Source organism: Sturnus vulgaris, chromosome Z (assembly GCF_052056855.1).
Source record: "Sturnus vulgaris isolate bStuVul1 chromosome Z, bStuVul1.hap1, whole genome shotgun sequence".
In the NCBI taxonomy this organism is placed as follows: domain Eukaryota; kingdom Metazoa; phylum Chordata; class Aves; order Passeriformes; family Sturnidae; genus Sturnus; species Sturnus vulgaris.
The window spans coordinates 71,671,555-71,815,733 of NC_142283.1; the positions used below are offsets into that span (position 1 = coordinate 71,671,555).

Genomic DNA, 144,179 nt, shown 5'->3' on the forward strand with positions numbered 1-144,179 from the left:
GCTGGAGTGAGTCCAGAGGAGGGGAACAGAGCTGGGGAAGAGTCTGGAGCACAAGTCCTGTCTGGAGCAGCTGAGGGAGCTGGGGATGTTTAGCCTGGAGAAAAGGAGACTTAGAAAGGACCTTGTCACTCTCTACAAATGGCCTGAAAGGAGGGTGTAGACAGACGGGGATCGGTCTCTTCTTCCAGGAAAACAAGCAAAAGAACAAAAGGAAACTGCCTCAATTTCTGTCAGGGGTTGTTTAGATCAGGTATTAGGAAAAGGTTATTCTCTGATATGATTGCCAAGCACTAGAACAGGCTGCCCAGGGAAGTGGTGGAGTCACCATGTCTGGAGGAATTTGAAAGTTGTGTAGAAGTGACACTTAGGGACATGGCTAAGTGGTGGAGTTGGCAGTGCTGGGCTAATGATTACACTTTATGATCTAAAGTTCTTTTCCAACCTAAACGACTCTGTGACTCTATGATTCTAAGCAACAATCCCAAGCAGCAACCATCTGTCCTGACAGCTATATTAATTCATCTGAACTTGGATGGAGAGAGGGACATCAGACCTTTAACTTCAAGTTACTTTCCAAAATCAACATTCACCAAAGTCTTGTTGAAATGAGCAGGCACAGAGCCAGGGTTGCACATTCATACCACTATGTTCAGCTCCTATTGGAGCTAATGCAAGATCTGCTATTAGCTGGAGTTGAGTTTTTTTGCACACAGCTGATGTCTGGTGAGATTTGGGAATGGTATTTGAAACCTGATGACTCTGAATCTGGTTGATTTATTATATCATTAACTTGTGTTTTTCATGCTTTTGAGATCTAGTTGTGATAGCTGACAAATCTGTTTTGCTTCCCAATTTCACATCCAGCTTTTAATTTTACTCTAGTAGAATCACACTATGTATTAACTGAGACAGCCTCATGCTTGAAATTCATTCTGGACCTCGACCTTCCCAGAAAAGGCAAGTGATGGACTGGTTTCTTCAGTTATTTTCTTACATCAAGCTGCATAAACTGAGCATGGGGCTCCGAAATCAGGTACCTCTTCATTGTAGAATACATTTCAGCAAGGCCAGTCCTGTGGACATCCAGCTGGCACGTGTTCCTAGAGATCTCTCCTATTCCAGCACTCAGTTATCCAGACTATGGGGCTGTACCTTGGCTGTTTTTGTGCCTTGCCTGCTGACAGCTCACCAGCCTTGCCAGAACTTGTTTCAGGGAACATAAAGCAAGACTGCTGTGTCTGTCCACCCCAAAAGCCTGGCACAAAGCATCCCAGCCCTTCCAAAGCCTCGCATGCTGCACACAGGGAAGCACAATGCATATTCCAGTACCTTGTGACCCACTGTACTTTCCACTGCTCTCATAGGATTGTAAGGAACTGAAGCTTTATTAAAAGCTCATAATTGAGCTTCCTATTTCTTTGCTGTTTTCCTCAAGGACTCACACATTTCAGTGCATTTTGGTCGCAGACTGTGAGGGACTGGGGTGAGAAAGAGGGCGGAGTGAGATACTTTCCTCCTTTCCCAAAACTGCAGCCACATCAAAACATACCATATTTTTAATGGCAGAAATTGCATTTGTCACAACCCAGGAAAAATCCCTTTGCATGCTGCTGTTTCCCCTCATGGTAACACTGTTGAAAGCCTCTTCTGCACACTGTGGCTCTATGTTTCACATTCCTCCTCTCTGAACAACACCATGGGTCTATCCCAGATCACACCCCTTGGTCATCACCCAGGTCCATGGATTGCTTCAGCAGGGCAGATGCACCACGCAGTTCAGGACAGCTTGCCTGGCTGTCCTGCTCCAGACTGCAGTGTTCATTCACACATCCAAATGATGGGGATGCCCCTGCATAGCCCTCATCTGATGATTTGCTTTGCCTAAGTTATTTGCTCTCTCTCCCAAGTAAACAACACATCCTGTTTCAAACAGTCACCTGTGGTCCTAGCTTTGTTTCTTTTATACCCTTGTTTTTCACTTTGCCTTTGGTTAGCAACTCCACTCTGTATCATTCAAGTAATGACACCTTTCACATGTTTTGTCTGCAAGTTTCACACACTTTTTTAACTAGTTAACCCCAGGTTAGGTTGGTTATGTGCTTTTCCTAATGCCCAGCAGTTTCTCTCACTACTATTTTGTTAGCTGCCCTCCAGTGGATTCTCCATCCACAGAGAATCAGACAGATGCATAGAATTAATATTCAGTGTTGGCAACAGTTCTGACCTAAGCAGGAGGTTGGACTGGATCTTTGGGTTACATAGGATTCTCCACACCATTATTTCTATGATTCCTGCATGACACAGCACCTCAAGGGTGCTTTCTCTGTATTTGGGACCTCTGAACTATTACATTGTATAGTCTTTGAATTACAACTTTGTGCAGAGTCTCTGCTTTGTTAGGCCTACTCGTTCATGCTCAGAGAAAGACCTTCACAGGAACTAAAATAGTGTAGGATTTCAATGAAAAAGGATGTTCTACTAAAACTCAGCCACACTGACAACCTGTCTGCCAGGGAATAGATTTAACAACACTCCTCCATCACTTGATCACGCGATGCAAAACTTCCAGCAGGCTGTGTCCTTTCCTGCCATCACATAGTTATTTTGTTGTTGGTTCCAGGCTGGAGAGCCAGTGGAATGCATTCTTGCAAAGCCTAATCTTAAAACCATTGAGATTTGTACAAAGTATTGGATCAGTTCTGCATCCTAATTCCAGAAATGGGCAGATGGCAGAGAGCAGAGCATATTCTGAGAGAACATATTGGAATGTCATAAGAAGCAATAATGAGTAAAATTTGTTTTCATAGTGAAACATTTAATATGCATGACATACACTGCACAATTACTCACATTCTTAAAATGAAATGGATAAATGTTTCCAGCAGGCATCATCTTCCAACAATTCTTTCAAGTTCATGCCAAAGGAAAAAAAAGTAAAAAAGCAGCTAGTAAAATTTCTGTACAGAACATACCAATATTGTCTCCAAAGCTATCAGACATGTTTTCATGAAGATTAAAGTCAGGTTAAAAGAGAGGCATCCAAAATATATTTTTTCTAAGGGTGGGGATTAGTAAGTGAATCACGTAGGACCACTGTTTCACGTAAGATATTCTGTTTCCATTAGAAAAGGGCTGTGGATGAGTTCAAGTTCCAAACCATATTTATCTGTATTTACAATTCTAATTTAGCTTAAGCTAGGTCCAGATCTGATCAAATATCCCACTAGATGTGACTCCCAAATGAGTGAATGTTTGCAGAGGAGTGTAAAACTCTGTGTGGTCTCTCCTGTTAGTGTAGCTGGCAACACCAAAATCTGTCTATATTTAAACAAGGTGCTTCCATCCCGGGTTTGCAGAACCAAAAGCAAAGAAGTTGATGATCTACTCTCTGAATGCTTTTATATTACTAGTCTCATCCTTCTTGCACACACAGTACTCGAAGCAATCCCAAACACTGTCTAGTCAATGTCTACCCATCTTTCAAGTTCCTTTATCTGTCTCTTCAGCTGCTATCTGTGCAACTCATTCCAATTGGTTTTAGAAAATATGCCCCAATCTTTTTGCTTTAAGAGGTTGGTGCTAACTTCACACTGAAATAATCTGTGTATGTACCCCCTGCATGTCTGCTTCTCTGTCTAACCAATATTTTATCATTTCTTGCTTGTCTTTAAAATGCCCAGCACATGCCAGATGCTGACACAAATAAATAATAATGTTCATTTTGCAGGCTGGGATCACATCTAGGTTTTACAAGTGAAAACAAGATTTTAGCTATTGCTCACTATTACTGATCTGTTTCTGAGCAGTGATTTCAGATGGCACCTTGGCAACATTGCAAATACCTCAACCAGGAACCTTCAAAACATGGGCCTGTGATTGCTGAAGTGGTGAGTGCAGGGCAACAATCAGCAGCCAAGATTGAAGCAGGCCATCTGATAAACCAGCTGCCCTGGATACACACACAGCTATGCAAAACTGGGCAGGGAGATCCAGCCTCAAGACTGGGCAGATCTTGGGAATGGCAGGGATTGTTGCAATTTCAACTCTCAGGTTCATGCACACAAAATGTTCACAGATTCTTTGTTATGCTCACTTTTCACAGCTTTTTCAAGACTTCTGCTTGAAGCTGGTAGTGTTCTTGTTTATTTCAGCAGTTGTTTTTCCTCTCTCAGCTGCTCTATTATTCTCTGTATTTTTTTCCAAGATGCTTTCCTCTCCTTTTGTGTCTCTTCCTCTTACATATTTTTAATTTTCTCAGTCTTCTTATCATTTGAGGTATCAGTCATGGTTGCTACCTATTGTTTGCAGCAGTAATATATTGCTTGCCTACACTTGTAGTTGGACATCAGTTAACACCGTGGAATTTAACCCTGTTTGCTCCATCCAATGACTTTTTCCATCTCAAAGGCATGGACACTGACATGGCTGCAGATTCAATTGCTTTGTCCTACTTTTCTTCCCTTGAAGAAGCACCTGTTGTGGCTACCAACTGTTTTACAGCTTGCCATGTGGATCTGGTGTAAGTGATCTGGGCAGTGAGATGTCTGGTTCTGTCACACACAAATGTGTCATGCACAGGGCCTCATATCCTACATTAAATCCTATTTAGGAGAAATTAGTAAGTTAGTAAGTTGCTGAGATCAATAGTTAGAAGGTAAATATTGCCTGTGATATTAAATAATGGTAAAAAACCATTATCTCATGCTGTAAACTGTTGGGTTGGACAATCCACCAGCCTTATTAGACAATTCTCAAAGCGACTAATGATGTGCCAAAAGTATCAGAGCGAATGAATGGCCTATAATTTTTCTTCAGCTTTTCTCTCTCTCTAAAAATGATCTATAACATTTCAGCAGTGTTTTCTGATGAGTATTCATTGGATTGCTCGTTATGCAGTAAATTGCCAGGTAAGTAACTTCTGTGAAATGCTGGCCCACTCTGTTTTTATGGCATGTCACCCAGCCATGTACCCATGAGGAGTTAGAGCCGTAACACCTCCCTGACCTGCACTGTTCATGAAGAACAATGCTCTGTGCTGCAGCATTTCATCCCTAATGCTCCCAGAAAGAGCAACAAAACGTTTATAATCAAGTGGCAATTGACAGCCTCTGCTGAAATCAAGATCACTACTTCATCACTAAAAGATTCTTAGGTAACTTCACACAAGATGTACAAAAAAAGACTAAGAACTTCGTTTTCAGGCACTTATGGTCAACTTGTTTTAGACTTCTTTATCTTATTCCAGATTCTTAACTCTCTTAACTCTTCTTTCCTGCATAATTTTTCCTTTATGCAGTCCAAAATTCTTCAGACAGGGATTGTCTTTTTTTTTCATGTATGTATTTTACTATGCCCTCAGTTCTCCAGCCTGAGGGCTCTAAACATAAAGAAATAAAAATATTGTTACTTAGGATAATAGAATAATGAATTGTCCTCAGAAACCTCATTAATTCCTTGTGCCCCACTGTGTGTCCTGTTTTTGTCCCCTCTTTTTGACCGATGACAGGGCATATGAAAGAAGATGCTTGATTCAGGGTTACCCTGCAGAGACTGGTTTGCTATTCTAACCAAGTTCTGGGAATAACAGCACATTTTTCATCTTGGAGAAACAAGATACAATAATAAAGAATATTAATTAAATATTGTATTGTGTTCTCATCTTTGGTGAGGCTGAAACTATTTTCCACACCAAAAGAAAATAAATAATTAATAAAGAAAGCTCTTTTGTAAAGGAACACAAGCTGAAAAACATCCTATAAAGTTACAAAGTAAAATGCAGTATGTTTTTATAATAGCCCATTAAATGCTTATAAATATTGTTTATTTTCAGTACCATGGACCTCTGAACATGCAATAGATGACAATGAAGTATCTGATTCATTTTTATAGGTATTTTTCTCTACAGAACCTGGTTGCGTATTTATTGAAGCATACCACATGCCAGTTCTTCTCTGTTTGTCATAGTAACCACAGCCAAATGCCATCTCAGCTGAAAAAAAAGTGTCCTACAAAGACTGGAATGCATCACTCAACTCAAAAAAATAAGGGCTTGTAATGCCAGTGTGTTCACTGTTTTTGAAAGGAAAAACATAACGTTTTAAAGTATTCAATACATGCAGGAAGCATACTTCAGGATGCCTCTCCTGGTGTTTTTCTTCCCTTACTGCACTGCAGACAACCCCATGTTATTTCCCCTTTTTTCCATATCCTAAGTGTAGTTCCCCCGCTCTAGATACATTTAAGCACAATGGGAAAAATATTTTGTCCTTTGCAGTGTGTAGCAATTTCCTCTGAAATGCCCTCTCACTGGATAAAAAGAGCCTGAGTCTGCCTGGCAGCACAAAGTCCCATTTTCCAGTGGTCATGCACAGCTCACAGGGTGCTGCTTGTTTCAGAGAACATTCATCCAGGAGGAAAACTGGTCTTATCATGGGAAGGTAGCCTCCAGGTTGCCTCAGGAAGGACAGAGGAGCCCTCGTGTCCCACCCCAGCCAGAGGGAAACCTGCAAGTTTGGATGTTGCAACACGCTGGTTACACAGCTGTGGTTCAATTACTCCTCTGTGCATGAGACAGTATACAAATACACACATAAATTAGAAATTCTTACTAGTATGACTCTGACTTGAAGGGAGGCTGAGCCCCAAACCAGCCCAAATAATCAGACATTTTTAGCCCTTATCTTTAAGAACATTTAAAAGCCTAACTCTGGAGCTGGTGTGCTTCATCTTTTGATACATTAAGGGCCTACTCATTGATAAACCTTAGATGGCTTCATATGGGTTAGTTTATTTACCTGCTCTCCAAGAAAGCAAGAGCAAAACCATTTTTCAGGGGTTTACAGCACATTACAATGAATATTTACATAAAAGATATTAATAGCTATACAAAATTAATGGAAATGGGTTATCTTCTCCTAAACCTCAGGTTTTTTGGCTTCTTGTGTCTATGTATTTGGCATAGGCTGCAAGGAAAAGAGTTTTGCTTTGTTTGATGCATTTCTGACATATTTTGTTAATAGATTCTTAACAGTCCATTGAATTCTGTGGAATTCTCTAATTTCCTGTTTTTATTTGTTGTTTGCTGTATAAGAAACAACAACAATGGTGTGAAGGCATTCAGCTGCAGTCTTAACATTAACTTGCTCTTCTGAGGAAGAAGAACCTGGACTGTTCTGGAGTGCTGGGGCTCAGCCTTGGCCAAACGTTTTATTGAAGGGTGGGAGTGACCATTAAGGTAAAGCGTCAGACTAATTGAAATAGAAATATTGTTACAAAGTAAAAAGGTACTTGTAAACTCAGATGGAATGTGTAGACCGTACCAGATTTATCAAAATACCTAAGGAGATGTAGCCCTTACATTAACCACAAAAATGAGTGTCAAGTGGTCTGTCATGGGACAGCTACTGAATTGTCTTTTGGAGGAGTTGGTCGCTTTCTCAGAACGTCTCCTCAAAGCTGATCTGGGTCTCAAGGCCCTCAGTGTGTCTCTGACCCCCTCACACAAGTTCCAGTTGGCCACTGAGCTGTGTGAGCTGGAAGCCCTCCAGTGACCATGGGCACAGGACAGAGCTCTGGGGCTTGAACAGCTAAAAAGGGCAGAGGGCACCTTGTTTGGGTGGTGATTAACCATGCTGCAGCAGAAGTGAGGAAAGGGATCCCTGGAGGGTGGTTTTCACTGTGGGTTTCACTGTTTGGACTGGTAAGGACAGAGGTGCAGCCTTGAAGGGTGGGTGAGCTCTGCAGTTTTGATCCAAAACTGCAGGCAGTAGTAGTTATAACCAGATACATGAGAGCTGTGCTAGTGTAACAGCACAGATCCAGCAAAATTCACACCATCAAACTGGGTTTGGATTGAGGGAGATGCCAGAACAAGGGAGCCATCTGTAAGGCTCTCACCTTCAACTGCAGCTAAGAAACAACTTCCTCCTCCACAACCTGTGCAGTAGCTCTGCATCTGTGCTATCTTGCTATTTGGCAGGATCTCTTGGAAAAAAATAGAACATAAACACTCCAACAACGCAGAATAACATACTTTTTGGCAGATCCTTCTTAACCAGACATGTCTAGGTCTGCAGGCAGTGGGTCCTCTGTGGCCAGTGGACATTTTGGAGAGTTGGAGCATGCACCTGGAGCAGCCCCAGCCCGCTTGCTGCATTAGCACAGATTCAATCAGTCGTCACTTGGAAATAACAACAATGGAGAAGAGGCTGGAAACACAGGTGCAGAGTGAGGGATGACAGGAACTTCCACCACAGTCATAACTCTGGGGGGACAAGCAGACGCTCACCCTATCCCCAAAATTTATTTTCCCTCATGTATTTCAAGCCAGGATTCAGTTGTCCATAGACAGGGTACATGTGGTGGAAGCTGCCTGGTGGGAGCTGCCTGGCACACTGAAAGAGATGAAAGTAGTGTGAAGAATACAGTTTTCCAGAAAACGTCTTGTGCTTCTAATTCTTCTAAATACCATTTCTTCGTCTCTGCTTCTTCTGCACTCCCTCTTTCCACCTCTTTATTGGCAGGAGGCATTGAAAGTGAGAACAGCAGAAGGAGTTGGTGGGAGAGCTGCAGCCTGACCTCTCCTACAGGAAGGTGTCCCACCAAAATGATGTTTCATCAACTGCTCTGCTGTCTTCTTTTGACAAATCTGAAGACATGAACAACGATCCTTCTCCAATCACCATCATTCAGCAGGAAAGAGAAAGGATGGGCAAGGAAAACAAGCTGAACACTGCACACGTAATTTGAAATTATTTTGCACTGTTTGGAGGATTTTGGGATTTGAAGGCCACCTGCATCTCACCATCTGCATCTCTGCATGTCCTGGGATCACAGCCACACAACAGGGCAGCCCCCCCTGCCCAGGGCACAGTGTCACTGCTGCATCAACTGCACGTGTCAATGCATCTGCAAGGGTGTCTGCAAACCCAGGGGAGTTGTTGGCAATGGTTCCAGGGTCTCTGCAGCTGCCAGGTGGGAGAGGATTATTAGCCAGGATTGCTGTGCATTGCTAATCTCCTCTGAGTCTCATCTGCCCCTCTCCAGGCAAATGTGGCAGCCTATGCAGGAGCAAGTGGTGGATGGTGCACTGAAACACGTCTCAGTTTTCTGGTTTCTTGGTTCATTGACACAGATCTGGCTGGAGCATTCGGGTTTTGGTCACAAAATTTGGGCCTTGCCCTGTGCAGATTTGAGATGTTACAAATGTGCACACCTACCTGTCAGAGTTCAAAAGTGCTTCTGCGTTCCCTGAGCCAACACGACCTGAGAGCCTGGTCCTCCAAGAAAAATCAGGAAATATACTGAAGCCTGAGCTCAGAAATAAAAGGAAATTAGACCTGTCTGGGTTTCTTGCATGGGAATGCAATGCAATTCCAGTGCATTAGCTCTAGTCCCATCTACAAGGCAATTCTACACAGTAAGGAGAGCCAAGAAAATGCTCTCAGCAGAAGCAATGTGAGTCTGAAGTTTAGTATTTACATTCTTCTGACAACTCAGATTACTCAGTATTTCAATTAATGTCCCTGTGGTCTAATGATGACTCTCTTAACAGTGTTAGCATGTATATGAGAACAAAGTACATTTTTGTTGCATGTTCATAATGTGAAGTACTTTGCATGTTGGGCCTGAGAGTTAGATAGGAAGAATAAAACCATGATTTGAAGACAGTTTGACAGAGTACGAAAGGCATATAAGCATACCAAAGGAAACACAGTATTCAGGACTTCTGGCCCCTATCAGTGAAGAGTTATTCTCTCATACTTTTTTAGAAGTAGTATTTTCTAAATAATTATATGTGCTACATAGCTAGTTATCTCCACATTGGACAGGGACAATACAGCCACTACTTCAGCAAGCATAGCATTTTATCATGTAAATGTGAGCCAAAGAAAGGTGTTTGAATAAGTTTAACTTCTGATTAGTTCTCATATTCCAAAATAAAAATCCATCTTGAGTCTTTTCAGCTAGGAGAAAAAGAAATTAATACAGTCTGGACATGGTTAAAGTTCCGTGTAACCTTTCCTAAGGAAAGCTGAAAGCCACTAGAACAGCATCGCAGACAACCTTGTACCCTTGTGAACATTTTTCCAAAGAGCCTGGTTTACTGTGCCCAAAGCAGCACTAAAGTCCAGAGAAAATAAAGTAACAACCCACGTGAGACACCATCAGTCGCTGACTCCAGAAGATTCATGAAGCCCATAGAGATTACACTAAAAACTGCTGCAACTGAGAAAACAAGGTTTTGTTTCAAGATCATTTGACTGGAATAAATGATCAGACACTGGCTTTGGCCTTTCCCCCTGGAACTGCAGCAGATTTTTTTTGTTTTCTGCTTATGTAAAGAAATAGGCTGAAATAGGACCTATTTTCAAAAGGAGTAACATAACACTTGTTGCCAAAAGATGAACAAACATCTCTGATTGCTGAGGAGCTGCTGCTGCAATGCAGTCTGGATCATTTAGGAAGTGAGGAATAAGGTATGTGCAATGCAGCACTCTGTGAGCTGACTTCGCTGATTTACATTAAGGGATAATATTATGAGCATAAGCAGAATATCAAGCAATTGAATATTCATTTTTAGCAATGGGAAAATCTCTGATCCCAACAATTTTTACTTTGGAACAAATCAAGAAAACTAATTGCCTTTCTTTGCAGAGCAGTAAGTAGGATAAATCCTTCCACTGGGATACACACTCCAGACGTAAAAAGCTGCCAAAAGTGTTCTTGATTCCTGTTTGCAATGATGAACCAGATTTAAGTAGTCCATATCTAGGACTCAAAAAATAGGTAAAACTAATTATATGTGAGTCAGTGACTTCACCAAATGTAATAGCAAATGAGGGGTGTGATTTTCAAACCTGACTGTGACCTGGATGCTGGTTTCCCAGCAAGTGCCGGAAGGATTTGGGTGAAAAGGATCATGTGATAAGATAGATGAAGATTAGCATTTTAGCCTCTGTGAATTATCTCACTGACCTAAGGACCACCCTTTGAAAACAGGGTAGATGGTATTATGTGGCTCATATCATACCAAAGTAACCCTCCTGAAAAAGTTCTTTTATTTCTCATCCCCACTTGAACCCACACCCACAAGGTGTGCTGTGGGGGTACTTACCTACAGTGCAGAAGAGGCAGCAAAAGAAAGCACTCTGTTCTTTCTCTGTGGGTTTTTTTTTTTAAATATTTCACAGGCATAAATAAATGACAAAAGATTGTGAGATATCCAGATGCACATTTTTGTAAGGACAACAGAGCTTTAGTCAGACATAAATAGTCCTGAGACTTTACTTTCCAGGTTGCTCTGTTCCTTCTAATGGATTTTAGTCCCTTAACTATTCAAAATATGCTAGGATAAAACAGATTTTCCCCCTCATTCATATTCTTTAAACGGGTTGAATGTCAGGGTGTAGTTTTAAAAGCCAGATAGAGCTGAACTATGCCTAGACCATGACCAAAAGGAGTGAGCTCATTCTTTACCTGACTCCCAGATCCAAGCTCCTGCTCTTTCCTCATAGCCTCTACAGCCATACAGACAGGAAGATATGCACTGAAATACCTGAATACTAATCCATTCCACCCCCAAAACCTAAAAAAGAATCACCTGAAGATGATCTTAAAGCATTGTCCTTTATTTGTCTCTGGGTCACCCCTGCAGCCTGGGAGCCCACTGTGGATCCTGTGGGACCAGCACTCCCAGAGACAAGGGCAGAGAACACACAGGGGGTGAAGATGCATGAGAATATTTATCACACCAGACTCAGAGAGATTATAAAAGGAAAGAATAAAAGATCAAGATGCAAATTGAAAGCTGTGCAGGGGACAGCAAGAACAGGTGAGGATGGGAACACAAAATAAAGGGAAATAATCTGCCCAGAGGAAGGAGTCAGGGAGCTATGCACTGCATGCACATAAATGCAGTTTTCTGGATGCACGAGAAGCAGAAATGAAGAAAAGCAGTCAGCAAAGCTCCTCACAACAGAAGAGGTGAGGAAAAGCCAGAAAAAGCCATTTGCAGCAGATACAATTTACTAGGTAATAAGGGAAATGAGAATGTGCTAAATATTGAGTAATGCACTCCATAACTGTTAAATTTATTTATAGACATAATTATATTCTCTGTGCTTCCTCAAAATAATACACTGAAACACACTAAGCATGTCTTAGTGCTCAAATTTTTAGTTTTGTCCAGAAGACAAGATGCTCCCGGACATTTTGCTAATTAAGATTATGGCCTCACTGAGCCAATAAGACTGAAGTCAACAGGATTTTTGCTGTTGAATATTCCTCATTGTTTGCTTTTGCTTTTGAAGACTGATGGCCAACAAAACCTTTTTAAGAAATACAGGAATATAAATAAAGTGGTGCTGAAAGAAGAGGTTCTACCTCCAGGTTGATTGATTTTAGGAAAGAAGAGAAAGTCATTTGTATTATTAAGAGATAATAAAGATACTGCCACTTAGACTAAATTCTTTCTCCTTTTCCCTTAATTCAAGTTCACCAACTGGAGAAGTAACTTCATAGCTAAGAAAGAAGTTCTTTTACTCAGCACACTTAAGAGTGAAAGATCATACCTCCTGTGGAAAACAGAGGTAGCAGAACAGCTGTAGAAGGGCTGGAAAAAAAATCTCTGCTAGGCCTTGGAAGAAAGATTTTTCTGTGAGTTTATTTCCCCCATGAACAGACTTGTTTGTACCATGTGTGTGATACTGTGATGAAAGGGCACATACTGTATGTTCAGTAACATTCAAATCTGGAAGAGAATTGACTGTGTCATTGTTCACAATGACATCATCACTCAACACTAAGCCTGTGTTTCCTGAAAAAAAATTAGCAATTTTTAAGATGTCACAAGGCCTCCTTACCTTGCATTTTATTAATACAATCACTTATTTCCAAATCAGAATATATTATTTCATTCCTTTTGAGGTTTTTTTTTCCCCCCTGGATATGTCAAGCATTATTAACAGCAATGTAAGTGTAGTCTGTAGGGTTCCAAGCTGGAACATAGAAAATCATAATGGATTAGAAACTTATACCTAAAGGCCTGCTTTTCACTGTGACACTCAAGGACCCAGGTTATTTAATAAGGTATTTTGCATAACTGAAGTGAGGAAGCAATTGCTCTAAAAATGGATCCAAAAGATCCACACGGATCAGGTGGATAGAACAAATAATAACTTATTGTGAAAACATCTAAGAAAAATCACAAATTAGGAATGATCAAATTCCACAGGTTCTGTGGATCAGCTCTGCACAGGAAGCAGCCTAAAAGAAGTCAGGCAGACTTAGACAAATGAAAAAGAAATTTAACCTGAAAACAACTTTCAGGAAAGCCACAGAAAGCACATGTACATCTAAACATTGTTCCATCTACATGTTTAAGATAGATTTTGATACTTGTTCGATAATATTTTTTAAGAATGAACTAAGAAATTGCTCTCTAGCTACAGCCACTTTTTATCAGTCATATGTTGCTTAATTTGTAGATCTTCCAAAAATAAGAAAAATATTATTAAAAGCTGAAATAAAATATTTCAGAATTATATTTCAATAAGCTAAGAAGCGATACCCAGGGCCAAATTAATCTCTGTTGCCATCACACTGACCACAACAGAATCACATTTGGAAACTTGTGCGTCAGCGTTGCCAGCCGTGTATCCACATCTTGCAAAACTAGGAGCTAATCCAACAAGCCACATTTCTGCTGTTATTCACTATCCTGAAAGTTCAGTTGCTGTCACAGCTACTCAGAAGGAAACTTTGCATTTCAGTTCTGTCACTGCGTAGGTCTGAACTGCCAGTTATCAGAAGAGCTACAGGGCTGGGGAAGGGTCTGGAGCACGGGTCCTGTGAGGAGCAGCTGAGGGAGATGGGGATGTTTATCCTGGAGAAAAGGAGGCTCAGGGAGCACCTTGTCACTCTCTGCAGCTGCCTGACAGGAGGGTGTAGCCAGGTGGGGGCTGACCTCTTCTCTCAGGGAACAAGTGATACAGGAAATGGCCTTGAGTTGCACCAGGGGAGGTTTAGATTGGACATCAGGAAAAGTTTCTCCACAGAAGGAGTTGCCAAGCACTGGAACAGGCTGCCCACAGAAGTGGTTGAGTCACCATCCCTGGAGGTATTTAAAAGACGTGCAGATATGGCCCCCAGGGACACGATTTAGTGGTGGGTTTGGCATTGCTGGAGTTGGTCTTGGAGGTTTTTTCCAGCTTTAACAATTATGTGATTCTTACAGGAGGACCTTGTCTCTCTGCTTCATTAATGAGTGAAAATGTGAGACAAGATCTGTAAGAGCCCTGACTCTATTATAAAACTGCCCTTGAGTCAGACTAATGGTCTATTTAGTCCACTATTACATATCTGGCAGCAGTAAATGAGATACATGGCCTCGTGAGAATGGTACTTTCTGCTGTCCATCCCCCTATCCTTTCCCAGTGCACAGGACCAGGGATGTTAGTGAGTACACTTCTCCTTTGTTTCTTCCAGATTCCCATTACACACATGCCTTTGTCACATCCTTTTGAATCTACTTCCACCATCCCTTGTTACAATAGGCTCACAAAGTGTTTTCCTTTTCCTAAAAATGTCTCAAACTACCTTCATCCAGTGTCACCTACTTCTGTGTCATGGGAGATGTGAGAACAACAAGCCTCTATTTCATTTACCCACCACCTTCTGTGTTTCCAAAACTTAATTGTAAATCTCCTTAGCCACCTCCCCATGGACTGGGCAGTCACAGTGTCTGCTGGGGCCTCACACAGATATGGATCTATCTAGTTGTCCAAGAGTGTCTGCCTCTGAATTAAACTAGTGAACTTGTTAGTTTAACTAAAAAGTTTATGGCAAAAAGAAATAGGCAAGTATTGCCATTTATTCAATAAATATATATTCAGGATGAAACCCAGATAGCATGTAAAGTTTAAAAGGCAAATATTCAAGATTCATTTAGTCTTTGAAATGTTTTTTCTACTAGCATACACAGGAATTCATAACTCATAATTAGGGACTCATACTAAAGGTACTAGTATTGCTCTTAGGCACAGACAATGGATTTAGCTAAAATAGGAAGTTAAAGCACCTCCCATAGAAACTCTGTGAAACCTGTGACCACAAAACAGCCAGCAGTGGTAGATTAGAATGCCTACCTGGAGCTGAATTATGCTATCAAAGAAGATGAAGCCCAAATAATAGCCTTGCCCTGGGAACAATCAAATTGTAATAAAGATATCTGTCATCGCTTTGTCACATTAGGCCTTTGCAGCTGGGTTTAACAAGGCACTCAGAGCAGTACTTTACCTCTGCTAGGTAAAGCAGTCACAGTAAAATGAAATGTATAAAGGTCCTCTAACTGCAATTACTATTTAGAAATTGTCAGTGAGACTCATATATACATTATAGAGATTGCCAAGGAATGAAGTCGACAGTATTTCTAAAACACATCACAAATGTTCGGACAGGCTCTGTGGTAAGCAAAAGTCTAGTGTATCTTATTGACAAGCCTAAATAACATTCTCCACATCACCTAGTTTTTCTAGCATGACATACTATTTTGTAAAACAAATAGGAAACTAGCTGATATTTTTTCCCCTTCCAGCTGCCCTGCAAAACCAAGCATCTAAACATAAGCACTCACATTTCAGAAGTCACCAGCCTTGCAGGCTGAGCTCTCATCTGTCAGATTTTAGCCTGAAAGATACAGGGGAGTGGGGAAAAAGATACCAAATGTAAGTTCCACTGGGAGTTATAACAGAAGCACTGAGAGCACAACAACATAAATGTAACTCTGTTATCTTGGAAGCCCCACAGGACCAGCTCACTCCTGCAATCCCTAATGCAAAATCAGGGACTGCTGAGATGTGTAATTTCCAACTATTCCTTGTGTTACTTGCACTCAATGTAAACTCCTCCTGAGGACTTAGGGCCCCATTCCTGCAAGTTGATTCTTGTGAGCCTGCACAAAATCCTATTATCTTCAGCAGGGCTTTGCGTGGGTGTAAGGGTTTGCCTGAACAGATCAGTTTGTAGAATCGAAGCCTAAGAGACTGCACTTAAGTGCATTTTCATCTCTCTCTCCTCCCTGCAGCTGGACCTTAGTTATCTCCTCCTAAGACATCCCTCCTCCCCAAGTCAGTCAGTCAAAGCTCATATCCCAAGTTTCTCTGCACTTAAGTCCACACATTCTTGCACCCCATCTTTTTACACAGAGGGCAATATACTTCACTCACCATTTTAAAAATTTTCTTCATTACAAACCACCTCTTTACTCTCCATTAAAACAGACCAGCCTAGATTCAGCCTCAGTTCATGATAACCTTCACTCACAAAAACAGGTCTGAATCATAGCTGACATTTTCTTGAACAGAGGAGATTCATGATAAGAGATTTGACTCTTTGGAGACATCTATTTATGGTGAAATTCTATTCCAGAATACACTTCTTTTGGAGTGGGTTTTGAACTTAAAAAATATTTGTTTGTACTAAATCCTATAAAATGCATTTCTAAAGAAAAGCTATTTGGTTTTCCGTCCTCTGAAGCCTCGTATACTAGACTTTATTTTGAATATCTTATTCCAAGACCAAACTTAAAAAACTACTGGCAGTACCAACACTGAAGATTGATGAGTCTCCATGGTTTCTGAGCCTAGATTTCACTCCATTTGTTGTTGATTGTGATGGTTAGATTCAGGTTGGTTTGTCCTGATTCAAAAGACCTGTTGCTGGAAATTATTTATTATGCAGAAATTTGTATTTATTTAATCTTCCATAAGGACCAATATTTTCTGAAACCTTACACTGCATGTGAGGTCTCCCTTTGTCTCACCAGGTTCTGTACAGGGGAAAAGCCTAAAGCATTCCACAGTCATTGGGTTTTGAGTGTGAGGAGAGTCTGTTTTATTTCTTCACATTTCACTGTAAAAAGATGGACATCTTTTTTGAGCTAAAACTCTCTGTTGGTCAATAAAAGTATTAGCACAGTTATTCTTAGCAATTACCACATCTGAAACTCCTAACAACACAGAACACTCACTGGATAAAATGTATCTTTGACATAATCCCACGTATAATAGGCACTTAAAGTTGGCTACTAGAATCCCCCTTCATAGTAAAAAATAACTTCAGGAGCAGATTTAGTAATGAAACATGCCTTCCCACTTTTACTATAAGAATAATATCACCTGGCCTCCCCATTTATTCTATAACAAGCCTTTCCCTGAAGTTTTCTGTACGTGTATGTGGTAAGAGGTACATGGATTAAGGTAGACTCTTACAGGAACTTTCAACCAATCCAAACACCAAAACAATCCTTTTCGCTCATTTTTCCTGTCTTCAGTCTAACAAAACCCAAGAATAGCTGTAACTCCAGTAAACCAGTGTGCTGGTTTTGGCTGGGGCAGTTAGTTTTCTTCACATTGACTGATGCGGGGTTGTGTTTGCTTTGTGCCGAACACAGTGATGATAACACAGAGATGTTTTAGTTACTGCTGAGCAGAGCTTACACAGAGCCAGAGCCTTTTCTGCTTCTCAGCACTGCCACACTGGCAGGGAAGCTGGGGGTGCTTGGCAGACTGGGAGGGGACACAGCCAGGAGAGGGGACCCCAACTGACCAAAGGCCACTGTCCAGACCACGTGACATCATGTTCAGGATATAAAGGGGAGGGAAGAAAAGGGAAAGGAGCATTGTTTGGCATGATGACATTTGTCTTCCCAAGTGACACTTAGATGTGATGGGCACTGCTCTCCTGGACATGGCTGAACTCCTGCCTACCCATGGGAAGTGAGGAATTAACTCCTTGTTTTGTTCTGCTTGCACTTGTGGCTTCTGCTTTCCCTATGAAACTGTCTTTATCTCAACCCTCGACTTTTCCAGCTTTTACCCTTCCAATTCTCTCCCAGTGCTACTGGTGAGCTGCCTGGGGCTTGGTTGCTGGCTGAGGTTAAACCAAGACAACCATTGATAAATCACTCACCAAAGAGAGGTACTTTGCGACCCTACAAACAAACAGAACCTGGCCACAATTCACCCAAAGAGAGGCCCCACCTGGGGCATCCCAGCTTCCTTCTGTCCATTTGCTGTGCCCAGGATCATGGTCCACATGCAGGTACCACAAAAAATGGAGTAGCTCACTTATACCATTCTTTGGTTCTATGTAATCCCACACCCCAGAGAAAGGTGTTATGCATCATAGCTTCTGAGACACATAAGCAATATAACAAAGTCAGGGACAGAGGCACTTTCAGACTGATGGGATTTAAAGTTCAGAGTAGAATGGGCACTCTCAGCTTTTGATAAATGCTGAAGGGATAGTACTTGCACACCCTACTTGCAGGGATAGGCATTAGATTCATCCTTTGTGCATATTCAGACCTATTTCTCTCCCTCTTTCCACCTAACTATCAGTTAACTAAAAAGATATTGAAGTGTATTACAGCTTACCAAGGTTGAAAAATTATGATTTTTTCCATAATTTATTTGGTCAAAGTTGAACAAATTGTAATGCACACTTTGCCATTTTTCAGTGTTAATTTTTTTATTCGCTCTTCTCCTCCCAAAATAACACAAATTATATTGAAATAAAATGTTGGTGTTTTTTTTCATTACTTCTGGGCTAAGACCAAGTTTCTAAGTGGAAGCAAATTTTCACGTCCAAGTTATAACCTCTAAAAACAACTTATAATGAGAATGCTGACACAATTATAAGTGGAGTGACATGAGTGGCGCCAATATAATGTAGTCAAAACATGTGGGAAATAAAGTATTTTGTTCCAGGAGGCTATGAAATTCCCAACTCAGAATAAAGTATACGTCTGGTATTTACTGGATTCTAGCAAACATAACAATTTCTCAAACATGCAAGTGCTTTGGGGAGTATAGGATTGGATTCAATCAGAATTCAAAACCTCTTCATATCGGGTACATTTGAGACAAAGGGATTTGTAAGCTATGGGAGCTAACTTCTTTCCTTCCTCCAGAAAGCCAAGTGGGATTTACCCCGAGTGAATAATGGTAACAGATAAAATTGGAGTTCAGCAAAAGATCTACCTAGAAGAGGTGTTCAAAAGCCTACAGAAAATCAAAAATGTTATAGAGCACCTAAAAGGATGCACTGTGTAGTAACCATGCAGCATGGGAACTATAGGAACACACCAAAAAGAATGAGAATAGGAGTTCATATATCCTTTCTGAGTCAGCAGATGCAGTTTCAATGCTGACATCAAGCAGAGCCTGAAATGAGCTATTATCATGTTATTCTTTATTAGTTGTTAAGCACTGACATTTTATTCAGCTCTTCACCAGAGAGCTGTTGTCCTATTGGATTTACAATTGCAGGCCCTCTGCCATTTGTTCCAGCCAACTCTTAACTCCTCTCAAACTCCTAATGTCAAGATGGATAAAGAGATCTGCCAAGACAAACCCAATGACTGCACAAAAACCTACATTGAAGCAATGATACAAGGTTTGAAATAGAGAGAGTTAACTGCATTTCTACAAATTACTTACTGTGGGAAATAGAGAAAAAGGAAACGTTTAAGAGTGATGTGAATGGGAAGAGATGGATTAGTAAAACAATGGATTAGTCCTCTCTTGAGGACAGGAAAATTGGCACAGAGAACTGCAGAGAACACTCAAGCTCTACCCAGGAAATAGGAAAGAATAGTTGTCAAAGCAAAAGGAGTAAGGAGGATGGAAATCGAGTCTACAAACAGGTAGATAATGTGCCTCCCAGGAAAAGAATGCAAACAAAAAATAGGAAAAACCTAATGACTTATAAGGTTGTCCCTCTGCCTTTCTTTAATCTTGCCCTCAGCTGCACAGTCTCATCCTTGGGCTGACACAGGCACTCATCTGATGAGAGAGGGATCATCTTCCCAAAAGAAAACTACTTGCTTCTTCCTGTTGGCTTATTTTTTATCAAATTAGCCACTTGAGGAGCAACTGAGAGAATATAAGAAAGACTGTATCTTGTCTACACCATTGAGTCACTAAATCAGTTTAGCCAGCTTCTCCCCGAAATGTAGCCCTAATGTGCACACAAAAGTTCTTCAGCCTTCCTCAGGGGCTCCATGATGTAAAAGCATTTTTTTTCTGACAGGGAGCTGCCTCACTCACTCCATTGATAGATTTACACTTGAATGCAAGCACAATTGAACATCAGAAGTCTTACTATGAAATCCTACTTTGTTCTCAGCCATTTTAGCAGGTACTGGTGTCTTTTTCACAATGTCAAAAAATGTGGGAAAATTATTAGTATGATAATTCACCCTGGTATGCTGCTAGCGACACAGGTGTCACTGAACATCGCATAAATATGAAAGCCTGTAGCCTCTAGGCACCAGTTAACAAGTCTCATCGACTTCACATCAGCACATTTTAAGCAGGAACGGCCAATAGGTAGCACAGCTGTTTATTTTTAAAATAATGCTGACATCTAGTGGCTGGCTGCACTCACAGAGGTCTGTGCAGGTCTCAAAGCTTCATCCGAGTCGTCAGCCACCCTTCACACCCTTTGGAGGCAAGAGGCTCCAGCTGGAAATGTCACATGCATCCCAAATATTCAAACTGTGCACTATTCAGACAAAGAAAATGCATCGTTCTGCAGAGAACACAAGCTAAATGAAAAAAAAAAATACAGGCAGAAAAAAAAATTTCCCCCTCTTTTGTAGCTGGAAGTCACTATGTGATAAAAGAAATTAGAGGCTAGATGATTGAAAGATGATGGGGTCAAAACTGTCACCAGCTGGAGCTGAAGAAAAATGCAGAAGAGTCCAGACTTTCCCAGAAATATCAGATGCCTGGAAATAGTGAGATTTGATGACCTGGAGCAAGGCACGTTGAATACTAACCCTAGCCTCACTATCAGCTAAGAGCACTGCTGGTCCTGGGCTGACCAGGGAGGAGACCTCCTGGGTTAAAGTGTCTGAAGTCACTCATATATAAACGCATGTCAGAAGAAGCCAGACCTTGAGAAACCCCATAGACACCGGAAGAGGAACCTGAAACATGGCCAGGGCAAAGATCAACAGTGTCTTGTCCTGTCTTATCTGAACAGTGAGCTTTCTGTTGAGAGACCTATAGGTTACAAATGAAATAAAATTATACAAGGTTGGTTCTCTTTCTTGTAAAGTTCTGCAAAGAAAAACTGTACATAACTCATTTTGGCCCCATACTGCAGCTCTGCTCACTTGAACTGCCAGAAAAATGGAAAAATCTTATAGATACATCCCCTACAAGTGATGATCACTGCTCATACAGCTCTCCCTCACTGCATTTGCCCTCTGATGTATCAGAAAGCAAGAACAGACCTCTTGCTTATGCAGCACATTTAGGTTTTCCACAATAACTGAAACATCTGGTCCTTGAAGAAAAAAATGGAAATATTTACATACCCACATACCAACTAAACTGTGAGACAGTGCCCTCTCTTCAGAGTTATGCAAAGCACGTCTGAGATTATCACAAAATGTTGATTGTTAAGAAGAGCACAGGATGATCCTGCCTCTCTCTTGGTGCAGGAGTAAAACAAACAACCCAGAGATGAGCAAGCCAGCCTTTCTCATGCTCAAATTGCAATTGTGCCATTTTCCCATGACAGGAGGTGCATGTTCATCTGCAAACAAGTTACTGGAGTAGGAAGTGGACTCCTATCTGGAGTACTGTGCCCAGCTCTGAGGTGCCCAACATAAGAAGGTCTTGGATCTGTTGGAGCCCAAGGGAGGGACATGAAGATCAAGAGGGCTGGAACACTCCTGCTATGAAGACCAATTGAGAGAGCTGGGGTGGCTCAAGCTGAAGAAAAGAAGACACCAGAGAGACATTATAGCACCTTACAGTACCTAAAAGGGCTACAAGAGAGCCTGAGAGGGACTTTTTACAAGGGCATAGAGTGATAAAATTAGGATTAATGGCTTTAAACTGAAAGAAGGCAGGTTCAGATTGGGTATTAGGAAGAAGCTGTTTACTCTGAGAGTGGTAAGACATTGGAACTGCTTTGTCCAAACAAGCCTTGGATTCCCGATCCCTTGAAATGTGCAAGGCCAGGATAGGTAGGGCTCTGAGCACCCTGGTCTAGTGGAAGCTGTCCATGGCAGAGGAGTTGGAATTAGGTGATCTTTAAAGTTCCTTCCAACCCAAATCATTCTATGAGTCCATGAAATACACTTCATACACCTATTGCATTACTTTTTTCCCATCAAGAAAGGTCCAAAGAGCCTGTTTCTGTACTTTGCAACATTACCTGCTTTCCTTCCAGAAGAGACTTTGTGGAGGAAGGCTACTTCTTCCAGGTGCCAGGGAGTGCTGGAGAGAACAGTAGCAAAGCAGAAAGCAGGATCTCACAGGTGCCATTGCTCCTGCTATCCCAGGAAATATGCAGACTGGCACTGAAAAGCTGACAGAGATGAAAGATAGTTTAGGGAGAATCACAAAGAGTAGGACCATACCAAGGTTACTGATCATTCAGGAAAACCAGCACGTAGTAGAGACACGAATTCACACTTCATGGCACAAAAAATACTGTATTTCAGTACTAGAATAACAGATATGAGTTGAACCCATCTCATTAGATGACAAGACAAGAAGTCCAGATGTAGCAATCCATCTTCATCAAAATTGTAAATTTAATATATAGCAAAGTCCTGAGGCAATAGAGGCACCATGTGACTCATGTGATCTGTGCTGGTTTTCATCTCATTGCTCTGGCAGCTTTCCTACAGGCTGAAACAGAATTCTTAGCCACACTAGACACATTATTCTAAATATCTTGAACAATTAACATTGTCTTAACATATTACATAACAAGACAAAAATATATCTGCAAAACATTGGGCAATTAACTCGACACAAGGAATTGATACAGGAACTTTTTTCCTAAGCGTTAGCAAGGACTGTTCTCTAAATCCCCAGTTCCATCATTAACGCAGTAAGAGGGTGTTATTTAAGACAATGTTTTTAATTTCAACTCTCATTACCTTGAAAGCAATTACTAAAATCCCTGTCCAACCAAATTCAAAGTATTTACTGAAGATTCATGTGTCAAGAAGCGGAAAAAAGCCCTCCCACAGACGTTTCATTTCTGAGTGCTGCAAATGCCTCAGCACTATCGGCAGCCAGCAGTTCAGAGAACTCAATGAGCTTTATTCACAACTATCTGCCATCCTTACCCAACACTCCCTGTGAGGTGACTGTAATGTCTTCCCAACACAGTCCTCCACAGAACAAGGAGGAGGCTGATTCTAAAAGATAAGAAAGTATCTAGAATGTTTAGAAACACTTTCAGAGGGAAGGGCTCCTACACAGTAATGCAGTGTTATTATAGGCCATACACAAATTGCTGTCCAGTTCTACAACAAATACTTGCAATGACCTTTTCTACTCTGCAACAGCCAAGAAATACAAGTGCATGGAATGACACCTAGGTATCACTGGTGATTTATCAAGTCATTGCTGAGTTGTTAACTACAAGAATTCGATTAATTATTTAATTATGATCAAATGATAAGTAATGGATGATCGACTAGAAATTAAATGGTAATCAAATGGTGATTAAGTGATCATTGAAGGGTAATTAATGAGTGATTTGACAGACCTAAATGATGACTCAGTAATTCAGACAGGTGTAAAACACTGCACTATTTATCACACTTGTAATAAATAAGAGAATATTGTCATAAACAAATAGACGGATATATATGAACGTCACTAGCACACCTTTAGGCTGTAAGTAAAACACTCCTTACCTCACTGTAGAGATCAGACACTGGTAAAACGTCTCTCCGCCCTGAGGGGTGACCTGGAGAGCCGTCCCTGCTGCCAGGGAGGGCAGGCCCGGCAGCACAAGAGCAGCAGAGCTCAGCGGCTCGAGGCGGCCACAGGTGCTCAGAGGGCAAAGGGACAGACCTGCAGCCAAACGCCGCCCTGGCACCTTTGCACTTTGCAGCTTTAGCTTTGTCTGGTGCCAACTCGGGCTGTTGCTGTTATGTCCCGACAAGACATTGCCCAGGAGCCTCGGTCCCTGAGGAGATGCGGCCTGGCATGGCTCTCAGTGGGATCAGCCCGGCCGGCTGGTGGGCGATGCCTGAGCCAAGGCACCGCTCAGGCCCATCGCCAACCACTACATTAACTTACTACTCCAGTATTGCTGCCCCCACAAAACTTGCATTTAGTAGCCCCGTATACAGATGTTTGTCTGAGTATTTGTTAGGGAATATATAAGTTATTCAAAAGTAATTAAGGTTTATCCAGGAAAACGAAACAAATCTCACTTCTCTGAACTATTACATGCGCTGCTGAAGATTTGCCAACAGGTTGTCATGCTCTTTTATGGGAAGATTTTCAATTAAAATCTTGCATACACTGAAGTGAAAAGCAGTGATATGAGTTATTTCATTCCACTTCTCTATGCTTTCCGTACATCCTGCATTCAAAAGACCCATAGTGAAAAAAAGAGATCTGTTTGGAAACAGAAAAGTATTCCCCTATCTTGCACAAGGACTCCTATCCTAAATGCTGCACTGATCAACGATGTCTATGAAAGTACATTAGCAATGACTCAAGCAGAAATCAAATGCAAAACAAATCTGAACATTATCTAAACTATACGATCAATAGCAAATTAGAAATTTCTTGACCAGGTGCTAATCTCAATCGTCTTGAAGACAAAACCACACAAAAAATAATGTTTAATTAATAATGCTAAATAGCCATGCAAATTTAACTTCAGTGGAATACACAAATTTTTAAAACTAGTCCATTGTACGCTTCATTTGATACATCAGACCAAGATTTTGAGGTGATATTGACCTAAAGCAGATCAAATTCGTTGCCCAGAGCACCCAGCAGCCTCTTTGTCCCAAAACTTCCATATAAGACATTAACACTTCTTTTGCTTAAACCAAGGACATGACCTCCACTTGTGGAAAGCTTCAAAGTCCTCACAGAACTTCCCTGAAATTTACCTACTTAGTTAGTTGTTTCAAAGTGTCAAAACCACAAAGTCAGTTAAAAAATGTATCTTGGTGTAAATTCACTTAGCTCTAAGAATGTTGTATTGGTAAACGTTTATCTACGAAGATTTCATTATAAAATCTCAAACATTGCTAATTTTTTCAAAAACATTTCATAAAAAGGACATTTGATTAATTTGTGTTTGAACAGCAGTTTCAAATTTAAGTGGAATGCTTCTTAGTGGTTTCGTGGTTAGTTTTTGCCTTCAAAATGCGAACATACTGTTTCTGGATCATGTTCTGAAAAGGTTCTGGAAAGGTTCTGAAAAATAACTTATTTTTTTTACCTGTGCATTTCCCTCTCCTCACCTTCTCACATGGCATTACCACACGCTTGCAGTTTAACAGACCTTTTCAACAATTGCTCAGACTACAAAGCAAACAGTCTCAGCAGATAACAATCTAGTAATCTAATAGAAAATGCACCCAAGCATGACCTCTGCAAGTTCATTTTCAAAATCTGAAACTGCAGCATGTTAAAAATAAGGATTTTCATAGCTCCTTAAGATCACAAGGAAAAAAGTTGAGTTTCCTGAAAAAAAGTGCCATAAAATTAAAACACCAAGGCATGAACACATTTATAGGAATGATGGAAATACCTAGATAACTTGTTTACAAAATTTTCCCCAAACCCTAAAATGTTTGTTCCCAAACAATTTAACAGATAAGCCACAAATATTCTGTCACAATAAATTGTTTGGATAGGTGAAAGGCACATTACTATTAAATATTAACATAATAATTGCTGCGTGAAGATAAGGCAATACACTTTTCCTCTCCAGCTGTACAGGAATGACTCAATCAGGGTTACTAGTTCTTCTACTGAAAGGGGGCTATACCCCATACACTGACACATTTCTGAAGAAAAAAAAAAATCAAGTTATATAGAAAAAGGCCTATGGTAAATTAATATTATTCAAAGGTTTCCTTGGACAGGGGGCAGTCTTTACATAATCACAAAAGATACTCATGTACTACAGGTCACTTTCAGGCAACCCACACAAACAAGTTTCCTTTCCATTAACCAAACCATTGCAGTTACAATCACCCTCACTTACAGCAAGGATATCTATCCATGTGATAGCTCTCATCACTTTTCCCTCAGGAACTATCTCACTGGTATTCTCCAAGCTGTTCATGATCACTTCAGCCTTTGTCCAGTACTTTCACTGTAGACAATAATCCAAGTACGAAGAAAATTGCTTCCTTTGGGAAGTATGCATGTTGGCATGAGTAATTCACCTATTTTAAGTACGCTTTATCACACTGCTAAAACATATACAAACACATATTATTTGACCTTTATTAGCAATAGCAGCACTATCTGCCAAGTACCACTAGGATACAATCTTTGAGATATTCCTTGTCTTTTGATAGCATGAGTTTAGCCAGATGTATCTGTGTTCCAAGAGGCAGAGGGATGCTTCCAGTCAGAATACAAATAGTAGAGGAAATATAAAAGGAGCTGCAGATCTCTGTACGGAATGGCAAATGTAAAGTAGAAGAAATAGCAAAGCCATTTCACATTAAAACAGCTAGCAAAAACCTTTAAAGGTTACAGAAAATCAACATCACAAACAAACTGCAAAGTGTTACTGCTAACTTTAATTTCAAGCAGCTAATAATGTTAGAGACATGCCAATCTCAAATTTATTCTTAATATACCCACATTCAACTCTCTCTTAGACCTGGGATGTGAGAGCATTTTAGTGAACACATAAACTAAGGTTTAAGATGCACTAAGATGAAATAAGCTTTGTTTTCAACAGTATAAAAATCATTCTGACACATTTGCCTATTAGTGAAAGCATAAAGCATTTAATTCCTTAAGGTGTGAAAGAACTCTTCATTAGATAACTCAAGTAACAGGGTTATGTACAATCTTGCCATTTCTTTACTTCAACAGTTCTCAGCTCATTAATTCCTGCCCAAGTGAGCTGATAACTAACAGCACTCTATTAGGCACGCTGGTCAAGCTGGCATGTTTTTCTTATTTAGCCTTATCAAATACAGCTAGAGACTTCCTCTAAGTCTGTTAATTGCACCAGCTTTCAGTTCTACAGCAAACCCCTTTAACCTTTAGGATTGAGGGTCCACCTGCTTATGATAGATAACTTAAAAACCTGAGTCCTCAGCATAACCTCAATCCATACCTCATTTGACATCCGATCAATGATGAGCATATGAAATCACTGAAGCCAAAATGGAAATACAACAAAAAACAAATTAGGCAGCTCTTACAAAAATTATTACATTTTTGTTAAATCAAGTGCAATACCAAGGGCACAGGTACCAGGCTCTTAAAGTACCCCCATGACTGACGGCCAAGTCCTTCTGTTCATACGATAGCAGAATTAAGCTTCTTTGATAAAGCATCATTGAGCCAAGGACCTTTTCCTTCAGTTCCTCAGCAGATATTTTCACACTTCCAGCAGCACCGGACACACTGCGAGCAGGGGGCATGCAGCCTTGATTCACCACAGGACAAACAGTGCCTATGGGAAAGCTCTTCCACGCAGTCACTGGAACTACAAAGATGAACCCCCATCAGTAGGGGGAGGGCAGGGAATGAAGATGAGGGAGGACGTGATGACCTTTCATCAACCCCTCACGCCACTTCTTCCCTTTGAGCCAGAGTAACTTCTGTTTCTGTGACTAGACTATGCAAAATTACTTGTCAAGTCTGTTAGGTTCAAGGCAATGTACTAATTAACCTACTCCCTACAGATCAATCACGTAAGTATGTGAAAAATAACCTTCCTGAAGAAGCCTATGCAGACAAAACTGACCAATGATAATAAATGTATACCTCATCTGTGACATTTACAGTCAAAGAGAAACTCCACTGAAAAAAATCAACAAATCTCATAACACCAACAACTTAACAGGTGCTTTCCTCCTAGCTGATACTTGAAAATGTATTTCTATCTGCTGCTTCCGTATTTACATGACAGTTCTTTTTATCCTAGCAAAAAATTTCTATCCCTCTGGGCTACAGTTTCCCACCCGCAAACACAGACCAAATATAAGATAATGAAGTTTTCAAATTATAACACCTGCAAGAAACAAACAGCAGGTACCATAATATTATAGCGCAGCTAAATTTCTATTAAAAATAACACTGTGTTAACAGAAGTCTTTTTTTATTTCCAAGTATTCAAACTGTTATAACACATATGCCAATTAACCATTTTTTATTTTAACATTAAGGTAATTACAGTTGAAGGGCTTTTATTTCCAGTGGCCACTCTGCATTGGACACCACCAGAGCAAAACATGAAACATTCCACATGGCTAACAATAAGACATTTGAGTTACCAGAATTACAATCATCAACCTTTTTTTTCTGCTAACAGATCACATACATACATAACCAGGGCCATTTCCTTTACAAGAAATACCAAAATTAGTACTGCATTTGTTTATTTTCAATATGAACATCTCTACATATGAGCAACATGGTACATGACAGTTTGATTATCACACATACAGTACTTTGGCAGCTCTTTGATGTGTTTTTCCCCCTAAGCTCCGTAGTAGGCTTAATTTATAAAACATATTGCTAACATGCCCTGCAAAAATACCAAGAATCAAATGTATCTTTCATCACCTAAATGGGAGATGGAGCAGTGCTTTTATCTTGCACTAGACAGCCTTGTCATACATGCACAATTTTCTTCCATGGGTACTTCTACATATACCCTAGCTAACGCTGTCTGCAAAAAATAATCTTTATTAAAAAAAGATTTGAATTTTCTTCTCAAAGTAGAGAACCTACAGATGATTACATTACAAATCACTACTATTTATTTCAAAATAATACTGAATGTGTCACACTTTTATCAAGGTTACTTGCATATTACCATCTTACAAGCACATCAGTAACCTGATCAAGTCATCCCATTTTGAGTTCATTTGTGAAACTGACTTGTCTCTTTTGATACCTACTGATAACTCACAGTTCGTGGTTAACAAATACTAATTTATTTTAATACCTCCACCATCAATTTCCACATGAAAACTAATTGCCATATTAAAACTTTTCACTTACTCTCCCTAAATGAATTATTTTAATTTCCCACCTTCCTTAACACAACTGACCTATTAGCACAGTAATCTAAGTGAGGACAATCTTCCCTCTAATATAACCATAACTTTTAAGTAGCCACTTCAAAGTTCTGAGGTAAAATGCATGAAATCTGGTTGCAAAATTTCAGACTTAAAGGAACAAAATCATATTATATATATATTGCAATAAAAAACACCTAGAACCTGTCTACTGTGATCTGAAGCAATTTATTTCACTATCTGTGAAATTTTAACAGCTATTTCATATTTTTTCTATTTGGTCCAAATAGCCCTATATGTTTTAAGTCACTCAAAAAAGAATGCTGCTCCCAAAACCACATTTGCTACTACAAACATCTCTTCACCCTTTTGTTCACCCTCAAGCAGTTCTTAAAAACTTAAGAGATTTCTTGAGCTATACAAAAGCAGATCTTAATTTTATTTGCAATATGTCAACATTGGGTAAGTTAAAAAGGTGAAGATATGTGACATGTTTAAACTAAGTAACATGCACTTAATTTGATGAAGTCTCTCTTCCTCAGCCTTTAATGGTTATTTGCATTGAATGATGAACTCCACAGCACATAAATAGTGTATGGCACTTAAAATGTCTGCAATATAAACAACTATATCAAAGTGTTCTGCAATTAAACAAACAGTAAATCTTGTTTATCTATAAAAAATTTAGATACGTTATCATTAAATGGGAAAATTACAAACTAATTAAGTTGGACGTTCACTAGTCTTGAAATGTCCTTTTTCGTGATGTTGTTTTCTCTTCTTGCTTGCTCAATTATGTCAGTAAATGAACTTCTCTCATTGTGCTTCCTTTTCTTCACTGTAGTTATTTTGTGCCAGCAAACTTTGATCTTGCATCATTAACATCTACTCTGGTGTGCTCCTCATATCTTCAAGCTCTCCATCACATTCTCCCTTCCATCACTAGTGACTGTCACCACAAAGCCCTTCCTCTAGGGCAGCATCTTGTATAACAGAGCTTCCACGGGGCAGAGGCTTTTCTGTCCAGGAGGTAGCGGGGCTGAGCAGCCAAGCTCGCTGGGTCACGGTGTGCCGTGCACAGGGTAAGCTCCCTGCGCTGCTAAGCGCCTTCTGCACAGAGATAAGCCAGCAGTGCACACGTGAGCTTCAGGAAGCAACCCGAGTTCAGTGGTCTGGGCAGGCAGTGTGGATGGGGCAGAAACATGACAGAGACATTTTGGCTGCAGCAGTTTTAACCCTGTTTGATTGTTTTAGCTGTGTTACAGTCCAATTTAAGCAGTAATTTCAAATTAACACAGACTCTACAGACAGGTAAATCGCTCCTTTTCTATAGAACAACTGGTTAATTACGTGTTCCAGAATTAATTTAATGAAAACTTTGAAGAGTGTACTAACTAACAAGCACATTTGGAGCCTTTAAACACTGTCTTACTCTGAGGTATACGTCTACTACTGTAGAAGTTTATGCTTCACATCTAAAGTAAAAGAAAAAAGGCTACTTGCATTTTCTAGGTCAAGCAAACTTTAGAAAAATGGGAAGAGAGCATGTGTTTTGTGTTCAAGTGTTATTGTTTAGCATAATCCTTCATGCAAGTGATGCAAAAAGTTATATATTCAAGACTGTTTACATCTGAATAAATAGGGTAAATTAGCAAATACAGTATTGAAAATTATCTACAAAAATGTGTTTTTCCAAGTATTCACTGTTTGTATCAAGTCTTAAAGCAGACAACTGCAGAGCAATACCAAAGAAAATGGAATAAAAGAAAAAGTGAAACAGACATTTTAAGAAATCCCCTCAGAAAACAAATTCAGTTACTGTAAACTAAACTGAACTTAAAATAATGACTAAAGCTATTAGGTGGCCTTATCAGCAAACACCTTCAATCAAAAGGCCATAAACAAGTATGCTTTACATATTACTTGGTTTGTTTATTTTACACCATGGGGTGAAAGCAACACAATTCCTTTTAGTAAAGTATACACAAATAGCCTCACTCAGAATACACTTTTAATGCACATAAAAAAAGTATTCATCTTACAAATTGTTTTGCAATCCAAATATACAATAGCTTGGAAAACAATATTTTAGAAAACTAAAGCCAATGTAAAAAGACTGCTTAATACAACTAAATGATATAAGTTTTTGTATGGCTCTGTCTTTAGAGTTTTCTTACTGCATCATCAATATCAGAAATCTGTTCCTTCAGCTGGTTCCACTGTTCTGGATTTAAAGAAATACCTGAAAAGCATTAAAAACAAACACTTAAGACAAAAAGAGAATTGTGGTGCAGGATCTTGTGCAATTATTATAAAGGCTGCCTTCATACACTAAGCCCATATTATAATACTAATACTTCAATAATCATCTTAGTTACAAAGTGAAACTATCCATTTCCAATGCTTCAACTTCAGGTTATCTCTAGACAAGTTTACAAAGAAAACGTATGTGCAACAAATAATTGTACAAGTACTAGGCTTAACACAAGGAGTGAAATACAACTCTGGCCTTGACAGAAGGCAGTACAAAAGCCCTAGGTGATAAGTAAGAAATCACTTGCACTCCTGTTAGTTCGTAAAAGCTGTACCTATGCAGACAGACCTGCTGTGCACTTTTCAAGTACTGTAATTCTGATGGGGCTTTTTCCCCTTCTGTTTTGTAAAGCACTGTAAATTACAGGTGCTGTAAGTAAACTTTTGGAGAGACTCTGTACTCCTCCCCAGCACTCACAACCAACACCAAAGCTACCTTTTACTTCAAGTTCCCTATAGTTTCTAGTGATATTCAACCAGTAATCATTCAGTACCCCACAACCCATCACTTCAGTTCTAAATTTGATCATATCTTCCCCTCAAGCTTGAGTACATGCATAAGTTTTGGTTGTGCTTTGGTCTACTCATTCTTACCCTAAAATTTCTACACCACTCTGTGGAAAGTGCAGGCTCCCAGGGCTCCCAGTCCTCTCATACTTTCTCCTGTAAAGCTCTTCCACTAATTACTCCCATTCTCCCCCTCCAAGTGATAGTTTTCCTTCATTGCTTTCTCTCTGAACATGGAGCAGGACCTGAAAACAGCTGAAACTTCGAATTCCATTTTTGGAGCCCATAGCTTTTCTTTTCTTTACCATCACTGTCTTATCAGAGCACCACCACAATTTTAAGCAGCAAGTAGTGTACGTGGAGTTTCTCTTAAGCGTCTTCCACCAGCCTTTGGAGGGCAGGTTTCATCTGAAAACCAGTCAGATGTGCTAATCATCATTAGGGGATTAAATGTCATGAAGATTGATGAACCATGACCAATGACTAGATGAACCAAATAAAATTCAGACCTGCTGCTTCAGACACTGACAGAAATTTAAACTTCGGGTTTATTTTTATTACAGAATGTATTGCTTATTCTGGTTTCAGAATAGCTAGATGAGCAGCTTATGAGTGCATCAAGGAAATATTAAGACTCACATACTGTATCAGATTATTTTTATCATAACAAAATTCAGCCTCTTTTGCTGCACTGATGAACACTTATCTACGTATGTTATTTTTGTCACTTGGCCCACCCATCCAATCTTGTTTGTACCTTGCCATTCAAAATGCATATACTACTGAATTCTAACACAGAACATGAAGTCCTTAGAAGTTAGAGTAATCTTTAACTAGCAACCAGTCCAAAACCAGCAATTTTCCTGCAGAACATCAGTATACCTGTTCATGCAAACCTATTCTCAGTGATTATTTAAGAAAAGTTGAAAGTACTTCTCAAACTTTCCAAATTACTGTTTGCTGAAATTCTCCTGAACACACCAAAAGAATGTAACAAACCGTACAGTAATTGTAAATTGTACATTAAACTTCTTCAAACTTAGCAGCCTGCCAGTACATGAGGCTGGGGAAGGACTTTTTGCAACAGCATGTAGTGACAGGACAGGGAGGCATGGCTTCAAACTGCAAGTGGGTAGATTTAGATTAGGTATTAGGAAGAAATTCTTTACTGTGAGTGTGATGAGGCATTGGCAAAGGTTGCCCAGAGAAGCTGTGGATGTCTCATCCCTGGAAGTGCACGAGGCCAGGCTGGATGAGGCTCTGAGCAACCTGGGATAGTGGAAGGTGTCCCTGCCCACGGCAGGGAGTGGGGTTGAATGAGGTGATCTTCATGGCACCTTCCAACCCAACAATCCTGTGGTTCTGTGAATCCGCAGGGCAGAATGTTTCATACTTACCCTTCCCTAACGCTACAGGAAAATGGATAAAAAGTAGATTTTTCAAGGAGAAGAAACAGAACATCAAGCACAGCACCACTACTGCAATTGTCCTGCAATTCCCATCTTGAGATGTGGAAGTTGTGAAAATGGTTCAATGAAGCCCTACCATGAAAAGCAACTGTGCAAGTGGCAACTATAAGTACAATGGCTTGTGCTGTGCTGCAGATTACAAACTTGGGATACTTGAGATATTTTCCCCTCTACTAAAATATTTTTCAACATTTTTTTTTCATAATTAGTCACATTTTTCATAATTAGCTCTCATAATTAAATGTTTAGGTTGTTTTAATCTACAATTTAGTAGAAACTGAAGGAGGTGGCTGGTTGAACAAAATTAAAACCTTATAAAAAGATTAAATATTTTCAGTTAATTCTGAAATAAGAAATCCAACCATATGAGGAAATTCGGTTTGTCATGTTAATCAACTGAGGCGGGGGAAAATATGGCTATGGTATAAACATGTTTATAACTCCTCTACCCTATTTACTTGTATTTGACACCTTGCTTTCATGGAGAATCCCTTTAGGAAAACAGACTCAGGTCAGCAAACCCACTTAAGATTTTGTTCATAAGCTACAGAGAAAACTAAGCCCTTGTAAAAATACACATCATAAGTAAGTAAAAATACTACTAAAAAAGTATCATGTAGCGACAAAGGAGAAAAATATGATATAGGAAGTTCTACTGGGAAGTGCAGACCATGTTTTAATACAAAGTAACATGAAGCAGAACAATACCTTTTCTGCCAGGCTTCATTTCACCTTCTTGATCCATCCAGTATTCTCTAATATCAATTAAGACTTTCCCTTTAAAGTCCCGAACACTGACATACCTCATTTTGCCAATCTGTCAAAACACATATAAGGGTCTATTAGGTATTTTACATATTACAGCATTCACTTTCCCCAGCAGCATTAGACTCTGACATGTGACACTGCACACTGCAGTTTATTTTAGACACCACAGAAAAAAACTAGATTAAAAGCTTAATTCAGAGTAGTCAGTAGGCTAATAAGTAACGACTTAAAACTAGTTGAGCAAGCAATGCTCCATGTAGAAGTACCTCTCCTAGAAGAGAAATACCTGTATTCTTTACATGCATGCTTCTAGCAAGTCCTGAATCTACTGTTTTCTGAAAAATTCCTTTCTACAACAGTTCTAAACAAAGAAGGAAACAGGGAGCACTACTCCCAAATCTAAATTTTAGTCCATTCCCCAAGAGCAAAAAGCAAATTAGATGTTGAACATGACACCTTCCTTTTTTTTAACACAGTAAAAAGATAGAAATGCCCACTCCCAAGTCCTCATGGGTACCTCACTGTACCACCACCAGGTCTTCAAAAGAAAAAAAAGTCACATCATACAAGTTTACCAGCACATAGCCCAGTATGAAATTTTGAAATTTAGTATTTTTCAAACCAGTGTCATAACTGAATTATATGGGCACCTTTTTTGGGGGGGGCTGGAGTGGGGAGAAGTTAGGGAAGAATCATACCATCTAGTACATAATGCACTATGTATTTGGGCTTATTCAATATCTTTCCCAATATGATAAACTATGTATGCACATAAATTACATGAACAAGGTGAATTTGAGAACCAGGAACTAGGTAATTAATATATAATCAAATAAAACTTCTAAGAAATCCTTTGAATTCTGCATATACCTTCTGGACACCTTCTATATAACAAAAGAACAGATTCTAAAGGAAACTATTTTCAAATAAAATATTCCTTCCTGGTAAAACACTACCTTTCAATTTCAACTTCCTTTATCACTGCATGTTGCATTTGATACAATTTAAGGACGGGCCCTACACTTCTGGCCCAAAAACACTAGCATGAAGTTTGACCATGAAGACTGAAGAAGTCTCCAATTAACTACAATAATTCACAGATGTTTAAGTTATATGCTCTTATTTCACAAGATATATATAAACATAAATACCTTATCTTTGCATAAAGCAATTTTTCTTCTGCAGATGCTGTATGACATCTAAAATCGATCTTAGAACAATGAGGACAATTTAGATAAGTCTATAGCACTTATCCTACTTCAAATCAATCTTTAAAATTAAAAAGACATTAGTTCATAATACAGTATTTTTATTTGGTAAAACTACAATTCAAATTTAAAACACAGAAATGAAAGTATAATGTTATGGCAGCTTAGCTCTTTCAGACCAAACCGGGTACCATGTCCAAGTCCATCTGCACTCCTGGCAAAGAATATCCTAAACAGCCTACAAGGACAACATTTATTGGTTTTACCCTTGAACACTCCAGTAACTTTTAAGGTCAACTCTAGGAACAGCTTCAACCAGTACCACTCTACAGCAGCTTTTTTTACATGGCTATTGAAGAATATTAGTGCCTTGCCAAATAATTCCAGATCTCTTTTAAGAAATAAAATCTAATTCAATATAGCAGATTACAGCTGCAAATATAGTAAAAGGGTTTAGAATGTGAATTTCAACGATAAGAAAGACTCTATGTCTTAATTCAACCACATTAAGGTGAGATGCAATAATGCAAAGTTCACATTCATTCGATCGTTTAGTCTACCTTAGATAAAAGCATTTCTCTACGTAAATGCTGAAATTAGGTTAGATTTCACATCATATCTAGATTTCAGATTAATGTTCCAAATAAATTTCAGATATTTAGTTGAACTCTATGCAAAAGCTGCCACTCCTAGAATTTTTAAATAGGCTTCTAAACTACAGTTCAATCTACACTGAAAAACACAAACAAAATCTAGACTTAACTAGTTAAGTAAATTGCTGGTTAGCTACCTATAACTCTGGTACAGGTTCATTTCTGAACAATTCTTTTTTCATGCACCTGCTGATAATGTTAAAAGTCATTTCAGAGATTGAAGGTATTTTTGTATCTCTGTAACCAGAGCAACATTCCAGGGGTTGCTGTACTGGGAAGAATTAGTTTTCTTCACATTGACTGATGCGGGGTTGTGTTTGCTTTGTGCTGAACACAGTGATGATAACACAGAGATGTTTTAGTTACTGCTGAGCAGAGCTTACACAGAGCCAGAGCCTTTTTTGCTTCTCAGCACTGCCACACTGGCAGGAAAGCTGGGGGTGCTTGGCAGACTGGGAGGGGACACAGCCAGGAGAGGGGACCCCAACTGACCAAAGGCCACTGTCCAGACCACGTGACATCATGTTCAGGATATAAAGGGGAGGGAAGAAGAGGGAAAGGAGCATTGTTTGGCATGATGACATTTGTCTTCCCAAGTGACACTTAGACGTGATGGGCACTGCTCTCCTGGACATGGCTGAACTCCTGCCTGCCCATGGGAAGTGAGGAATTAAGTCCTTGTTGTTCTGCTTGCACTTGTGGCTTCTGCTTTCCCTATGAAACTTTCTTTATCTCAACCCTCGACTTTTCCAGCTTTTACCCTTCCAGTTCTCTCCCAATGCCATTAGTGGGGGTGAGCAAGTGGCTGCCTGGGGTTAAACCAAGACAGTCATCATGATTTATAGCAGAGTACTTAGTGCAGTTCAACCTTCAAAGAGAAGTTCATATACTTTTTATTGAATAGTACAGATCCTTAGATTATGCTATTCTATTGACTTACATTAATCGGTAAACATTAAAACTATTATTTCCAGGTTTCTATTTCTTAGAATAAAAAGCACTAAACTGTATCTCTGTTCCTCTGCGTATCCAGAGATATGCAACTGACTTCCTTTGTGAGTTTCAACAAGCATCTTCTTTATCCTTTTTCCTATTTCCAGTTTTTCTGGATTAAACTGTACACCCTCAGTGCAAGCATAACCAAAAAACCCTCTCTCTTCCCTAGCCAATAACCACATGTAAGGATCACAAGACTCCTGTAAACACTAACATCTGCAACAAAGCAAATTGTGAAATGCATCGGTGACCACCTAAGTTTCATAATTAGCATGCGAAACCAATCAGTTTCAGAGTATCATAAACTTCTATGTTTACCTTCTTTCAGGAACCTGTGATAAGAACACTGGAAAAATCAAAGTACTTACTTCTCACAAGTCAACGCCCAAATATAGTGAAAACTCAAAAACCAACAAAAAAAGGGTTGGGGAGGTGGACAGGACAACACAGAGACAACTTCTGAAGTAACAATTTCAGTTAAATGCATGATCATGCAACGTGGTTCTCTGATCTAGGTAGTTATTAATAAATACTGACAAACCTTATCCAGATCTGGCATAGGATAGAATAGGATAGGATGATAGGATTAGTCAAACTAACCAAAGCACATGGAGCAGAGCTTGAAGCCACAGACAGGAATCCAGTACATCAAGGCTAAACCCTTCCATGTTCACACAAATAATGCCTGTCCTTAGGACCTCAAGTAATACATCACACATGGGAGTAACACAAATTTCTGCAACCTAACAGCACACAAATCCTTCATCAAGTTGCACAGTATACTAGGTTCCCTATAAAACCTAATAAGGCCAAGACATGCAAATACAGAGAATATACCCTCTTATATTGAGAAAATTGTCTTTACTTACATTAACACTATTCTTCATAAGTAGTTGCAAAAAAAACCATTACACCAACAAACTCAAGCAACAATATAAATACATATTTATGAAAATGTTGAATCTACTGAATACAGCAGTCACAATGAGCTCTATATTAAGGGAATCTCTATGCTTCAATAACACAATCTGAGGGTGTAGAACAAGAAGACTCTTGGTTTCACATCATTTGCAGCCACTCCCACACACAATATGGACACCATAGAACTTGTGACAATCCTATGAATGCTTTACAGCCTGATTTCCATTACCTGACGCCACTCTTGTAAAGCTATACTGCAAAGTCACTTCCACATCAGAGATCATTTTACTGCCATGAGAGAGAAGCTCTCCAGAAAGGTTTCTAGTATCACTAAGAAGCCTAGAACAAACAAAACTATATCTAAAAAATTAACAAACATGCCCTCCCGTGTAGGAGGGAAGAAGGGGGAGTATCCTCAGACCTACTGCAGTTTTATTTCTATACTTTAACATTTGCATGTTAGTTACTGCACAGAGGTTGATGTAGACTACAAAACTGACAATGCTTCACTATAACACAGTGAGAAATCTAAAAAATATTTTATTGTTGATTATTTCAAAGGCAGGCACTGGGTAACACTAATATTTTAGGTCAATGTGATATTCAAAGATCTGTATTCTACTCAACACCAGAAGAACCCTGTTCTTATCAGAGTAATATGAGCCCTCTACTGCCTGTTTTTAGTAACTTTTTATTATCTTGGGCTGAAGAGGTTTTAAGAAACCAGAGCATGCATACTTTTGCTTTATTTGAAAGGGTCTAGGTATGTTTTTGCGTCAGGGGAACACTAAAAATTTTAAAGTTTTTTCCAAGGCTGGAATTTCTGAACTTACTACAAACATAGCATTAAGTTTATACATAGTTCTTTAGAGTTCTACCTGTAGTTCACATCTAAAGTTGTAGAATTCACTGTTTCATTTTTCCTACAGGGCTCAAAGCATGCCCAAGCAGAACTAAAAATATTATACACTTCCTTCAATACAGAAGTCCAGACACAGCCTTCACGTCAAGTTCTCCCTCCTAAATATAACTGGAAAAGTAAGAATTCAGACATTAAAAATAACTGCCCTGTATGACAGTATCAGTTAATCAGGTCTTCTCTCTAGAACATACTTTTCTTCCCCTGTATTGCTTCACACGACTACAGCCCAGAACCATTTCATTTACATTACTCTACGCTTGGGTCATCTCATTAGGCACCTTTCCCATATCCTGTCACAAACTCAAGAATCAAAGCCTCAAGAATTTAAGTTCCTTTCCAGCCAGCTAGTCAGAGACCTTTAATAGATCTTGATCCATACCCCCAAAATAGCTAATTCTGAGCTGTGTATCAGCTCTTTCAGCACACACTGCTACTGCCTTGGCTAACCCCAGCAACTGCAATACCCTGAATTCAAAAATGCATCTTTCCACTGAAAAACAGACATTGATCCCATCTTAAAAACAAGGCAATACTACAAGTTCCTATCCTTATGGATGTTCAGTGATAAGACTCTGCACCATAATAGAAAGGAACAAACAAAACTTAATCCAAGATGCTGTCACAACACAGGAGGCCAAGCTGCCCTTGACCTAGTTAAACAGGAACGAAGAGCCCACACTTTGGTTTCCAAGAACATTTTTTTCAGGAGACCTAATTAAAAAAACACTTCCATGTAGAGACAAACCTGATCTAACATTTAAAGTATACTGATGGTAAGTGCTGTATTTACTGACAAAATGACTACCCAGAGATACCAGCAGCAAGGTCATGAGAATCAGATCAACTGATACAACTCAGATTCTTTTACTCTGCTGAAACTTGACCAAGCTTTTCTGAGCATCTCATCTGAATGCCAGCATCGTAATCCCCTTCAGCCAAGGATTCAGGAGGCCAAGCACTACACAGTCAAGAAATTCACACCATCTCATAAAATTCATACAGCATATAATATAACGTTAACTTAACCAGGCTCTATGAGTCATCAATTTTACCTGAAACATATTCTCATCTCTGTTACTGCTTTGCTTAGAAGAAGCTGCACCTTTTGAACTTTCACCAGTCTTTTGTTTCTTTACAGGTTTTTCTGCAGTCACTTGCTTTTTCCGCTTTGCCTTGGAGCAAAACAAAAAAGGAAAAGCATGAGCCACAATCACTCTGTACACAACAGTTAAGTTCACATTGTATGTCATGGCCTACTACCAAGCAATGCACTTTATCACCTTCTTGCTGTGTGTGATGGCAGGAACCCAATGCCGTCCATTTAGAATCTAAAAACTTCAAAATGCGCCTGATTCTGTTATCGGTGAAGTAATACTTTGGCTTTAAAGAGAATTTAATCAGAGCAAAATATATTTCAAAAATCCTTCTTTCTGCATAGTAACATTGTCAGTTCAGTACCTTAAATAAATTTAAGTCTGATGGAAATGGCACCCTCTTCTCCACTAAGTGGAACAAAAAGTACAGAACAGTTTGCAACACCTCCAAAAAAGAAAAAAAAAAGCTAGATAACAAATAATTTGGAAAGATTATTTATTAATATAATTAATGCAATTAATATAATTAAGAAAGGATCTGGAAACCACCTCTATCAGACCATAGTTTTTTTAATAAGCATCTAATCACTGCCCACAGCATGATACATTATGTGACGTTTTAAAGCATTCAGACAATATCACCTGTAAATCAGATAACCCAGAGAAGCCGTAAAGTTCCTACTCATGTAAAAAGAGACCAGACCTCTTCATGTACTGTATTACACTAAAAGACTTGGTGCCTATGTTACCACCTACCACTTCTTTAAAAAGATAAACTATTTTTTTCTGATTTTTTTCAAAGTGATTGGTACATGTAAACTTCTAACTTAAATAACTACTTAAATTAAACGGGAACATTTGATTTATATATTTAAAACAGTCATCTTAAAATTTATCAAGTCAAAGACACTCAGATTGGCTCAGCTTTTAAGTGAGAAACTAGCAGATGGTGTAACAGCAAATAAAATGAAGCAGAGAAAAAAACCCATGCAAACAAGATAAGCAAGTGACACAAGGAGCACAGGGCAAGTGGATGGAGAAGTACTCTAGATATTATAATGGCAGCATTGAGGCATGTTCTCATGTCCAAATTCTTGTCACCAGGGCAGTTGATACAGAAGCATTCAGAAGCTTGCCACAAAGCAAGAACCACAAGAAATTTGCAATTATCATATGGAATGGCATGAAGAAAACGAAGTGCAACTAAAGAAAAAAAACTTTTCTTCAGGGCAACAATTATGCAATCCACCCATACTTGGAAGGTGGGTTGTTTGGTTTTTGTTGTTGTAGTTGTTGAGATGGGTGGGTGGAAGAGAAAGTTTCTTAAAGTGTGATAAATCATATGGAATGACATGCATTTTATGACATAATGCTCACCTAATTCTTGAAACCCAGCCTGAAAGAAAAGAGTTAATACAGTAATGAACTGCATATATTGTTCACCTTTTTGTCAACTTCACTATCTGAATCACTGGCAGATGAGCTTGAAGATACAAGTTCCTTTGATTTAGGCATTCTGGGAAAAGAAAAATAACATGAGAACACTATATAAGGAATGACATTCCATTTTGGCTGGAAAGCAATCTTCAAACCTGTTTGTACTGGCTCATCTTCTTCAAGACCTCCTAAAGATTTTCCTGCCTTTTCATTTAAGCCTTAATACATACTGCAGATGCAGTATCAAGCACTCTTCCCTCTTATCTCTTCCTCTTTTTCTACAACTGCATTAAAACACATTTAGAGCACAGTGTTTTGACTTCTGAACTGTCTATAGCACAATGATTTTTCACAATTTTCATATATCCCTAGACAAAATCCACAATGTAAAATACAATGTATAATACTGCCCTCCAGCTGAATCCTTTCTATGACATCCACAAACACGAATCATTAACACTAGCAATATCAATACTCTGACATGGGCATTTCACCCAGCTGGACTTGCAGGTAACACGCTGCACAACTGTAATACACATGACACTCAAGCTCCCACCTATAATCTAGCGGTCTTTAACACACCTCAGTTACAGAGAGCCACAGTACTGCAATCAATATTTTCACTGCTACTTCAACACATCAGTCACTGGAGACAATTAATTCGCCAGACAAGCAGACATTCAGCATTCCTTGAATGCGTGCTGCCAGGTGTCTTTGCATATCACCCTGGTATGCAAACATGTGGTTAGATATAGTGGTTACACATCTTCCCTGCTGCTAGAAACTCTTTGTAACAAATATACAGATCATTTGTTCTTTTAGAATAAAATTAAGTATTCCTGAAACTGTACAATACAAACCTCAGCAAGGAGAGACCAAGATAATATTACAGAGTTATCTCAGGAAAGAAAGGAGTAACAGCGTTCTTAAAACGGGCAGTGAAAGAAAAACCCACATATGCAAATAAAAAAAAATAATTAAAAAAAACAAAACCACAACAAAACAACCAAACCAGAGTCCAAATAATGCTAGTGGATCAACGTGGTTTTAAAGTAGGGCAAGACCTGTGGTATAGCTTGTAGCACAAGGACGGAAGCTGCAGCACGGCACAGGATACAGGGTGTGAGGAAGCACACACAAGCCACGCTCTAGGATGGAGGTAGAGGATCGCTGGAATGGGGCAATGTGAAAATAAGCAAACAGATGAGACTGAGTCGGCAAGCTAAACGATGTTTCGGAGGATGACCCAGGGGTCCGCATGGGAAGGATAAAGGGACAATATGGAGGAAGGCGTGGGCGGAAAAGGAGGAAAAAGGGATGTGGGATGGTGGGTGCCCCCCGGGAGAGGCTGAGCGTGAGGAGACACCGCAGCGCCGGCGAGGGGACGGGATAAGCCGGGCCAAAAGAGAGCGGGGAAAGGTAAGGAAAGGAAGACGAGCCTGGAACTCCAGGTAGGCGGATCCCAGCCGCCATTTTCCTCCCCTATTCCTCTTTTCCACGGCTCGTCTCGCCCCTCAAAGAGAGTTGAGGCCCGAACAAGGATGGGAGCGAGCGGGTGGGTGGGCGAGAACGCCCGAGTCTTCCCGGGGCAGGACGGCAGCAAAGAGACTGCGGGTTACCCGTGGCGGAGCGGAAGAAAAGGACAACATGGAAACCAGTGGGCCAGGGGTCGCCGGCGGGCTGGGGCTGCTCCCGGCGCGGGGGGGAACGCGGCCGGGCGCCATCTTCTCCCTCTATCAGACTCTGTGCCCCCCAACATGGCAGCTCCCCCTCGGCAGCGGCGGCTCGCTCTTCCCGCTCCACAGCGGGGTATCCCTCCCGCTGGCCACCGCGGGCACTCGAGGAACAAGGGGAAGCCTCGCCTCGGCACAACCCGGCCGCGGCTGCCCCAAATCGAGCCGGGAGGTGCCGCGGCGGTGGGGCCGTGGGAGGGGGCACACAGGAGAAGATGGCGGCGTGGCAGGGGCGCAGGAGGGGACCCAGCACTCACGTCCTGCTCCGCGCGTGGCTCCTCCGCAGCGCGACACAGACGGAACTGACGCGGCTCGGAACGCCCGCCCCGGGCCGCTCACGTGGGGCGGCGGAGGGAGGCTTTAAAGGGGACGCGGCCCTTTGTCCCCGTCGTCGCTCGTTCCCGCCTCCCCTCAGGGGCGGGATCATAGTGCTGGAAAGGAGATTTTACAGGATCACCGGAAATCCCGAGTTGGCGGAGAGCTGCCTACAAGTTGTTCGCAGAATACATCGATTACAAGTCGATTACAAGGACGCCCCAAGAGTCACACTCTGTGCCTGAGAGCGTTGACCGAACGCTTACTTCTTGGTGCTGTGACCACCTCCGTGGGGAGCCTGTTTTGGTGCTCAATCACCTTCTGAGTGAAAAACTTTTTCCGGGTACCCAACCTAACCCTCCCCTGACTCGCCATCGAGAGTGAAGAGATCGGTACCTGTCCCTCCGCTTCCCCTCGTGAGGGAGCTGTAGATTGCGACAGACATTAGGAAGAATTTCTTCGCATAAATGATTAGACATTGGAATGGGCTGCCCAGGGGTTGGTGGAGTCACTGTCTCTGAAGATGTTAAGGAAAGACTGGACATGGCACTTGGTGCCATGGTCTGGTTGGCGTGGTGGTGTGGAGCCATAAGTTGGACTCGGTGGTCACAAAGATTTTTTCGAAATTGATTCTGTGGTTCTCTGAAGTATCCCCTCAGTCTTCTCCAGGCTGAAAAAACTCCTACAATAATTCACAAATAGCAGATTTTTTCACGCTCTGTAGCGGTTCCTCGATGCCGCTCGGGGCCGCCCGGGGCAGCGGCGTGAGGCGGCTGCGGCTGCGGTGGCTTTGCATAGCGGAACCACGGCCTCGCCGCACCTGGGGCGCCGCTCGAGAGCCCCTCCGGATGGTTCCCCTCCTGTTGTTTTCCCTCCTGATGATTCCCCTTCGGCCCCCGGTGCCGTGGGTTTCCTTCTCTTACCGCGGGGCTCTGCAGCTGGGGACCATCAGGGCAGGCACCGCGCGGCTGAAGCACCGGGGATGGAAGGTTAAAGCCGCCTCAGCCCCTCTTTTAGACACCTACATTTTAAAAGCTGTCCGAGTAAATAAAGAATCTTGAAAAGATACTGATAATGTTGCTTTATTTTCTGTAGCGTGTTCGTGCGATGGTGCATCTCCAGCACGTTACTGAGAAGGGCTTGACGGGGTTAGTTCACCTAAAGGAGTTCTGCTTCTGAGAGACACCCAAATATAAGGGAGGTGAGGAAAGGCCCTCTGCCCTCAGCTTTGTAAGAGGCGATTTTTAGCAGACTGCGATAAGCCAGGCGTGCTGTCAGAGCACTAAGTGGCTTCATGTTGTGTCTTCTGTGCTACCTGTTTGAGCCTTTCAGGTTATGATGAATGTAATGTTATGAATATATAATTAATATAATGAATTTAGTATTATTGCAAACATTAAAATACCGTCATGATTCACACGACACTAACACATCTTGCTCAAATTTTCTGATCACTATTTGCAGCAATGGGTCATGTACTGGTGTTGTGAGCAATGACAATTCTTCAAACACCCAGCACCAGTTGAGTCCTTTTCTCATTCTCACTAATTCTAGACTTATGCTTTTGCTACCATGTGAATGCAAGCTTTTTGCAAAAAGTGCAAGCAAACTATAAAAAATAGGAAGTGGACTGTTGTGCTAATCCCAGCTTTCAGATAAAGTTGATACAGGCTGAGTAGGCTGATCAGCTTTCATATTTTCGATTTTTCAATAGCAAACACCTATTAATAAAGTGTTGAAAAACAAAAGTCTTCAGCCTTATTTTTTTTTTTTAATTGCAAAGATCTCTGTTTATTAATATGGGCCAGAAAGGCAAACATCATGTTTCTAGAGGGAATAATCCCCCAAAATCAGCATGAGCAGCTGCAATTTCTATGCAGTGTTTCTGAAGAAGTACTTAAAGGAGCTGGGCAAAGAAGTTTTTAGAGGGGATCCATGAGGCCTTTTGAGCCCTTATCACGAAGGAAACTGGCTTTTGCTGTGAGAAGTGGCTTTCACTTCTTCACTTTAATAGCAGGAAAACAGGAAGAAAATACCAGAAATAGGAAGTGTATGCAATTAAATAATCCTTGGTAACCTGCAGTTTCACCATGTCATGTAGGTCACAAAATGAAAAGAAAAATAGAAAAATATACAATTCTTACTACATCTCTGACCTTTGGAAGATAAAAATTATGGTTGTTTATATAAACAGAGTCAAAGCACAGTAAATGATATGCAGGCAATATAGAAATTATCACCACTGCACCAACATCTGGCTTATCAAGCCACATAATTGTGGAAGATGAACAGATTATATTGCAATTCTTAATGGTTAACTCCAACAACAAGATCATCTCCAAATATGGACTATTAATTTGTAAAAAAACATAGTTACTCTTTTCAACTAACTTTCACTAACTTTTCATGTTAGAAACATGAGAGTTCAGGTGCGCTATATATGTCCTATATGCTTTGCTTTTTTACAGGTCAACACTTGATACACAAAGAATGTTCAGGTTTTAAGCAAATCATCAAGGAATTGTTTATTCAAATCAACAATTCTTTATGATTTTTAATCAATACTTTCAGTATTGACATAAATTAAACTGACCAAAATAAACATTTTCTGCTGGCTCTTAATGAGTTAATTTCTCCCACCTGCAGTATTTCCTCCAAAGCAAGCACCAAGTTTATTTTTACAGCTGAATTCCTAAATAGCAGGTCAGTGAGGGGAGAGGAAAGTTTGCTGCAACTGCGATTTTATGTTCTGCTTTTCAGGAATGATACATTTCTTTGAGAAATATTCTGGTCGTTGAGTGTAGCGGCGTTTTGAGCTTTTGGTGAATTACCTTCACTATTTTTGGTTATATTTAGAAAAGAAGAAACAAACTACTAAGAAAAAATGCTGACTTTAGAACAAGGAGCCATAATTTTTCCAAGGTAAATCTCTGCTGTTACCTTCTGAGTGAGTCATCTATCCCCTCAAGGGGTATAGTTCACTTTCTGAGCTCTTAAAATAGACTTTTGTAATGGGCTTGTTCCTTCATCAGACACTTTCCTTCTGTAGCTGCCTTAAAAGGGCTTAAATTCTTCTAGTTACTGCCTGATTGCCTCATTTCATATCCCACATGTCTTTGGTAGAGAAGAAGGTTGAAGCATTCGTTTTTCCTTCAGTAGAAGATTTTAGCATGCAGATTTGAATGGGAATGCTGAAAAATACACACTCGTGCTTCTGTTAGCAATTACTAACTGCAAAGGATGACTCCTCTGGTTAGAAATAATAGAGCTAGCAAGAAATGCATTTTGGGGCAAACCTAAAGTGGGAGAGCTTTTAAAGTTTGGTGTTCGTGCTTACTAGTTTAAAAGGTGGAAGAAATCTGCTGTGAAAGGAGAGGTTAGCTTATAATATTGACAGTAGTTTTATTAAAGTGTCATGAAAAAAAGAGTAAGGGATGCTACCAGTGGTTTTGCTTGTGTAACTGGAAGTGGTTCATTTCTCATGGGCATCACATAATTTGAGTTTGCATCAATACTTGCATAAGTTTCTATTATGCTAGGGAAGTGGTTTTTTTTAATGTTGCAGTTTAGTAACCTAAACAGTAATAACTTCCATCTGTGGTTTAATAAATTGCTTTTATATGTTTTAATATGTCTGTTGCTATGTTCACTGTACAATGTCTAAACCTTCGTGTTAAGACTAACACTTTTTTGCTTTAATAATTCGAAAATGTGGGGTCTTTGTCTTTACTGCTTAAAAATGTAATTTTACTCTACAGTAAGAAGGTTGATAAGCTGGTGAATGTCTTGTCTCTCTAGCTATCTGAAATAATTTCCAGGTGGGAAGATAGCGCTGATCTCCATATGCTGATAGTAAATCTCTTTCTATCTAGAGCATTTACAGAGAGAGCACTAAGTATTAAATTACCTTTTCGGGAAATAAAAGCAGCTTTTGTTAACATGGTCTGTGCTGTGCTGGAAAGCTTTCACCTTCTGCTGCGTGGTCCTGCCCTCTGGTGGGCACGCAAAAGCTGGCTGAGAGCCTGCTTTTGTGTAAACTGGAAGGTTGCCTCCAAGAAATCTTATCTAATCTTAGCAAATTTTGAGATTTAAAAACATTTAATTTTCTCCACTGTGTTTCAGTTTTGTAGCCCTGTGGCAGCAGCAGAGGCATTGTCACGTGTGTCTTCGGACATTAAAGTAAATTAGTACGATAGATGACACTTGTATGTTATTACAGTACTTTCTTCTTCTCATCTTATTTTGGAGATCTTTTCTCATACGATTGAAATAAAGGTCCAAAAAGTGTTTTCCTGAATGCTAGCTTGCTTGTCGTTTTTGTCTGTGGTATTTTTAGACACTTTGAACGTTGCACAGATAGAGTATCTGTTGTATTTCATTCCAATTTAAAGATTTGTGTTCCAGCACATGTTTTCATTCTGGAACTTCTTGGCTGTTCTTCTATAATCTTATTAGGATCAGGGAGAGGGAAATTTCTTTCTCCTATTTTAAAAATACCTTTTTCATGTTTCACTAAAGCTTTTCTGTCTTTCTCCCTGTGCCGCAACTTGCGCTTTTTAAATCCATGTATTCTCCTTCCAGTTAAAGATACAGAAATCAGTAAAGGTCAAAATGCCTTTAAGGATCTAATCTGAATTTAATACTGTTTCATTTTGAAGCAATCTGATACATGTCTTAAGGAGATAGAATCTTGTTTTATAACCCACAGAGGTTTTTTAAGTATAGACCATGAATCTGATCCTGCAAGCTAGTAGTAGCATAAATAGATGTTATGTAATGGTTCACAAAGTCACCAGGAAGCATCAGGTTCTTATTAGGAAACTGCTGAGGAAAACACTTGTATAATACTAGTAGAGTTGTTTGTTTGTTTTTCCAAGGAGAAAAGAAACCTGGGTTTTTAATTTTTTGGTCACATTTAGAAAGTATGACTTCTCATAAAGTGTGTTGTAGTCTTTTTAAAGTGATATATGCGTTGAAAACTCAAAATGCAAAATTCACACAGGAAAGTAATCTGAAACTTCTGAAATTGCACTTGAATTGGGCTGCCAGATGGGAGCTTATGCTCAGAAATATGCAGGGCTGAAATCACACCATAAAGGGTGTAGTATTTGAATTATAACTACTAGAAATTACTTGGATGAAGAAAGTTATGAAACCTAAGTCAAAAATCTCAGTTGTGAGTAAGAAAGCCTTGGTGGTTTTTGGGGGATTGTTGCTGGGGTTTTTTGGTTTTATTGTTATTGTTAGTTTGAGAGGGGTTGGTTTTGTTGTTTTTTGTTTGTGTTTTGTTTTTTCCATGGAAACCAAGTTGAAAGAGGGTTCCAAGTTTATTTGGAACACTATAATATAATACATATGAATGGTAGTATATGTTAATAATGTGGATATATATCCATGCAGAGTCCATGGGAGAATCACTGAATTGATCAGAGGGATGGAGCACCACTCCTATGAGAAAAGGATGAGAAAACTGGGTTTGTTCAGCATGGGGAAGAGAAGGCTTTGGGGTGACTAACTGGGGCCTCCCAGTACCCAAAGGGAGGCTACAGGAGCAATGGAGAGAGATTGTTTACAAGAGCCTGGGGTGACAGGACAAGGGGGAATGGCTTCAAACTGAAAGACAGTAGGTTTAGCTTAGATACTAGGAAGAAATTCTGTACTACGAGGATGGTGAGGCGCTGGCAAAGGTTGTTCAGAGAAGCTGTGGGCACCCCATCCCTGACAAAGTTCAGGGCAGGGTGGATGGGGCTCTGAGCAACCAGGACTAGTGAAAAGTGTCCCTGTCCATGGCAGGGGAATTGGAGTGATCTTTAAAGTCCCTTTCAACCCCAGTCAATCTGATTCTGTCATTCTATGAAGTTCACCTCATAAACGAATAGCGATAGCAAGCCTACCTATTTTGCAAAAAATAGCTGTAGTGATGCAGTGATAAAAGGTGTGTAAATGTCGTTGTTAGTGTATAGATGCTTGTATTTTTAATAAAACATATTTTGAATATTGTCTATTAGGTTATTGGAAGGCTTATAACTGAAAAATCTTGAAAGACAATGGAACAAAAAAAACCTTGTGTTGTCTTCTTGTCCAAGCAGCATGATCCAGTGGTCTAATTATGAACAATTTTTAATAAAATTAAGGATAGATATAAACATCTATATAAATCATAAATCTATATATAATTTGTATGTCCTGAGTCAATTGAGACTTCCATGGCAGAGGCCATGACCTCTAAGTTCTTCTATAGAAGGTTTCTGTATCTTCTGCTTGAGTAGTGTCCCATAGAACTGTGGATTAAGGCTTTTCTTTCCTAATCTATAGCAATCAAATATTGACTCAGTAGCCACTTTCTTCCCAGAAAAGCACTTTGGATAGAACAAAGCAGATTCCTTTACTGTTGTGCTTGATTAGGATAAGAATGAACAGAGGTACAGTACTATTTAGTTCCTATGCAAAATTAATAATAATGACCAACAAATTACATTCAGTAAATTGGGAAGGATATTTGGCATTGGAAGTAGTTGTACTTCATATGCAGCTGCAATAATGTCAGCTATGAGATGAGAAAGTACTTTCCTCTTCTCATTTTCTGAACAATAGTATCCTTGCAGTTTATATCCTTGCAATAATATCCTACTGTCTATGACCACAGCTATTGTGAGATAATGGGAATCCCTCCTTCCTTTTGTGAGGACTGCGGGAGGTCATCCCAAACAGGTATGTTTTGAATAGGCTTAGGTTACAGTAAACAAATGCTTCCGAAATGATACTTTTTACTTAATCCAGTGTTTATTAATCGTTTTCTACGCCTCGATTAGTTTATGAATAATACACACCGTAGCATAGGCAAAATACAAAGAAAACATTTAAGCATTCAAGTTTTGCTTTGTTCAGACTTTTGGAGTGCAATTGATGCTCAGAAGGAAGGATTTGCCGGAAGGAGGGGCAGAGCCGCGGGGACGCTCGTTCAGCGCCTTTCACCGGGAGGTCACTGCAGTGGCCGCAATGTGCTGCTCAGCGCGTTTCAGGAGTGATCTGACGGACCGCTGGCTTCTGGAAAAGTCACACGAATGGGCCCTGTGTGAGAGTGAGGCTGTACCAGCGTTGCACGTGCAACAAGCACACAGGAGCTATGGCAGGATTCTACACATCATATATACATATGTATGTCTGCGTATGTGTATGTATTCCACCGGTGCCCCGAGCGCGGCTCCCATGGCCGACAAGCGGAACTACCACTCCCAGCGGCTCCAGCGCACATCCCGCGCCTGCGCAAGCGGTCTTCGGGGCGGAGGCAGCTCCCTGTTCCTCAAACGGGAGCCCCGCCGCTGCTGGACTACAACTCCCAGCGGTCCTTGCGCACATCCCGCGCCTGCGCAGGCGGAGCCGGCCCGGCCGCACTCTGCCGTTGTCGCCGTCGGTGGGTGGGTGGGGGAAGGGAGCGAGCGGGAGGAGGAGGAGGAGGAGGAGGGAGGGGGGGGAGAGTTGAGAGTTCACCCGCCGCCGTCGCTGCCAGGCCGGACTCATGATTCCCATATGCCCGGTAGTTTCGTTCACCTATGGTGAGTAGCGGTGCTCGGCGTGTCCGTGCTTGGGGAGAGGGCGGCGGGCGGGGGTCGGTCCTGAGGCGCCGAGTCTGACCCGGCGCTCCCGCGCTCTCTCTCTCCCTTGTCCCTCTGTGTGTCCCGTTCTTTCCCCACCGCCTCCTCTCGCCGGGCCTCCTGTCATGGCTTCGGCCGCCGCCGCCGCCCCTCGGTCGCTGCCGCCGCCGCAGTGCCCAGCCGGCTGGGGGAAGATGCCAAAATGGCCACCGGCAACTACTTTGGATTCACCCACAGCGGGGCTGCTGCCCAGTACAGGTGAGCACCGCCGCGGCCCCCCAGGACCCCCCCAGGGCCCCTCTCCCCGGCCGGGACCCCAGGCAACTCCCGCCCCTTGCCCCGCGCCGTGGGTTGTGCTCGGACCCTCCCGCGGCGCCTCGGGTGTGTGTGTTCTTATCTCCCTGTGTGCCTGGGGGTGGGAGGTGGGGCTGGGCACGGCGGAGGAGGAGGAGGATGATCAGCAGCAGCATCGGGTCCCCAGGCCCTTCGATTAAAATGGCCACTTGCAGTCAGTCAGCAGCACCGGCGAGTCACCGTGTGCCGCCCCCAGGCCCGTCTCCTGCCTCAGCTTCGGGAAGCACGGGCCTTGCTCCCCAAGGCTTTGCTGTCACTCTGGGAGCACAGGATCCCTTCTAGCATGGGTTGGAAACCTACCCAAGACAGGCTGGATGAATCAGGGAGAGATGGAGCACCGGAAAATAGCAGAGGGCTTAATCTGATTGAAGTAGTGTTATGATTAATGTGTTCAAGAAAGTAGAGAAGGTACTTTCAGAGAAAGGTACCTTTTTAGAAAAATGTCCTACCCTCATTTTTAAGACCAGGAGTCGTATTCTAGTGGAACTTGAAGACTCGTGACTGTATTAGACAGTATACATACCTGTATCTTAGGTGTCTGGATAGATCTATCAATACAGCTCTTGTGTAGACACACTGCCACAAGTCTTTGTAGCTTGTAGTTTTTCTTCATCTAAATTGTGGCCAGAGTGTTGAAAAGTAATTTGTAGTATCTATTATAGTGCATTTTCTGACATCATATTATTAAATTTGCTGAATACAGTCAGGAACATCTTTGCTATTTTGGCTTGTATTGGAGTGAATCTCCACACATTTGAATCTTATGTTGCTCATTCCATAAATCTGTAATAAAGACCTTCTTCAATGCCTAAGTTGTGGTGAGTAAGAAAAAACCCAAAAGAATAAAGCAAATATATCAGAGATTACTAACAAACAAATGCAGATGCATGCTACTAGCTAATAAAAATTGCATACCTAAAGTAGTTTTGGAACGTACACTTTTGTGGATGTATTAGAATACTCCAAGTCTATTTTCTCTGTTGTTTTTTTTCCTGAAAATGCATGTGAGTACATTGAATTTCATTTACTCGGATTAAACTTAGAGGATCAAATTTAGCTATTCTTCTAGTTCCTTTGGATGCTCACAGTGCTTGTATGTGTTTACATTTTAGATGATGGTTACAGTGAATATATTGGACATATATTTAGAACTTCCTTTTAAGTATGAAGGTTAAGTGAATAATAAGCCAAGAGCTGTATGTCTGCAATTTTGAAGTGCAGATGAATTTTTAAAATCGTATCTTATTGCAGGGCTGAGGTGATATTTAGACTAAAGATATTGGACAATTCCTTTGAAGTTATATAATTGGAATAACATTCAATTTTAATAGCTGATCCTAAGTGTGTTTTTGAGAAAATGTATCAAAAGAACCTTTTTCCTTTGCCATCATAAGTTTAAGATATTGTCTGATTTGCTATCAGTTAAAGACTCTACATCCTATATAAGATTTGTGTGTTTACCACATCTGGAAGTGGACAGACATAGCAATCGGTATTTAAGCAGACCTTTCATAAGAAGGAATTTAATATTTTGAGCTGAAAGCATAAGAATCACTTAAAATGTCTGAAGGGAGCTTACTTTCACAAAGCTGACTTGGTAGGTCCTTGCTAGTGTGTTTACAGAGTGCTACAAATCATGTATTCCACTCTAATATATTTGAGAAGAGGAATGCTGGTGGCAGGAAAGGATGGTAAAATTTGATATTACAACAAGTCTTTACGGTTTTTTTCCCAGTATTTGAAGTTCACAGAGTAAAAAAAAAATCGTGTTCTTGGAAACCAGGGCAAAAGATAAACAAACAAATGTTTTTCTACCTACTTAATACATAGATGAGCCTCATAAATCTTGAAAAATAAAAGGTGTTTCTGGATGCTGAACTGACCTATGGATTTTTAAAAAGCTGCTCAGTTTTAGGAGAGCAAATGAGTAATTCTTTGTACATATACCATTTGAAAGTTCTGACACTGTAGTTTTTATAGCAACAGACAGGAATTTTCATAATAAACGTGTATCGGTCACATCTCTTGCCAAAATGGCTGTAAAACATTCTGATATGTTGGAAGAATATTAGTCTGCAATTTTAGATGATCTCAGTGCTCCCTAATGATAATAATCAGAATTGTATTGATTTCAGCACTTAGTTCAAAAATTTGTGCAATTCTTTTTAGCGTACACATCTTTCTTATAATATCTTAAAGTATGAATACCTCAAAATATATTAAGTCTTCATCTGGAAATGTGCAGAGAAAATAAAAAGCCTAAACTTTGCATCAAAAAGAAGAGACTCTAAGTAGATTGCGTTCAATTTCAAGGAATAGAACAGACTCTTGTGGTTGGAAGGGACCTACAGTCAATGTCCAGGCCCTTGCCTGCCCACTTCAGGGCTGGCCAACTTCCAGCATGTTGTTAAGGGCACTGTCCAAATGCCTTTGAACACTGACAGCCTTGGGCATCGACCACTTCTTTAGGAAACTGTTCAGTGCTTGAGCACCCTCTCTTTATAGAAATGCCTCCTAATGGCCAGGGAAAGCTTTCCTGGTGCAGCTGTGAGCCATTCCCTCATGTCGTGTCCCTGGATTACAGGCAGGAGAGCTCAGCACCTCCCGGTGCCCTTCCCCTCTTTAAAGAAGCTGCAAAGAGCAGTGGGGTCACCCTTCAACCTCCCTTTCTCTGAACCGGATCAGCCCAAATTCCTCAGCGGGTCCTCACAGGAAGTTCCTTCCAGCCCTCCCATCAGCTTTGTTTTGTTCCTCAGGACACCTTCAAGGACCTTCCCATCCTTCTCTACCTGCAGGGCCCAGCAGGGCCCACGTTGAGGCTGCCCCAAGGCTGAGCCCAGCAGGACCATCCATCCCCTTCATGGGCTGGCTGTGCTGTGCTCGGTGCTCTGGGATGGGGTTTGTCCTCAGGGCCGCCCGGGCTCTGCTGACCCACACTGAGCCCAGCACCAGCCAGCCCCACCTCACTCTGCAGCTGTCCAGCCACTCCTCTCCCTCTTCATACTTGTGGCTGGCATTACCCCATCCCAGGTGCAGAATACAGCATTTGAACTTCTTAAATTTCAGTCCATTAATGACTACCCGATATTCCAGTCTACCTAGATCCCTCTCCTCTTGTCCCTAAAGAGGATCCACAGCATCTCCCAGTTTGAATCATCAGTCAAATTGCTAATGGTGCACCTAACTCTTGGTTGCTAGAATACGTAACCCCATTCAATACAGCTCTTTGAGTGCTGCCATCCAGCCAGAGCACTGTGAACCTGCTCATCCCACAGCTAGACAACTTGTTGGAAAAGGATGCTGTGAGGGACAGCACTAGCAACTTTAGTCAAACTGGAGCTGCATCCACAGCCTTCCCTTCATCCAGGAGGTGAGTGACCTTATGATAGAAGGATAGGTTGGTTAAACAGTTTTCCCTTTGTGAACCTCTGTTGGCTGTGAGAGATGATTGCATTGTTCTTTAACATTTCTTTCACCTTCCAGTAGCACTTAGTATTTCCATAGTTTTTCCAGAAGATGAGGTTACACTAATAAGTCTCCAGTTCCCTGTTGCTTGTGTCACACCTTTGTTAAGGGGAATTTCACTGGCAAGCTTCCAGTCAGCAGTGATCGGCCCAGACTCCCAAGGCCTTTGGTAGATGATTGAGAGAGGTCTTGCTGTAACACGTGCTGGCACATTCAGTACTTTGGGGTGAATCCCATCAGGGCCCATGAAGATGTGGAAATATTCAGTTTGTAAGCTGGTCCCTCAGAATTTGAGTGTTCACAGTTGCAGATCTCCCACTCAGAAGACTGAAAGGAGAAAATTTGCTGTACTAAGTGACTGCTGAAAGGTGCTTTTAAGGAAAGTTTCTGTATTTAATTCTAGACTAGCAGACTGGTATAAACTCTTTCAGAATTGGAGTTCCTCAAAATGACAGCATTCTAATCTGCATTATTAATAGTGAATCAGAGGATCATAGAATATCCTGTATTAGAAAGGACGCACAGGGAACATCAGAGCCCAACTCCTGGTCCTACACAGGACATCTCCAAGAATCACACCATATGCCTGAGAATATTGTCTAAACGTTTCTGGAACTCTGTCAGGCTTGGTACTGTGTTGAGTTCCCTGAGGAGCCTGTTCCAGTGCCCAGCCACCCTCTGGGTGGAAAACCTTATTCTGATATCAAACCTAAATCTCCACTGATTCAACTTCAGGCCATTCCCTTGGGTCCTGTCACTGGTTACCTCAGAGAAGAGATCAGTATCTACCTCTTTGCTTCCACTTCTGAGGGTGTTGAAGGCCACAGTGAGGTCTCCCTCAGTCTCCTCTGGGCTGAACAGACCAAATGACCTCAGCCTCTTCTCACACGGTTTCCCCTCCAGACTCTTCACCATCCTCGTGGCCATCATTTGGACACTGTCTTACAGGTCAATGCCTTTCTTACACTGTGGCCCCCAGAGCTGCCCCCAGCACTGGAGGTGAGGCTGCCCCAGTGCAGAGCAGAGCAGGACAATCCCCTCCCTTGCCTGGCTGGTGATGCTGTGCCTGATGTCCCCAGGACAGGGTTGGCCCTCCTGGCTGCCAGGGCGCTGCTGGCTCGTGTTCAACTCACATCAACCTGAAGCTTGAGGTCCCTTTCTGTGACACTGCTTTCCAGCATCCTGTTCCCCTGTCTATCCACACATCTAGGGTTGCCCTCTCCCAGGTGCAGAATTTAAATCAAAAATTCGTAAGACAGTGGAGCGTAGAAGTTAAGTTACTCTGTCTTCCTGGAATTCCATCTTATCCATGGCCATGATGGATCATTTTAATACTCTGTCATCCTTCACATGAAGGAGAAATTAAAATTTGTCCAAGTCTTAACATTGAATACTGATATTTCAAGCAGTTATAAAGGCCAGAATGATACATGCCCAGGTGATAGACTTTGGATTTGGAAAATTCAGGAGTACTAGGTTGTTTCTGTTTAGCCCCAGCCAGCAACTAAATTCTACACAGCTCACTTCCTACCCACCTCACTGGGGAGGAGAATCAGAAAAGTGAAACTCCTGGATTGAGTTGAAAGAAAATGAAGTATAATAATATGAATTACAGTAGTAATATTAATAAAAGCAATAGTAGTAATGATGGCAATAGGAGGAATAAAACCCAAGAGAAGAAAGCAATGCACAACACAGTTGCTTATTCCCTGCTGACTAATGTCCAGCCTGTTCTCCAGAAACAATCAGCAGCTCCTGGACAACTTGCCCTAGTTTATACATGCATGCATGATGTACTATGGCATGGAATATCCCTTTGGCCGTGCTCCCACCCATCTTCTTGTGCACTTGCTTACTGGCAGAACACAAGAAATTAAAAAGTTCTTGACGGGGAGTGAACCCTGCTGAGGAACAACTAAAACATCTCTGTGTTACCAGCATAATTCTCATACTAAATCCAAAAGACAGCACTGAACTAGCTACTAAGAAGAAAATTAACTCTACCTCATCCAAAATCAGGAGAGGCATGCAGAACTTGATAATGTTTATTGTTGTAACAGTATAATCAGTAAAGTTCCTTCAATTGACTAGATAAGAAGTGGAATAGATTACTATATTTATTAGTTCATAAATACTAATTTTCGTAAAACGTATTTGAAATCCTGTTTCATATTTAATCAAAGCATAAGAGCTGAGTGCCCTTTAAACCTGTAAATAATGTATTAGAAGCATTCTTGTTTTCTTTCTGTGTTGTTGCTGCATAAAATTTCCTGCTACCTTACTCATTTAAAATTCTTTGTGTGCACTACCCAGTAATAATATCATGATTTACTGAGAGAAGCATTAGATTATGCAAATAGTAATGTAGGAAATTTCTCTGAACACTACGGGACCTTTACAGTTTGTGCTTTCTGCTAGTGGTGGTATTAGGGCCGCACGTTATAGACCTGTATACAATGCAAACCTCATTTGTTACCTATTTAAGTGACTGTACTAATCCATCTGTTTAGGTGCCTGAAAAAAATGTAGAATTCGGTGATTCTAGTCTTCTTTGTTTGTGTGTATGTGTGCTCTGTACCTCACCTGAGCCACTGTGTGACTATTCAGTTTGAAATTAACATCCTAATATTGGCCTATCTTTCCCATGTAAAATAATATTAGTGTTATTGGTTCAGTGCTGGAGAGAGGTAGGCTTATGCTTTTAATCTTAAATTGGCTGTTTAAAATGCAGATGGAGAGATAGGGGCATTGAGTAATGTTTGGACAGAGAAGTGTGCAAATGTGATAGTTTCATTTAATTAAACTTGTATTACGGTTTTGGTTTTTGCTGAAAAGATAAGAATCTTTCAAGTGTTGTGAGCTTCATCTTGGTGGCATTCATACTCAGTCTTGCTCTAATGAGACAGGACACTGATGGAAGATGCTTGGGTAGTTTGGTATGATTTGTTAGCTTTGAATTGCCTTCAAGCAGCTTGAATATTACAGAGTGTGGCAAGCTGTCACAGATAAAGGCAATTTTAGCAGTGCAAGTTCAGAGCAGACCACAGTGCCTGTGAGTCCAGGCTAAGATGCAGTTTTCTAGGCAGCAGTATGGAAGTGAACTCTTGCAATTACTGCTGGTTTGGAATTCAAATGTAGTGCACCATTTTACAGCATATTCAAGTGGTGCAGAGCAACAAAAGAAAGTTAATTGCTATGCATGGATGAGTTGGCTATTGAGAATTGATTGGGGGTGGAGTGTTCTTTCCACGTTTGCTGATATTTCTAATTACTTTTGTCTTCAATATCTGCCCCAGTCAACTCTTCATCTAGATACTGGTTTGAAAAGTATTGAGTCTTTCGAGATGTTAGGGCTGTAATTCACACAGGCATACCAGACCAAGCTAAGGTATCACTAAACATAATTCAGTCTTGTGTTGGTGAAAACAGGATGGTAAGGACAACAGTGAGTAGGACTTCTTCTGCAGTATGTACTACTAGACTTGAACAGTGAAAGTAATCATTGTCTTACCGCAGGTTGAAGCTAAAAACTCAGAATGCTTACTGTGTGTACTTTATGCCTATGCTCTCTTGTGTTCCATCACATCTTGACACATACATAATTCTTAGCAGAAGAGACTTCACTGAATATGGCAGAGCTGTGTGGAGCTGATTCTCTTTTGGCCAACGAATGTTAGTGTTAAGTGCTATAGTAAATATGCTGTTCTAGCTGAATGTACACAGGAAGTCTCCAGTACTGTTGTTTGTGAAAGGATTTTGATGAACTTCTTTTCAAATCAGTGATGTCCCACTCTTAAAGGAGACATTAGAGCGGAAATAAGGGGCTCTGGGTTCCTTAACATGAGTTGTATGCCAGTATTGCAATAGGCTGTAATAGGGAGACAGAGAACGTGGTAAATGAGGGGGAAAGGTGCCTCGAGTCAAAGAAGTCTGTGTCATTTTAAGGAGGGAAGCCTGCCAACTAATTGAAATTTGCAGCAGGTGCTTGTCTTTAGGAACTGAGCACTTGGGGAAGATTTTCTGTTAAGGATATAGTTGTGTCCTTTGTGGCTGTATTCTCAGAATGGGTTGATGGTTTTAGGTTTAGCTGTGGGGTGCTAAATTATGTGTGAAATTTTGTCTGCTGCTAAAATACAATGTTGGTAGCTTAGAGCATAGTTACATTATTGGTGGTAGAAAAGCAAAGTACTAGCTTAAGGCAGGAAATACAGAATGGTTTAACAATTTAGTACAATTTTCCATACTAGTGAAGTTTCCTTCCTTTTATGGAGAACTTGCCAATTTTAGCATTTTTTTCTGTTTAGCATCTTCATTAACGGTCCAGATGTTAGGGCAGAGTGTACTCTCAGCAAGCTTGCTCATGACAGAAAATGATGAGGAGTCACTTGCATGCCAGAGGGTTACGGTGACATCCAGAGGGACTTCAAAGGTCTGGAGAAAAGGGCTGCCAAGAATCTTGGGAAGTTCAGCAAGGGGAAGTGCAAAGTTCAGTATTGAAGAACAACACCATGAACTAGTATATGCTGTGGGCCACCCAGCTGGAAAGGAAGAGGACTTGAGAGTCCTGGTGGATGCCAGGCTTGAATGTGGGCCAGCAGGGGATCCTTGCAGCAAAGAAGGATAATGGCATCCTGGGATGGCAGAGTATTACCAGGCGGGTGAGGGAAGTGAGCATTCCCCCTCTTATACAGTACAAGTGAGGCCACACTTGAATCCTGTGTCTGTTTTTGGGCTTCATTACAGGAGAGATCTGGACATACTGGAGAGAGCCCAAGAGGCCCACCAAAGCTGCTGAGGAGTCTGCAGCATTTCTCTAATGAGAAAAGGCTGGGAGAGCTGTGACTGTTGAGCCTGGAGGAGGGTGAGGGGGATCTTAGTATGTATAAATACCTGAGGGAAGGATGCAGAGGGGACAGAGTCAGGCTTTTTCTCAGTGGTGCCCAGTGCCAGGACCAGAGGCAATGGACACAAAGTGAAGTACAGGAGGTTCCCTCTGAATGTGAAGAAACGTCTTTTATATATGAGAATGACTGAGTCCTGGCACACATGGCCTAGGTAAGTTGTGGAGTCTTCATCCTTGGTGATGCTCAGAAGCTGTCTGTGTACAGTCCTGGGTGTCTGGCTGTAGGTGATACTGCCTAAGTGGGATTGGACCCTGATAACCTCCAGAGGTCCCTTCCAATCTCTGCTATTTTGTGATTTTGGCTAGGATAATGTTAGTAGTTGCTCCTTTTTTAAGCAGATGATATATCCTCTCAAGCTTAGTTCTTTTTGTTTATCTTATTGCCATTCAAGGCTGTTGAATGGACTTGAAAAAAATCAACTTTTTAAAGAAAGCAGTATAGGCAATAGGCTTTCTGTTGTGTGTAGCTGAGCAAAGAGAGGTTGATACAGGGCATATATTATTACATCAGTGTTAGAGACATCTGCAGTATATACAGGGAACAAAGCATAGCAGAATTTGGTTGGATTTATATCAGATTGTGAGACTAAAAGTAGAGATTGTCAGAGAAGAAAGGGTGTTTTGAAAACATAAGGCTGTTAATCTTTGAGGTGAGTTATTCATAAGTATATGGTTTAGCTATGTGGTGGCAATCAATAATTTGTAATGGCATGATGCAAAGAAGTTTTTAGAACAAGGAAGGGAAAGCTTGAAATGGTTATAAATCCCTGGAATTTTTAGGCTTTATGTAGTTAAACCATAGAATGTGTTACTGCTGAAATTTAGCAGAATTCAGGAGGGTATAGCACATTTGCATGCCTTCAGGCCTCTCTGGATTCCTAATGAATTGCACTACAAATAGTGTTCTGTTCACAAAACTGTAAGAATAGGAAAAAAGTAATTTTCCTTAAAGTTGTAAGAAGATATTCAAATACTGAAAATGTTATGCCTGTAGTGAGTGACAGGCTCCAGAAATACAGAGGCAAAGTCGCTCCTAAAGTATACCATACTGTAGTGTAATATTTCATTTCACCATTTTGTACTGTCTATTGTCAAGTGTGTTTAGGAGAATAAAACTCTTTTTTTTCTTCTGTTAATTCTAATCTTGGTTTTGCTTTGCACTGTCCATGTTCCATTAACACATCTGAAACTTCGTCTGACCAGTTATTCAGGAGTGGATCTTCCTAGGTTAGGATCTGAAGCAGTAGCAGATTGCACTGCTTCTAACAGTTTTTATAGAACTAGAACATACTTGTTTCAATCATCATGTTCCTGAAAGAAATGCAAAACTGTTTTTTTTTTTTGTTATTCTGCTATTAATAGAATAATCTGTGAAACTTCGAGAAACCTAGCACTTTGATTTCACCAAATATGGTTTCCTTAGTGCTAAAATTCTCCAATGCTCTTAAAAGATACAAATCAAAAAATACATCCTAATTAGTGGAAGGTTTTATTCAAGATACTCGTATTGTAAAAACTATTTTAGAATTTAGCTTAAATGTTGCGCATGGAAATCACTTCTTTAAATAGAAAAAAAAAAAGAGAGCCCTGCAAGACATATGTTTTAGAAGTTGTAATTTCTGAGGACTACTGTCTTTTGGGTAGAGACATACTTGGTTTTAGGCCAGATCCTAACTGTCTATCAAAACAGCACTCACCAAAAAACTGAAAAATCAGAGATGTTATTTGCCTCTTGGAGGAGAGTTTTCAGTGTTCAGCAACTTTAACAGAGCTGGAATAGGAGCAGCATTTGTGTGCATGTGTTGTTTGTTAGTATGGCAGCATTGAAGATGAGCAGGTTGTGTGCACATGAGTAACAATTAATTTCTTTTTTTTTTAAGTTCAAATAAATTAATCGAGTGTGTTGAAAGCAGGGCTTGTAGAGAATGTTTTATGTGCTTCCTATATACATACCCTTTATGTGCTATATATCTTATTGGAAGTAGGCTGCCTTTTCCTGAAAATGTATTATTCGTCTGACAGTAACTGCCACTGCCAGATGGATTATCACATTCCTTAATACATAACTTACTCAGCAAATACCTTAATGTGGAAAATAAAGTATCTTACAATCTTAATTTATCTGGCAAAATAGATAGCATTAAATCAAAACGTTGCATTTTCTTTGTATTACTAACATAGAAAAAAAAAAGAAGTTTTCTACTTCCCATTTAATTTATAACAAAAAAGCCTCCACACTTTTTTTCTAGAAGAAGGCACTAGCTGGAAATGAAAAAAGACATGACGTAAGTGTATTGCAGAAGAGACTTCAATATTTGTTCTTAATACTGTGTCATTCTTGGTAATCCAGATTTTCTTTCAGTGTTGCTATTGGGAAGTAACTAACAAAACTTCTCCTATATTCCATCTAGCAAGTTCGTAACTAAGCTTTTTTGGGGAATAATACCACTTATTTGCAAACCTACTGTTGGCTGTTTAGGTTAGACAAACACGTGGTTGTGGAGCTGAAGAACAGTGTTTTGCCAAGTGGACACCTGTACCTCATTAATTCCTGTTGACCAGCAATTTCTGCTCTCTGCAACTTCTGACTGTTTTAATGTGCTGCCAGCTTTTTTTTTTTTTTTTAACTTTGAAAGTCCGCATTTCTTTTTTTGTATCAAAAACACTGCTACAGTGTTCTTGCTCAAGGTCTTTAGGCAGTTCAGGAAGGGTTATTAATTGCTGCTTGAATATTCTGCTTTTTGACATGAAGTTGCCAACAGAATTATGAAATTAATGTAGTAATTCTAATACAGAATACAGAGTAGTGATTGCTAGTGCTTTCTGCTTTGAGGGCTTGTTCTCAGGGTACAGACTTTCTGTTGCTGATGTTTTAATACAACTTGGTCAAATGTTCAGGGTAGAATTTTCCAGGCTAAGTATCTACCTAGAATTACGCTGGTTTCTGTAAAGCTATGATGTAGTTTATTTGATTTTGTTGTGTTGAATTGGGCAGGTGCTTCAGTGTTTGCAACAAGAAAAATATTTTAAAATACTATTTTATTTCAAAATGGCAGTTCTGGGTGTACATAATGGGGTTCAATGTCAATACCATGCAAACAGCTTCTGTATTTCTCTTGTATCCAACTTGAAAAAAAAATTACCAGGGCAAAACATGCATCTCCTCTGAGAGAAAGTACTTGCATCTGATGAAAGGAGTTTTGTGCACGTGACAGCAATGTGGATAAGGCAGTTTTTGCTTTGGCCTTTGCTCTGGGATGAATTCTGCAAGATTGAGAGACAGGATTGCCCCTCAGCCCCAGCCTTAGGAAATCAGATTATCATGGAATTAGAGATTACTGTGGAGAAAGATACATGGTCACAGCTCACTGCAGTCAGTCTTATCAAGCAGGTTTAATATCATAGTGGTATTTTACAATATGTGGCACTTGTGCTGATACTAATGCAACAGAAAGATTGGTATTTCCCAGCCTTTGTGTTAGTAGAAATTATAATAGGTGATATTCAAAGATTTGAGTCAAAGGTGTTTTACGAAAAATACTTGTGCATGGTAATTCAGTATCGCTAATGAAGAGTTAACCTCTCATCTTCTTGGAGTTATTCAGTTAGAATGTGAAAGATGAGGACAAGCTAAGTATACACTGTGGTGTAAAACTTCTGAATAGAGTTGACCTTGTTTGGGAAGAGGAAATAGTGTTACGGATGTGGAAGTTTAAAAACAGGTAAATGCTCACACAGAGCAATTTATATGAATTCATGGTGGATGTGGTGGAGAACATGCATGTGGTTTGTTACCATTGCTCAGCTGACATGCTCTGTATCATTGGTGCTCTAATAACTTGATGACGTGCCTATATCTTTTGGAGACTTATTTATCAAGACTAAGATGAAATACTTGACGTGATGCAGTATAAAAAATGACTGCTTAAGGTAGAGCTGAGTGAAAGAACTGTAGAGAAGGAGCTGGTAGAGGTGGTGAGTAGAATTAGAAGAACTATTATCAAATAGCAGTAATTGCAGTGGAGTTCAGTAGGGATTGGTTGTGACTTTAGTATTTCTGTTAGTGTGGCATGTTGTGCTATTTGATGTGAGGAAAATAGCATCAGTGCATAGGTAATTTCACAAGAATCTGCTCAGAGAAAGCTAGACTGCTGGGAAAGAAAGCAGTTGTCTAGAGCAGAGTGGGTGGCACAGCTGAAACTTCGTATGAAATGACGCATGAGGTTCTTGCCATCTGTAGTCAGAGAAAAACAGATAATATTAAGATAGGTGCACAGATGAAGGAAGAGTGGAATAAGTTTGGCAAAATAATCTAGGAGACGCTAAGTTCATCTCTGCAAACGTGATGAGGCACTAATCACCAAACTGGGATAAGAACTTGTAGTTTAATTGAAGTTGGCACAAGGATATTTTTATGCAAATTAATTACATTAAAATGTCTGCTTCTCTTAATGTTAAAGGTTTTCATTAAGACCACGGAGAGAAGAATTTCACAAATTTAAGAGTAATGTAATGTAATATAATGTAACACAACTTCCAGGAAGGAAGGAGCAGTCAGTTCTAGAACACTTTTCTTGCAGTTTTGCAAACTTGATCACTAGCTCTGCATGATGTTGCAGAAGCAAGGGGAACAGGTTAAAAATAAACATGGTCATAGAACCTGTATTAGTCTTAGACATCTAATTATGTGGGCTTTTAATTCTATGCCATGATAAGGAATTCTGCTGCTCAGTTGTGCAAGAAATTAAATTGTCTGTACTGTAATCTTTTTAATAGTTCTACTGGTAATGTTCATAATCTCTACACAGTTTTAAATACTAAAAACTATCAGGTGTCTTTAATTGTACATATTCTGAGAACAACAGCACTTTGCGAAATTGACTGGTACTGTTACTTTGTAGAATGTTGTGAGCACTGTATCTTATTTTGTTACAGTAACAAACAGTTTGATGTGGAAAACCAGGCTAGTGCTTCTGTCCAAGTCTTCTGCTCCCTTTATTGATCCATTTTCCTCTCTCTATGTATATATAATTAATATAGCTTCTGACTCTCAGCAGACCTGTTTTTTAAGCTGTTGTGTTTCTTAGCATTTCTGCCACGCTAGAATATGACCCCAACAGGAAACCCTCATATCCTTTTTTGCTAGATTAATGAGTTAAATCAGTGCACTGAATGGCTTGACAAGTAGTAGAAGTAACACCAGGGATAGAATAAGCTGGCTTAGCCAGGATTGGTATTTGGGAGAAAGGAAGACTAAGAATGGGAAAAGTGTGAAGGAAGACTTACCTGGTTGGCAGTATTAGACTGTTGATGTTTCCAACTGCAGTCAGTTAAGCAGTCTGCTGTCTGTTTACTCAGTTTAATGTGATTTCAGTAGAATATACATGACCATCATTACCTCCGATTTTGTGGATATTTTACACTTCTGTTAGTTATGTATATAATGAGGCCTAATTTTATAGACTGTCATTTACTTTTACCATCATAAAACAGTCTTCCTGAATTTTGTGATGGAGTCCAATTTCTCATGTTAAGTAAACAGAATTTTCCTGCAAATATCATAGAGGAGGAGTTGCTGCAAGCAGTGTTGGGAGGTACATCAAAGTAGTTTAGATCTTTTTATTTTGCTCTTAGGTTAATAACTGAAAATAGCATAAAACATTATTGTAAGTGCAACTCACAACTGAAGTACAATCTGATAGACTGCAAGCAGCCTTTTAGACAGGGAGGAACATATGGTGGGAAGAAGGTGGAGTCTAGGCATGTAAGTCCATCGGGAGTAAAGTTTTCTCTGTTTCTGCTGTGAGAATAGTTTGAGGGAGAGGAGAAGGGGTTGCATGTGTGTGGTTTTTTCGTTGATTAAAGTAAGTGGGTTTTGCTGTAATTGAAATGCCAAAATCAGGTTTTCTAAAAATAAGTAAGAAAAAATTACTGAACACAAGGGAGTTGTGGAAATGTCTTTTGAGAAATTAAAAGTATATGGATATAGCTATTATTGAACCGTGTAGGAAATGTACAAAAAAATCAGAACTACCACTGAATCCCCACTTGATGTCATTGGTCCAGTTAGTGATATTTCACCCACTTCACTTTATTTGCTTAAAAATCGAAATAACTGTTCTAAGCTTCTAATCATAATCCACAGTTCTACATCATAATAGGACAACGTTATGCAGAGTCACATATCAATAATTCCAGTTTCTGTTCAAGTAATTAAATGTTTGAAGCAATAATTTTTTATTTCTGCTGTTAATATGTGTGGATTTTTAGTAAATTGGCACATATTAGTGTCCTGCCTGCAAATTTTAGAGTCACAGATTAGTCTCAGCATGTGCCTGGAAGATTGCCAGAGCTCTGGTAGAGGTTTTCTTGCTTGATATGATTGTCTGTGCTTTTGATGTTTCATGTTGCGTCAGATTTCTGCTTGAGCAAGTGGGGCCAGCTCCTATAATTCTAACCATCTGTTGGAGAAGTCCTCTATCAGATATATGTGTCTAAGTATATACAACAGTTCTGAGCTAATTTTTGTGGAAGTCTTTAAAATTTCATTGCTTGAATATGTTGTAATGGAAAACTTCGTGCTAGTACAGGTCAATAATAAGCTCTCACAGAAAAGTAGCATTTTTCTTAATTTGACAGGTATGTCACTTTATTGAACTACTAAAGCATTTAAAACTTGCCAGTCTAGAAAAGATAACAGTTTGGGATTACTGCATTATTTTGAATGAAGGACTTCTGTTCCACTGCTTAGAGAAAACTCAACACAGACGCCCCCGCTTATGAAATAAATAATCATCTGCATGAAATATCAGGAACTGTAGAGATAGAACATGGAGTAATTGAAAGAGGGGACATTTAGGTTAGATGTTGGGAAGACATTCCTTACTCTGAGACTGGGAAGACACCTGGAACAGATTGCCTGGGGAGGCAGGGTGTCCTAACTGTGGCAGCATTGGCCTTGAGCAATCTGATCTAGTAGGAGTTGCCATGGAGGTTGGGGCTTGATGGTCCGCAGTGTCCCTTCCCATGCCTTACATTCTGTGATTCTGTTCTATGTGTCTATCCACAGAAATTTAAGAATTGCACAGCTTTTTTCATGGGAATGGAAGATGGTTAATAAAATCCATTAAATAAGAGTATGCACAGATAGAAGGCTGCTCCCAGTCTGTCTATAGAACAGGGAAAATATTAATCAAATCTGGGGTTTTGAAATGTGTAGGCATTAGCTTTGTACGTTGGATTAATTACTTACTGTCTTCTGCCGATACAGCCAGCAGCCAGCTTCGGGTGTAGCCTATTCCCATCCAACCACAGTTGCCAGCTACACTGTCCACCAGGCCCCGGTGGCCGCGCACACGGTCACTGCCGCCTATGCCCCGGCCGCAGCCACGGTGGCCGTGGCCAGGCCTGCCCCGGTGGCCGTGGCGGCCGCTGCCACGGCTGCTGCCTACGGCGGCTATCCCACGGCACACACAGCCACGGACTACGGCTACACGCAGCGCCAGCAAGAGGCTCCACCACCACCACCTCCTGTCACTACACAGAATTACCAGGTAGGTTCCCGCTCTGCGATTTTTAAAGGGTGCTTTGAGAGGAAGAAGCCTGTTTGGGAAAGAAAATGTGATCCTGTGAAACTGCTGCTGTAGAGAAAAGCACTGTTGCGTTAGCTTAGGTGTTGGCTTGGTGTGCACTAAACTGAGTCATGGAGCTGAAAAGACTGTTCCAGTAAAAATTTTCATTAGAGGTAGAAATAGTTCCTTAGTTGGATTCCTGGGTGCCACAGGAGTCTAATACCAAGCCTGTGAGGACAGACGATAGCCCTGGGAGATAAATTACCCTGTAGGTAGTTTTTGGATATCATCTTCTGAGATCCCTGCCTAACCTTCTGTGGATACAGGCTTTTGCAAAACGGCTTTTGCTCTCTGTCCCCTTTCATCTTGAAATACTGTGTCTTGTAATAATTTTTCAACTTCTTAATCCTGAATTTATCAGGGCATTATCTAGATTCTAATTAGCATTTTGGTTTGTTTAAAAAGACTGTATTATTGCTGCATGTTCTTCATTCTTTTGTACAGATTCTCTAATTTGTTATGTATTACGAGGTCAGTTATTTGATACATTTGGAAAAAAAGAGAGTTCCCTAAATGAAATAAAATAATTCCTGTTTACACAGGTTAGACAAAAGAAGATTTTGTTGTTGTATTTCTTGAAATTAAAAAGAATTTTAATACGTTGGTATATTTCAGCTGTAGTAGTTCATGCCTTGCTCCCCCTCAGTTGATCAACTCTTTGTGCTTTGCAATAAACAGGGTGAGGATGAGAGATGTATGTACATGCATATGTTGGCTTCCAGGTCGTCCCATTCTAAGCTTATTAGAGATCTACTGAGTTGTAAAGGTGTCAAATGAGCTACTTGCCTTGCCTTTATAGACTAGTTATGGTTCCCTAATGAATTAGTTGATACACCAAAAAGTAAGGAAGGCTTTAAAGTACGACTTTCATACTCTAAAAAAAATATAACCAAGAAAAACGTTGTTAATGATGAGATTTTTTAAAACCAGTACAGGCTCATGTTTCTACCCCTGAGAATTTATTTGACCTTGTAGAAATTAAGGTTTTGTAGAGATCCGTGGTGGGTTTTTTCTTAGTATTTTACAGAAATAGAATCTGATACAGTCACTAAAAACTATTGAGAGTAGATGCTTTTCAAAAATAATTTGGTAGAGAAAGGATGAATAGCATGAGAATAATTCCTGTATTGAGTCTGTAAAAGACCTTTAGGGTCGTTTAGGCCTGAAGTATTTATGAAAATAAATTTAATTTCTCTAATGCATTTATTTGTATATACCGGAGGTGTAGATGGGAAGTTTTTATTCTACTTGTGAAGGCCAGAAGACAATAAATTTTTAATTTGGCTCTGCTGTTGACTTCTATTACTCTAGCTATGTACCCACAGGTGGTTTCTGTGTTTTGAATCCTTAGGATTCCTACTCTTACGTTCGATCTACCGCCCCGGCTGTGGCTTACGACAGCAAACAATATTACCAGCAGCCAACCGCAACCGCGGCAGCCGTGGCTGCTGCTGCCCAGCCACAGCCCTCCGTGGCTGAGTCCTACTACCAGACAGGTGGGTGGCATGATTCAAGCTGCTCTCGTTACTCAGCCTTGTCGGCTACTTTAAGCCTTAAAAATAGTTGTTTGACTGTTTCAGATTATCTTCTTTTATTTAAGTTTTGTCATGTAATTTCTGTCACTGTATGGAAAGTTTTTCTGTGCCTAGAACTTCAGTGCTTGTGGCGTTGCCATAAGTAGCTGCCTCTGAGTTTTAGACTGCTACTAAATACACTCAAAACATACTTCTAGGCAAAATTCTTACTGCTGTGTCTAGAAACCTTGCTGAAGTAGGTTGAGATAATCAGTGTTGTGTTCAATAGTAACTCAGTTAGAAATACTCTTTCAATTCTCTAGGTACTTCATGTATATAATACTCTAATTATTCATATTATGAGTGCTACAAAGCATGAATCTGCTAAGTTTTTTTTTACATAGACTTAAGAGGAAAGTTTAGATGTGCTTTGGTTTGGAGTACTGTTAAGATAAGTACTATTAGCATAAGAAAGTTGTTTAAAACTGTGTTAAAAACATGATAGCACATTTAAAAATGAATAAATAAATTTAAGGCTTACTACTGGGAGCTGTGACTTGATTGGATACATGGTATGCAATGCATAGCCATGACACTAAAGCAATCCAATGCACAACACTAAAAAGCAAAACAAATGAAACAAAGCTCCCAAAACAAACCCCCCTTTTTACACATTTGTTCCCAAGCATATTTTTAATTTTCTCTTAGTATGGTTTGCATTTCACTCAATTAAAACATATCAATGTTTGTACACTTGTATTTTCTGTCCTCATTAGCTCCAAAAGCAGGATATAGCCAAGGGGCAACTCAGTACACCCAAGCCCAGCAAACACGGCAAGTGACAGCTATCAAACCTGCCACCCCAAGTCCAGCAACAACAACATTTTCCATATATCCGGTGTCCTCGACTGTGCAGCCAGTGGCAGCTGCAGCCACTGTTGTTCCATCCTATACTCAGAGTGCAACGTACAGCACAACAGCAGTAACTTACTCCGGTAAGAATTCTGCATGTTTTCATGCTGGGATCTTTGCAGTTGCTTCAGGACAGCCTTTCAACACTCAGAATTTTAGCAGTTCATGATTGATTATATTATAGTCTGCTGAGAGGTATCAACCAGTTCAAGCATTACAATGGCAGAATGTTTTGTTGTATCTTTAAAAGAGGTTTTAATGTCTTAGGTGCGTGTTTTGCTACATGTGAGAATATACAAAGTGCTGGCATTGCTACCTGAGCAGTGACTTATTGTAAGGTGAAAAGGAAAAAACAGAATATAAAGCGTAAGGAAATGCATCCACTCAGATGTTACTCCCAGGAAATGAGAAGGGTGCATGCAGTTACAAGGACAGGGAAGAACATTTCAGTATAAATCTTCTGAGTTTGGGTTGTCCTGACCCAAAATAGAATGAGAAATGTGTGCTGAGAAGACTTATTCAACCATTAGGAATCCAAAACATAGTTAAAGATGAAAATATGTTAACTTCATAGCCATAGATGGTAATTAACTGGCATGTTATAGCTACCCTGAACTTTTTGTTTTCTTTTGTTTCCTGCTTAGAAAGGGATTTTAATATTTCCTTGAGACAGAGCCTGGTTTCCTTGATTTATTCAACTAGAAATCAAGGACTGTGTAGCCAGGTTTTAATGAGCAGAGCATCTTCTTTGTACCAAAACAACTTAAATCACTGAAATAGAATGTAATAGCACTAGACATTCTGCCTTTTATCTTCATTTTTTCCCCCTTCTTCTCTATATTATCAGTCCTTGCCATTTGGAAACGTGAGCAGCAAATCTGGTTCTAGAAGATTGCTTGCTTCATGTGACCTTTGCTAAATCTTTCACTTAAATTCTTCTTCCATCATATCCGATCTTACCAGATGTACCAGGAAGTTTCATATGTTCTCTAGGGATGCTTTGATATATCTAACATAACTGTGTGTCTGCAAAGACGTATCTAGAATTGAATATATTCCAGCAGAATTGGTGGCTGTGTATTTGTCTGCTGTGAAGCATGAAGCCAAATTCAAGACTGCCTGATAAGATCTCAGTGAATTACTTATATCTTGCCTTGCCCCTCTACTGTTATGCAACATGATTTGAATTAGTGTATTATGTACTTGATACATTATATATGGTTATGTAACATTTGTTTTTAATTTTTCAGGTACCTCCTATTCTGGCTATGAAGCTGCAGTGTATTCAGCTGCATCGTCCTATTACCAACAGCAGCAGCAGCAGCAACAGAAACAGGCAGCAGCAGCAGCAGCTGCTGCTGCTGCGACAGCTGCTTGGACAGGGACCACCTTTACTAAGAAGGCACCATTCCAAAATAAGCAACTGAAACCAAAACAGCCTCCCAAACCACCCCAGATCCACTACTGTGACGTTTGCAAGATCAGCTGTGCTGGACCACAGGTATCTGTATTATGTATTATTCTACTGTACTTTATTCTTCTATACTTGATTCATAATTTTTTCAGGTAAAAAACCTGACCCTCTTAGGAGTTATAGGATTGTAGAATGGCCTGTATTGGAAAGGATATTGAAGATCATCTAGTTTGAAGCTCTGTGCTGTAGGCAGGAACACTTGCCACCAGTGGAGGCTGCTCAGAGCCTCATCCAGTCTAGCCTTGAGCACATTCAGGGAGGGGGCATCCACGGCTTCTCTGGGCAACCTGTGCCACTTCATCATCACCCTCACAGTAAAGAATTTCTTCTTAATACCTAAACCTACTGTCTTTCAGTTTGAAGCTATTCCCCCTGCCCTGTCACTCCAGGCTTTTGTATAAAGCTTTTTTGTCTCCATTTTTCTTATAAATTCCCTTTAGGTACTGGAAGGTCCCAGTTACCCCAAAGCCTTTTCCAGGTTGAACAAACCAAATTGTCTTATCCTTTCCTCATAGGAGGGGTTCTCCATCCCTCTAATAAAGTGTATTTGTTAATTTTTAGACTTGATTCTATACTTCTACTAAAGGAAAAATGAAATAAAAATGTGTACTATTATAGAAAGAGTTCCTATTGGAAGACCTAAAAATATACCCCCGAGCTTGTACAGAGAAGCCTCACCTGACTTCAGAATCATTTGAAACTTTGAATGTGATTTGTTTCTTTAACATAGGAAACTTCTTAGAAAATATTGTTTTGAAAGCTGTGGAATTACACGAATTTTGTGAATGGGAAACCTGAAAATTTTTTCTTCATTGTGTCCAATTCCCCAGTTCAGTGTCAGTATGGATACAAGTGCCTAGGAAGTAGATACAAAGTCATACAGAGTGTTTATGTTTGAGTCTGGCTAAACAGTTCTTTTACTTTCGGTAAACCTGTTATTATTTCCTACCTGTCTGCTCTAGGTCGCCAGTGTTAATATAGGAACTAATATCACTATATAACTAATATAATAATATCTAACTAATATATATAATATCACAATATAACTAACTTCTGCATTTCATTTTCAGTGCAGCTTTATTTGTGCACTATCTTCTTTTAAATTGATTTTTCTGTTTATCTGGATACACTCAGAGTTTGAGGGAAGCTGAAAATCAAGAATAATTGAGTGCAATGCAGGAAACAGCAATTTTCTGATCCTGTCATTTTCAGTGGTGATTATCTGTTGACCACTACTTGATTGAGAAGTTAGAGGAGAAAAGCCTGTATTGTTTCACCAAAGTGTGGGATCCTGATGCTGGAGAAGAAAACTTTCTGGCCTCAGAAGTGGCCTATTAATGCCTTAGAGTGTGCCATACCGCAGAAATTTCAGTGTAGGAGGTACTTCTTAGGTAAAACGTGTGTTTTTGCTGTGTTCTCTATTACGTGTAATTCACAGGAACGATGAATCAGCAGTACAAAGACAGCTTATTCTGTGTGTTTTGTTTATTTAAACAGACTTACAAAGAACACTTAGAAGGCCAGAAACACAAAAAGAAAGAAGCAGCATTGAAAGCCTCCCAGAACACCACCAACAACAGTACATCTGCTCGTGGAACTCAGAATCAGTTGCGCTGTGAGCTTTGTGATGTGTCTTGTACTGGGGCAGATGCTTATGCTGCCCATATCCGTGGAGCCAAGCATCAGAAAGTAAGAATTCTCTCTTGTTCTTACCATGCAAGTCAGTATATACATTCTCCCCATCATTTTTTCTCATTTTAAGGAAGGAGAAAATAGGCAGAAACAATATAATTTAAATTAGTTTATTTAAAGATTTTAATTCTTCTTCTCCTTTCAAACTTGTCTTTAAGGGTTACTATTAGAAGGGCATTGTTGAAAGAAAGGGAGCAAAATACTGCCATGACATCAATGAAAAGAGAATATATTGAGGTATCATGCAAATCATAGGAAGAAAGTGTGGAGTGAGATGAGAGAAAGGTACCATTGAGGACAGGTGGTACCATGCTAGTGCCCCTTAACTTTTCTCAAGACTTTTCTTGAGATTCATCTTACTTGTCTGGCTGGGACAGTAAATCTGTCCATTTCAGCACTTGGAAACATTGTAAGCTGAGCTAGCACAAACAACAGGAGAGTTAGGCACTATTGTTTCATAGTACTTGCAAAGACAACTCCTGTGGAAGCAAAGAACAGTGTCCTGTAGTAGACTTTATAATGAGTATGTTTAGGCTTCTGGTACACGTTTTTTCTTATTGTTTGGGTGCTCTTTTGTGGGCATTCTGGAATAAAAACTGTGGGCTGTGCTGTGAAATGCTTGTGTTTTTAAACTTGGCCATACAACAGTAAATGCAATGATAGGTAGAATGTGTTTAGAAATTACAGATTTTCCTCATAACTCTGGAAAGATTAATGTCACTAACAAATGCAGTATTAATACTCTGCTTTTATAGCTCTTGGTGTTTCAGGACACAGGTGTTGGTAGCATTGTTCCTATTAAAATAAATCTCACAGCATGTTTAAAATAATCTTCCTCCAAAGAGCAAAGATTAAAATTTAGAGAGACTTGTCTAGTGTTCTTCTGTGAATAAACTGAGCCATTACTTTCTTGGGTTGTGCTCCATAACTCCATAGTATATTGGAGTATAGTATACATTATCCTTTTATATTTGGATATAGTTTTCTCTTTATGATAGTCACAAACCATTGCTGGATTTAGGTTTTAAGTGTGAAAATGGTGTCTCAAAGGACTCTTATTGCTGTAGTAACTGAAGAACTGTGCATTCTACTGGAAAGAATTTTGAGGAGTTGCTTGAGCTTAAATTTATACTACTGTGTGACATTAATATGTCTGTATTAAGATAGGGAACATAAAAAATAAGAACAAAAGCCTAAGAAATTACTTTGGACAGTTGGGTACATATCATGCTTGTGTACATGTTCAATTTTAAGGCATGTCTCACAGATTTGTATATTTTTTTACTGCTGTTTTCAAAGCTTAGTCTTTAGTTTTGATCTTGCATGTTTTTTTCCTATGGGTTCTTGCATTGCTTTTTTGGATGTTGGTCAGCAGTCACCAAAAAGAAGTATTCCATGACAGATATGTTGTGGAAAGGCCTCTGCTTATTATTTCTAAAAATAAGCATGTATCTCTTTACTTTCTATGATATACTAAAGAGCTCTGAAATACCTCTTGAATACTCCTTAACTATTTCTGTACATCAGGGAAAAAAAATTAAAACCTTTGTCTAAGCAATCTCTTCAGTTTGGCTGAGTAACATGGAAAGTCATTCCGTGTGAAGCTTCTTCAAATGTTGCCATCAAAGGACACAGTGTTGCAGATCTGAATTGAATTGCTCTTAGTTGCAAATATTTTTTGGAACCAAAAAGTTCGATGTTCTGCCCTTTCTGGGGAGACTGAAAAGTCACCAGGCAACAAAACAGACAAATTGAAACACTCGGAGCACAATGTATTCTTGAGCTATCCTGAGTTTGTTTGTTATATTTCTGTTCTTATCTAAACAGCTGTGGGAGTAAATGCCTGAATTTCTTATGCAAGTAAGCAATGTGAGATAACAAGTACCTGTTTCCTTGTTACAGATGACAAGAGCTTTTACATGTCCATCTTTTTTCTTTCCCAAGACAACTTTTTGTTGAAGGGCAATAACTGACTTTTTATTTATATTGGTTTTTTTATAATGGTATTTTTGCTTGTGATACATTATTTTTATAGCTAACTCAGGGAGATCATTATTGGTTTTTCTTCCTACTTACAGGTGGTAAAGTTGCATACAAAACTTGGCAAACCCATTCCTTCAACTGAACCAAATGTGGTTACCCAAGCTACGTCCTCAACATCCACATCTGCATCCAAACCGACTGCCTCTGCTTCAAACATAACAACTAGCAGCAGTACAGTGAACTCCTCTGTTGCATCCTCTGCAGTGAAAATTCTTACTCCCACGGCAAACACACCACTTAACACCACGTCCAACAACAAAACATCTTCAACCGCTGCTAATATAGCTGTAAAGAAAATATCTACACCGAAAATAAACTTTGTTGGCAAGTACAGAAGTCAGTCTTTATTTTGAAACCTAACCTATTCCATAAATTTTTAAGAATTAGTGCAGCAGACACAAATGTATGTAGGTAACTCCATGCATGAGTTACTCTGCTGTGTTTAAGGGAATTACTGATAGGTGAGAATGTCTGTAAAAGTTTTGCTTCAAAATTGATGGTGTTTTCTGCCCAGTTGTCTCCACCTGGCCCCTCTTAAATACTTTCCCACTTTCATAAGAAGCTTCCCAGCTTTGGTTTCTCTTATGTAGTAGCTGAAGTACTGCAGTTTGTAGTCTAAATTTCAGCTTACAGCCTGGCTGTTAATGGACCTGCAGTAGATTGGCAGTTTGTGATGGGCAACTGAAACATCCTCTTTACAGTGGAAAACGACTCATGGAAACTGAACTGAACATGACAGAGATGGGCAGCAGCTGTTCCCCAATAAGCTATCCTGCTGTTCAAGGAGAGATCTATACAGTTGCAATAGTAGGGGTATACTGCCTTTACGAGTACAAACATTATAAAGTTTTGAAGTACATTTTTTGGCTAAATTTACAAAATAACAAAAAAAGAGATTATTAAAATACATTTTTCTGAGTTGTTGCCCATTCAGTTTCTGTCTCTTGGAAAAGTGGGAAAACAAATACCAAAAACGATAGTTTTATAAGACAGAAGTTTTTCTTGTTAGAATAAACAACTTCAGTGTTTAAGTAACCTGAATGTTGTTAAACTTACTGTTAAAATATTGAATTGTATTGAAAGTACATTTAAGTTTCAGTTGATTTTAAAGTCCGATAGATTTAAAATTTTTGCCCAGATAATAGATATTTGCAAATAAAATCTTCAGTTTGCACATTATGTTTAATCACATTCTCATTTTATGAAGAGTAATAATTAAACTTTTTTTTATTTCTAGGTGGCAATAAGCTTCAGACAACAGGAAGTAAAATGGAAGAAATGAAATCAGCTGAAAGTGTTAAAACACCTCCTGCTGCTACAGTACAAACACAGGAAGTAAAACCTGACACAGCAGCTGAACCAGTGACTCCCACAACTCTTGCTGCCTTGCAAAGTGATGTCCAACCAGTGGGCCATGACTATGTGGAGGAGGTATTAATATGAAAATGTGTATTATTTTTTAACTGTTTTAGCGAAACGTAATCATAGAGTAGTTGAGGTTGCCAGGGACCTCTTTAAGTCATCTGGCTCAGTCACCCTGCTTAAGAAGAACAGCCAGTTACCCAGGACCATGTCCAGATGGTTTTTGAGAATGTCAGAGGATGGAAATTCCATAATTTCTCAAAGCAGTTGTGCGAGAGCACAGTTGGTCCCAATAAAACGGAGTGTTCTTGTGGGCAGCTGTTTGTCTGTTAGTGCTAATTGTCTCTGATCCTGGCACTGGGCACCATTGAAAAAAGTCTATCTCTGTCCTCTTTGCACCCTTCCTTCAGGTACTTACATGCACTGATATGATCCCCTTCAGCCTCCTCTTCCCTCGGTGAGACAGCTGAGGTCCCTCTGGATGTCAGTGCAACCTTTTGGCATATCAGCCATTCCTCTTAGTTTTGTGTCATCAGCAAACCAGCTGAGGGCACATTCTGTCTCATCATCCAGAGCATTACTGAAGATGTTACAGGACTGTAGTGATCCTGGGGGTGCATTGCTGGCTCCAGGCCTCCAATTGAGTTTCATTCTGCTGATCACCACCCTTGGCCAGGCTGTTCAGAAAGCTTTCAGTCCTCCTTACTGTGTGCTTATCTAGCCTAGACATTAGCAGCTTGTGTAGGAAGATGATGTGGTGAGACTGTGTCCCAAGTTTTACTGAAGTCCACCAGGCCTTCACCTTGGTGAAGTCATGCTGACTGCTCCTGATGGTTTTCTTGCCCTCGTTTTACTGGAAATGGTTTCCAGGATTAGCTGCTCCATTGCCTTCTCAGAGATCAAGATGAGGTTGACTATCTGTAATTCCCTGGGTTCTCCTTGAAGATAAGAGTGACAAGGCGTTGAACCTGCAAAGGCTTGTGCATATGTGTGCATTTTTGTGTTGTGCGTGTTTCTTTTTTGCTTTTTGGTTGGTATGAGATAGGTGGTTCAAGTCTGATGTAAGTTTTGCATGATACACAGGTTTGTGATTAATTAGCTCACTATGTTCAGGTTTGAATTTACAGCTGTGCACTCTTTGGAATGGAAGGATGTTGTTACTTGCTCATTACCAAGCACAATGGTGTGCTTGTCAGAATTGAAGGTTCTACTTTTCTACTTTGCCTTCTTTCAGTTATTGTGTGAACTTCTTAATGTGTTTTGGGACAGGTAGATATTATCCAGTGTCACTATATAATTAGAATAATGGATAATAAAATTTTATATCAGCTTTATTTTTTTTAAAAAAAGACCAAATGTGTTATAACTTTATTTTCCAGGTAAGGAATGATGAAGGGAAGGTGATCCGCTTTCACTGTAAACTCTGTGAATGCAGTTTTAATGATCCTAATGCCAAGGAGATGCATTTGAAAGGGCGGCGGCACAGACTTCAGTACAAGGTAAAAATGCTAATGTTTCTCTGAAAATCGATCGTGTATCAGCTACTCTGGTCACCTGTTCTTAGGTTTAAAGACTAGACAAAAGTAGGCACTCTGAGTGAACAGCATACAAAAAAAGAGAAATGTATTTCATAGGCAGTATAGTCTTTAAAGAATAATGCAAACTGTGAAATTGTATTTTGGTTGAAGTTTTTAAAAATATTTTGAATGTTGCTTGTAGTACAACTGATGCAAATAACAGTAGGTTCTTCATGTTGCTTACCATGAAGTTCAAAGAGTATAAAACAGTATTGCTCAGTTTTTTTGGTAGGATAAAAAACACACACTCGTTTTGTTGCAGACTTTTTAATGATAAGTGCATTTGATGAGTAGTGTATATTAAATATATCAGAACATCTCCATAACCTTGAGATGAGAATAGGAAAGAAACATTTAATTAATTTTTTTTTTATCTAGAAAAAAGTAAACCCAGACTTACAAGTAGAAGTAAAGCCCAGTATTCGAGCAAGAAAAATTCAAGAAGAGAAGATGAGGAAACAGATGCAGAAAGAGGAATACTGGAGAAGACGAGAAGAGGAGGAACGCTGGAGGATGGAAATGAGGTAATGCATTATGTTTCATGAATGAATGTGATAAAGCTGCTATCAGATTGTCTGAAACCCTGTACTGTCTTGTTTTAAATTGTCATTCTCTCGCTGTGATTTTTGTTTGCTACTGTTCAATCCTTCTTAGGAATGCAGAGTTAGTACAATTTGCAATAAATGCAGACCTACTTTTGCAACAATAATTCACGTTAGCTATCATCTGTTCATTGGTATTTGCTTATGATTACACAAAGTTGTTGAGAACAGAGAAGTATCTCTAGAGCAGTGTCAAGTATTAAACTGCTGTTTGAAGAGAACACTTTGTTGCACTTCAGGCGATACGAAGAGGACATGTACTGGAGGAGAATGGAGGAAGAGCAGCATCACTGGGATGACCGTCGCAGAATACCAGATGGAGGATATCCTCATGGCCCTCCAGGACCTCTGGGTCTTCTGGGAGTTAGACCTGGAATGCCTCCTCAACCCCAAGGACCAGCTGTGAGTTTCTTAGCTTGAGAAAAAAATTAAACCATTTTTACCAGGAGGCACAGTTAAGAATTATAAATTACTCAGTGCTATTTCACTTGTCTCCATTGCTTCTTAATAAAGGATTTGGAAAAGAGAAGAAGAAATTACATGCTAATGAAATGGTGTAGGCGGACTAGTCTTCCAAAATAAGTCCAGTGGAATGATAAGAGGATGCTTTAAATATTACTTCTCATGAAATAGAAGTCATACTGGATTTTTCTGATTTTTATTTTATTGCATTATACAATATTATGTACCTCATTGTGGACAAATGTGTGGATAAAAAATGGCTGGGTCACCAGTCTTGGAGACTAATGCTTAGTGGTACCTCATACTCTAGCTATGTGGAGTGCATTACCACATGGGTTGATCCTGGAGTTAGACTGATGAGCACCTTACCAGGGATCTGAAAGGTGATGAAGTGAGTGCACACTGCTGAGATTTGCAACTGGCATGAACCTGAATCATCTTGGGGTGGGGGGAATAGCTAATACCTTTGAGGGCGAGGCCACCATCCAGAGGCACCTAGGCAGGCTGTAGGAGTGGAATGTTATGGAATTCTGCAAATGGCTAATGCTGCACTCAGGAAGGAAGAACCCCTTGCATTGGTAGAGGCTGGGTAGTAGCTCTGCTGGAAGGGATCTAGGGTTCCTGGAAACAGCAGTCTGGGCTTGAGTCAGCAGCGAGCCCTGGCAGCAGGGCCAGCAGCAACCTGGGCTTTAGTAACAGGAGCACAGTAGATGAAGGGAAGTGATCAGCTTTCATTAGACCCTAACTGCAATACTACATTTAATTTTGGTCTTTCCAGTAGAAGATACATAAACCATAGTAGGCTCAGTGTGGAGCTACCAGGATGGTCGGGGGTCTGGAACACTTGCCCTGTGAGGAGAGACTGAGGCATCTGGGATTGTTCAGCCTGGAGAAGAGAGAGCTTCAGTGGGACGTAATAGCCTTCTAATAGCTGTGCTTTATAAAGGATATGGAGCCAGGCTTTTTGCAGTCATGACAGGGTGAGATACATCCAGCTTAACCCAAGACATAAGAGATTTAGACTGAATACAGGAAATCGTCTTTTTTCGTACAGTTCTGTAGCCTTCATCTTTGAAGGTTTCCAAAAACCATCAGGCTAAAGCCCTGAGCAGCATGATGTGGTCTTTACAAGCTGACCATGTTTTTCACAGGAGATTGGACTAGATGACCTTTTGAGGTCATCCTGTACAATCCTCTGATTGTACAAAAGTAATAATGGGTACTTTATTTTGCAGCAATATCCAAGTATTTCCCAATTGACTGAAAGGCAAGAGATGTTAATGTTGAGGAGGTAACTCTGATCTTGGGATTTGACCTTAGTTTAATTTTGATGCATTTCATGTATTTTGAGATTGTGACAGTGTAGGCTGTTGAGAAGACATCATGTTTTGTTACATTTCAGTGATGTGAGATTAGACTATTCTATTCTGTTCCTTAACCACATGGGTTTTGGTCGTTTTGTCTCATTTGTGAACTTGGAAGGGCACCCAGGTTTCAGAAGTGCACTTTTTTGTCTGTTCAGCCTCTGCGCCGCCCTGACTCCTCTGATGACCGCTATGTGATGACCAAGCATGCTGCTATATACCCAACCGAGGAGGAACTTCAGGCAGTTCAAAAAATTGTTTCTATTACTGAGCGTGCTTTGAAGCTGGTTTCTGACAGCATGACTGATCATGAAAAAAGCAAGAACAAAGAGGGAGATGACAAAAAGGATGGCAGTAAAGACAGGTATATTTTTATTACTTTTTGAGAATTATATTGTTTTTTGTTACCCTGTTATCAGTGTTTCCAGGATCTCATGTCTTTGGGCTTTTGTGCAGTATTTTTGAAGTCTCAGAAAGATGTAGAATACTGTTTTATTTCACTTTTCTATCTTCAGTATTATTTTTATGATTTTTACATTATTATTTTAAATGCAACTTTTAATTGTCATTCACAGAGCTTTGAAAGGCGTTTTGCGGGTCGGCGTTTTGGCTAAAGGTTTGCTACTCCGTGGAGACCGAAATGTCAATCTTGTTTTGTTGTGTGCTGAGAAGCCCTCCAAGACATTACTCAGTCGTATTGCTGAAAGTCTCCCTAAGCAACTTGCAGTAAGTAGAATTTAGGTTCTTGGATTCGAATTTTTGTAAAAGTACTGTAAAAATCTGTCCTCAAGTTAAATGTCTGCAGGACTCACTGTGCTGCTACATGGCATAGCTCAGGTTCAGTTTCTTTCTATTTTCTGAGTGTTTTCATCTGAATTCAGAGATTACTGCATGTTCTGCTTCCTCTATATTGTGTCCATAGAAGTGTGTGCTCTAGCAGTGTAGTATCAATTGCCATTTAATAGGTTTCATTTATTTGGGAAATAGAAATGAGCACAAGAAAGACCAGTAATCAGTTATCAGTAGCAATTGAGATAATTACAGCATGTTACAACACGCCTGCTGACTCAAGGTCAAAGTTCTCCATTAATGCCAGTCTTGTACTGATATCTTGTTTCCTGTTTGTATGTGTCAGTGCTTTACAGTTCACAATTACCCAGCTAAGTCTAGTGTGGGGTTTTTTATAATTTGGACCTTTAAAAAAGTAAACATGCAGTCTTAGACCATTCAGTGAAATATAAACCCTTTGTAGTATTTCCACAAGAAAGTATAAAGTCTCTGCTCTCTGCTGAGAGCCTGTCAACAAAGCCTGTGACTGTAGAGTGTTTGTCACAGCATTGTTACTTCAATGCGATCTAGAAAAATGCTTGACAGAATCACTGGCATGATAGAAGCTTTAGCAGATTAATGAGAAAATGATCTCAAGCTTGCTGTTGTTTGAAGTAACAGAACAGAAGTAAATTTAACAAATGATCATCTTTGTCTTACTGGAAATATTCGCTTGTCCATGTATGTAGAAAGTCACAGAGGTGCCTTCAGCCTCCTTTTGGAGCTCTTTAGAATTATTAAACAAAGTTGCAAGTAGCAATTAAAATAAATACTTTGTTAGTTACTCTTACATTTTTTCCCTGGCGCTTATCTTGCCCTTTTTTCTTAGCATGTTGTGACACCACAGCACAGGATGTACCCAGCAGTACTCATTTCTAACTGTGAGCTTGAAAAATAACCCCTGCATCTTTGCTTTTCAAAGGCTTCTATGTTCCAGTGAGAAACACCCTGCAGATATTTTAATTGGCTCTGAGGCTTTTCTTTATCTTAAACATCTGTTATGTAATTTATAATGATTTCCTTTCTGGGCAGTTTTTTAAATTCTGTTTGGTTATGTATTTTCATTAATAATTTGGAAACAATATGCAAGTCCACATACCTTTGTAGTGTGTAGTGTGATTCTATGACTACACAGTTAGCTGTTTCATATAATTATATTGTGTTTCTGTCTTTCTGTTGAAAATGGAATATGTTGGACTCCTTTTTCTTCCTCAAATTTTTAATGGCCACATGCTAACAGAAATTTCTGTTTCTCAATATTTAGGTAATAAGTCCAGAGAAATACGATATCAAGTGTGCAGTCCCAGAAGCAGCAATTATTTTAAATTCGTGTGTGGAACCCAAAATGCAAGTTACAATCACACTGACATCTCCAGTCATTCGGGAAGAGAACATGAGGGATGGAGGTTGGGAAGTTGTTAAAGATGTTACTTATTTCTCACCATTTTTTTAATGTTTATCTATTCTGCTTAAGATGGCACTAAGGTCCTGGAAGGCAACATGCTGGCACATGTATTTGATTGAAACTTTGTTTTTCAACAACCAGTCTCAGTCAAGAACAGTTGGTTAAAATAAATGTGTATATGATGCTTTTGTTTAATTTTTAAAATTTCTAACTTAATGTCCAACCTCAGCTTTCTGGAAAAGGTACAAGCTTGATTTTTTTCCCCCCTCTTTTAAAATTTTGTTGAAAACTAAGTGTTTTATAGCAAGTGGCTATAAACTGGCTTTCTAGAGCAGTCTTGCCTTAAGAGAAAGATTGTATGGATTTAGAAAATCAAATCACAGGTTTTTGGGTTTGAACTGGGTCAGTATTACCATCACTTAGACATTCTGAATAGTGCCACTTAAAATGCACTTTTACAGTACTTTTGACGGTAACAGTGCTTCTAACTTGAAAAGATGATGTGATTTTTTCCAGCTCTCTGAGGTTGTTTTTTGGTCTGGAGTGCTTTCTGAGTATATTTAGGCTCCTGGTATTACAATCACTCTTCTATCCAACTGGCAAACCCAACTAGTACAATAAGAAATGGCTTTGTCGTTGAGCAGAAGCAGAAGGTGGAGCTTGGGAATCAATTTATGTTTCTGAAGTCCACGGTTTCTCTGGTGCCAGCAGTGTTGCTTTAGGGTCTGTTCTGTAACACTTTCAAAGCTCCAAAAGCTTTTAAGCCAACAAGCATGATTAATGTCTGCAGTACATTGGTTCTTTTTATTTACGGGTCAGATAAAATTAACTTTTGTTTCCTTTTAATCCTGTATTTTCACATAGTTGAAAGAGATCATAGCAAACAAGGTTCTGGTGTTTGACAGTGAACCTACAAATAGGAAATCTGAGGCTGTTTTAACATTTCTCATATACAGGTTGAAAGAAATTGTATGTGTGTATGTATACATGTGCTTGTGTATATACGTATTTATATAAGCCACAGAGGTTTTTTTTAATATTTCATCTCATCACTACATGTCCTCTAAAACACTTGAGGTTTTTATATTGCATTACTAAATGTCCTGTAGCTGTGACTAGTGCATTTATAAGCAAGCTATGTTAACAAAGTCATCCTACATAATCGGAAAGAAAAATTTTCAACATGCATTCTGTGGTTTGGATGACTTCCAAAGAGTCCTAGAGTGCTTTTGTTTTAATCTGTGCATATTATTTCTAGCTATAAAGGCTTTGTATGTGTACTGTCACACCCAACCAATTTTACTTGGTTTTGGACAATCTGAGTGTAACATGACTCTGGGCTGAATCCAACTTTCCATATTATTTAAGTTTATAAAGAATGCATTTTATTATTAAATTAGACTAACCATTTAATTAAATTAACCTTGAACACCATGTTTATTTCTTGATGTGCTGTGCAAAAGTGCAGTATTGATTCCTACTATAATACTCGATTTCAGCTAAGTGGTTTCTGGCCCAAAATTTTGATGTGTACTAAAAATAAAACAAATTTCAAATTACTACCATCAGTCCCCTAAGTTACGCCACCAAAAGGAAACAAATCTGTATTTTTGTCTGACCCACACTTGAGTTAAATTATCTTTGTGAGTTTATTCACTGCTGAATGCAGTACTGCCTCTCGGCAAACAAAATCAAGTTAGATTTCTCTTCAAGACACTGAGCAGTATAAAATGGATGTGCAGAAAAGTTCACTTTTGAAACTGGAGCAAATAGAAGACTGAATTGCCAATTATTGCAGCAAAGAAGTTCCTTATTCCGAAGACTGCTGCTTATTTGCTGCAGAGTAACAGTATGTGTTTGTGTCTTTCTTACTGCAGCTTCTCATGCTCTGTGTCTTACATTGGTTTAAAGTTTTCATTTTCCTTAGCCCGCTTGGGGAGCTAATTCAAGTGTTAAGGAAGGCTTTACCGGAAGAACCAGTTGGAGTAAAGATGCAACTTGAGTCTTGCACGTGGAGTAGAATCATGTTTGATGTGTTATTTAGCCTATAAAAGGCTAAAAAAAAAAAAAAGAAAAAGAAACGACAGTGAAATGAAATTGTTAACCGCATAGCTACTGTTCCTTACAGTATTGTGCGTTTGACAGTTGACTGAATCTGGTACATTTGAAGAGCTCTAACCCAGCTGTGGAGTCTTCCTTCAGCAAACAGGGTGTACATACTTACAGACACCTCTGTGTGTGCGCGTGTGTCTTTTTTATCCTTAGCTAACAGCCCCGGTCCAAAGCCTTCTAGCAGAGGGACTCGATTCCTGTCAGGGGTTGCTGCCAAGACATCGGAAGGATTTTTGACCAAGGTTTTCTAAAGCTCAGTGTCACACCTGCCATGCTATACAAAGGAGGGGTTTGGATGCATAGTCCTAGCATCTGCTGTTACTTTGTGTTTGTTTTTTTTTTTTTGTTTTTTGTTTTTTTTTTTTCTTTTCGTCTTTGTCTCTCTCCTAGAATGAAGCAGTGTTCACACTAGTCTTATAATAGTTGACTGGATAAAATGTATTTTACATAATAAAACTTACCTAAATTGACTTACCTGTTAACTTTTAATGAAGAGGTAGTGTGGACACAGCACGTCTAACTGAAGATTAACCCCTTATGTTCAGGCTAGTAATAAGTTATACAGGGTAAGAATTCATGCCTGTGTTTTGTAAATTAATTCAGTTTTTGTCTTAGTTTAGTAGGGTGATAGGTTAGGCATCTGATTTTAGTTGCACAGTCTTTAAGGGGTTAATCCTGAAATGTGAAACATATGCAAAAATCCACAGAATAAATATTACAGGAGTTCCCTTTATATATTTTTTCAGTCAATGTTTTCTCAGTGTAGTACATGCCTCAGCAACTTCTGACTTTTAGAGCCTTTTGAAGTTCCAAGGATATTCTTATGGCAGCTATTAGTAACCCATTTTAGATCTACATTTCCAGCACTGTTTAAGATTCTTTCCTGTACCTTTAAATTGCAATTCTTCTCAGTAAAACTACTTTACAAGTTGAAGATTTTCAGAGGTAGAAGTTTAAAAATATTAACAAATTATTGTGCCAAAAGTTTGCACAGTGTCACTTATTTGCATAGTAGTTTTAGAAGAAAGTAAATAACTGACTGATCAGGCTATTGGCCCAACAGCACATACTTGTATTTTTAATTTTTCAACCTTATTGTGCCACTTTTTCCTGTGGTTGGTTTTCTCAGGATGTACTCTTTGTCTCATATATCTATCTGAATTTTACTCCTTTCATCACTTAGCTTTAGTTGGCACTCCTCTTGTGTAGGTTTGGAGGGGATTTTTTTGGTTTTGTTTTGGGGTTTTTGTTTTTTTAAAATTGGTGTTGTTTTAAAAGAAACATAATTTTAAATGTCTTCATTCAATCTGTAGTTGCATCATTAGTGAAGATTTTAATTTTTCCAGTTTAATATATAGTGTGTAAATTGGAATATCTGTGTGAGAAGTTACCTATGTTCTTCTCAACTTTGCTTTTATGAAGTCTTCACCCATTTATCCCTGTGCAGAGCAATAGGACTATCCTATCAAAATGCTCGAATCTGAATTTATAGTAGTTCACATTAAATTTAGTTACTGTATTGCAAAGCTATATCACCATGTTAATTCATGGCCTTTTAGCTCTGTATACTGAAGAACCCCTACTATTTTACATTTGTGGTTTCAGGGCATAATTTCTGCAACATTCCTAAAAGCTTCACGTTGCAGGCATGTTTCATGACTCTCATTATTTTTTATTTTATTCCCTGGCTTAACCTAAATTTAGCTCTTGTAGGAGTAAACTGTACTGCTCCAAACAGCCAGCTCCTGTGAAATGTGTGCCATTGAGTGAGGGCTTTTCGTTTCATTTATCTGATGTATCACCAGTTATGCTAGCAACATACGTTGTGACTAGTCACCATGGACATTTTCAGAATGAGTAAAAAAGTAATTTGTAATGGCGATCACTGATCTGGTTATATAGTTTTCAAGTAACTTGAGGATACCATTTTACATGGTTTAGTGGTTCCAGTTTCACTGACTAAACCATTTCTGTGGTCCCTTAATTTTTGGTAGCAAAGCAGTCAGCTTGGTAATTAAATTATTTTCTGAACATTTAAATAGGCAGTGCCTGCTATGTTTTCTCCATCTTTCAGACATTTTTCTTTGTTTTTTAGACTATTCCTTTCTTTTCTTTATCTTGCTATGTCTTCGGTAAAGCAGTCCCTTTTCAGATCCTTCCTTGCATCCTAAGTGTTGCTAGAACACTTATATTATGGAGTGAGGAATTTTATTGATATGGGTAAGAGAGAAGGTACTAGAAAACAAGGAACTCTGTAATATTGAAGAACATGTCACATTCCTTTAGTCAGATTTTTAAAGTAAAATAATTTCAGGTTTAAGGCATGATAAAAATAACATTATTACTAAACATTTAGTGCTTTTAAGATTTGTTATACTTAGTTTTTCTTTCAAGAATAGGTCCCAAATAACACGTGACAATTAAATTTAAAAGAAACTAAGTTTGAATGTTTCTACTTGGTTAAAGTGGATTTTTGTGTTCCTTCTGTCTTGTGTTCTCTGTGCTGGTGCACTGTGTCCAACCATCCTTCCTTCGGTATTTAATTTTAGGGGATATGTGTTTTTCCAGTGTCAACTGAAATAAAGAAGTACTACACATTGCATAATCAGCAATGCAATTGAAAATCACTTCAGAGCTGAAATGCATTATGCTCTTGATCTTTCTACTGGGTTGATGCCCTAATCCTAATTGAGCGACTACGGCTGAACATTTACATTTCTCATTCAAGGGTTTAAACTTTAAATGGCATGTGTGACATTGAAGCTATTTAAGGAAGTGTCTTGCTCACCTGGTCAAACACCCATTCCTCACTGCATTTTGCCAATTCAATCCATTTTAGATGTAACCTCGGGTATGGTGAAAGACCCACCGGACGTCTTGGACAGGCAAAAATGCCTTGACGCTCTGGCTGCTCTACGCCACGCTAAGTGGTTCCAGGTTCGGAACATCATTTTACTTTCTTCTTGTAGCCTTATGAGAGATTAGTTCAGTTGCAATATGAATGTTTAACTGTGTGAAAACACTCAGCGTTGTTCATGCTAATAACACTTAATATTTTCTGGTCCCTAAATTTAACTGTAGAAGGTTGAGTGATGGAGGAGCTGATGGAGGAGCTGCTTTATGCAGTTATTGCTCATTTGACGTCATTTTTTTTTCCGGTCATTGACAAGGCGATGTTGGAAGCTTGACTCGCTTGGGGTGATCATATGTTGTATATTTGTTATATATTCCATAAGGCTGCAGAGTAACTTTGCTTTAAATAATGGAATATGTGTTTAAAGCTTTGTGTTTAGATTTAAGACTTTTTTTTCTATTTCTTTAAGTGCATTAAGTGTAGGGAATGAAAGGTGAGAAGCAACTGTTTGGTTTAGTGACTTTGCATTCTGGCAAAGGCACAATAAAGAAACCAAACAGATTCCCTTGACCTTTCAGTCTCTATACCTATTTCTTAGATCTTTACTTTATCCTTTTTATTTCTAATATAGAAAGATACTGTATTTATTGTTTCAAATGAACATAGGTCAAAGTGTATAGGGGATCAAGAAATGTTATTCTTGTATAACCTGTGCACTTTGACTTCTACCACCTTAAATTACTAACCCTGTATAAAATACTGCTGTAAATGGCAGCTCACGGAATAAAGTTGTAGAATCATTTGTTTCAATCTTGTATCTGAGCTTCCATTGAACAGTGGTGTTTTAGTCTTTCAACAACTCCTGTTTGCTATGGGTGCAGGGGTTAATTAATTTGATTTTGTATTGCTCTCAAGGCTAGAGCTAATGGTCTGCAGTCCTGTGTGATTATCATACGTATTCTTCGTGACCTCTGTCAGCGGGTTCCTACTTGGTCTGATTTTCCAAGCTGGGTAAGTAATGTTTTTTTTAAATGAGTCTTCTTAATAAATACGTTACTACAAGGAAATTGTAGTGAAGTGTTAATACAATTTTTAAATTCTGATTTTTTTCAACATGTAATGTAGGGTTTTGTTTGGGATTTTGGGGGGTTTTTTTGCTAACAAGTACTCCAAATTCCCTCTTAAAATACAGTTTTCTGAGGTTTTTTATTTGAAGCTGGAAGTTATTATTTTTTCCAAAAGAAATTTTCTTGTTCTTTTCTGTTCTTTGTGGGTAGATTCCTATTCTAGGTTTTAGCATTTTTTCCTTTACTCTGTACAAAAGAACATATTTTTTTCTAACCACCTACTCTGAATTGCTTGGAGTTTGCTGCAACTTATTTAAAATAATGTCAGCTGTTCCCAGATAGTTCTGTGATAATAGAAAGATCTCAAAAGATAGAAACCACAGTATTCTTAAAATTATTATGTCCCTTTCACAAGGTGAAATACCACAGTATTTCAGTACAGCCTGTGGTTGTGTCATCATATTTTAGTCAGTATCACTTAAATCTCTGGGCTGTATCAGGTCACCTTTCTTAATCCAGTTGAGTGTTCTTGGAGCATTCCTTTTGCATTGACTACCTTACAAATGTTGCAAATACTAATAGATGTATGATTTGTGGATTGGACAAAATTAGGCTGAAACAGACACCTGAAATGTGTATCATGTGGAAGTAAACCTAGCTCTGACTGTTGTGTTTTCCAACTAAATCCAGTTGCACTGTGCTGCTTCCTTTTCAGTTTTGACAGGAAGAGCACTAATATTGTTTTGAGCAGTTGACTTTATTTAGATGAGAAATGTTTTACAATTGCACTAAGTTTGCAGACAGTTTTAATAAATTACTTCTAATAGTATTTATTGCTTCTGGACAGGAAGTGGAGCAGTAATGTCTGTTTTTTTGAATATATAAAAAAACCTAAAAAACTAGTGCCAGTTTCAGTGCTGTATTTAATGGAAAGTACACTAAACAAATACAGTGTAGAAGATGCTTCAGAAGTGCTCTCTTAATATCATTATGATACTGAGTTGCCAGAGAATGAACCTTGGCATACTTTCAGAAAAGTATCCTTACAAATATTGCAACACAGAGCTGGGAGGAGGGTGAAGAACAAGGAATGTAGCTTCTTAATTCTCGCGTTATGTGTTCCAAGGCACATCCAGAAGGGAAGAGAGGTTATGAAGCAGTGTGTCAGACCTCACTGTATCTCAGTTCTCCAAAATCCCGATTTATTCCTGGTACCTGATGCATTCTCAGTGACATGGATCAGTACTGAACTGTAGTCAACTGTTCTTTTGGCCTGTAGGAGAGGTCTTATGATAAAAACAGTGACAAAATGAAAGTGGTGATTTCAGCCAGTAAGATGGAGTTACATAAATTTGAGTAATACAGTTTTCTGGATACAGACATTCTCCTACCCTCTATACTAGAAACCGTTTACAAACGAAAGAGATGACAGAGCTTTTTTTAAAAAAACATAAGTCGTTGTAAAAACAGAAGTTAATGGAAGGCTGAACGTTCACAGTAGTAGCATTTCATGTGCCTTAAAGTAAAAACTAAACGAGAAGAATTTTATCGTGTTCCTACACATTATTCAAATTTGAAATCCGGCCTTTGGTGGACATTAAAACCAAAACATCATAATTCACGTTTTCCTAGGACTGAGTTACAGACCTTGGTGTATTGTATGAAGATCGAAAAGAACTAGATTTTAATAAATGCAAATCCAAGATCTGTTGTTTTCTTTCTTTACTGATGCACTTTGCTTCCTACTTGAAAACATCCAAATTACTGTTGCCAAATCCTGACTGATACAGCAGGAGTCTGGAAATAACGTGCTCAAGAATTGAAATCTGTCAGTTAAATGGAGCTAAAATAGAAAGGAATGGGCACCCTTAGTGATTAGCACTGCCTGTAGTTACTTGCATACATCAGAATAGATATTTACACCTTGAAAGGAAGGACAAAAGGTAGCATTTGAACAACTGTAGATGTGCTGAGGAGGACAAGGCCCAAACAAGTGCCTCTAAAAAGCCTGCCAAAAACAGTTGATGGAGAATTAAACTTGACAGGTAGAGGTAGCAGTGAAACAGCTATCTCATTCTGGGAAAAAGATCTAGGAGAAGTTTGTCTTTTCTTTTACAAATCCTTTTGTAGGTTCTTCTGGAAAAAATTGTGTCTAATAAAAGTGAATAATGGAAATACTCACACAAAAAACACCAGTACCGAAAACACAGCTAATGATTTTAAGTAACATCAAATAATATACACATTTCAGGAAATATATTTATCATAGTTTAACAACTGAGTTAGTGTTGGTTGATAACTAGGAGAGAAATTGCTGTGATCTTCAGTTTTGCTAAACTGAACGACTAGTGCAGATATTAAGCCTTTTAAGAACATTAAATGTTTTATGTTACAAGTTTCTCTACTCTTGTAGAAAAAATTTCTATTTTCCTATAGCATCCTGTTCCATTAGATATACTGTGCATTGTATTCATGTAGCTGACAGAATGAAGTGTCAGAGTGTTTCATACTTTCAAAAATGGCTAGACAAGTTGTCTACCTGCATATATAGGCTACTACTGTATAAATTTCTACAGAATTACTGAACAAGTTGTGATGGGAAGAAGCCCATCATAGAATCACTGAATTGTTCAGGTTGGAAAAGACCTTGAAGATCGTCAAGTCCAACTGTTAATCACTGAACTTGAAGATAAACAAGTCCAACTGCTAATCACAAGCACCATTAAACCATGTCCTTAGTTGCCATATCCACATGTTTTGTGAGCACTTCCAGGGATAGTAACTCCATCAACTCCCTGGGCACCCTGTTCCAACACTTTACAACCCTTTCAGTCAAAACTTTTTCCAAATATCCAATCTAAAGCTTGCCTGGTGCAACTTAAGGCCATTTCCTCTTGTCCTAGCACCAGTTACATGGGAGAAGAGACCAATCCCCACCTGGCTAAACCCCCCTTTCAGATGGTTATACAGAACAATAAGGTCACTCCTGAGCCTTCTTTTCTTCAGGATAAACACCATCAGCTTCCTTAGCAGTTCCTAAGAGAACTTTGTGCTCTAGACCCTTCCCCAGCTCTGTTGCCCTCCTCTGGACTCACTGCAGCACCTCAGTGTCTCTCCTGTAGTAAGTGGTCCAAAACTGAACCCAGGATTTGGGTGTGGCCTCCCCAGTGCCCAGCACAGAGGGGCAGTCACTGCCCTGGTCCTGCTGGCCACACCATTGCTGATACATTCAGGGTGTCCTTGGCCCTGGGCACACCTGGCTCATGTTCAGCCCCTGTTGATCATCAATCATCCCCAGGGCCTTTCCCTCCCAGCAGCTTTCCAGCCACTCTGTCCAGCCTGGAGCTGCAGGAGGTTGTTTTGATCCAAGGGCAGGACCCAGCACTTGGCCTGGTTGACCCTCACACCATTGACCTCAGCCCATGGATGCAGCCTGTGCAGATCCCTCTGCAGAGCCTTCCTGCCCTCCAGCACATCAGCACTCCCACCCAGCTTGGTGCAAACTGGCTGAGGGTGCTCTTGATCCTCTCATCCAGATCATCAATTAAGATAAACAGGACTGGGCCCAACACTGAGCTCTGGTTGACACCACCAATGACCAGCTGCCAGTATCAGTACTCATTGTTAATCTGGCACCACTTTTCTTTTATTCATCTTTAAAAAATAACTGGGGTTTCTTTCCATTTTAACTGAAAGTGTTCTACGATGTGTAATGTTCTTCAAAATCCTCTACTGAGGAACAGTAGCAGCTTTATTCTGTCTTAGTCCCTCTTCTAATTTGGCTGAATCCTCCTGTTGTTCTAGGCTATGGAGTTGCTTGTGGAAAAAGCAATTAGCAGCGCGACTGGACCACAGAGTCCTGGAGATGCACTGAGAAGAGTTTTTGAGTGTATATCTTCAGGAATCATCCTTAAAGGCAAGTTGCCTTTTACACTTTACTAATCTGTAATCTTGCTTGTACTAAGGTAAAGATGTGCTACTAATTAGCCTGATTATTGTAGGTGGTCCTGGCCTTCTGGACCCTTGTGAAAAAGATCCTTTTGATACTCTTGCTGTAATGACAGATCAGCAACGAGAGGATATTACTTCAAGTGCACAGGTAATGGCACATAGGTGTGAAGTAACTAAATTTGATGGATGGTTTTGTTTTGGTTCTGTTTTGTTTTTTTTTAATGGATCTTGTATTAGACATGAATTTTGTTTTCTCAGAATGTAGTCAGATCTTACCAGTCTTAAGCTAGGCATTGAATATATCATAGGAGAGGATGTTCATAGTGTTCCTTATTGCACTGAAAAAAATGTATTTTTCTGAGCAATTTGTAGCATTCTCATTTATATCTATAGATCTAGATCTGTAAACAGGCTTTCTCTATAGCAACATGTTACTAGATGGGAAATTTTATAAATACATCTTGTAAGATTGATATGACAGTAATGACCATTCATGTTTGCAGTTTAAGAGGTTACTGCCTCTGCCTCTTTATTTGATCCTTTTGCTAATGATTCCTGATCATGTGTCATCTAACGTGACACCTGACAAGCCTTGTCTGCTTCAGTGCAAGCTCAGAAGCCTTAACACATGGACATTAAGCTAAAATGCTGCACTTACAGAAGCAGCAAATGTGACATACGTGTTTTATTTTGTTGGGAGACAGAAAGATGCAATCGTTAGAGTTAAAGGTAGTATCACGCATCACTGATCTTCTTCCCTAATTGTTTAGCAAAATGCTCAAAATGAACATTTGTTTGTAACACAAGTAACTTTTCTTTACCGTTTTTCTAGTTTGCGCTGAGACTCCTTGCATTCCGTCAGATACACAAAGTTCTAGGAATGGATCCGTTACCACAGATGAATCAACGCTTCAACATCCATAATAATCGTAAAAGGAGAAGAGACAGTGATGGGGTTGATGGGTTTGAAGCAGAGGGAAAGAAGGACAAAAAAGATTATGATAACTTCTAAAAATGTTTGTCATCATTGCTAATATTGATGGTAATGAAATGTCCATTTGTTGCCTTGCTTTTACTTCATTCATAATGATGTCTGTTTAAAACATCCAAAACCAGCTTCTGAATTAGATTTGGAAGAGAGCGAGCTAGCTCTTCTGTGAGATTCTGAATATTTTAATTGGATGTACTGTACCAGACAAATTATGGATGGAAAGACTGCAAATGGAAACTTGTCATAGGAAAACAGTTTTCCCTCACTGCATTTTCTTTAAATGTGTTGCTAATTTCAGTATATTTTCTTCTTTTTTTGTCTTTTTTATTAACAAGTGCATTGTCTTCCTATCTTGACTGTATTTAATGCAGCATTTGTGCTTCTGTTGCTATATGTATTTTGACCTTTTCTTTAGAAGTATTTTTGTTTGCCTTTGACACTAGTTGTATGAGTTACTTTGTGTTAGGTAGTAAAACTGTTCCCCTCCCAATTGATATTTTACAGAAGGGGTTTTTTTTTCTTTTTTTGTAAAGTGAGACTGCAGGATCATGTTTTTTTCTAAATGTGAAGGGGTTACAACACATAATTGTCCTGCCATTTGAGTGCTCAGAATTAAATGTTTTTGCCAATCTTGTGGCATTTGTCTCCTTAGTGTGATATAACGGTGTAATTAAGACAAATTTGTGTTAATCTAATCGAGTTTGCTGTTAGTTGTGCATTAGCAGTATAAAAGCTAATATATACAGTATGGTCTTGCAACAGTTTTAAAGCCGCTGCATAATTGATCAAAGATTTGCATGATGGTTTTTTTTTTAATAGAAGGGCTTGTAAAACTATTATCTTAGGTTAAATGCATAGGTCTTTGTATGATTGACTTCGTGACATAGCAAGGCCAAAAAATAACTTTCTGAATTTCTTTTCTCAACAAGCAAAGGTGGGCATTTTCCATTTAGACAAAGTTAGTCATTCTTTTCAGTCAGCTTTGTCAATATGGTATTAATGCCTCTCAGCCCTTAAAATAAATGTTTGTCATATCAGTGCCTGTGAGGTTATTCCTTATATCTGTTCCTGTATAAACTTTCTGTGATTTTTTCAATAATTCAAATTTTAAAAGTGAAGTATTACTTAAAAAGTGAAGGTTATCAAAGAAAAAAACCCAGAAAATTATTTGCTGTGGCCATAGTGTATGCTTATGTCTCTTTCAAAAATCTAAATATAGCAGTGGTGTAAGTAAAGTTACATCATACTGTTGATGTATGCTCTGGTACACAGGTGTGATTTGTTGTCACAGCACTACAGTGGAATACACAAATAAAAGTTAAAATTTATTAAACTACTAAAATTCATTACACACTGGAAACTGAAGTTTCACTTACTCTGTTAAACGTGTATTATGCTTTGTTGCAAACCCATAAAACCCAGATTAACGTAGACTAACATTCCAGTAGCTACTTTATTGATGGCTGTAGGAGAGTATCACATGTGACAAAGATAATTTGTTATTTCTGATACGTTTTATTAAGAAAAGCCCAACTTCTGTTCCATTTCAAGGTCGAATTTATCCTTGACCTTTTTAATAAACAACTATTGGAGTGGGGGGATGTTTCTGTTCCCAGCATCTACTGCTAACCAGCATAGGCCTATGGAATAAAAATACAATATTTTAGAAAAATAGAGGGAATCTAAAGAATTAAAAAGAAAAATAATAGTGTTCTGCGAGCATCAGAGTGCAATTTTCAGGGGAGTGATTATAAGGGGTTAGCATATAAAAGTTAGAGCTTTCTCATTGTAGGAAAGCTTTCTAAATAATTAGAAATACAAAAAGCAGAAATGCTTTGAAGTTACTTTAAAAAATCACACTCATTTTGTTGTCCAGCCTTCATGCATAGCTCCAAGCATATGCTTGTTCTAGGGGATATCTTGCTGCCATCGTGTCTAGTTAGCCATTACTATTTATTTTGAGAGCTACAGGTGCTATTCATGTGGCTAGTTCAACTCCATACCAAAGTTTCTTTCCTCATAAGGCAAACTTGTCTATTCAGGAATGTGACCCTAAAATATAGGATTAAAAAGGTCAAAGATGTATTTTAGATTTTCTGTATTTTTGTTCTACTGGCTTCTAGCTCCTAACCAGTTTCTGGATCTTTTGAAATATTGTATACTTAAAGTGATTCCACATTAAATATGAAGCTGTGACCATGATTTTTGTGCTGTGTGATGAAAAGTTAATTTGCAGTTTGTTTCTGGTGTTCCTGCCCATTTTAATGGATAACTTCTGACTCTTGTTAACAAATCTAAGAATGTAAAAACAAGGTTTTCCAAAGTACAGAGCTAGCTTTGACTTAAATACTACGTTGTGCACTTAGGAAGGCAAAACTGACTAAATAAGCATTTTAATACCCTATGTTTTAGTAGTGCTAACAGTTTATTAATAAGCACTGTTTACATTTTGTGTTCAGCAGTGCTGTGTGTTAAATCCCACAATCACAAACACTCTTGTCCTCTTTCACAAAAGGGAAATGTGCACAGAAAGGATATTCCCCCCATGCTCACCCTAGAGGAGCAGTTGGTGAACATGTGAGCTGTTCTGTTTTAAAGCTTTTCCCAACTTTGACCTTTCTTCCTAGTTCATAAGTGTGTCCTCTCTATGAGCAGTATGGTTTCACATGGATCTGTGCATAAAGGCACTGCTAGAAATTAAAGTCTGCTAGACATAGTCCATCGACTTCTTGCCCTTTTATGAAATTCTAGATGAGCAGTTAAACTTACAGAACTATTGAATATGATGGGTTCATTTGCAGTTTCTACTTTTAGACCTTTTAGTACTTAAAATTGTTCTGCCTAGAAAACTTCCAAGAGTTGAAATCAACTTCAAATACTCCTGCAACAATTTCTATGCATTTTTAACATGTTTATTGCTCGTTTAATATCTGCTTATCATTAGTCCATTAATACCGAAATTATTTCTTTATTAAGCAATTAAGACTCATTTAGACTAACCAAAGAGATTTGAGTAGCATAGCATTAATAATGGTGGGGAGTAGACACAGTTAGCAATGGTTTCTGTCATTTATATTTCAGTTTTACAAAGTACAGTGATAGATTCAACAAAAACATCTGTTTTCCTTCAATTTTTTTTAAATGATAGCTGTAAGCCTAGGAGTCTTCTAGATAAAAAGGCTAGTAAATTAATTTTCTCTAAAATAAATGGGTTTTTCTACAGTAAAATGGTTACTTTAACATTAAAAGTGAGACAAAAGGCCTCTTGTTTCCACATAAAGATCACAAACCTTGCTCCTTATAAACCTTTCGTTTTCTGCATGCTGCATTGTGTTTGTGTCAATAGCATGCATATATGATCAGACTATGTTAGACAGCCTTATCACAGACTTCATTTCTGGCACACATTTGAGTTTGCCAGGAATCTTCTTGTTATACAAGTTAATGAACAATATGGGAGAGATGAAGATGCCTGAATACAGGAGTTTACTGTCATGTTTTATATAATCCTGGGGTATGTGCTGCTCCAAACAGGGATGGGTTTCTCAGAGGTGCAGGCCCAAGGCTGCCAGTCCCACACAGATACCTCAGCATGGCTTAGGATGTCAGAAATGTCACTGCTTAGATTGCAACTTCATATTTTCACATGTCAGAGAAAAGCATGTTACCTTTAAGAACTGGAGCCAGAATGATCCTGGATGTTGCCAGTACAGTCATGTGAAACTGCAACTTGAAAGTGGGAAAATTGTTGTGGTATCAGCAGCAGACTTGTGCTTGTCACAAGAAGATTGCGATAATTAAATGCCATCCCAGTTTCTACCAATAACTTCAATATTTATTTTATTTATAAGTGGAAAGGGAATAAAATACAATAGAACAGACTCTTCTGGTTGGAAGGGACCTACAGTCAATGTCCAGGCCCTTGCCTGCCCACTTCAGGGCTGGCCAACTTCCAGCATGTTGTTAAGGGCACTGTCCAAATGCCTTTGAACACTGACAGCCTTGGGCATCGACCACTTCTTTAGGAAACTGTTCAGTGCTTGAGCACCCTCTCTTTATAGAAATGCCTCCTAATGGCCAGGGAAAGCTCTCCTGGTGCAGCTGTGAGCCATTCCCTCATGTCGTGTCCCTGGATTACAGGCAGGAGAGCTCAGCACCTCCCGCTGCCCTTCCCCTCTTCAAAGAAGCTGCAAAGAGCAGTGGAGTCATCCTCCAACCTCCCTTTCTCTGAACCGGATCAGCCCAAATTCCTCAGCGGGTCCTCACAGGAAGTTCCTTCCAGCCCTCCCATCAGCTTTGTTTTGTTCCTCAGGACACCTTCAAGGACCTTCCCATCCTTCTCCACCCTCAGGGCCCAGCAGGGCCCACGTTGAGGCTGCCCCAAGGCTGAGCCCAGCAGGACCATCCATCCCCTTCATGGGCTGGCTGTGCTGTGCTCGGTGCTCTTGGTACCCCATCCCAGGTGCGGAATCCAGCATTTGAACTTGGTAAATTTCATTCCATTAGAAAAGAGGGGGAAAAGCCCCCCCAAAAAAACAACAAGAAAAATGGTTAACGGAAAGAACAGAATTAATTAAGTGAGTCCAACTCAAGAAATAAGATCAGGAAGGCCATTAGAGAGCAAAATATCAAAGCTAAAATAAAAAGAAAAAAAATTACATCAATACTCAACAACAGTCAGCTCCAAAAATAGTGTAGGAAATCAAAGAGAAAGGCTCAGTTTCAGCAGAGAGAAGACCAGTGCATGATTGGCCACTCATGCAGGAACTGCAGCACTCCACAAAAACAAAGAAGAAAAAAAGCTCCAGGTGATTGAGGAGTTTAAGACCAAAATGGTTCAGGCCATGTACAGCAAGTGAGCTGTGCAAAAAGGTGAAGGAAAAGCTGAAGGTTTTACTGACTTTTCATGCATCTCTCCTGCTTCACAGACAGAACTACATCTGGAGTCCTCGCCTTGCTCCCTTGCACGTGAATGGAGAGTGTTAAAGAGTGTGTGAGGACATTTCCAAACGTTTGAAAACCTAAGTGAGTTCTCCACAGCCCAAAAAGAAGCTGCAGTTTTATGCAGCAAATCCCCAGGGCTGTGTTTGAAGTGTTCCTGTGTGCTCCTAGCAGCAGAGAGCGCTGTGTCCTCAGCAGCAGCTCCCACTGGAAAGTCAGAGTTCATTCTCACCATTCTGTCACAAGCACGAAGGGAAAACTGATGTTTTAGCTATTACAGCGTTCCTCTCTATTGCCAAAGAATGCATTTTAAAATAATTTAAAAATAAACGATGAACCAAAGTCATCATGGCAGCAAAACCCCACATAAAATCTGCTAATGAATTAGAAGACAGCAGTGGATAGAAACAGCCAGGACTATCTCGTGAATAAATTAGAAGTAAATACTTTAGGGGTGTAAAGAAATTACACAAGTCAGAGTAGGCGTAGCAGAAGGAAGAAGGGAGATTCAATTTTGAGTCACTGAGGGCTGCAAAGAAGAAATTCTGCAAGGTAAGGATTCCCACTGAGGAAGGCAACCTGAGAAACGGGTTATAAAGGAAGAGTTGATAAAATGTGTGTCAAGAGACTGTGACTGGCAAATCATTGAGAACAGGAGGAGAGGAGCATTTCAGATAAAAATCTTGTGTGAGGGGGTAGTGTGTGGTTTTGCTTTCTTGTATCCATTTCTTAAGACACTTCTTGCAGCTGCTGCCGAGGGTGATTTCAGGGCAATAGATTCGGGATAAGCATTCCTTATATGATAGCGTAAATCATAAATCAGGATTCTGGATGCTTTAACTAACGTCCCCAGCAAGTTCTCCAGCATCTCTAAAGGCATAAGACGAGCCAATTTACAAGTTATGGGACCAGTTCAGAGCTCCTGCTACAGGAGCAGCCAGGGCTGAAGTGTTTCCCAAGAAGCAGTGATGTATTCAGAGAACACAGGTCTAAAACCCAATGGTTTGGGACAAAATTCATGCAATAAAATTCCGCCAGTCCTCTGCTGGTTTATATATTCTCTCTGAGGAAAAGTGCCCCTACAAATTTTAGAAAAAAAATAGATTTAAAATAACTTATTTCCTTAGAAAAACCTGGAGTTCTGGAAGTGCAGGTAACTTCTGGAATCCTCAAGAAAAATGCTTCCAAATACCCATCTGACATTCAGGCATACCAGATTGCCTTATGGACATCAGCATGAATATTTTAATTCTAGCATGAATGCATATTAATTCTAGGAAGTTTTGTCAAGAAACTTTCCAAGGGTCTGAAGATGAAAACCCCAGCAATTGCAGAGAAAATATGCTAGTAAATCAGAAACATTTGCTCGCAGGGAAGAATACACAGATTTTAGAGATTTCTTTTACAAGATTTGCTGCTTCTGTGAAGTTTGCTGCTTCAAAGACTTGTTTGTCTTAGCCAAATAAAAGTGTTCCTTGCTTAGACAACGGCTTTTTTGAAGTCAGGGACAGTAAAGGGAAGCCTCTAGACTCATGTTTGTGTTTTGCCAAGAGTTCCTGCTAAAGAGCATGTAGCCTTCCTGAAGGGGGTAATTTTGTGCCTGTTTCTCAGATTATCTGGGCTAGATTTTTTAGTTGCAGCAGTGGTGTGGAAGGTGCGGATGACAGCACGAGCTGGGTGGCTTCTTTCATTCCCTGACATCCATGATTACTGACACACACATGCATTTTGCATTAGGAAATCAAAGCCAAAAGTAAGTCGGCGGCCTTGTGGGCAAAGTAAAACGAGAACATTTTTTCATTGCAGTCATGCACTAGATACAATTTTCACTGCTAAAGGAAAGAACAGAAGAGCCAGGACAAAGCCAGCAAAAACTTTCAAGTCTTTCCCAATGAGAGGAGGTTACTGTGTAAAACTCATAACAAGTATTCCTCCCCATGGATGTGCTGGAACTGATCTGTCGGGTACCCTGTAATTTGGACACTGGATGCTTCTCACTGGGTTTGCTTTGCTTCTCCTCATGCCCAGCAGGAAGAGTCCTGCACAGGAGCAACTATTTAACTAGATGGACCAGATTCCTAGTTAGTGACAGGCAGCTGGACATCTTTCTCAAGGATTTTTCATCCACATTGCAGTCAGAGAAATGACTTGGGAAGAAAGAATCAGGGCTGCCCAAGGACACCTTGGCAGATTTTTTCCACCACCCAGTCTAGGGACTGCTATTAAATTGGGAGCTGAATGTTGCTTTTTTTTTCTTTTGTGGGATTCATTCCAAGGCAGGAGGGTCAATTCACATCCTTTGATATCAGGAGGGCCACACTTACATTTATCCGTCTTGTTCTCTGTGACCTCGTGATTCCTTAGGAGCCATGATCCCTATGGACTGCAGGTTTAGGAGAAACAAGGGTGAGAGGAGAGCTCTGATTTAACTTTGCCTCGCATCCAGGTATGGTGTAGGCCTTCTCCCTATACAGATGGGGTTTGGCTCACCCTTTGTGTACTGTTAAGGCTGAAGTAATTTCTGTTCGCAGCATTTTGAAGAATAAAATAAAGAAGTTCAACACATGACAAAGAAGTCTGTGTCTGCCCACAAACAAGTAATTGTGTTTGCTTCAAAAGAGCTAAAAAAAGGTGGGGAACTTCTCTAGCCCTTGTATTCTTGTTTGTGACACCCATGCTTTCCTGGGTGAGTAGAGTTATTAAAAAGTTACTCACTTCCTCTTCTCCCACTTGTAGCTATTAAGAGAAGGTTTTGCTATTCGATGTGAGGTGCTTTGTTCCCTGAGTTTTCACAACTCTCACAGCAATATTTTTTTTTCCATCCTCGAGTTTAAGACATGTAATTCCCAGCTGCATCTCTATGACTAAAGTAAACACTCTGGTCCAGGGTGTGTTCTCAGCAGTTAATGCCTCTGTCCCGCTCTTCATGGTGAAGTTGTTAATTTGGTCTTGCACTGTTCTGTGTGCATGTTTTGGAACAGTATGTCCCAAATGCTAGATGAACCTTGCTGGTAAGAAGAGTTAGGAAGGCTAGCTCTAGAAGGCCTTGGTAGGACAAAAATATTCAGTAATTAAGGGATGGAAACAAAATGCCACTACTAGTGTGTATTGCTACCCCTGAAGGAACTGCTGTTTGCCATCTGAGTCATTATGTGTGGCCATGTGGGACATCCCAGATGGCTTTACTTAAGAAAGAAATTGCATCTCTTCAACCACCTTCAGGGAGGAACTAGGCACATAGTGTCTCAGGACTGATACATGGGATGGAACAGGAACCAGAGTCAGATATTTCAGCTGAGAAAAGCTAGAGTGGATCTGCTTTCCTTTTACTCAGAGAGATTATGTTCTCACAATGAGGAGTAGAAAACTGCTTAAAAAATTGAAACACAATACAATCAGTAGAGAAAGGCCACTGCAACAAAGATGAAATATAAAAACTTTATATAAGACAGCATTACACAATCTCTGACCATATACTTCCAAAAATGAGCTCACCTCTAAGGTGACAGACTGCAATCTGAAGCAATTTTGGAAACCAATTCCTGAAGGACACCGAAAGTACTGGAAAATTGTGTCAGTGAGAATACAGTATTAGAAGTAGTATCTTAGAGCAGAGACCTTTTCTGGTTTTTGTTGTTGATATTTTCTTTTTTTAGAATTGTCTTAATTTGCTGAAAGCTAACATTCATTACTTTTCACAGAAAATTCTCTTAGCCTGTATAAAGCAGAGGTAGCTGCTGGCTGTCGATAGACTGATTTGATGACCTTTTCTCAGAGAACATCTCAGTACATTCCTCATTTCTGATTTTTTCCATGCTAGACTTCCAGCTTCATCTTAAGTCTTCTATATTCCTTGGATATTGATTTCAGCCACTTTAATGTGTTATCTTAAAACGTTTGAAATACTAAAGTCCTAAACTGAGTTACTTAATTGAACAGTATAAATAGGGAGGATCATACCCAGCACGCGTGACAGATCTCTGTATCCTCAGGGTAAATCCAACATTTTTGGGACAGCTCCTCCCTCCTGAGCTACACACGAGCATCTGTGATAGTGTACAGATACAACAGAAATACACAGGTTTGCACACCTAAGTGCAGCTCTTCTGGTAAGGCCCAGACCAATGTGAAAATAAGAAAAATCAAATTGTACACCCAGGTAGAATTTCTGAGTAGAAAAATCGTGGAACCTTGACAAATGATAATTGTTTGAGATCCTCTTTTGAGCTGCTACTTCAAATTCTTTACCTGTGCCAGCATTTGAGCTGCATGTATTGAAGCAGTGTCCAGACCTGGATCCAGCCATGATGAGAGTTCAAAGGGGAGCACAGCTGCAGATTCCTGCCTCTGATTTACCACTCTGGAATGGGAGTTATGCACACCTGTGACTTTGCAGGTCTGCAGCACAGCAAAGACTCCCTCTATTTTCTTCAAAAAGAGGAAATGGGGAGTAGAAAATAGTCATGCAAGTTTGCTCAACGCTAATGAATGGCTTTAAAAATTCATTACATCTGTCCAACCTATACCAAAGCGCCCACAACACACAGCGGCCTGCACCCCCTGAGGATCCAAGCACCCTTTGCACTCCCCAAGACATCGAGATTTACAAAGGCCCAGGCTCAGAAAAGCTGAAATGTGATACAAAGAGCTGTGTTCCACGATCTTCACCAACTGTGCTCCAGATACTGTCTGGGATAATGCCTTATCCAGGATACTTACTTCCCATGGCCAAGGAAATGCTGACAAGGAAGACAGTCACAAAGGAAAATATGAGATACAACTTGCAGTTAAGAGGATCACTGAAAGAAAACTGATAGAGAAACTGCAAACAACTGCTTTGTGTCTTCCTTCCGTCAGCTGTTGTGCCACTGAGTCTGGGCACAGCTGAGAATTCAGCCCAAAGAGTTATTTAAATTAATAGCATGTGAATTTTTAAACAAAGTAATCTCTGTTTATAGGAAGAGAAAAGCTGGTCTGTGAGTTTCCCTCCTGCAGATAGCATTAAATACTGTGATTATACTTCTAGAAAGAGAAAAGTATCAGGATGCAATAGCTACAGTGAAATGCCATATACTCTGTACCCACTAGAGACAATCTAGAACTTGGCGTTTAAAAAGTTTTACTCTTCTCTTTAGATTTGCATGATTGTCATTGATATACATATAAAATTGAACAAAATTAAATTACAGGATTTGATACACTCTTTTTTTTTAATGCTTTAACAAACTTTTTCTTAATGTATTGAAAGTCATTGGCAGCATTGAAAAACACTTCCCGTTTAGAAGAAACATATGAAGAGAGATCCTATTAACACACCATTCCAGGATCAGTTTGTTGTAGAAATTTTATTTTAGAAGTCTTTATTAGTGAAGAGAGCAATGCCAAATGATTGAACATCATTGAACTGTCTTATTTCCTCAGTGGTATGGACCGACTTGGAACAACACTACAGAGTAACAATGCTGAAGAGAGGGATCACATTAAAATGACAAAACAGTAAATATGTAAATGCATAAGTGAGAAGCAGTAGATGATGATGGGAGGGAGTGTAAAAAAGAGAGGGGGAAGGAGGGCACTCTGAAATGCCACCTTCAGCCCGGCCAAGCTAACTTCCTGAGGTGCTCTGAGCACTGGACAGTCTTTCAAGGCTGTTTCTGAGCAAGGAATTTATTTGCTGCCCCCATTGCCTTCAGAAAGAACCTATTTCCCTCCACTGTCTGCAGGAGCAATCTACAGAGATGAGGTGGCTGGGCTGCAGCCGAGTTCTGCAGGTACTCCCCACAGATGCTCCAGATTTTAGAAGAAAAAGTGAGAACACATAGTTCTTCCTGGGGAAAGGGAATAACATGGAAACCCTCGGTGCTTGGTAATCTGCTGGGCACAGAGTCAGGGTTGCAGCTGGCCCTTTCAGATGCTAATGTTCTTCCTTGAAGTAAGTTAACTTGCTTGTGATAGCTTTATTTCTTCCATTCCAGAAAAGATGAACACATTGACTAAGGGGGGATCCAAATCCAGCACTCGAATTCTAGCTAAAATGCTTCAAATCCCTTCTGCAATGGGTTCAGTCCCACACAATTTGCATCCTGGAGAGCAAACCCCAGGACGAAGCACTCCCTGTTCATCACCATGTGGATATTTTGCTGATGGAGAACAGCAGTTACATTCAGATCTTTCTTTGGTAGAATATTTTTGATGACAAGATGAAGAATGAATTCCCATGTGTTGTGTGGGAATTAAGGCTCCTTTTGCACTTCCTATCAGAGAAGACTCTGGCCTGGTGTCAAAACATCCCTTCCTCTTTGAAAAATGCTATGTCAGTAAGTTGCTGATTTTTGCCTTAGTGTGCTGTAAACCTCATGGTGTGCTGAGGTATTCAAGCTATTTGCACTATAAATTCAGGTACTTTAGAAGATTTTTTTATATGCTATTCTCTTTCTTTAAGTATTTTAATATGCTAGAGAGCACAGAGGTGGCGTCCCACATTTCCCCTCACCCTGGATTTGCACCAGTTTAATCCCATGGGGTGTAGTTTTGACCTATGCAGCTGAGGTCAGATGCGATGTAAGGAATGATGTGGAAGCAGCTGTGGAAGGAAACATGAGAGCTTTTCAGCGTGGGATCTCATACCAGAGTAGCCTTTGTTATAAAACTACTAATGAAAGCTAATCTTGGAGATGTTTTGGGTTTTTCTTTCCAGAGAGAAGGTGATTAAATCCAAAAGACTTCTCATTCTGTGACTCTGAAAACAAAGAAATTGCTTTATTTTTGAATTGAAACAGTCAGTCCATTTAACTTTTATAAATGTTGTCTTATAAGTCCATGTAATCCTTTTTCTTCCCCTTGTAGTTTTCCTAGGTCTGGGTTTGGAGGAAGATAAATAAAGTGAAGTATTAAAACAAAAAGAGGGAGGAATGATATGAAAAGTACTTATCACTAATATTGGAAGGAGCTGTGATATTCACGTCCTACAGTCTACTGAAGTTTGTAAAATATGTTTTATTTTTGTAAAAATATTTCTGTAAAGCCTACTCTGTGCACAAATTGTCGCCTGGGTTACCATTCGCCATTGAATTGCTGGGTAGTCTTGCTGCATTGCCACAGGCCATTGGCAATATTTAATTTGTTCTGTATCCATATAAAAAAGAGGCTTTTAAAAGTAACCTACATACCAGTTAAACCTGGTGTATATTTACAGCTCTGATTATACAGTGTCCAAAGATGACATTCCAGGGAGGCTGTAGCTGTAACACATTAAATAGGCGTTGAGCAGACGACTTCTTGGGGTCTATCAGCAGTCACATTTTAGAGAGTTTAGAGGATTATTTCACGGAAAGCACGGTTTATGTAATTTTTCTTGCGCTTCTGCTATAAGTAACACTCTGCATCTCAATTCCTTGTTTAGATTTTCCTTAATGCTGAGTTGCCTTCTAAGTGTGTGCACATGTACAACACAGGGGCGTTTGGCAGCTGAGTAAGAAACAGTGCAATAGATGAGTTAAAAGAAGTTAGATGCGATATTAGGAAGAAGTTCTTCACTGTGAGGGGGGTGAGGCAGTGGCACAGGCTGCCCAGAGAAGCTGTGGATGCCGCATCCCTGGGACTGCTCAAGGCCAGGCTGGACGGGGCTCGAAACAACCTGGATCAAGGGCAGGAGGTTGGAATCAGGTGAGCTTTAAGGTCCTTTTACAGCCCAAGCCATGCTGCGATTTTATAACTCTCTGGAAGCGGCGGCTGGATCAAGGAATAGGCCATGAGAGGCAGGTCCCAGCACAAAGCTCCGCGGTCACCCCGAAATTACAAAAGCCAACAGGGGAACCCCTGCCGGCTCCAGCCGCGCTCTCCAGGCCGAGGGCAGAGCCGTGCGGGGCAGTCCCGGGCACACGGGGCAGCCCAGACCCGCCCGGGCCGCTGAGGGACACGGGCCGCGCCCCGTGAGGGCGGGGGCCGGGGAGGCGGTGCCGCAGAAATGGCCGGCGCCGCGCGGGGCCGGGGCTGGGCCCGGGGCTGTGGCCGGGGGCGGGCATGGGCGGCGCCGGCTCCGTGATGCGGCTCGGCGTCGCCGCGCTGCCGCGGGATCGCTCCTTCCGCCGCCTCTCCGCTCGGGACGAGCGCTGGGAACCGCCGCCGCCGCCGCCGTCGCCGCCGCGGGCCGGGGCCATGTTGGGCGGCGGGGCCAGGGCGGCCAAGCCGTCCTTCGTGTCGTACATCAGCCCGGAGGTGCGGGGCCGGGCGGGCTCGGGGAGCGGGCGAGCGGGGCCGGGGCCGGGGCTACTGCGGGGCTCAGCTGCCTGGGCTGCCCCGGGGGTGAGCGTCGTGGAAAAGGGCTTAAAGAACAGAGCTGTCTGGTCAGCGCAGTTGTTTCTGTACGCCCTGGCCAGCTGTCGGGCTGCGGATGTTCGGCCCGTAAGGTGGGACTTTCCGAACCTGTTGTTCTTATTGTCCCTGAACAGCATCACTTCACGTTCTGCTCGGTGAGCTCCTTGCTATCAGTTCCGCCGCGGGAGAGCCCTGGATATCCTTCCTTAACAGCTCGATGTTGAGTTCTTGGCAGTGTGTATATTTCTGTGTGTATCTTTGGTATTGTTCTGCCTGTTGTCCTTTCACTTATTTATCGAAACTTATGCTGACGGTTTGATCAAAGTGACCTTAGGCTCAGTTTGCTGAGGTCATCTTGGTAGCACATGGGATTAGGTCAGTATTGTTATTCTGTATTCCATCATTCTTATTCCTGGTAAACAGCTGTTTTCTAGGAAAAACGTTTGATTAATATGGGCCATAAGTGTTGGGGATTTTTCCCCTCTTAGTTCTTTGTAATCTGTGTCAAACTGACTCTTCGTAATCCTTAATTCTCTTGAAAGCTTTCTAAGGAAGAGATTTTTGTCAATTGTGTTAGTCAGTGCGGAGTCTATCACTGATAGGACCTTGGTGAATCTGCTGTTTTTATTTTACACTAGGTCTGAAAGAACAGTCAGAGTTGTTAGGGCCAAAATCAGCTGCGGTATTTAATACTCATGTCCTTAGTTGGTGATAGCAAATCCGGTTTTATATGTTTTTTAGTCCTGGTGGCTTATAGTTTCATCAGTTTGCTTTAAAAGTTTTATCTCTTTCTTGTATTTCCAAGTGAGAACAGATGTAAACGATAGGTACAAATATTTCTGGAGTCAGCAAGTATATCCCTGTCTGAGGTCACTTTTTCACCTTTGGAAAGTACCTTGTACAAATATACAAGGAGCTGGATTTTGTGAAAGAAACAATTTCACTTGATGAATTTGCTGGAAGATATTTCATCATTTAAATGAGTATGGTATTTGACTGAAGCTTGATAGAAAAAATGGTTGGTTGAAAAGAGCACGAGTAAATATATACATAGTGCAGCAAGATACCAAATAAAAAGAGTCCTTTAATTTGATTTTTGAGTGTAGTGATGTAATGCTTCAAATATGATCCTGATGGCTGCAGGAAGAGTAACAATGGTATTTAACACTGGAAGATGAGGCTCTTTATGAAATATCCTGATTCAGTAGACATTGCAGTCATTAACTCTTTACATGTTCTTGCTGCTTTTAAGCCTCTCCATATTTTACTTAAATCTAAGAATTTAATGCACTCTTGCAGCAGGACCTTCCTGTTATAGACTTCTGCCATAGAATGGGTGTCCCTTTTGCACTTTCAAAGACACAGTGAAACTGATGTGATTAGCAAGTACAGCAAGTTTGACTCTGCTGTTAGCAGCCTATGCCTTAATGGTTACACAGGAAACTCAAGATTTTAGTGGCCTTTATGAGAATTAAAAATAAAGTTTTAGGTACATAATGAAACCTGTGAGGCTGTTTTGGTGTCTAGAAAAAGCATGTTGATTAAATATTGTAAAGTAAGCAGAAGTAAGCATCTCTCACAGAGCTGCATGCACCCAAAAAAACAACTTCCTGAACACAGGTTTCCTGTACAAGTTAACTTTCATGTAGTTGAGTTTTAAAAGGAACTAGACCGATAAAACAGTGGAAATTCTAATTCCTCTTATGTGGAACATAGTTTAGTCAACTGGGAGCTTTCATCAAGGCATTTTAAACTTGCAGGTGCTTGGGGAAGAAGTACTGGTAACAGGTGTGATGCTTCCTCTGGCAGGCTGTGTCAAAAGGTGGGAAAGAGCAGTTCAGGGACTTGATGAGCTTGAGATCAATTGTGTAGGACTGGAGTTAATGGTGGACTTCTCCATGAATTTGCAGAGCCTTGCCTTGAATCTCTTTGCACTTCCAGCCTGAGGCAAGATTTCCAACGAGCCGCTGTTCGGTACAGAGCAATAGAGTAGTCTTAGCTGTAGCCCTCCCTTGCCTGCAGCCTCTCGCTTCTGTGGTCTTGTCCTAGTTTGCTTGGGAAGCTGTTTTAGGGCCTTAAACTGCTGCTTCCAGTTTAGGGGAGCCCTGCAATAGGCAAATTAACAGGCAGAGGTGAGTTTTGGTTTAGCCCCACCTTGTTCAGTCCATCTTCAGATACCTGAGGGACACAGTAGGCAATAGTCTGAAAAATAAGATGCAGTCAGCTTTAAGCTGCTGTGTGCACAAATTTGAATATGAAAAGAAACAGGAACTCTATTTGTGTGTTAATATATGACCAGATGGAAGCAAGGAGTGAAAATAAAATGCTGTTTATTAAAGGAACAGAAGTAATTTCTGCTGTGAAACCCCAGAACGTCTGGAAAAGCAGCGTTTTTAACATCTGACTAAATATAACCTAGTTAGGCTCTGCTGTATGGAACTGCAAATCAATCAGTGGTCTGTTGAGAGTGAGACCGTAGGATGTTGATATTAATGACATACTTCCCCTCAGGACAGGCTTGGCTACCCTGCAGGAAGTGGGGTGAATACTAGGGTATAAAGTCAATGTTTTGACATTTTAGATCACAGAATATGTGCCTGCAGTGAAACAAGAACCCGTGAATCACTTAATGATTTCTTACTCTTTCAGACTTTGAAAACTGAAGTTACTTACAGGTCAAACAAGCTAGACTGCATTTTCATAAAAATCTTAATTTACATTAAAAAATTAGATTTAAAATATGATTTCAAGCTTAGTTGGTGTTTTTGCATGGCTTCTTTACAGCTAAATCCTTCATATTCATTCTTATGTGATGTTTTTTCCTGTGTTAGCCTTTAAACTATGAAATAGGTTGTTCTGCTTCATGCTGTTTGTCTCTGAAATCTGGCGCACACCACAGACTGCTGAGAGTAACTTTCATACCTTGTGTGCTTCATTTCTCAGATCCTGCTCTGTTGTTAGCTCACAACCACCGTGAATACCTCTTGCTTGTAAATCTTGGTATGATATTTTGTGTTCTGTGGTGATTGGTCTTAAAATACGTCCCTCCTTCAAAATTGGCGTGGTGGAGTTGAAGGGTGGAATAAGGAATAGGAGTGGACAGATGGGCTGGCATGGGGAAAACCAGGCATTGATGTCAGTGGAGATGGACAGGACAATGTAAGGAAAGAGGAAAGGATAAGAGATGAAACAGACGGGGAAAACACGTGCTATGATCTAACAGACCTCTGGATAATGGAGCTGTGAAAGGAAGGAAAACAAGCAGTTAGAGATTATTCTCAGCAATGTTATTGAAGTGTAGTAAGTATATGCTCCAGGTTGTATGGCATACAGTGTGGGATTAGGCTTGTTTGACCAACAAGGAGTCCTTTGGAAAGTACCAGGTATGTAATGTGGTTTGTTTCTGAAGGCAAAGTAGGTACCCAGCATTTGCATGGGTGTTTCATCTTTTGCATGGAATTCCAGGTGAACTGTTCCACAAAAGTTTATTTACTCGCTGTATTCACTTACTGGAGCACCACAGCTAATTTGCAAGTATTTTGGTACACAGTTTGACTTTCACAACTGATAACTTTATTAAGTATACATTTATCTTTATTTCACCCTTCTTTTAGTGAAGTAAATATGAAAAAAACAGATGCTCATAGCAATCCTCACCAGGATGTAGCACTTCCCAGCACAGAACTTATTGTGGAAAAGTGTGTGAAAACATCAATGTATTCAGTGTTCTCGTGGCACTATTTGCTGTCAGTTTTGAAAGCTGTCAGCTATTTCAGACAGTAACCCTTGATACCCTGGAAGTGATAACTTGTTCCTTCATTATTTGAATATTTCAAATATGTTTTTTTTTCTCAGCGCATTTAGTAAAAGTCTTGTTTTTCATTGTCAGAATCAGCTGTAGCACAAATGTCCAGCTATGGATCAGTGGAAGCATTACTGTGGGGTAAGGTGGGTTCAGAGTTTACAGTTAGCAGCAGCAGACATGTATGCACGGTGCCTCTGCTGGGGTTGTTGAGCAACATCCAGTATCAGTAGGCATATACATACATATGTACACACATATATATATATATATATCTGTATGTCAATAATGATGAAAAACCCCCTAACAGATTCTCTGTCAAGATCTGGATTCTGGCATGCAGGGAATGCTTTTCTCTCTTTATGTATTTCCCGTACACAGTTGTTTACCTCCCTGTGGAGTGAGAGGAGTTGCTCTCTGTTGTGGTGACACTGTGGGACAAAAAGCAGAAGTCATTTGGGATTCCTTTCCTGCTCCAATCCTTAGGACCCTGTTAATGTAACATAGCTCCTACTTGACCTTGTTGCCCTAAGCTTTGTTGCCTCACTCATGCCTTCAGCACTTGGGGAAGACTTGTGACCCCAGACAAACTTGAGGAAAATATTTTCACCCCTTTAAATACACTTTTTTGGGTGAGAACTGACTGTAATCTCTGGGTGTTGCAAACTGTGCAGTTGTTCCTTATATTTGGGCAAAAAATAAGAAGAGAACTTTACTTAAGAAAAACAGTTTTTGGTTTTCTGTTAGCAAGAAGGAAGATGTATTATGAATTCATTTGGTGTGACGTGTCAGCTTGAAGTTTTGGCATGATTTGGTACTCTTTACTGTTAAATTCATAGTTAAAGAGCATTGCCATATTTCCTACCGTGGTTTGAGAGCCTGGAAGAAGGAATGTAGCACAAGGCAAGTGCAGAAGTGAGAAGCGTCTCTTAGAAGTTTCTAAAACCTTCAGTAGAGTTGAGGTCTTTGGCTCAGAAATTACGGAAACAAAGTTAATTTTCCTCATTTGCATGGTGTCCTATGGGTGACTGCTTTTAACTGTGGCTGGTAGTAGGGCTTCTCACGTTATATATTAAATAAAAAGTGACTAAATGCTGCTTGGGTCATTCAGAATAGGGGAGCTACAGATGAAAAACTGTCTAGAGGCTTGCAGGCTTTCAGTGGTCACATGGAAAGTACTTGCATGCTTAGCTTCAACAAATGGTCAGAGGGTGGAGATTTCTGAGGTCCAGATGTATTCAGTGGCTCGCAGAAAGGGGCAGACTTACTTCTGCTACTTCCCTTTCTTTTGTTTCATCTGACCTGTTGATGAGCCAGTTCTGCTAACAATAGGCACTAACAATAAAACCAAATGTAGGACAAGTGCATACGTCCCAGCTGATTTTACAAACCAAATTACCTCACCGTGTTGTCAGACAAACCAGGGGTAAAGGAGTGAGTGGGTGACTGTGAACGTGTGACTGATTAAAGGGGTGTTGAGCAGCATGAATTGAAGTGTCAGCAGGCTCTTCAGTTAGTGGTAAGATCTGTGTTGCCCAAAAACTTACATTCATTATAAAAATAGAGTTGAAACAGAGTGGAGATGGCAGCTGAAATTACATGTGTGCTCCTACACAACTTGAACTGACTAATGGCGAGTTAATTTTTCTTGTGGATCTTTACCTTCTCACTGAAAAGAGCAAATACAGAATGTGACAGTTGCAAAGTATAATGGTTTTTAATACCCTCCCTAGGAAAATGAGTGCAGCAGCATGGATTCTTCAACAGGGCGCATGGCTTGAGGTCTAGCTATCTCTAGTATGTATGTACTAAATCCACCTTTAATATGTTTATAAACTTATTGTGGGACTGTAAATGTTGAATTTCAAATAGAACTCTCCTGGAGACTTAGGTCTTGGAATCCGTTGAATGTTCTAGGAATTCTGCCTATGATAGGCACTTCAGTGTCTATAGGCTTTTTTCAACAAAGTGAAACTGGATTTTACAAGCTAATCTCGGTGTTTGTGATCTCGTATTCTGCTGTGATGCAATTTAAATTTCTAACTTCGTTCAGAAGATAACAAATTTTAACTTGTAACCAATACCCAAACCACTTGTTCAATATTATTTGCTGTTGAAACTTGTTACAAAAGCTTCATTACATTTTAACAAATGGGTGTAAGCTCAAACAACTTCTTTGGGGTCAATTTTTTTTTCCTTCGGTTCTGCCAACGCTAGCATAAACTGGTGCTCGTGGCAGTAAGCACTAACAGTGTGTGTGCAGGAACAGTGGTTATTACATTCTTTAAGGCATCTCCCAAAGTCACAGTTGCTGGGAAAGCACCTGGCTGGTACAACTGCTTTGCTGTTCCATGGAAATGATTGTTGGCATGCAGTTTTCTGAGCAGTGTTGCATGTAGCTGGTCATGAAGAGTGATTGTATAGGGCAGAGCTGTCAGAGGCACTTGTAAACCCAAAGTTCAGTTTAAAGCTACCAGTGGTGAGGAGACAACACTGGGGAAAGGAAAGGTGTATATATTTCTCCTCTAAATGCAGAAGTATTCAGCTTAAGTCATAGTAACGTTTTTACTAACTGTTTTAGCTGACAAGTCTGAACTTTGATTAAATATTACTTTTACAACATCCACACTTAGAAGACAAAGGCAGCAAATTGTGATTTGTTTTATTTATTAGCAGTTGGCTGTAGTTATGGGCTTCTTTCCACTACCACTTTCATTTTATAACCTTTTTCTCTTTTTGGCCTATATTGAACTTCTCTGTTGTTCTCATGACGTGGTTTCCTGGTGGTTTTAGCTTTGCTGTGCAGCCTTCAAACTTAGTTCTAGGTCTTCTGAGTGTGGAGAGCAAGTGTTTATATGAATGGCAGAGGCTGTTTATTTTTATACTCTCAGGGGCTTTTGTTCCTCTGTATTTATCCAGCAAAATTATTATTGCTTATATCTTCTTTTGATTGCTTGCCTTGAATTGCAGTAGCTGACTCTGGATGCTGGTGACAAACTAAAATTAGCTTGCTTACTGCTGTGCCCCCGAGGGTGGGGGGCATTCCAGTTAACTCCTGGTTTTCCAGAAATGCTCCAATGCATGCAAAGTGATTTGGGCTTGGAGGAGGAAGTTTTGAACAGGCTGAGCAGGAAGGGTGTAGCATGTCCTCTAGTTTAATAGTCTTTTGGCTGGAGATTTTTGCCCAACTGTCCGTGCCTAAAGGCTAGAATAAGTGACACAGAGAATTTAATATATTTGCTTTATGCGATTTGGGTCCAAACTGAAGGATATCCTGTCACCAGGTTTTACCTCTTTGCTTCAAGGTCCTGAAATACCTTTCCATGTAGTCATGCTAGTGCCGTTTGTGTAACTTTTGTACTTTGGTTGAAATGATGTGTATAAAAAGTCAGGAATAGAGAGTCGTGGATGAAACTTGAAAAACTGAAGGGTACATTAGAAACAATAGGGTGTCATACATGGAAAAGCTTATGAATGAGCTGGGAGATGGTGCTGTAACACTAAGTTTTTGCTTATCCATTTAGGTGTGCTGACAGAACTTAAATATTGGTAATGTTTTATTTCTGTCTGCTATACAAATAGTGCTTTTATTTTGTGTGTTCACAAATACATGTAACTGACACAGTGGATGTCAAAACAATTACTTAGGAAATAGGCTTCTGGCATTAATTGGAAAGATCAAATTGCAGATGTGTACTCCTTTTGTTTAGGAGGCTTTCTTCCTTAAATTTAATTTGCCAGAATGTGAGGAATTAAAGTGGGAGGATGTAGTCCTTTACAGCGTGTTGAAGGTATGATCTTTGTAAAGTAATAATTAATCTTTCTCTCCTCAGGAAATACACATAAAGGAACCCATAGAAAAGGAAGTAAATCCTCGCTTATTACCAGGTAACCATTGTATATTACTAGACTTAAGTAAAAAAAAGTGATTAATGAAAAAGACTTAAATATTTCCATGTCTGCAGCCAACACTCATGTGACATCAGTGTCACAAGTAGTAAAATACAGGGTTTGGTTTAACAACTCATCAGGTTGAAATGTTTTTAACATCTCTACCTGCACGAGATGTTGAAAATACTCTAAATAAACAATTTTTTTACAGAGTAGAGTGTCCTCAGGTAAGCTGTATGTGGAAAACTGTCAATACTTGAATTTGCCCTACTTCTTGGAAGTTAAAGTTGGGTGGGTTTTGTTTGTTTGGAACTGAAGACAGGAACTAGAGGAAATTTACCTTGTACCGGCTTTGCCTCTACTGTGAGTTACTTGGCCTTCCAATGTTTCATATACTGTTAAGATTTTCTTCTGTAATTTGCAATTATTCCTTTTTAAAAAATATTTTCTGAGATAAGGAAAGACAAAATACATGTAAAAGTTTACAATAAATTAGTATTTTTCTTTTGGGTTTCCCATACTTTTTAGGAAGGACCAAGAGTCTGTCTGATCACATCCATTAAAACTTTACTTTCTTAAATTTGAAGTTCAGTTCCTGTGAATTCTAACATGAGAACTTAATTCACTGTTACATATGCAAACTTGTGTTTGAGATTTCCAAAATAGCCGTGGGACCTGTAAAATAGTCAAAACTATGAAAAAATAACTGTCATGAACCTGAAATAATGCAAATGTTTCAGCGTTCTTAAAGTTTAACAGTATGGGAGATTGGAATAATTTTCGTCTTGTTTATTGACTAGATAAACTGCTCTTGCTTTGTTTGAGATAACAATTGAAATAATTCAATTGTAAATGTCAGTTAATGTTGCAAGTCAGTGTTTCTTCTCTGCAGGGGAACTGCTGCTTTGTGAAGCCAGCACAGTGTACAAGTATATGCAAGAAGATGGGTCAAATCGTGGCACATATGGGAAACTCGTGTGCACAAACTTTAAGATTTCTTTCCTTGATGATGATTCTACTTCAGATGATAATGTAAGAAAACAAGTCTTCTAATTATGACTAAACAGGCGCTGCATAAATAGTCATATCTTTCCCTTATATAAAGATGCAGAATGAACGTAAGTGTATAAAATTTCCTAATGGGTGCAGAATGACTTCAGTCAGTCTGCATCTGCTCGATCCTTCCTCAAGCTCTAATGACTATTTTAAGCAAAGGCAATGCAAGCATTTATGTAGACACTTAGAATAGACGGGGTTCATAGCTCTTTATATTTTGTGAGTTGGTGAAGCTTAATTTAAAAGAACCCATTGTTTTGAAAACTAATCAACAATTTGTCTAAAGCTGATTTCAGGCTTTGTCTTGGTATTGTTTGTGGAAGTGTGACTGTCTCTGATGATGGATAACATCTGCCTGATTTGACTTTGGGCTGCATCTCTAGAATCACTTCAGACTGTACAAGACTGAGTAAGCTAGTACTCAGCAGAAATGCTCTGAAAAATTACGTGGCTCAGTAAAGCTCTGAATTATTTGATTCAAAGTCCAGTGTTTACTGGAAAGATTTGAAAACCTAGTGCTGTTGAGCTTGCAAACACTGAATAAGCTAAAAACTCCCGAATCTTAAAAATTATTTCATTCTTTTTTCCTTTGGTTTAAGTGCTCCAATTGAGCTGTCAGAGGAGAATGATAATGCCACAGTGCTTTTGATAAGTTTAAGCATTGAAGTAGTTTACTCCATTTAAGTGTTAGGAGTGAAAAGAGGATCTAGTGGCTCCCAAGTTCAGGGTGATCTTGACAGTTAAGGACAATGAGAATAATATGATTTGATACACGATGATTTTATTAAGATGTTTCTTGGGGTAAAATTTGACAAAGTTTAAACATTATACTAAGGCTTCTGCAGCCAAGTACAGATTATTGGACCTTCTGGAATTAATTACGACAAAGCTGCAGAGTCTTTTGACGTAAATTTCAAGTGATCTGTGGAAAGTTGGTAATGACCATGCTAATTTCTGTTCCATTGCTGGCTTTGAGCCATGGGTTTATGACATACCAAGTCAAATATATTTCTTTTAACAGAAGTTCAGTATTAGCTACCTGCTTCAGAGTACTGCAGACCTGGATGTAACTTGAATAAGGTTAACTCTGTTGACAATAAAATATAATTTGCTGATGTAGTGTGCATCAGGTGGTTGGTAATAATATTGAAAATAATAGTGTTTAATCATGGCATCGCTAAAATGCCCTGGAATTTAACTGAAGTTATAGAATGGTGGAAGTGAAGGGAGCTCCAAATCACTTCAAGTTTGATTACACAGCAGATAAGGTAATTGTTTTTTTGTGTGTGTCTTCACTTTACCCGGTGATAAATCTCACTTTAATGTTGGAATGTTCTTGGGATCCTTGTTCTTTTAAGAGACTTTGTATTTCCTGCCAGGTTCCCATAGCAAGGAAACTTGTCATAAAAGGGCTTGGATTACATGAAGTTACTGTATTTCCTGTTTACTGTAGTGATTCTAGTTTGAAAAGTGACTCTCAGTAGAAATGTATGCTTTGAAGCTATTTGAAAAGTAAAAACTGTATCTATATTTCAAGCATGGCTGAGACTTTAAACTATATTGTGTGTGTAACTTGCATCTGTCTATATTTTAAGAACTTTTCTTCAGTGTCTGTCTTACAGCACTTATAAGAATAAGAAGTAATGCTGATATTAAAACAATGTATGGAAAGCCTTTATTTGACAGAAGGTGGTACGGTAGTGTGACATTTCTTCGATTTTTTTTTTTTTTTTCATGTTTCTAGGAGCCACAATTTAAGAATAAGATTGTAGGAGAAAATGACATAACTCTGCAATGTGTAGATCAAATATACGGAGGTAAGTCAGCTTTCTACCCCTTGGGGTCTCAGAGTGCTGGTGCTCCTTGTACAAGCACATCCTTTTTAAAAAACCAGTAGATTTTTAAAAAGCAGCTGCAGTTACGTTTAATGATGAAATGATGGATAAGAAATTTATCAGAACCCAGTATTATCCCTCAAACTTGTCAAATTAATTTTGTTTATTAACTTGATTTGATTAATTATCTGCTGGAACAGACAAAATTATTCCTTCAATATGCAGTTCAAAGCAGAGAGTATGCTGTGAAAAGTCCCTAAACTTGGTAGACAAGGATCTTTCAATGTATCAACAATTTCTATAAAAATGGATGTATTCACTTCATTTGAGAAATAGCAGTACAGGTACCAAATTCTCAAACAATTCTTTTTGTTTGTCTAAGGGAACTTTGTTTTATAAGATTCATGACGTCTTCAGCATATTAAAGAAGATGGAAAAGGAGGTTTTAATTGCTAACTTAATTTAGTGCTTTGCATCAGATCTTAGAGATGTGCCAGTACTGCTAAGAAAGATAAGTGGGAACGGGACTGGTAATTTTAAGTAGGGGAAGGCTTTGTTGAGAATCCTGTTCTTGGACTGATTAAGAGTGTTCATAAATGGTGGTGTGGATTTGTGAAGGAGTGAACTGGGGCAGACCAGTGAAGATGGTTATGAGACACTTTAGTTTTATGTACACTGGCCCAGCTGGCAGCACTTGAAGTTGTGAAATGGTACATCCTCAAAGAGAAATGAGCAAAGGTTTGCCTTGGGGACTTCATGATGGTTAAAAAAATACTTCTAAGGAACTTAGAATGATCTCAGATGTGCAGGGACTTCCCCTTGGATAAAACTACAAAATTGTTCTTTATGTGTCTTTAAACTTTAAACTTAGTGTGCAGTTAGAATGCGAACAGATACAACCACTGAGCATCTGGTTTGCTGCAAATTTGTCTTTTACCTTGTATGATGTGATTTTATAGGTTTTAAAAGAAAAGGTTGTGAGTATTAGCACAAGAGCTTGCCAGCCTTGCTTGCCAGTGTTGTAGGATGCTTGTTTTATCTTGAGAAAACGTGGGCTTGAATTAGTTTCTTGAGAATTCCAGAAAGTCAGTCAGGGACATCTTTATCCATGTACAAGTACCTTTTTGATATTTACTTTGCTTTTTAATTTTTTCAGTTTATGATGAGAAAAAGAAGCTTCTAACAGGACAGCTAAGAAAATATCCAGAGAAGTTAATTATCTGCTGTAAAGACCTTAGAGTATTTAACTTCTGCCTGAGATACACAAAAGAAGAGGAAGTGAAAAGAGTATGTATAGTAACTTAATTTGATTTTCTATTTTTAATTTGGTGTTGGGTGTTGTGAGGATGAGGGAAGGATGAAATTCACTGAGAGATCCCTGAAATTTGGATGTATTTTCTGATCATTTTCAGCTGAGACAAAGTAAAAGATTGATTTCACTAAACATTTCATTATGCATAGCAGTTAAAAGATAGGTGCAGTGGCTCTTTAAAGAAAACTGGAACTTGAGTATGCTACAGGAAATTAGCTCCAGCTCAGGCAAGCTGTAAAACTGTTCTATTTGTGACATGTAGTTTTGTTATATTTTAGACTCAATATAGTGTTCCTTTCTGATAACTTCAGGTTTTTTTGACAAGTTAGTGTGAACTCCGAAGTAAGAGTCCGGTAACTTTATTTAAATAAGAGTAATTCTGGAGGTTGAACATATATGATACTACTTAGGCAAAGTAGGTACAGTGTTTTGCAGACCATAGGAAAACCTTCCTAAAAGTCAGGTTTCAGCTGTTGGGGATAGAACTCAAGAACTCATCAGTTTTGTTTAAAACCTGGATGGAGAGGTTGGTTTAAAAAAAGGCTTTTTTTACACTGACAGTCTTGGTGTGTTTGGGTGTTAATTTTTGGTCCTTTTTTAGATCGTCAGTGGTATAGTTCATCATAGCCAGACTCCTAAGCTGCTTAAACGTTTGTTTCTGTTCTCTTATGCATCAGCTGCTCCAAACAACACAGGTAAATGTTTTTGTGGTTTTTTTTAATCTGTTGCATAGTTAATTCGTTAAGCAGTCTGGAAGGTCTATAGTTGAGTTTGTGCTCAGCTTATGCGTCTGTCCTGCTGGCCAGTAGCCTCAAAAGATTTATTTTTCTTTTGTTGTACATTGTTAATCACGCTGCTAAAAACCTCTGAGTTGTCTCCTGTTGGTTTTGGTGTTGTTCAGGAAGTTGCACAGGAATTTTCCAAGCAGGAATAGCATCCCCGGATTGAAAACTTACTGTGACTAAAATGTGCAAATGCTTCTCATTTGGTTCAACTAGAAAATACTTTGCTTGTTTTATCAGTGTGGTTTTTCTCTGTTACTGCTGTGAACCAGACTTCCTGCTCTTAATTCTGAAATGACTGCATTTGCAGTGGCATCCTATGAGAAAGTATTTCCCCTTTTGTTCTTATTTGCAAGCAATATGTTACTTCCAGGCAATTGCAAAAAAAGGCATAGGTTTGCAAGGCATCTGGTTTCCTCTTATATTTGACTTATTACATAACCTTCCCACTTGATCAAAGTTGGCTGAATAATACATTTGGCTGCAAAATTCAGGGTAAAAAGTTGTCATTGCACTTTCTAGCATTCTGTAGTTCAGCCTTTAGCTGAAAAAATAGTGTTGTTTTGACTTGGGAATCTGATCCTTAGTGCATCAGCAACACCAATTCCTTTCACAGAGGGAGATTTTGATGTATGCAATGAATTAATCATACCAAAATATGTCAAGGAATTTCAGGATCATTGAGGTTAGGAGATTATCTCGTCATGTTCTTGTCCATATGCCCCTCTTCAGAGTAGGGTTAACTGCATGAAGCTTGGTCATGTCCAGTTGGGTTTTGACTGTCTCCGAGTATTGAGACTCCACAGCCCTTCTGGACAGTCAGGTTCATTGTTTGACCCTCCGGGTAGTGAAAAATGTTGCTGTTATGTGTAAGTGGGATTTGCTGCAGTTCAGCCTGTGCATTACTGCCTCTTGTCGAGTCACTGAGTCTGGATCCATCTTCTGTGTTCTCCTCCCCTGTTCCACCTGCAGTGTTTACACTCACAGGGAAATTGGCCCCTGCTGAGCCCTCTTTTCTGCATAATTCCAGCTCTCTCCCGTTATATTGGGTGCTTTGAGCCCTTTAATGACCACAGGGCTTTCACTAGGCCTGGTCCAGGAGCCTTCACAGGGGAGCCCAGCCCTGGGCACAGCCTTCCAGCTGAGAGCAGTGGTGGCTTTGTGTGCAGCTGGAGCACAATGACATTGCTAATGCAGCCCAGGAACACACGGTCTGTGCTGCAGGGAAGGGCACATTGCTGGCTCAGGGAGTTCCTGCAGGCTTCACCTGAAACCCGTGTTCTGTTTCAGCTACAAACAATGGAAAGACTGCAGGCATTTTCCAGGCAGAGACTGAGCCTGGGAGAAGCCTACTCTTTAAAGCAACAGGGAAATGCTCTTCCACAATTCTTCCCTATTTTAATAGCTGTTTTTGGTAGTAAGTGGCTCAGTGTCATTCTTCATAAAATTATTACGGGATAAGCCAAGTAGACTGTAGAAATTGCTTTTTATGCCTCTCACAGTCCAATACTTCTAAAATCTTGTCTTCAAGAGCTCATCAATAATGTTCTGTTCCAAGCTGTAAATTTTTCATTTCCCTTATCTTCTTAGAGTGGAAAGTTTCAAGTTGCTATTGTATTTTCCATGGAAACTATAGTTCTGTTTGATATTTCAGTGTTAGTTGATGTTGTAGAATGTTACTTAATTAGGATGTGTGCTTAAAACAATTGACATTACTCCATAAATGATATGGTTATTATACAAGATTTGAGGCTAAATCAAGCTGCTGTCTTAACTGTTTCTGAGGTGGCTAAGTAAAAATACGGGGAAGATTCTCAGTTGAAAGTATTGAGACTGAATTGCTGTAATTAATTTTCTGCTCTTACTGAGTGCCTGAGATGTTCTATTCAGTGCAAAACAATTAAAGAGTAAAAAAATGGACTTTAAATTAACTGCAATGTCTGAAATTTTTGTAGGAAGGTTTTTAGTATGGTTGTTAATTCTGCTTTTGAACTACAGGAATAGATACCAGTCAGCTGCATTAGTATAAAATTATATTTGCTGCATTGTATCCTGCATTTTAGGCTGGATGTGGGGAGGGCTGTATGGAAGTTCTCTAACAACTAATTAGTTTCTACAGGAGAAATTGTTCTTGGAGTTATTAGACACAGCAGTATTTGACAGAATATTGCTTTGTTAAAGATCAGATGCGGCAGTGTTGTGTACAAAGGCATTTTGTCTTTGACTTGAGGCTTTCTGTACAAGAGGTTCTGCTTGCTTACCTTAATGGCAACTAACAGGTTTACTTCGGATTGCTTTTGTGTTAGAGTTCCTGACAGTCTGCCAAGTTAATATTATTGATGTCTGACAGATGGGGGAAACCAAACTGTGATGTTTGAGACCCTCGAGGACTGGCGTGATGAGTTGGAGCGGACCAAAGGGAATGTGAAGTACAAAGCAGTGACCACCAATGAAGGCTACAGAGTCTCTGAAAAGTAAGCTTGCCCTAGCTAATAGTGAACTTTGGACTTGTGAAAATCAGCACTACTTTTGATGCTGGGGACTGTACCGTTTTTTAGGATTTTTTTTTTTTTTTTTTTTTTTTTTTTTAGGATCTGATTTCCATTTTTATTTATGGAATAGTTTGGTTTGTAATCTCAGGAGGTGATTCTGCACAACTCCTGGCTCTAGCAGGGTTAACTTTAGCATTAAGTTCAGACTACTCAGGACCTTGGTCAAATCAAGTATATCTAGGTGTGGAGAATAGAAAATATGTATGTCTGGGACCTACATTCTGTCATGCTCATTAGGATGGTATTTTCTCAGTCCTGTACCTTTACTGAGGTAAAATTTCAAGTTGCATGCACTGGAGATGTTCCAGTGTTTTAGTTGCGGGGGGGCTGGGTGGAGAAAAAGTAACTGGCTAAAGTGAATCTGCAAAGTGTGCTGTGGAAGTTAAGTTGTGTTGCCTTTAGGAGAAGGTTAGCTAAGTTAAGCTGGGCTTGTTCACCGGTTTAGCTGAATAGCATTTATTGGTGAGCCCTTTAGGATATATACAAGGCATTGTATGCTCCTACTGTTGTTTTATAGTAAAATCTTGCAAGATTTCACAGAGCTTGGAAACTAGTATTTCAGAGTCTTAACTGTTTATTCTTGAACTCTGTCTTGGGAAACCCAAATTGAGTTTAATTACTTACCTTTGTTGCTTCTCTGGGCCTTGAACATAAATAGTGTTGGTTGATGCTGGAAATCCTTGATATATTAAATTACATTCTTGATTTAGGATGTGAACTGCTTAAGAGGTATGGAATCAGAACTAGTCATTTAATACTGCAAGGGTATCTTTCAAAGCAACAAAGCATGAGAGAGCCAAGGTGGTCTTAGCAATCAGTCTTAGAGGTTACAATTAATTTCACCTTTACAAAGTCAGGGGAGCATTGCAATGAAAATAGTTAAGACCTCAAGGTTGGGGAAAAAAGCCTTATTCAGCTGAAAATAAAGAGACAGCTTTGCAGACAATAGAATTACCTAATAGAAAAGATTATTGTAGCAAGGTGAATATATGATTCGAATTAGAGCTAGAACACTCACCATCATTAAAAGGAGTTTGGAGATTGTTCTTTGTTCCGTTTTTGAGACCAAGAAACTCTTCTTTGTTGTCTTAGGCTGCCTTTATATTTTGTTGTTCCCATATGCATTTCTGAAGAGAGTATCTTGAAGTATGACGGCAGAGGCATTCCTGTAAGTACATGTGCGTGGCTGAGGGTAAGACTTACTGAGACGGCAGAATTTCAATTAACATTGCAGACGTTACTGCATGTTGTTTTCGGAACTTGTATTTAACAGTTTCCATGTATACCTGGTCATCTACAGAAGGAAAACAGATGTTGGAAGGAGAAGGGCTTGATACATTCTGTATTTCACTGTCTACTTACACTGTTCACAGTTAACATAGTGAAATATATAGCAAAACATATATATAACATACACATAATGTAACAGCAAAATATGTACTTACTGTTCACATTTCCCATTTATTAATGCCTTATAGCCTACATGTATTACTAGCCTATCTGTCCATCAGCCTGTTTTTCATGACTGTGCTGAGTGGCATCTGGCTGGGGCAAGATGTAGGCCTTGAGGTGCTATTTGGATATTGAGGTGAAGATGGTGTATGTAAGGTGTAGCTGAACACCTCCAGTCAACTGGCTTAGGTTCTGGTAAGTGCTATGGCTGTGATGATGCAGTGTTTTTACAAAGTCAGGTAGTCCAAGTGAAGAACTAGTTCTACCAGTCCAACAGAAAATGAAGTTAAATGTACTGGTTTGCAGCCTGTAGCAAGCTGGGTTTGGCTTCCTGCCTTGTAGTTCAGGAACCATTAAGACAGAGAAGATGGAAACAAGCAAAGTAATCTCACTGGTGAGATCTTACCTTAGTTGCTGTGTGTCTATTTAATTTGCCAAGGAAATCCATGTTCATTTTGTACTCTTAAGTTAATTGGTCCATGGAGGAGATAGTACTGTACTCTCCTGTCTAAAGGCCAAAGTAGTTTGGTTCACTTTTTCTCAGAGTCAGAGACCTATTACACTGGCTCTTACACAGAAACAGAAGTGTTTGAGATTTTTTTTATTCCATCTTGTGTTCATAGAACTGTAGAATAGTTTGGACCTTTAAACATCATCTAGTCTAATCCCCCTCTGGAATGAACTGAAGCATCTTCTCCTAGATAAGGTTGTGCAGAGCCCTGTCCAACCTGTTCTTGAATGTTTCTGGGGCATCTACCACCTTTGTGGGCATCCTCCACCCTCCTTTTAAAGACTGTCTTCCATATATGTAGTTCTAAATCTACCCTCTTTTGGTTTAAAACCATTACCCCTTGCCCTATCACAGCAAGACTTATTAAAAGGTCTTTCTCTATCTTTCTTATAAGCCCCCTTTAATGAAATGCCACAAAAAAGTCTCCCCAAGGCTTTCCACAGGCTGAGCAGCCAACTTTTCAGTGTATCCTCACAGCAGAGGTGCTCCATCCCTCTGATCATCTTGGTGTCTCTCCTCTGGGCTCACTCCAGCAGGTCCCTGTCCCTCCTGTGCAGGGACCCCAGCTCTGGATGCAGTGCTCCAGGTGGGTCTCAGCAGAGCAGAGGGGCAGAATCCCCTCCCTGCCCTGCTGCCCATGGGGCTCCGGATGCAGCCCAGGACACGTTTGGCTCTCTGGGCTGGGAGTGCCATGGCCAGGGCATGTCCAGCCTCTCCCCCACAGCACCCCCAAGCCCTTCTGGGCAGGGCTGCTCTGGGGCTGTTCATGCCCAGCCTGTGCTGATACCAGGGGTTGATCTGACCCAGGTGCAGCACCAGCACTTGGTCTGGTTAAACCTCATGATGTTCCCATGGGCCACTTCTCCAACTTGTCCAGGTTGCTCTGGATGGCATCCTGTCCTTCAGGTGTGTCAAACCACCTCACCTTGGTGTCATCTGGAAATTTGCTGAGGATGCCCTTGCTATCACTGACTGTGTCATAGATGAAGGTATTAAATAGTCCTGGTCCTCGTTCAGACCCCTGGGAGACACTGCTCGTCACTGATCTCCATCTGGACATTGAGACATTGACCACTACTCTCTGCATATGGCCATTCAACCAGTTCCTCATTCCTGAACAGCTCATTCATCAAATCTCTCCCTCTCCAGTTTTGAGAGAAGGATGTTGTGGGTAGCCGTATTAAAGGCCTTACAGATGTCCAGATAGATGACAACATATGTAGCTGTCTACTGTTCAGAGGCCTTGTAGAACTCTTCTAATTATTTCCAAACTTATTTTCTGTGAAGCTAGTGTCAAGATAGCTGGACCATATTAAATTGGTTTGAGAAGGCAATGGCAGGACAGTATATTAATTTTTTCTGCTCTTGATGATTGTGAGGTTTCTGTATCCTTCTGAGGTGCACCTCTTGTTTACTGTAAATTAGTAGCAGAACTTCAACTTCCTGATTTCATTTGTGTAATATTCCTGATGAAAATTATTCATATTCCCTATTTCAATGCAAGTTTACAGATCATCTTAAGAGCTTAAAGGAATAAGTATGAATGAGGAAACTATGTGTAAAGGGAAGTAAGAAGCTTTGAGGACTGATTTGCCACAATACCTGTGATCATGCAATCTGATTCAGCTGTGGAGTGTTTAATACTTTATTTCATATGCCTAGATTACTCTTTATGCATAGTTCACATGAAAAAACATCACTGCATCTATTGTGAGGTATCTCCAGGCTGAGCTATTAGAAAAACCTACCATCTGCATGGAGAAACTGATGGATTAATTATATATGTAAAAGTTACTTACATGTTCTGTCTTGCTGTGGCATATATTCCAACATAATTTGTCCATAGACTTTTTGATAAGTTTTGTTTTACCTGTGAGGGAAGTTGAGAAAGTAATGTTTTGGCGTATTCTCACATTTTATATTTTCCTGTGCCTATGTAAAGCCTAACTTAAAACTTGGAAGTGGTAACATAGTGTCCTCAGGCATGTAATTTTGGTGCAGATTTAGGAGTTTGCTTCTATTGGTGGTGTTATTTAATACGCTAAAAATTCAAGGAAGCAAAAGAAGAGAAGTTTTGAAATCACTCAGTCACTTGAGCAAATACTTCGTATAGGACAATTTATTAATTTTCTCACCTGGTAAATGTCTTTCTGCAGATTTGGTGTTGGTCTTGCCATAACGGTGCTGCTCTTCTCAAAATGTCTGCATTTCCCAAAGACCAGGATGACAGCACTTCACAAATGCAAAAAGCCTTCTTGGATGGGTCAGTAATAGCTATTCTGTCCACAACACTTTGCTTGGTATGGACCTTGCTTCTCTTTTTCCATATATGCTATATCTTTTAAGCTTTCACACATCAGGAAACAAGTTCTGTATCTGAAAGTAGTTTCTGTAGTGGAATGTGTTTAAGCTCTTGACCCAATGACATTGGTCACTTGTGCGGGGTAGGAACTTCACTGAGGGCTTTTTCTGTGGAAGTTCATACAGATATATTTCTGAGAAGTGTGTACAAACAGTGGTGTGTTATGTAGGTAAAGCAGCAGCAAAGCCCGTAGGGTTTAATGGCTTAATTGTTTTGTAAGGAAGAGAAATATAGACGCCATCTCTCAACGTGCATTTGTAAACTGAGTTTTTAAGACTCTGCCACCTTCTGAGGGCTAGGTTCATGTTCTTGAATAACTTGAGACGAGGTGATTAAAATGTCTGAGACAGCCTAAGCAATTCCCTACTGCAGCTTTCAGATGTGAAGGCAGACAGCATTTTTTGAGATAGGGTGGTGAGCTGAATTAGTTCAGCAGTTTGAAAAGTGACAAGTTTAACTTAAGGGAAGGAGCACAGCTGTCTGGCTGTTGTGGTAGTGACTTTTTGACCTTTAATTTTAGCTTTTTTTTTTAACTGGTTGTTTACTTGTTGTTTTTAACCTGTTGTTTGTCCTGGACAGAACGTCTCTCTCAGCAGCCACCTGTTAGATCAAACTTGTGTACAATCTATACATTGAACATTGGCTCCTTGCTCCTCATAGATGGAGACTTGTTAATCACAGACCTAACAGAAAACAGCTTGATTTGACTCTTACAGCTGCTTTTGTTTACAAAATTAATTATACTTGCATAGGAAAGAGTTGTGGCCCTTCCTGCAGGTACTGTAATCTACCCTGAAATGGGAAACATTATATGACTTATTTATATAATAGTAAAGTCTTTAATGCTATTTTGTGATGTGAAAGTAAATAAAACTAGCAGTAAGCTGTAACAAGGTATCCCCTGATATTTTGAGTTCTTCCCTGTGGCCATTTGAACTTGGGACAGTGTTGCTGGTTTTCTTAGCTGTGCAGTACTGGTGTTCAATCACTGGAGTCTGAGATGTGTCTACAGATTGGCCATCAGGGTGTGTTAAAGTGCCATTATAGTAATAGTCTGAGCTCAGGCACAGAGCAGATGTTTATAATTAGCAGTTTATCTTTCTAAAAAAGCTGTTCAGAGCCTGACCTTCCAGTATAAGTTCTTTACTGCTTTGTTTGGACGAAGTATTGTATTTGCCAGAAATTGCTTTCCTTCACTTGTCTGATCTGATGCATCTTCCAGTACATCTGGTAACCCTTGTTTCTGATGTGGACCCCTGTAGTTCTCACCTAAAGCAGGTTTTTGTGCTGCAGCCTGCAGGAAGCAAAGCACTCTGTCCTGCCTGGAAAAGTGTTCTCTTCTGAAGTACGAGCTAGAGCAACTATTCCCAGGTTTTGATAATAAAGAGGCCAGTGTGACAGCAGACACAGTTACTACGTTGATGTTCATCTGAGCTCTGGAACCTGAATGAGAGGGAATGTTCTGGGTCCAAGCCAAAGCATCAACTGGCCTGGTATTTTTTCCTGTCCTTCAAGGGAAAAAATATAGTAGATATATAGGGAAATGCAAGATACATTGTCTTGCTTGAATCCAAATAATTTCCTTTTCTCTTCTGTTTCATTAGAAGACATGGCAACTAGGTATCAGAATCTGCTTGGCAAAAGTCAGGAGAAATTGTAAGCTTCTGCTGGGAGGTTGGGGTGTTTCTATCTATCCCTTCTTTCAGGATACACCTCTAGCAGCCTCCTAGTAAAGTGATTTTGGTGTGTCTAGTAAACAAAATACTAAAGAAACAGTAGTAAAAATCAAGTAGTGCTTGTAATATTCATAACTGCACAAATAGGCACAAGTATAATTTTATTGGTGTCACGGTTAAAAGCATCAAGTCTTGTTATAAGCCTGTAGGCAGGCTTCCAGACAGTACTTAAAAATGCATGCCGGTCACTAGCTTTCCAGGGTGTCTATCTTCTGGTATTACAGCTCTTTGACAAATCATGCCTATTAACTTTGTCTTCAGTGATAATAGTTGATGCATTATTTGACTTGTGAAGCAGAAGGCTTTAATCTCTTGATGGTTTGATTTAGAATCTATAAGACAATTAGCAAACCTCCCTATGAGCTCCTGAAGATGGATGACTTGTCAAGCAGCCTTCCATCTCTGCAAGATATCCAGATTGCATACACAAGATTTAAACAGCTGTTTTTGATAGGTAAGTCAGACTTTAAAGCAAAGCATAATGATGATGTGCTGTGTCTCCTGAGTGCAGTAGCTTTCTTGAATGGTGTCTTGGTTTTGAGGGTGGTTAAAAGCAGATTTTAAAATATGTAACTGAAGACTGTGCTTATGTCTGGGATCTGAGTGAAGGTTTGTAGTTCTTTTACTTAACCACCTCTTGCTAAGCTGTCACACTATCTGAAAATTACTTCTGAAGGAGTGGATTCTTAAGTGTTAGTTGGAATACACTAGCTGGAATGAAGTTGGTGGGGAAGATTTTTCAGTCTTCTGTGATCAGACTTTTAGCCTTTGGGCTCTTGTCTGTAGTAGAGACTAAATGCTAATTAATTTTTGCCCTAAGTTTTGTTACACACTAGTCACATCTTAAAACATAGGAAGCTGTTTAAATTCTGTACTTTTGAAAGCAATAAAATGGGAGCCATGTGAAAGCATGCTTTAGGCTTTCAGTTTTCTTTCTCCTGAGACTTTCCAACTATTTTGCTGTCATGAAACACTTTGACCTTGCCTCTTGAGATGTAAAAAGCTCCACTCCACTTTTAATATGAGGTATTTGAGTTTCACACTGAGGATTTCATCTAGAATATACTGTCAGATTCACAATGAATTTTCAAAGCTAACAATAATTACCTTTTTATGTGAATTCTGGTAACTCACCCTCTGTAGGAAAAAGGCGAAAGCTTGAATTTAAGTAATTTAATCTGTCTCAGGAAATACTGTGTATTTTGAGGATGTAATTGTATCATTGTCTTTTATTCATGTGAAAGGGTATGCGTTGAAACTGCAATCTAGTGTTTGTTCTTGCATCTTTTTAAATAAGGTTTGTTAGTAGACTGTACCTCACTGAGTATAGCACTAATCACTTGTAGTCTGATAAAAACATTCAGATAACATTTTGCAGAAGTACTAAGATCTTACAGAAATTTATGACCTTGTTACCATCTTTTACAGTCAGAACACACTAACCATTACTTTTGTCCTGTACATGCCTAGTTAATATGGTAAAAGCAACTTGTCCTGGCCATGGCACTCCCAGCCCAGAGAGCCAAACGTGTCCTGGGCTGCATCCGGAGCCCCATGGGCAGCAGGGCAGGGAGGGGATTCTGCCCCTCTGCTCTGCTCTGCTGAGACCCACCTGGAGCACTGCATCCAGAGCTGGGGTCCCTGCACAGGAGGGACAGGGACCTGCTGGAGTGAGCCCAGAGGAGGGACACCAAGATGATCAGAGGGATGGAGGACCTCTACTGTGAGGGCAGACAGCGAGAATCAGGATTGTTTAGCCTGGAGAAGAGAAGGCTCCACGGAGACCTTATGGAGCCTTCCAGTGCCTAAAGGAGCAACAAGAGAACTGGAGAGGAACTTTAGATGAGGGCATGAAATGATAGGACAAGGGAAAACTGGCAGGTTTAGATCAAGTATTAGGAAAAATTCTTTACTGTGAGGGTGGAGGCATTTGGTGAAAACTATGCCTAATGGAACAGAGCTTTGAAGATGCATTCTAATACTTTTGTGGAGAACTAGTTTCCTTGGCTAGGGTGAAAGAAATTGTGAGAGGAGTTTAAGCTGTGTAATGAACAGGATGAAGTCCAGAGGCTTGGAGGCAGCACAGCTGAAGGAATAAAACACATATAATATGCCTGTGCATTTGAAATGTATGTGAATGTGCTGGAGTTGAACACTGGAAGTGTTCAGAGAGACTCTGGGAGGTGTTACACAGAAACATATAGTGAAGCTATTGTGGAAAGGGTGGGGGAGGAGGGAAGTGTGTGTATCTAGTTTCTCACTAGCAGAACTGCTGTAGGCCTTGTGCTTCAAGGTTTGTCTCATGCAGGAAATGTAATCTGTTCTGGTTTTAATTGACTATCAGCTTGTGAAAGCTTTCCAATATTTGTTGGCTGGCTTTGATAGAAATAAAAGTAATGGACACTTAGGTGGCATTTGAAAAAACCTAGAAAAGTCATAGTGCAATTCATAGGAGTTTAATGACTTTGTGATATTGAACTTGGCCTTCCTGTTTTTTTTTTTTTTAGTGCCTTTTTTTAGTTGCAGCAAAAACTGTTTAAAACGTTTTTCAGGTAGTCTTACATTCCATAAATTTTTATAACCTACTTCTAAAACTCATTGATGTTTCTGGCTCTGATGGTAATAATTTCCAAAATCCAGTCTCTTTAGGTTAAGCCTTATGTGGATCACCATATCTGATTAAACTTTTTTTAAAATTAGTTTTCCATTTTGTCAACAGATTTATTTACCTGGTTTGATTGCCATGAACCTTCAGCATACTTTTTCTAAAAGGCTATGGTGCTCTAAAACTCTATTGGTGTTTGTAGGACTACTTCACTTCCTTATTTAGTTATAAGGTGTCAACTTTAATAGTGATTGAGATTTGCTGACTCCATAGCATTGGTTGTTTTGTACCTGTTCATAACTGAAGGGTAGTTCAATGGATGGCTGTTAATTATCACTGTGTACCTGTGAATAAACCAATTTTTTGTTTTTCTCTTCTTTTTGCAGATAACAGTACAGACTTCTGGGCAACTGATGTGAAATGGTTTTCATTACTGGAGAGCACAAACTGGCTAGATATAATCAGGTTTGCTGTATCTTCAGCTTTCTGTGTTTCAAATTGTTGATAATTGCATTTGTAGTGGGTTTTCTAGCTAGTTTCTTGAAAATGAATCACATTTTTTACTGCCAGTAGGGAAAAAAAAAGACTGGCTTCTGGTCCCATTTATAGATCTTATTTCTGTTAAAAACACTTGAGACAATGTTTTTAACAGTGCAGACTTGTGTTAAGCTATCCACTTTAAAGGACGTGAGAAGTAGCAGATCATTCCAATTACAGTTCTTCCAGAGAGCCAGTTAGAAATACAGATGCAGTAACTTCCATCCTGCACTGTCACCTTCTTTCCAAACTCAAGAATCCTGTTTGTTTCTTGCATGAAACTATTGTGTCTGACTGGCCTTGCCATTCTTTTCTGTACTCTCTACTTCTGTAATGTCCTTTAGGATGAGATGAAGTGCAGTGTTCAAGATGTTAGCCCACCAATGATAACAGGACATTTCTTCTCAATTTTGTCCCCCTGCTGTGCTGATTGTTCCTTAAGTTCTCTTTTCTTCTTTCAGCAGTCAACAGTGAGTAAGTGTTGGAATGGTGTTGGCTAACTCAAGGCTTGTTGTAGTGGAATGTTGAGGAGTTTTGTTTTCAGTGTTACTTTGTGCTGGCTCTTTTGTCTGTCAGTTTATCCTATGATCAGCTAATCACCATGGGGTGCTTCTGCAGTCAGCTCCAGTCCCTTTTGGTCTTAATAACAATCAATAAATATTGATAGTTATTAACTCGTTAATCCAGAGTTTAAATGTGTGTGTTTATTGGAAGGTTGTACTGAAGACCATAGATGTTGAGAAATTTGTTGACGTATCCAAGATCACAAGTAGTTTAAAGTAAAAGCTAGGCTGGGTTCCTATCCTTAGGTTGTTTTGAGACTGATAATTTCCATACTGGGATCCAGTTGGCTCCTGGATCAGCCTGTTCTTGGCTCTTGCAGTTAGTAAGAATGCCTTGTCCCGTGTTCTAAATGATAGAACAAAGAAGAATCTGACAACTCCAGACTTAAACAATAAACTGTCAGCTTCTATTAGTGACCTAAGATACTGCAGGAATCCTAATTTCTGTGCAGGCCTTTGCTGAAAATAACTAACTTTATGAAGATCTAGAAACCAAGTATTACATCTGTTTTTATGTCATCTGTAATTCCACCCAGTCTTCTTTGTGTAATAATGTTCTCTGCATAAGTTTCGTCTGAGTGTTTACAAGAGCTGATTGCTCATCCTTCCCTCTCCCTCTTAAAACCAGATTTTGGAAGAAATGTAGTATGTAGTACATTAGAACATAAATCTGGTGATGTTGACTCTTTCCAGGATAAAGATCTGATTCTTAGCTACTGTAATACTTCAGTGTGCGATGGCTGCTGTTGATCCACAGTAAAGTATTGTATCATAGCAACTGAAAATGCATGGTTAATGGCCCAATAAAATGTTCTTGAAGCTAAGCAGTTTTTCATTTACACAAACTGAAGCATGGGTTTTGTGTTTTAAAGAACTAGTCGAGTTTCAAGTATGGCATTCTAACCCTGTCTAGGGGAAACTAATATAAGAAACTTCACTCAACTTTTCCTGTACCAAAACAGGAGAGTCTTGAAGAAAGCAATAGAAGTTGCTGAGTGTCTGGAAATACAGCATACAAATGTTCTCCTCATAGGTAAGAATTTAATGAAATAGTCCTATATATTGATTTATTTAAATTTATTTTGAAATAGCTTAAGCTGTAAGTTTATAATTATGGTAGAGACTTGCTGTAATTTGTACAGCACTCAAGTAAGACACCTAAATCTCTCACACTCCTGGAAATGCTTACTGTAGTTAAAGAAAATATGGTAAGCACAGTTCCAGGATATGAATGAAAAAGCTGCTGATAAATTGGCAGGAGAGTCTTGCATAAAGAAGCAGTAGCATTTCTGTTTCCAGTTTATTTTAAGGTCTCCTATATCCTTTGCTGTACTTTAAGGGGCAGGGGAACCATATCTACACAAAGAACCTTATGAAAACTTTGTAAAATAACCTTTATATTTTCTACACACACGGTTGGATATTCTGCAGGCTCTTTATTAAAAATACATGGAAGAATATGCTTACTGTAAACATGTTGAGCAGTGTATTTTCTTAGAATGAGTAATCATATGTAAAACCAAACCTAAAGTTAACCATTAAATGATTATTGGATTGGTTTTTCACACATATTACCATTTGAGAAACCTAGCACAGGAAAGAGGTGTTTTCTGAAAGCACCTTTTGGAAAGGTGAAGAATGTGTGTTGCAGTTTCACACCTTGTGAGAAGAGGTGTGGAGAATAGAAAAGGACAAACAGCTGGGCTGAGGGACAGTGTGCATTTGTGGGAGACCGAAGGGCACAGGAAAGTTATAGTAGTAAAGGTTGGGGCTTGCAGGTTTTATTGTCAAAGTACTTTGCTAGGATAACCATGTAAGTAATGGAATCATGGATTGGATCATTGGAGTCATGGATTAACTTCTCTTGGACTTGGAAAAATGAATGTGCTGCTCTGATCCTGAAATACAATTTTGTTTATGTGAACATGGCAATGCTTTGCTTTCTTACACAAAGTTTGAGGAATGGCTCAGAATGTGGTTTCTCTTCTCCATTGTAGAAGAGAGTGCTACTGATCTGTGCTGTGTAATCTCAAGTCTGGTTCAAGTGATGATGGATTCATACAGCAGAACAAAGTCAGGGTTTCAGAGCCTTATTCAGAAGGAGTGGGTGGTTGGAGGACATTGCTTTTTGGATCGCTGTAACCACTTACACAAAACTGAGAAAGAGGAGGTATGACTTCTTAAATTGCTTTCCTTACTTACTATTTATAAGCTGATTCAGCATGAGGAGGGATTTAGCTGTTAGTCCAGAAGTTCTAGTTACTCTGAAGATCTGTTTTATTGGTTGATATTTGTTCAGTGTCGCTGTTTTTCCTTTTTAGAGGTCAGCTTTATTTGTGAAGAGAACAAATGTAAAATTTCACAGTCTTGGAGTCTTTTGACAGTCATGTGTATCTCGTGCCCTTGAAAGTTGTATTAAATGGTAATAGCATCCATAGAAATAACTCAAGTTAATTGCCTATTTCTGTCACATCTGGAGATCAACCTTATACTTTCTTGCTTTGGGACTAGATCAGATTGCTATTTGAATGGAAGTAATAGGTGTAAACTGACTAATACTGATCAAGGATTGCTATAAACTAGTTTTACTTTGCCACCTTTAAAAGGCTGCATAGTGACAACTTTCAGATTCAGAGTAAAAAGTGCTCATCTCTTCTGTCAATAATAGGCCAAGGGTAGCTCAGATAATACTTCAGTTTTCAGCCAAATGTATATGCAGCAGTTCTGTAGTTAATCAGGCTTCTTGCCTTAAGATTTGTATTTGGAGACACTAAATATTATAAAATAAATAGTTTGCAGGGTGGAACTTCAACTTTTTTCTTTAACTGTTGAAATGTTTTCTTTACTTAGGCTCCTGTTTTTCTGCTCCTACTAAATTGTGTTTGGCAGCTGGTACAACAGTATCCTCCAGCATTTGAGTTCACAGAAACTTACTTAACTGTCTTGTCAGACAGCCTCTATGTGCCTATTTTTAGCACTTTCTTCTTCAACTCTCAACATCAAAGAGACACTAATAAGGTAAGGGTTTGGTGTTTTGTGGATGCAGTGTGTTGGAGAATGAGTTTGACCAACAAACAAGGAACACTCAAGAAAAGCTAATTCCAAACAGCTCCTTTTTCCTTACTCACTGAAGTGCCTTGAAGGGTGAATGAGTGCAATTTTGTCTATCAAGAGTCAGGTTCAGGGAGTTCATGATGACAGAAGGAATACATTACCTGTAATATGTAACTGTAGTCTGAAGTTTAATGCCCTTCAGTGAAACTGGAGCTCCTTAACCTACAAGGAATATCCAGCTGTCTGGCAGAATAAGTTATCTATGAAATTCTTGTACAGTGTATTCTGTTGTATTCAAAAATCAACATTTTCTAAATGCTGATTTGTATTTGGTTCATGCTCTTGTCTAGCCTAAGAAGCTGGGAGCAGTGGGAGTATGCTCTGCAAGGCTGCACAGGGACCAAAGGAAAAAGTGAAGATTACTGTCTTTCATACAAATAAATTGTTGAACACAAAATCTAGGCCAGTAGCACTGCATGACTACAGTTACAACTTTTGGTGTTTGGAATCCTAACAGGCCCCCTGTGTTTGAAGAATCCAAGTGTCTGTCTCTTGCCCAAGTTTCAAAACTTCTTTTTTTTCTGAGAATATTTCACTCTATTTTCATCTGTGAAAGTCTAATTACACTGTTGTTCAGTTACTGAACATATAGAAAGCACAAGTGTTGTTGCAACTCTGTGGCCATTTTTCTTTAAAGACAGTTTCTTAGCTTCACCTTGACTTGGTCAGAATTCCCTTCTACCCGTATTAAATGTGACCTGTTTGTTTTGGCAGAGTGGGGAAAGCCTCAAGACACAAAGTGGTCCTTTCAGATTCCTTACTGTGTGGGACTGGTCTGTGCAGTTTGACCCCAAGGCCCAGGCTTTTCTGAACAACCCTCTTTATGCAGAGAAACCAAAACCAGATAGAAGTCAACGGAAGACTGCACGGTTCAAAGTAAGATACGTGCTGCTAAACTGTTTTTTTCATTCTAGAAATATTTTGCACAACTCTTATTTCAAATAAGACTCACAGTCAAAGTATTAGCACAGACTTTTTTAAATTGACAAAATACATATATAGCTCAGACCCACCTGGATATTAAGCACTCAGTTTGCGTCTACCTCAGTTGTAAATAACTTTTACGGTTTATAGCCATGAAGTTAGGGATTCTTTTTCTTCTTACTTCTATGCAAGTCTGTTGGTAAGTCATGAGATTTAATATTCAGGTGGGTTGCAATGATGTGTTTGAAGGGAGTTCATTTAGTTGCTCCATGGAGTACCTGACTGAATTACATCGGTTTGTGATTGTTTCCCTAACTATGACTGAAGTGTAACTGGAGTGTGTGTGTGCACTTGGAGTGGGAGGGGGACCAGCAACAGCAAAAAAACTGTGTGGAGTATGGAGGGTTATGAATGGACCACCTCATTACTGGCACATAGCACAGACTCAGGGGAGAATTTTTGGAGTAGCCTCTTTCAATTGCAATTCATTAAATTATGTCCTATATAAAGCAGTCTCATATGAAACACTGCCAGTGTGATCTACAGCATTAATCTGAGATGCAATGAGGGACCCCTGGATAAAAACCGATAAGTAAAGTACCCTCTGATTTCTAACTAGTTTAAACTAAACATGGACATTTGCAATATTTGAATGTAAGCAAAGGGTTTGGCTTTTTCAAAGAAAATTGCTTTATTGGTGTTACTTTTGGTCAGTGCAGGTTAGCTGGCAATACTCAGTATCCTCTGTGAAGTACTTGATGTATGGAAAAATAAAAATTTAAACACAGCCACTGCTTTTCTGTATAGTTCAAATTACTTGCTTGCAAGAAGTTTCTGAATCCGACTTTTTCTTCCTCTTAGGGCTGCTTTCTGAAGTCCCATTCCATTAATATTTAACTATTTTCCTTTTTTTAAATTTCTCTTAAAGCATCAACGGCAACTTTCTTTGCCACTGACACAGGCAAAGCCTGCTACAAAGAGAGGATTTTTCAGGGAGGAAACAGATCACTTAATTAAAAACATTCTGGGTAAAAGAATTGGCAAGTTCATAAATTCTTCAGATGAGCCCCCTAACAGCTTAAGGGAGTTTTACGATAGCTGGCACAGCAAACCTGTCGACTACCACGGTCTTCTGTTGCCGCGCATCGACGGCCCCGAGATCAAAGTCTGGGCACAGCGTTACCTGCGGTGGATTCCCGAGGCCCAGCTTCATGGTGGGGGAACAATAGCTACAGCTGCCAAGATTTTGGACTTGATGGAGGAAGTGCAAAGCCTGCAGGTGAAAATGGATGAAGAACGCAGTCAGGCTGTTTCTGGAGACCTACATTCTGTTCCCATGCTGAGAAATTCTGCCCGTTTGTCATCCTTGTTTCCATTTGCTTTACTGCAGAGACAGTCTGTCAAACCAGCTTTACCCACTAGCACCTGGAAAGACTTAGAAGATGAAGATGACTTGGTCAAGAGGGATGATGAATTCGTTGATCTAAGTGGGGATATGTTATAACATATATAGATTACAGTATGGATTGTATGTGGCTAAGCACTGAATTTAAATATTGTTCTGTATCTTCATATAAGGAACTTGAGCATCTGCAGCCTGTTTAATGGGTTTGTGAGGTTAAAAATCCTTGATTGGAAAGAACTACTTGCTGAATTAACTGAGCGTGTTTTGAACTTCCATTTCACTCTAACAATATATAATGCAGAAGCATATTTTAGCATAGAAGTAATAAAAATGGGAGTCTTGGCTGGATTAACCATATGGCCACTCTGTTAAAATAAAGAAAAACAGCAAAAGAATACCTTCTGCTGTAAATGTGGAATGATAAATGCATATGGCAACAAACGTCCTGTCTTAACAGAACATCTCTTTCCCCTTACACTAAGAGTACTGGGGTGGAGTACTGTGGTTTGCATTTTCCTCCCCCACATAAACAGTGAAAGATGCAACCAACTGTACACTCACAAATCACTCATTGACAGTTGAGGAATACTCTCTTGGTCACCAGGCGTTTTCTGTCTGCTGTTGGATAAACAGAAGTCATGTGCTTGTCCCTTCCCTTTTGTCAGTGTTGATCTGTGTGGTGTCACAGTCACAGGTTGGCTGCTCTGAGCCTGTGCATGCACTTATCTCAAGGGTCAGATGCAAGAACTTAATGACACATTTCAAGTCTTAATGTATGGCTGCTGTGCTACATGCCCTTGCTGCCTTGGAATATTAAGTTTGCTCTTAAGGAATGAGATTTCAATTTGCCATAAGTATTTTTTCTCCTTTTAAGTGGAGTGAAACTTTCATTTTAACTTTCTCCCATTGGTGCCAGTTGCCTTTGAGGCTTTCTGTAGCTTGCACTGAGACTCTTCACATAGCAGGGAAGACTTTTTTCCTGTAGTCCTGCAGCAAAGCAGGACTTGCAGTCTGTTACCACTTGTCATGATTTGGTGGTACAGCTTATGAATGTGGTGTTTATAGAACACTTGTGTCCTGTTGCTGGATGTTACAACAGTACCTCAGTGAAAAAAGCCATAAAGAAATGCCTGTTGACTAGGATCTACTGTGTATATGTTTATACAAATTTTTACTGCAAATAATTACCATTTATAAAGCTGAATATTATTTGACTGTCAGATCTGTTTTGAACCCTTATATTCTGTAATACCCAAGAGCAGATTCAAGTCCTAAATTCAGTTACACTGGGAGGCTACACATAGAATATTTTTTCTGTTCTCATAACAATTTAGAAATCCATGCTGGAAAACTTAGCTGGTGGATAAGCTGTTGCTTAAATTTGATCAGCTCAGTGAAACTGGGGATATTAAACTTCTGTTACTGACTTATCACTTCATACTGAGCTGTATTAATGTATAGCAACAATTCATCAGCGACCCTCTAAAAATAAACTCACATAACTGGGAAAGGGGAGAGCTTGATGCAGCTATGCCAAACTGAAGCTTCCCAGCTCTTAATTGCCTTAAAGTCTTAGTGCAAGGACAATACTTGAGTTTGTAGTGTTTTATTTAAAAATACACTAGTACTTAATGCTTTCTTCTGTGATATGTGTGATCTTTACACTTAGCACTTGCTGCAAATGGGCTGTACAGCACATTTCCTTCAGACGGAGTTGTAATTCATGTGACTCATGTATGCAATAATACTTTGCATGTTGAATGAGCAGTGTATTATTACGGTGAAGAAATACTTGTCATTCTTAAGTCATTTGAGTTCAAGGGTGGGGTTTTTTAAACACTGCCATTAAAAAAAAGATATTAAAATGATTTTTCTATACTTTTGATCAAACTGTTGTAATATTTCAGTCATGAAGATTACATATTTGTATTAAAGAACAGATGTTGGACATCTTATTTGTACATAAGTTATCAGAAATATATATAGAAGAGAAGCATATATCTGGAATTGAACATGGGAACACTTCTAATGTAGAGTAAGTACCATTTTTGCTGGTTTTCTGCACTGAAGGATTGGAAATATACTTCATATTTTTGCTCCAGGCTTCTGTTTATACCTCCAAGTTCTAACACTGAATGCAAGCTAGCAGTTTTACAAGTTTTTATCTTACTTTTTTCCTTCTTTTTGTTAAATACTGTTACTTCTCTATAACAGACTATTTGGAGAGTGTCAATAAAATATACTTTGAACTATTCAGCCTGAAATAAGAATGTGTGTTTAAGGTGCACTTTGCAAGTGATGCAGTAAATCACAGCAGACTCGACAATCTGCAGTGGCAAGGCTTTTCTGGTTATATCCTGATTTTTACAGACTGTTACAGGGAGGCTGCACAGTTCTGATCTGGCTGTATTTCTGGAGAGATGCCACCAATGCAGGAGGGAGGACAGTTCAGTGCAGTGAAGTAGGATGGCTGTGGGAAGTTAAAGGTGATCTAGAAATTGTCTGCTGAGTGACTGTATTGGGGGTTTATTAAAGAGTGATTGTTTCTGTCTTAGCAATATATTTCCCCCATGTCCAGGGTGAAATTTACTCTTGCATTGTTATGCTAAGCAACTTCTTGAAATTGCCACAGGGGGGTGTTTCTCAAACCAGATGCGTGTTTGAGATGGACTGAGTAAGCTGTGGAGTACAGATTTAAAAATTCTGCTTTTTTCAAGACACTACAGATTGCTGGCCCCTGGTCAAAGGCAGCACTGGTGCAAATCACACTTTAAAAACCCATGAACATTACAAGACTGTGCCAGCCTTGTTCTTGAAGCCCCACACAGCAATAGCCGTGGGTCACGTTGTAGCACAAGGTGTGCCTCTGCCTCACTCATACCGCTAAAGCCCAGTATTGTACTTTGACCGTTTGGCTTTGATTTAAGGCTGTATTCACTATTGAAAAGGTTCAGCTATTGATGTGCAGCATAAAGAAATGCAAACATGTACTTCATTAAGGTGCTTACAGCCAGCTTGCCCTCCTGGCCTTTTGCTCCAGGTAAAGCTTTTTCTATTTGTGCTTGAAGCACAGAAGCATAACTTCTTCCAGAGGTTGGTGAATACTTTCTGCTGATGACTTCTTACAATGGATTAATTTTGTCACAGCAGGGGTCACCTTCATTCTAAACTACCTGGAGACTTCCATGTAGTATTTATGGCTGAGTGCTCTTTACAAAGAGCAAAGTTTTGCATAAAACTCCATTTAAAAATCGTGTGAAGGACTTCATTTTCTGAGACAGGAAAGGGATTTAAGTAGTGAACTTAGCTGAGTCTGAAAAGAGTATTCTGTGTACAGAACTATACATTCTCTTCAGAGTGGGTTGGGGAGGTGCAAGGAATAGAAGGGGTCTTGCGTCCTTTTTCTTTGTAATAAAGTCAACATGACAAATCCTTTTTGTAGGATGGCAGAACTTGGTGGGATAATAGAGTTAACTTGGAGAGGAGTGGACACAGAAGATAAGGATAGCTAATACTTGAGCTGAAGAGACAGTTCTGTGGGGAGGACACCACTGTGTTGAGTACGAAGGCAGTAGCAATGGGGTTCTAAAGCCTGAGTAAGAAGAACATGGGTAGACATTTACACACAGTTCTGAGCCCCAGAGGACTCCCTCTGCTTGGGAGGTAAATTTGACTGGGGTCACAGCTTTAAATGTGCTGTGAGGGTTGAGAAGATGTAATAGACGACTGCTACTATCTTGGCAAGTGTTTGGATGGGCAGTGGATGCTCAGTGCTGCCATGGTTTGGCTGTTGTGGAGCCCTGTAGAACAGTAAAATGCTGGTGCTCAACTGCAGCATGTTACTCTGCTTCCAGCAGGTATTTGGTTTCCCTGGTTTTCATGTAGCAACCCAGTAAAATGAAATAGGGTTAATGTTATCCCTCAGTGCTTAAGCAGGTGAATAGACATGCCTAGGAAGTGCATTTGTAAATTTACTTTGTGAGCAGCAGATTTAGGAAGACTGATTTCCCGTGGCCTTGGCTTGCTTGGTTACTCAATTTTGTCCTTTCTTCTGGCATTTCCTGCCTTTGCTCATGCCAGAACATCTTTGGTCTCCATCCTTCTCCTCCTTGTTCCTAAGTTATGTGCTGTTCCAGAAGTTTATAGGCTTGTCCTGGGGGACCAGGTAAATGCTCATGACTTGGCATGGCCTGGCCATGTACCCTCCAGATTGCCTGTTGGAATCTAGTGACTTCTGAAATAATTTTTTTTCAAATACCATCAAAGTTAGTTACTGGTTTTCACAGCAGGTGGGTGGATGGAACATTGATTAGATGCTGTCTGTTGTTAGTAAGGAAATCAGGGTAGACAATGCAGCAGAAACCTCTGTACCTGCAGCTAAGGCATGATCCAAATCTGCAGTTCTCAGGCTAAAAGCAATGCTTCCTCAAATAGGAAAATCTGCCCATTTACAGTCAAGTCAGGGATCCTAGTTTTCTCTTAAAGCAACTTTTTTAAATCTTGCATTTTGTCTGTTTCTTGGTCCTGAAATAATTTTTTTTTATATTGTAGGGACCAAAATTCAGTCTATGGAAGCACTGAATTTCCTGGAAACCAGCTGATACTTCTATGAGTTCTGAATCTTAAAAACCTTATTGTTATTGCTATCTGAAGAAAATTTCCAATTAAGAACAGCTAACACTACTAGAACTAATGTATGGTTTTGCTAATAGAGTATAAGCCTTCAAGTCTTCTTAAAAGTCAGAACTGCATGGGCTCACTTTGCAATCAGTGGGACTAATTTCCTTTTGTTCTAGGACATTAATTGAAAGTATGTTTATGCATGAATGTGACGACAGAGATGCTAATTTTATGGAGAGGGTTTAAGTGCTCATTGCTTCACATTCTGGTGATGCAAGAATATATTTCCACTCTCACCCTGACCCCAATTCATAAATCAAAACAGGATGTTCCTCACCACCCACCTTGAGTTCACTGTACACATGAACCCAGTTTATTTCCTACAAGGCACTTCCTGTATTTTCCAGTTTTCCATCCCAGACTTTCCACTGTGGATTAACCATTAGAAAATATTTATTGCTTTTCTGATGGCGGTTCAATTAACTTTGGAAAAGACTGGTTTTATACCTTCCACTGTGCTCAGTTTTTCCTGTTGCAGGAGGAATATTTGGAAGCCAGACAAGAAATACCACAGATGACTTAAACAGTTCTCAAAGTACAAGGTCTCTTCTCTGCCAATACAGAGTTCTGGAAGTCATCCTGTTGTTGTTGTTATTGTTATTGTTATTATTATTATTATTATTATTACTACCACTATCATTTAGAGTGAGTAAAATCCTCCTGCACAGCACTTTTTCACAAACAAAAACTGCAGCAAAGGAAAAGCAGGGGTGATAATCCCAAAATGTGTTTTCTAGTGCAGCACATCTCCTGTAGATTCAGCACTTTGCTGTGATGGTGCCTGCACAGGTCACAGCAGAATGATGGTCTGTCCTCCCAGCAGGTTTGGGATTGGTTACATTCAGTGTGCAGCAAATGCAGGGAGCTGCCAGGAGTCCTGCTAATCACTGCCCAGCAGTGCCCTCACACCGTTGCTGCTTGCCAGCTGATTTTATGGAAATCAGTGTTTTTCTTTTGTGGATTAGTTCTTCATCAGATCAGCTCGCTGATCCAAATCACCCCGTGGGGATGCAGGGGAAACAAGAGAAGCAGATTTTTTGAAGATGCCCCTCTCACTTGGCAGCCCCCAGTTGGAGCAGGTGAGGTGAAAGGTGGAACCACAGGTGCAGGAAAAGTCACTCTCCAGCTGCTGTGCTGCTGAAAAAGAGATAAATCCTGGGAACCACCTTTAATGTGCAGTGAGCTGAGATGCTGTAAATAGCATGTGTGGCCAGCTCCAGTTATTTAACACTTCTGAGGGAAAACAAAAAGGGAAGAAAAAAACACAATCCAAAACAGCTGTACTTTGAGGTTGCCTGTAGAAGCCGTACAGAATGATTTATAGTCCAGTTGCATTGGATCTGAGCTGTTTGGCACAGCAGGAAGGTAAGTAAGGTGAGCAAACCAAGTGAACTCAGTCTATGGCCATCAAATGTGTTTTGATGCTCTTCAGGCCTGTAGTTCCTTAGGTTGTGCTTTGGCTGGGCTGGTAGAGTCTTAAATATTATCCTGCTGCCTGGGCTGTGAGTAAGCAGTGATTGAGAGCAGCTGCTGAAAAGCAAATCATGTTCTGACTTGTAATTTAAAAACAGATATTGCTCAGAAAGTGGGTTTGGATTCCTGGTGCGTTCCTGCTGTTCTCTTCAAAGCTTCAGCCATGCATAGGTGAGCTTATTGGTTACTCCCCCACACTCCTTTATTTTATTTTACTTACTTACTTTTCATTTGTATTTATATTCAATGCAAGTGATCTACTCTGTCTATAATCTGCCCATTATCTCTCTCAGATGTAGAATCTAGTACATTCTCTAATTTTCCATGAAAATATGTCTATCTAATGTTGTTCTGAAAGCAATGGTCCTTTTTATGTATCAAATTATAGCTGAATAGCTGGCTGGCAGAAATGATGATAAAAAGGGCAAGTTAGTGAAATGAAATACAGTAATAGTAAAACCATTACTCAATGGCTTGCTGTTAAGTAGAGGCTGCATGAATATGGCAAACCTCTGGAGTTCTGCAGGCAATAATGAATGCTAGAAACAGCTGAAATAGAATTACCAGGGACCCAGAATGATTTAGGCAGCAGGAAATGACTGAACATAAACTTTAAAAAAAAATCTTTGGGTCTTATTAGAGTAGTAATAGCCCTCCTTGTGCAAGTTGCTGACATTAATATTCTGTCTAGGCTGATGGACATGCTTCTCCTTCTTGAACGTTCTCCCTCTCAGTTATTAATGTACAACTTGCTGCCTTCCAGCT

The 144,179-nt window shown here is 39.7% G+C and overlaps 3 protein-coding genes and 1 non-coding gene across 5 annotated transcripts; 3 read left to right on the plus strand and 1 right to left on the minus strand.

Moving 5' to 3' along the window:
• Positions 1–28,129: 28,129 nt before the first annotated feature.
• On the minus strand, positions 28,130–43,441 carry SUB1 (SUB1 regulator of transcription). The gene is made up of 5 exons (XM_014875501.2): positions 43,350–43,441; positions 41,366–41,438; positions 39,881–40,000; positions 34,069–34,177; positions 28,130–31,313 (listed from the first exon to the last, which is right to left on the minus strand). The coding sequence occupies exons 2-5, from the start codon at positions 41,435–41,437 to the stop codon at positions 31,234–31,236; spliced, it is 381 nt and encodes a 126-aa protein (XP_014730987.1). The 5' UTR covers position 41,438; positions 43,350–43,441; the 3' UTR covers positions 28,130–31,233.
• Positions 43,442–50,815: 7,374 nt separating this feature from the next.
• Positions 50,816–94,194, plus strand: ZFR (zinc finger RNA binding protein). 2 transcript variants are annotated; one of them, XM_014875499.2, is made up of 20 exons: positions 50,817–50,963; positions 51,176–51,260; positions 66,995–67,277; positions 68,707–68,851; positions 69,646–69,864; positions 71,032–71,282; positions 72,753–72,944; positions 75,026–75,314; positions 76,228–76,421; positions 77,732–77,851; positions 78,308–78,453; positions 78,771–78,933; positions 80,516–80,721; positions 80,933–81,083; positions 82,450–82,591; positions 87,542–87,639; positions 88,472–88,567; positions 92,428–92,539; positions 92,625–92,722; positions 93,407–94,194. In XM_014875499.2, the coding sequence occupies exons 1-20, from the start codon at positions 50,927–50,929 to the stop codon at positions 93,584–93,586; spliced, it is 3,207 nt and encodes a 1,068-aa protein (XP_014730985.1). In that variant the 5' UTR covers positions 50,817–50,926; the 3' UTR covers positions 93,587–94,194. The 2 variants fall into 2 exon arrangements, 1 of the variants encoding a protein (XP_014730985.1); XR_015799357.1 differs by lacking the exons at positions 87,542–87,639; positions 92,625–92,722; positions 93,407–94,194 and having other exon boundaries at positions 50,816–50,963; positions 92,428–92,469.
• On the plus strand, positions 64,307–64,441 carry LOC148219914 (small nucleolar RNA SNORA66). The gene has a single exon (XR_015799710.1). It is a non-coding gene; the product is annotated as a small nucleolar RNA SNORA66 (small nucleolar RNA).
• Positions 94,195–106,549: 12,355 nt separating the features above from the next.
• Positions 106,550–139,517, plus strand: MTMR12 (myotubularin related protein 12). The gene is made up of 16 exons (XM_014875500.2): positions 106,550–106,723; positions 114,458–114,512; positions 115,408–115,547; positions 117,316–117,388; positions 118,563–118,693; positions 119,320–119,413; positions 121,851–121,974; positions 123,145–123,220; positions 126,172–126,278; positions 128,443–128,567; positions 131,105–131,183; positions 132,781–132,851; positions 133,816–133,988; positions 134,669–134,836; positions 135,647–135,808; positions 136,785–139,517. The coding sequence occupies exons 1-16, from the start codon at positions 106,550–106,552 to the stop codon at positions 137,358–137,360; spliced, it is 2,328 nt and encodes a 775-aa protein (XP_014730986.2). The 3' UTR covers positions 137,361–139,517.
• Positions 139,518–144,179: the final 4,662 nt, after the last annotated feature.

Coding starts and splice junctions, on each gene's coding strand:
- SUB1 (XM_014875501.2), bottom strand. CDS start 41,437: ATGCCTAAATCAAAGGAACTTGTATCTTCAAGCTCATCTGCCAGTGAT. Junction 40,001..41,365: donor ATAGTGAAGTTGACAAAAAG/GTGAACAATATA, acceptor TTTTGCTCCAAG/GCAAAGCGGAAAAAGCAAGT. Junction 34,178..39,880: donor GAGATGAGAATATGTTTCAG/GTAAAATTGATG, acceptor GTGTTTTGACAG/ATTGGCAAAATGAGGTATGT.
- ZFR (XM_014875499.2), top strand. CDS start 50,927: ATGATTCCCATATGCCCGGTAGTTTCGTTCACCTATG. Junction 71,283..72,752: donor TCAGCTGTGCTGGACCACAG/GTATCTGTATTA, acceptor TTATTTAAACAG/ACTTACAAAGAACACTTAGA. Junction 78,454..78,770: donor CGCTGGAGGATGGAAATGAG/GTAATGCATTAT, acceptor GTTGCACTTCAG/GCGATACGAAGAGGACATGT.
- MTMR12 (XM_014875500.2), top strand. CDS start 106,550: ATGCGGCTCGGCGTCGCCGCGCTGCCGCGGGATCGCTCCTTCCGCCGC. Junction 119,414..121,850: donor AGCTGCTCCAAACAACACAG/GTAAATGTTTTT, acceptor GATGTCTGACAG/ATGGGGGAAACCAAACTGTG. Junction 128,568..131,104: donor TAAACAGCTGTTTTTGATAG/GTAAGTCAGACT, acceptor TTCTTTTTGCAG/ATAACAGTACAGACTTCTGG.